Below are 144,179 nucleotides of genomic sequence, written 5' to 3'. Positions count from 1 at the left end.
TCCCTGAAAATAGAAAGGGCTCAGTAGTTTCTAGCTACCATAGATTAGTTCATTATTTAAGTTTGTACATCTGCGTATATAGTATTGAAGTCCTATATGGGAGATACAGCTTAAATTAAGACAAAACAAATTATTATAAGTAACACAGTGACCAGTGGTGCTCCATAGGTTATAACAGATTGGCAGGGGTTAGAGAGGAGGAGTTTTTGAAGACTTCATGGAAATATTGAAACTCATGTTATTCTTTGAAGAACAAGTTTGAATTGTACTAAGGGCACAGAACACCTTGTACCCTTTTAAATTATGTTCTGAATATCCAACATGTGGTGGCCCAAACAAAAAAATGTAAAAAAGATTGCTAAAAGGTCAATACATGATTTAAAGGCATTTTATAATTCTACCTTTTTACTAGATTAATGTTAACACAGGAATGTGCTTGCAACTATTTTTTCTCCCCTGCAGGAAAGTGCAGGATTAAGACTCACTGCTTCATTTTGTTGAGAAGAAAGACGGTAAAAAAAAACAAAATGAAATGTTTTCAGTGCCTTCTACCCCCACCCCCACATTTTGGGGACATCTAATATGAGTATTGATTAAAGTAAGTAGGAACCAAGAGGGTGTCTTCTCTGAATGATAATGCCTCCCAGTGGCCCCTCTACCACCAGCAGCAGGAGTAGAGAGGGAACGGCAGCTCCAGGCTCCTGCCAAGACCTGCTCCCTCCCCTTCTAACCCACAACCTCCTAGCCTGGTTGCCACCCTCTAGACCATCTAATCTAGAGATTGGACCTGAGGACTAATCTAGAGATTAGACCTGAGGACTAATTTCCTGATTCTCTATTGGTGTGTCATTCACCAAGCTGAGGAATTCAAGTCAGCCCTAAACTCCTGTTAGATAATGTCCACATCTCTTCAAATCCCTCTTTCTAAACCCAGCAGCCACTCCTGCCTGAATCCTGAAATCACTCAACTGTTCCTTCTGGATTTTACAGAAGGATTTACATTTCTCAGCATAACCAGGGTATCTGGATACTCCCTTTACCAACTAGTCCACCTGAAATCTGTGTCCTGGGACAGGGCTTCCCTGGCAGCCATCTCTGTGACGACAATTTTCATTCCCACTTTCCTCTTAATGCTTTATTGTTCCATGTTCTTAAATTTGTAACATTATCATACTCTGATTTTTTTCTCTAAACTCTTTCCTTTAATGGTCTGAGTTAGTTGTGTGGATATATGAAGGTTAAATCAGTATCAAATTGCCAATATAATTAGAATTAATAAATTCTGATGCAACCAGTCCAATGGTTTATGCAGCGTTTCTAAGTTAGATGGCCAAGAAGAATTTCCAACTCACCATGACTAATCTGAAATCGTCATTCTTGTTCTTCCTCAAACATCTGCTTCTTCTACTCAATTCCCTTCACGATTTATATGAACAAATGGAATCATTATTTTTCTCTCTTTCTCTAATATCCTCCGTTTACTACATCAGGAAATCCAGCAAGCTCTACTTTAAAGAAATATATCTAGAGTTTGGTAATGTCTCCTTGCCTTTCTCACTACCACCCTGCTTCACATCATCATTTTCTATTGCATAGATTAATGAGATTAATGCAGAGAAAATGAACTGGGTGAAATTATAGCATCCCAGACTTCATTCTTGACATGGGAGCTTTCCTTAACCTCAGGACCTTACATATTAGGTCCCTTGATAGATTCCATCACTATCTTCTAACTGTAAGATTATCTGCATCGATTGACTCCTACTAGGTGCCATGAAATATTGTTGTATCCACTTTAGATATGGAGAAACTGAGGCTCAGAAACCTTGGCTAATACACAGGATGACTCAGGAAATAAATTAATTCATACTGGGTATAGCTGTGCTGGCCACTATCTGAGCAGAGGAGAAATATTGTGTGAGACTTAGACGAAGGCATAAATGGAATATGACAGTGGGAGCAATCTGGAGCAGAAGCAAATGGAGTGAGTGAGGATATAGGGTGTTTGATTTACAGTTATCTGGAATTCCTCGATTACAACATCCACTCCTCTAGTCAATACAGAAACAAATAACTCTGTCCTGGTCATAGTGTGTAACAGCCTGCCATGCCAGTTTGCATTGTCGCTCCAGTTTGATGATGAGCTCCAGAAAAAAACTGATGGACAGATGATATTGAGCAATACCCAAAGTCAACCATCTAGTACAGGATGGAGTGGGATTGTGCATCCAGATGTCTCTAGCTTGGAATCACACTTTTAATGTTTATTCTCTGCATGTCTTTATTCTTTCTACAGGATTTTCTACAGTAGCCCATTGTGTTGCAATTATACATTCTATGTATCCTCCTGACCCAGGGATCTGGCTCAGATGGTAAACAATTTGCCCAAAACACAGGAGACCCAGGTTTGATTCCTGGGTTTGGAAGATCTCCTGGAGAAGGAAATGGCTACCCACTTCAGTATTCTTGCCTGGGATACCATAGACAGAGGAGCCTGGCAGGCTAAGGCCATGGGGTCAAAAGAGTCAGAAATGACTGAGCAACTGAGCATGTTTCCTATTATCCTCTGAGGCTATTGAAGACTCAGTTCAGTTCAGTCACTCAGTCACGTCTGACTCTGCAACCCAATGGACTACAGCACACCAGGCCTCCCTGTCCATCGCCAATTCCTGGACTTTCTCAAACTCAAGTCCATTGAGTCAGTGATGCCATCCAGCCTCTCATCCTCTGTTGTCCCCTTCTCCTCCCGCCTTCAATCTTTCCCAGCATCAGGGTCTTTTCCAATGAGTCAGTTCTGCACATCAGGTGGCCAAAGTATTTCAGCTTCAGCATCAGTCCTTCCAAACAGTATTTAGGGTTGATTTCCTTTTGGATGGACTGGTTTGATCTCCTTGCAGTCCAACGGACACTCAAGAGTCATCTCCAATGCCGCAGTTCAGAAGCATCAGTTCTTCAGTGCTCACCTTTCTTTATAGTCCAAATATCACATCTATACATGACTAATGGAAAAACCATAGCTTTGACTAGATGGACCTTTGTTGGCAAAGTAATGTCTCTGCTTTTCAATATGCGGTCTAGGTTGGTCATAGCTTTTCTTCCAAGGAGCAAGCATCTTTTAATTTCATGACTGCAGTCATCATCTGCAGTGATTTTGGAGCCCCCCAAAATAAAATCTGTCAGTTTCCACTGTTTCCCCATCTATTTGCCAGGTGATGGGACTGGATGTCATGATCTTAGTTTTCTGAATGTTGAGTTTTAAGCCAGCTTTTTCACTCTCCTCTTTCACTTTCATCATGAGGCTCTTTAGTTCCTCTTCACTTTGTGCCATAAGGGTGGTGTCAGCTGCATATCCGAGGTTATTGATAATTTCTCCCAGCAATCTTGATTCTAGTTCGTGCTTCATCCAGCCCAGCGTTTCTCATGATGTACTCTGAACTTAAGTTAAGCAAACAGGGTGACAATATACAGCCTGATATACTCCTTTTCCTATTTGGAACCAGTCTGTTGTTCCTTGTTTGGTTCTTACTGTTGCTTCTTGACCTGTATACAGATTTCTCAGGAGGCAGGTCAGGTGGTCTGGTGGTCCCATCTCTTTAAGAATGTTCCACAGTTTGCTGTGATCCACACAGTCAGAGGCTTTGGCTTAGTCAGTAAGGCAGAGGTAGATGTTTTTCTGGAACTCTCGTGCTTTTTCGATGATCCAGTGGATGTTGGCAATTTGATCTCTGGCTTAAAAAAGGCAATTTCTCTGCCTTTTTAAATACAGCTTGAACATTTGGAAATTCATGGTTCACGTATTGTTGAAGCCTGGCTTGGAGAATTTTGAGCATTACTTTGCTAGCATGTGAGATGAGTGCAATTGTGTGGTAGTTTGATCATTCTTTGGCATTGCCTTTCTTTGGGATTGAAATGAAAACTGACTTTTTCCAGTCCTGTGGCCACTGTTGAGTTTTCCAAATTTGCTGGCATATTGAGTGCAGCACTCTCACAGCATCATCTTTTAGGATTTGAAATAGCTCAGCAGGAATTTCTACACCTCCACTAGCTTTGTTCATAGTGATGCTTCCTAAGGCCCACAACCATTTTGTCTTTTTGCATTTGTTTTTCTTGGGAATGATCTTGATCACTGCCTCCTGTATAATGTCACAAACCTCTGTCCATAGTTCTTCAGGCACTCAGTCTATCAGATCTAAGCCCTTGAATATGTTTGTCACTTCCACTGTATATCCATAAGGGATTTGATTTAGGGAATGGTCTAGTGGTTTTCCCTACTTTCTTCAGTATAAGTCTGAATTTTGCAATAAGGAGTGTAGAATGTGATATATTAAAACTTCTGTTGTCAGAAGGTCAATTATATTCCCTGTGATACAATAGTAGTGAAATGAAGTAAATTGCAGTAACCTATTTTATTACGTGAACATTCTGTATCAGTTTGTAAAGTCTGACTTGCGATGCCAACATATCTCATTTAGTAAAAATCCTGTAACTTTTCATAAGTCACCTCTATTTCTGAGTTTAAATTTTATCATTTACTAGGATAGAAGATCGGGTTGCATTATCTACAAAATCTTTTAAGCTAGAATAGTCTGGTTTCCTGTTGTTGCTCTTTAGTCTCTGGGTCGTAACTGATTCTTTGCATCTCCATGGACTGTAGTCCTCCAGGTTCCTCTGTCCATGAGACTTCCCAAGCAAGAATACTGGAGTGGGTTGCAATTTCCTTCTTCAGGGAATCTTCTCAGCCTGGGGATTGAGCCTGCATCTCCTGGGTGGCAGGTGGATTCTTTACCACTGAGCCACTTGGGAAGGCTATCACTTTAAAACTGCAGTTTTGTTATGAGGCCCAGTGAGAGTCGCAGACTTCTGATGTAAAATATTCAGCTCAGTTCAATTCAGTTCCTCGGTCGTCTGACTCTTTGCGACTGCATGGACTGCAGCATGCCAGGCTTCCCTATCACCAATTCCCAGAGTTTGCTCAACCTCATGTCCATCGAGTCAGTGATGCCATCCAACAATCTCATCTTCTGTTGTCCCCTTCTCCTCCTGCCTTCAGTCCTTCCCAGCATCAGGATCTTTTCTAGTGAGTGGCCACATCAGGTGGCCAAAGTATTGGAACTTCAGTTTCAGCATCAGTCCCTCCAATGAATATTCAGGACTTATTTCCTGTAGGATGGACTGGGTGGAGCTCCTTGCAGCCCAAGGGACTCTTAAGAGTCCTCTCCAACACTACAGTTCAAAAGCATCAATTCTTTGGCACTTGGCTTTCTTTATGGTCCAAGTCCATATCCATACACTGGACACTGTGATAGTTCTAACTCAGTTACTTAACACTTTTTTTAAAATTGCTATAGGACACTCATATAACGTACAAATGATCCCCATGGAGAACAGCACAGTCGTGACTGAGTTCTCTCTTGCCGGGATAACTGATGACCCACAGCTGCAGATCCCGCTCTTTCTGGTGTTCGCGCTCATCCACCTCCTCACCCTGGTTGGGCACCTGGGGGTGATCACGCTGATCCTGCTGGACTCTCGTCTCCACACTCCCATGTACGTCTTTCTCAGCCACCTCTCCCTGATGGACTTTGGTTACTCCACAGCCGTCACTCCCAAAGTGATGGCTGGCTTCCTCACGGGAGACAAGGCCATTTCCTACAAAGCTTGTGCTGCTCAGTTTTTCTTCTTTGCAGTCTTTCTTGCTGTGGAAATTTTTCTCTTGGCCTTAATGGCCTATGACTGTCACACAGCGGTGTGCAAGCCACTCCATTACACCAACATCATGACAGCAAGGGTGTGTGCCTGGATGGTCGTGGGGCCCTATGTTTTTAGTTTGCTGGAGGCCTCTGTGCACACTTGGAACACATTCAGTCTCTCTTTCTGCAGATCCAGGGTGATTGATCACTTTTACTGTGATGCTACTCTTGTCCTGGCTCTCTCATGCTCAGACAGCAACAGAAGTGAGATGGTGTTTTTCATTTTGGCAGGCTTTAATATCATCTCTTCTGTCCTAATCATCCTGGTCTCCTATCTGTTTATCTTTGTCACCATTCTGAGGGTGTGCTCATCTGAAGGACATCAGAAGGTCTTTTCAACCTGTGCTTCCCACCTCACCACCATCTCCGTCTTCTATGAAACAGGCTCTTTCATTTACCTACAGCCCAGCTCCCACCACTCCATGAACACAGAGAAAATGGCGTCTGTGTTCTACGCCATAGTCATCCCCATGCTAAATCCCTTTAGACAATAGAACAAAGAATCTAAGGAACAAAGATGTCAAGAGGGCCTTAAAATAGGCTGTGGGGAAAGCAACGTCTTCTATAACATTCATATCTTAATTATATAGATACAACAATAAGGTGGTTTCATACAGGTCAGATCAAGTTATGGGAAGTATAGGCCAATATTATGCAAATTTTTGATGTACTTTCTCGAGTTTTTTTACTAAGTCTATGACACAAATGGCTTAAAAATATGATATCTCAGGAATAATAGCTTAGGAACATCAACATTGAACCTAGAAGTCTTAGTGCCTGGTTTCTTCTTAGTTACATTTCGTTATTTCTTATGATCATCCCCAGTCTCACTTTATTCAATGCATATTTAAATACATGCCCAAAGAAACATCATTTGTGCAATCCAGTGTAACTCACACATCCTTGAGTGACAGAAAAATGAGTTCAAAGATGAAAATGGGATTCGTTTATTTTCGTAGTATAATTTAAAGCAGTGATTATGATATCTGATAATTCATTCTTAAATGTAAACTTGGTTTCAAATAGTCTGGGTATAGATTTCTTGCTTAACTTTTGTTTGTTTCTGTTCTTGTTTCAGTGATAATGAACATCATTATATGGTCATCTTTAATTAGCTCAATTTTTGTCTTTATCAACTCATTATGCAGAAGTTGCATCTTCATATGACAATTTTAAAATATCAGACCAGAGTAAGAGAAATAAGAATAATGGCATATTTTAATTCACTGAAAAAAATAGCACTTAATTTTAAAGTAAGGCTTCAGTCTATCTTCGGATGATCAACCTTGTACTCCGTTAATGCTCCCTCCTTCATGTAGGCATCCAGGCCACCAAATTATAGATCGGCATTTGGGCTCAAATTAGAGGTTGACCTTATTGGTCCCTGCCAATCTCCAAGAATAACCTATCTTGGCTTTTAAATTTTGGCATATTAAGACACTATGAATCATTCGGAGTTATGATAACAATTATAAAGATAGCTTTTAAGGCAATTTGAAGACTTAACATCATGCATGACAAGTTTAATTTATTCTATGGTCACATGGATGGCTCATCATACAGAAATCCATGTGGGACAGCACATTAATAAAAGAAAAGTGTAAAAATCACATAGTAGCCTATATGGGAAAAGAATCTAAAAAAAGAGTGGGTATTTGTATAATTGATTCACTTTGCTGTATACCAGAAACTCACACAACATTGTAAATCAACTACACTCCAATAAAAATTTTTTTAATGAAAAAAATTTTTTAAATTGCATCACATGATAATCTCAGTAGATGCAAGCCAAGAATTTGACAAAATCTATTGTCCATTCATGATAAAAAAAAAAAAATCTCATCCAAGTGGGTAGAGAGGGAACAAATCTCAACATGATAAAACCATTTTATAACAAAACCACAGCCAACACAATACACAATGGTGAAAATCTGAAAGCTTTCCAGTTTGATTTGACAAGAATGCCCCCTCACCACTTCCATTTAATATAGTTTTGGGAGTCCTAGTGACAGAAATTAGACAAGAAACAAAATTACAAGTTATTCAAATTGGAGGGAAGAGTAAAACTGTCATTTTGAAGATAATATATGATATTTTATATTGTGTAAAAGTCCTTCTTCCAAAAAAACCCAAAAAACTATTACAACTATTAAGTGGATACAAGATTAATATACAGAAATCTGCTAGATATATGTACACTAGTAATGAAATATCAGAAAGAGAAAATAAATAGTCCAATTTAAAGTCACATCAAAAAACCTAAAATATCTAGAAATAAATTCTATCAAGGACGTGAAAGACTTGTACTCTGAAAACTATTAAACACCAATGAAGGAAACTGAAAATGATGTAAAGAAATGGAAAGAGTGTAGCCCATGCTCTTGAGTTGGAAGAATTAATGCTATTAAAATTGCCATGGTATCCAAAGAAATATACATAAGTTCATGCAATCTCTATCAAAGTGCCCATGACCTTTTTACAGAACTAGGACGGATAACCCTAAAGTTTATATGGATCCACAAAAGACCCATAATTGGCAAAGCAATTTTTGAGAAAAAGAACAAAGCTGGAGGTATGATGCTCCCAGACTTCAGATTGTACTGTAAAGGTACAGTAATCAAAGTAGCAGATATTGGCACAAAAATAGACACACAAATCAATGGCATAGAACAAAGAACTCAAAACAAACCCACACGGTTATGGTCAATTAATCGATTACAAAGAGAGTAAGAATATACAGTGGAAAAAGGACAATCTTTTCAGAAAGCGGTGGTAGAAAAATTGGACATTTATAAAACTGTAAGATTAAAACATTCTCTCATATCACATACAAAAATAAACTCAAAGAAAGTTAAACCTAAGACCTGAAATAAATTTCTAGAAGAGAACATAAGTGAAAAAGTCTTTAACATAAGTTGTAGCAATATTTTCTAGGTTCAGTCTTCCAAGGGAAAATAAATAAAAGCAAAAATAAACAAACGAGGTGTAATTAAACTTACAAGGTTTTGGAGGTGGGAGGGAAATTCAGGATGGGGAACATGTGTATACTGTGGTGGATTTATGTTGATGTATGGCAAAACCAATACAATATTGTAACGTAACTAGCCTCCAATTAAAATAAATAAATTAAAAAAAAAAAAAAAACCCACAGACTGGGAGAAAAATTTTGCAAGGAGTGTGACCAGCAAGGGATTAATTCTCAAAATAGAGAAAAAGCTTACGTAACTCAACAACAACAACAAACTCATAGACAAACAAATTTGAAAAATGGTCAGAAGACCTAAACAGACATTTCTCCAAAGAAGACGTACAGGTGGTCAGCAGGCACATGAAACGATGGTCAACATCATTAACTAACAGAAAAATGCAAATCAAAGCTACAATGAGATATCATCTCACACCCACCCAAATGGCTATCATCAAAAAGTCTACAAATAAAAAAGGTAGAGGGTGTGGCGAAAAGGGAACTCTCCTACACCATTGCTGAAAATGTGAACTGGTGCAGTGATTATGCAAAACAGAATGGAAGTTACTCAGGGAACTGAAAATAGACCTAGCATATGACTCAGCAATTGCATTCCTGGGCACTTATCCAGTAAAGACAAAAGCTCTCGATCAGAAAGATACATCCGCTCCAGTGTTCCGGTAGCTCCAGTGTTCCGGTAGCACTGCTTGCAGTAACCAAGACCTGGAAGCCATCTAAGTGCTCATTGACATATGAATGGATAAAGAAGATATATATCTACATGGAATATTAATCAGCAACAAAAGAATGAAATAATCCTATCTGCAGTGACAAAGTTGGCTCTAGAGATTATCACACTAAGTGAGTAAGTCAGAGAAAGACAGATACTGTAGGAGATCACTTATACGTGGAATCTGAAAAATAGTAAAAGTGAACCTGTTTACAAAGTAGAAACAGACTCACAGACATAGAGACAAGATTACGGTTACCGAAGAAGAAGAGGGGGAGGGAGAAATAAGAGTGTGAGACCGATGGATACACACTACCGCTTATAAAACAGATAAACAACAAGGATTCATTGTATAGAGTAGGCAACAGTATTCAGTATCTTGTAATAAACTATAATAGAAAAGAATTGCAAAAAAAGAATATAAAGTGTATGCATATATATGTGTATATATACAACCACCAAATCATTTGATTATATATACCTGAAACTAACACAATTTTGTCAATCAAACATACTCAACTGAAAAGAACATTTTTCTTTTCATCCATAAAAAAGAAATTGTGTATCTTTTAATTTATCAATAAAGCTCTAGGCCACAACTTCTTTGTTCATACAAATTAAAATTTTTGTTGAAACATTGCTTTGATTCCCAAATATCACTTAAAAACTGTAAATATAAAACAGATTGTATCAAAAAGCACACTTTTATTATGTTTAAATAAAAGTATATTGGTGTTTTTAATTAATATTTATTCAAAATATTGAGAGTCTAGCAATTCAAAATAAATAGCTTTCAAGTTAAAAAATGTTTTCCACAACAAAGGAAACCATCGAAAAAATGCAAAGACAGTGCATGGAGCTGGAGAAAATGCGAGCCAGTGAGGCAGCCAACAAGGAATTAACATCCAAAATATGCCAGGAGCCCATACTACCTACTATCAGAACAGCAAACAACTGAATCAAAAATGGGCAGACATTTTCCCGAAGACAGACAGATGGCTAGCAGGCGCACTGGGAGACGCTCAGCATCGCTGACCATTGTTGTTGTCCATTCGGTCGTGTCTGGCTCTTTGTGACCCCATGGACTGCAGCGCGCCAGGCTTCCCTGTCCATCACTGTCTCTTGGAGTTCACTCAAACTCATGTCCATTGAGTCGGCAATGCCATCCAACCATCTCATCTCTGTTGCCCTCTTCTCCTCCTGCCCTCAATCTTTCCCAGTATCTCAGTCTTTGCCAATGAATCAGCTCTTCATATAAGGTGGCCAAAGTACATCTGGGAGCTTTTTGAATGCTGATTTTTTCGTTTAAAAAATAATATTAATAGTATTTAATATTAATATCATTTTAATAAAAATATTAAATATCAATAAATATTTATATTTAAAAAATAAAACATTTTTCAGATTTTTTCTTCCTAATTTATAAAATTATAGTGTGTAATTTGTTAAAAGAAATACATATACCCTTTAGCAACACAGCTAAAACTGAACTCTTGTTTAGCAAGCGCTTACTCAGCATTTTTTTGTTAGCTGGTGAGCATTAGTCCATATTTTTAAAATTATATTTATTTATTTTTAATTGATGATTGTTATACAATATTGGTTTGATTTCTGCCATCCATTAACATGAATTAGCCATATGTGTACATAATGGCCTTTCCCTGTTAAACCTCCCTCCCACCTCCCACCCTTTCCACCTCTCTAGGTTATTACAGAGCCCTGGTTTGAGTTCTCTGAGTCATACAGCAAGTTTCCATTGGCTGTCTGTTTTACATAGGTTAGTAAATGTTAGTAAATGTTAGTGAACCCAAGGGGTCGCAAAGATTCTGACATGACTGAGCAACTTTGCACAGAATATCACTGTATAAATAGCTTCCACTCTGGGCTTCCCTGGTGGCTCACACAGTAAAGAATCCACCTGCATCCCTGGGTCGGGACGATCCCCTGGAGGAGGGCATGGCAACCCACTCTAGTATTCTGGCCTGGAAAATCCCAAGGACAGAGGAGCCTGGCGGGCTACAGTCCATGGGGTTGCAAAGAGTCAGACATGACTGAGCGACTAAGCACAGCACACTGAACACTGAGTTTTAAGCCAGCATTTTCACTCTCCTCTTTCACCCTCAAGGGGCTCTTTAGGTCCTCGTCACTCTATGCCGTTAGAATATCGTCTGCATATCCAAGGTTGCTGAAATTTCTCCTGACTCTAGTTTATGATTCATCCAGCCCAGTATTTTGCATGATGTCCTCTGAATATAAGTTAAATACACAGGGAAGCAATATACAGCCTTGTTCTTTTCAGTCACTAAGTCGTGTCCAACTCTTTGTGACCCATGGAAGGCAATGCACCAGGCTTCCCTGCCCTTCACCATTTCCCAAAGTTTGCTCAAACTCATTTCCATTGAGTCAATGATGGCATCACACCCTCACATCCTCGGTCACCCTCTTCTCCTGCCATCAATCTTTCCCAGCATTAACGTCTTTTCCAGTGAGTCAGCTTTTTGCATCAGGTGACCAAAGTATTGGAGCTTCAGACTTGATGTACTCCTTTCCCAATTTTGAACCAGTCCATTGTTACATGTCTGGTTCTAACTTTTGCTTCTTGACCTGCATAACAGTTTTCTCAGGAGGCAAGTAAGGCTGTCTGATATTCTCATCTCTTTAAAAATTTTCCAGTTTGTTGTGATCCACTTCCCTGGTGGCTCAGATGGTCAAGAATTCTCCTGGCAATTCAGGAGAACTGGGTTTGATCCCTGAGCTGGGAAGATTCCCTAGAGGAGGGAATGGCTACCCACTCCAGTATTGTTGCCTAGAGAATTCCATGGACAGAGGAGCCTGGCAGGTTAAAGTGAGCTTGGCAGACTACAGTCCATGGGGTCACACCGAGTCAGACATGACTGAGTGATTATCACTTTCACACAGTGAAAGGCTTTAGCATAGTCAATGAGAAGAAGTAGATGTTTTTCTGAAATTCTCTTGCTTTTTCTATAACTCAGCAAATGTTGGCAACTTGATCTCTGGTCCCTCTGCCTTTTCTAAATCTAGTTTGTAAATCTGGAAGTTCTTGGTTCATGTACTGTTGAAGTTTAACTTGAAAGATTTTGAGCATTACCTTGTTAGCATATGAAATGAGTGCAATAGCAGGGTAGTCTGAACATTTTTTGGCATGGCCCATCTTTTGTATTAGCATGAAAACTGACCTTTTCCAGTCCTGTGGCCATTGTTGAGTTTCCCAAATTTGCTGGCATATTGAGTGCAGCACTTTCACAGCATCATCTTTTAGGACTTGAAATAGCTCAGCTAGAATCTATCACCTCCACTAACTTTGTTCATAGTAATGCTTCCTAAGGCCCATTTGACTTCCCACTCTAGGATGTCTTTCTCTAGGTGAGAGATCACACCATCATGGTTGCACAGGTCTTTAATACCTTTTTTTTAATAGTTCACCTGTGTATTCTTGCCGCTTCTTAATCTCTTCTGCTTCTGTTAGGTCCTTACTGTTTTTATCTTCTATCTTGCCCATCCTTCCCTGAAATATTCCCTTGATATCTCCAATTTTCTTGAAGATATCTCTAGCCTTTCCTATTCTATTGTTTTCCTCCATTTTTTTGCATTGTTCACTTAGGAAAACTTTCTTATCTCTCCTTGCAGTTCCCTGGAACTCTGCATTCAGATGACTATCTCTTCCCCTTTCTCTCTTGCCTTTCACTTTCTTCTCAGCTATTTGTAAAGCCTTCTCAGACAACCACTTTGCCTTCTTGAATTTTTCTTTGGGATGGTTTTGATCATCACCTCTGTCCATAGTTTTTCAGGCCTTCTAAAGGTCAGTTTTCATTCCAATTCCAAAGAAAGGCAATGCAAAAGAATGCTCAAACTACTGCACAATTGCACTCATCTCACATGCTAGTAAAGTAATGCTCAAAATTCTCCAAGCCAGGCTTCAACAATACGTGAACCATGAACTCACTGATGTTCAAGCTGGTTTTAGAAAAGGCAGAGGAACCAGAGATCAAATTGCCAACATCCGCTAGATCATGGAAAAAGCAAGAGAGTTCCAGAAAAACATCTATTTCTGCTTTATTGACTATGCCAAAGGCTTTGACTGTGTGGATCACAATAAACTGTGGAAAATTCTGAAAGAGATGGGAATACCAGACCGCCTAACCTGCCTCTTGAGAAATCTGTATGCAGGTCAGGAAGCAACACTTAGAACTGGACATGGAACAACAGACTGGTTCCAAACAGGAAAAGGAGTACATCAAGGCTGTATATTGTCACGCTGCTTATTTAACTTCTATGCAGAGTACATCGTGAGAAACACTGGACTGGAAGAAACACAGGCTGGAATCAAGATTGCCGGGAGAAATATCAATAACCTCAGATATTCAGATGACACCACCCTTATGGCAGAAAGTGAAGAGGAACTCAAAAGCCTGTTGATGAAAGTCAAAGAGGAGAGTGAAAAAGCTGGCTTAAAACTCAACATTCAGAAAATGAAGATCATGGCATCTGGTCCCATCACTTCATGGGAAATAGATGGGGAAACAGTAGAAATAGTGTCAGACTTTATTTTTTTGGGCTCCAAAATCACTGCAGATGGTGACTGCAGCCATGAAATTAAAAGACTCTTACTCCTTAGAAGAAAAGTTATGACCAACCTAGATAGCATATTCAAAAGCAGAGACATTGCTTTGCCGACTAAGGTCCATCTAGTCAAGGCTATGGTTTTTCCTGTGGTCATGTATGAATGTGAGAGTTGGACTGTGAAAAAGGCTGAGCGCCGAAGAATTGATGGTTTTGAGCTGTGGTGTTGGAGAAGACTCTTGAGAGTCCCTTGGCCTGCAAGGAGATCCAACCAGTCCATTCTGAAGGAGATCAACCCTGGGATTTCGTTTGAAGGAATGATGCTAAAGCTGAAACTCCAGTACTTTGGCCACCTCATGCGAAGAGCTGACTCATTGGAAAAGACTGTGATGCTGGGAGGGATTGGGGGCAGAAGGAGAAGGGGACGACCGAGGATGAGATGGCTGGATGGCATCACAGCCTCAATGGACGTGGGTCTGAGTGAACTCCAGGAGATGGTGATGGACAGGGAGGCCTGGCGTGCTGCGATTCATGGGGTTGCAAAGAGTCGGAAACAACTGAGTGACTGAACTGAACTGAACTGAACTGATCTACCGGATATAAACCCTTGAATCTATTTGTCACCTTCACAGTATAATCATAAGGGATTTGATTTGTCTTACCTGAATGGCCTTGTGGTTTTTAGTACTTTCTTCAATTTAAGTCTGAATGTTGGAGGAGCTCATGATCTGTCACAATCAATGCCAGGTCTTGTTTTTGCTGACTGCGTGGAGTTTCTCCATCTTCTGCTGCACAGGACATAATCAGTCTGAGTTTGGTATTGACCATCTTGTTATGTCCATGTGTAGAGTAGTCTCTTGTGTTGTTGGAAGAGGTGTTTGCTATGACCAATGCGTTCTTTTGACAAAACTCATTAGCCTTTACCCTGCTTCATTTTGTACTCCAAGACCAAACTTACTTGTTACTTCAGGTGTCTCTTGACTTCCTACTTTTGCTTTTCAATCCCTCATGATGAAAAGGACACATATATAGGTGTTTTTAATAGTTCTAGAAGGTCTTGTAAGTATTCATAGAACTGTTCACCTTCAGCTTCTTTAGCATAGTGGTTGGTGCATAGACTTGGATTGTTGTGATAGTCAATGGTTTGCCTTGGAAACAAAGTGCGATAATTCTGTCATTTTTGAGGTTTCCCCCAAGTACTGCATTTCAGACTGGTTTTGTTTTGTTTTGTTACTATGAGGGCTGCTCCATTTCTTAAGGCATTCTTACCTACAGTAGCAGATATAATGGTCATCTGAATTAATACTTTGGCCACATGATGTGAAGAACCGACACATTGGAAAAGACCCTGATGCTGGGAAAGAGTGAGGGCAAGAGAAGAAGGGGGCAACAGAGGAAGAGATGGTTGGATGGCATCACTGACTCATTGGATATGAGTTTGAGTAAACTCGGGGAGACAGGGAAGCCTGGGCTGCTGCAGTCCATGGGATCGCAAAGAGTTGGGCACGACTGAGCAACTGAACAACAACAAAGTGAAGAACTAATTTCACTTTGCTTTTTTAATTACAGAGTTCTTACCCCATCCCCCAATATTTATGTCAAATTGCAGCCCCAGAGATCATGCCGTGGGTGATTTTGTGCATCATCAAGAATTCCTGCAAATCGTATAAATACACTCATGGTCTCCCTCAGCAAGCAGAGCTGGATCCCCGCAGACACTTCAATCACGTGTCCCCTGGTTAGGTGAGATAATGAGGTTTGTAGCCGTCACGGGGGTTTGTCCCCTGAGAGTTCCGTGACTACATAACTCCCTTCTGGTTTCCACATGACCGCAATTGTCATCATAGCAGAGAGCGCAGTCGAAGAGTCAGAGTTCCTTTGACCATTTATTTTTCTTTTCATCTCTTAATCATCTAATAGCAACAGTGACCTTCCCCCAAACTGTGATATTGCTAAGAACATTCAACAATGTCCAGGGAAAACAGCCCGAAATAACTGAGATGACGACTGTGATTGTGATGGTCACCCTTTACCAAGTATGAGGTACTTTTGGACTTTATTTTCTTATCATAGCAAGAGTCTTAAGTGAGAGTGTAACTTTCTATTATTTCCATCTTATATGAAGATATTGAAGTTCAAAGAGTTATTATCTAAGAAGAGTGATCAGCAGATCAAAGAGTAGAATTTCAGTAAGCTGATTCCCATAGCATTTTTTCCCTTCAGTTTCTTCCTATTTCTAGGGAATTTTATGCATTCTGGCCGAACACTGAAGAACAACATCACAGTAGGGTGTTTACTTTTTTTTCATTGATTGAATCTCTGATTTAAGATCCACTCACATATGAAGGTGCTGGACTTGCATGCTGAATTGTTCCAGGAATAAGATAAACCTATAAATCTACTAGATGAAATCTAGTGTCTGCATAAATTTGCATGGATAGAGGTAATCAGAAAAATCTCTTTAGAGAAAGGAACAGGTCACATTTATTCAGTTTGATGGGCCTGATGTTTTGAAGATTTCTTCTGTTTCATGTAATTAGGAATTGTACATCTAAACAATATATAGATCCTATTAGAACATGGATACTTATTGTGTGAGTAAGAGGAAAAACACAAAAATATCTTGAGTGTCTGTTAAGTATAAACTTGCTCAACTTTGAAAAAATTAAGCTTTTTTAATCTGTTCTGTCTTTCAAGTCATGTAATAATATTAGTCATTTTGACTAATCCCACAGTTGTAGTTTACATCTCCTAACCCATGCTCCTCTCTCCTCTGCTTCCCCTTTGGTAAGCACTAGTTTTTCAGTCTATGAGTCTGTTGTAGCTGTTTTTAGCTGTATATGTGCATTTGCATTATTTTTTTAGAGTCCACATAAAAGTGACATCACATAGTATTCGTCTTTCTCTGTATTATTTCACTAAGCACATTATCTAGGTCCATCTGTGTTGCTGGATGGCAGAATTTCACTCTTTACTGCTGAGTAATATTCCATCACACTGAGGTATATGCACCATATCTTCTTTAACTATTCATCTCTTGACGGGCACTTGGGCTGCTTCATGTCTTGACTATTGTAAACAGTGCTTCTGAATACTGGCTGCATGTTTCTTTTCTAATTATTTTGTTTCTTCAGATATATTCTCAGAAGTGGGACTGTTGGATCATATGGCATTTGTGTTTTTAGTTTTTTGAGGAACCTCTCTACTGTTGCCCATAATGGCTGCCACCATATATTCCCACCAATAGAGTAGGAAGGTTCACTTTTTCCCAAATCCTATCCAATATTTGCTTTTTGCAGAATTTTTGATGATAGCAGTTTTGACAGGTGTGACGTGATAACTCATTGTGGTTTTAGGACATGTCTTATTTACTGTCTTTCACGACCATATTCAGATGCTCTGATGCAATGAAAAAGACAATGTCAGTTGAAGTAAAGTTAATTCAATTTCACATTAATTTTATTAAACTATTGTAGTTTAATACAAAAATAATTGGTGAGTATTTTGTAAACTTTGACTTGGCTGTCTGAGCTGCTCTGGTTAGCAACTAATCTGATAATATTGCTTAAATCCTTTCTTTTATTTTTATCTGAATTCCCTTTTCTATGAACTTAGGAGACTGAACGTGTTATCTCCAAGTCCTTTTACCTGGACTATTCTATGGTTTATTAATAATTCAAAATTGCATTTGGTTGTCATGGCCATGCTTTAAGTCTAACCACTCCTGGGAACAAGTTACTGAAATACTGAAATAAGGCACAGAGCAAACACGTTGACCGATTTCAGTAGTCTTTCCTCTACTTTCATCCTGATTCTATTTTCCCATTGCTACAGAGCAGCCACACAGTTCCCAGTTGATCTCCATGGAAAACACTACCGAGGTGACTGAGTTCGTCCTGGCGGGGTTATCCGATGACCCGGAAGTGCAGATCCTGCTCTTCATCACTTTCCCTCTCATCTACCTCCTCTCCCTGGTTGGGAACCTGGGGGTGACCGAGCCGATCCTGCTGGACTCTCGTCTCCACACGCCCATGTACTTCTTTCTCAGCCAACTCTCGCTGGTGGACTTTGGTTACTCCTCAGCTGTCACTCCCAAAGTGATGGCTGGATTCCTCACAGGAGACAAAACCGTTTCCTACGAGGCGTGTGTCGCCCAGTTCTTCTTCTTCGTAGCCTTTATCACCGCAGAAAGTTTCCTCTTGGCTGCTATGGCTTATGACCGCCATGCAGCCGTGTGCAAACCCCTGCACTACGCCACCGCCATGCCGACCAGGGCGTGCGCGCGCGTGCTCACAGGCTGCCTCCTCTGTGGCTTCCTGAACGCCTCCGTCCACACTGGGAACGTTCTCAGGCTCTCCTTCTGTAGGTCCAACGTGGTCAATCACTTCTTTTGTGATGCTCCTCCCCTGCTGGCTCTCTCGTGCTCAGACAGCTACGCCAGTGAGATGGTTATTTTCTTTGTGGTGGGTTTCAATGACCTCTTTTCTATTCTGGTCATCTTCATCTCCTACCTGTTTATATTTATCGCCATTCTGAAGATGCGCTCTTCTGAAGGACGCCAGAAGGCCTTCTCCACCTGCGCTTCCCACCTCACCACTGTCTCCATCTTCTACGGGACCGGCATCTTCATGTACTTACAGCCCAGCTCCAGCCACTCCCTGGGCACAGACAAAGTGGCGTCCGTGTTCTACGCCATGGTCATCCCCATGCTGAACCCACTGGTCTACAGCCTGAGGAACAAGGAGGTCAAGAGTGCATTCAAGACGGCTGTGGGGAAGGCAAAGTCTTCTATGGGATCTGTATTTTAATTACATTAGACCTACAATAACTCAACTTTATCCACCTCCAACTATCTGGGGAAAATATTTTCCTGTCTACGCACACATTTCTAAAGTCTTATGGCAATTTCTACAGTTGTTGATTAAGTATGCAAATTAAAATCCCCAAAAATATGATAACAAGGAAGAATAGGTTACCAGGAACATGGGATTTTTATTTTAAAAATTCTTCCTAGTAAGCCTACTCACTCACACTCTCACATGAACATATACATTTACATGTATGTATTAGCATATGCATGCCTATGCATCATTCGTGAGAAACTCCTGAAATCCACACATCTACAGAAGAGAAATTAGTTAAGACATGAATTAATGCTCAAAATTCTCCAAGCCAGGCTTCAGCAGTACATAAACTGTGAACTTCCAGATGTTCAAGCTGGTTTTAGAAAAGGCAGAGGAACCAGAGATCAAATTGCCAACATCCGCTGGATCATGGAAAAAGCAAGAGAGTTCTAGAAAAACATCTATTTCTGCTTTATTGACTATGCCAAAGCCTTTGACTGTGTGGATCACAATAAACAGTGGAAAATTCTGAAAGAGATGGGAATACCAGACCTCCTGACCTGCCTCTTGAGAAATCTGTATGCAGGTCAGGAAGCAACACTTAGAACTGGACATGGAACAACAGACTGGTTCCAAACAGGAAAAGGAGTACGTCAAGGCTGTATATTGTCACCCTGCTTATGTAACTTCTATGCAGAGTACATCATGAGAAACGGTGGACTGGAAGAAACACAAGCTGGAATCAAGATTGCCGGGAGAAATATCAATCACCTCAGATATGCAGATGACATCACCCTTAGGGCAGAAAGTGAAGAGGAGCTAAAAAGCCTCTTGATGAAAGTGAAGGAGGAGAGTGAAAAAGTTGGCTTAAAGCTTAACATTCAGAAAACGAAGATCATGGCATCTGGTTCCATCATTTCATGGGAAATAGATGGGGAAACAGTGTCAGACTTTATTTTGGGGGGCTCCAAAATCACTGCAGATGGTGATTGCAGCCATGAAATTAAAAGACACTTACTCCTTGGAAGAAAAGTTATGACCAACCTAGATAGTATATTCAAAAGCAGAGACATTGCTTTGCCAACATCTGGTCAAGGCTATGGTTTTTCCAGTGGTCATGTATGGATGTGAGAGTTGAACCGTGAAGAAAGCTGAGCACCAAAGAATTGATTCTTTTGAACTGTGGTGTTGGAGAAGACTCCTGAGAGTCCCTTGGGCTGCAAGGAGATCCAACCAGTCCATTCTGAGGAGATCAGCCCTGGATTTCTTTGGAAGGAATGATGCTAAAGCTGAAACTGCAGTACTTCGGCCACCTCGTGTGAAAAGTTGACTCATTGGAAAAGACTCTGATGCTGGGAGGGATTGGGGGCAGGAGGGGAAGGGGACGACCGAGGATGAGATGGCTGGATGGCATCACCGACTCAATGGACGTGAGTTTGAGTGAACTCCGGGAGTTGGTGATGGACAGGGAGGTCTGGCGTGCTGCAATTCATGGGGTCGCAAAGAGTTGGACATGACTGAGCGATTGAACTGAACTGAACTGAGATGGTTCTGTTATTATAATAGAATTTAAAACAATTATTTTGGTGTCTGGGAACACATTCTTAGTATAAATACTTGACTTAATGTAAATAAGATATGTATGTTTGGCTTTTTAAAAATTGTATTTCAGTTGAATCTTTTTACATTGAAAAAGCAATAGGTTCCTATTAAAAAAAAAAAAAACTTTATGAAAGTGCTTCCAAAGCATTTTGAGTATAAATTATTGAGTCTTTGTTTATCCCTATTTTTAATAAAACTGCCTGTCTTTACACTGGCATTTATTTTCCTAAATAAATTTTCATATGAGTGATACCTAAAAATAATGTTTATATGACATTTTAAATAGAGAAAATGTACAGAAATATAAGAGAAAGAAAAGGATCATAAAGGCAAGTTTAATTTACTTAAATAAAAGTATAATATTTAATTTAAAATTTTTGAGCACCAAGAATTACAATAGTATTAATAACTTCTTTGCATATAAATGCTATGAATTGTTGCTGTCCAAAGGCATTAATATTTTGAGTCTTAAAATATTAACAATTTTGATTTATATATGTGTCCATTCTTTTTCTCAGATTTGGCGTGCTTTTGCTATTATTTCTTCAAAGATTTCCTGTCCCTTTCTCTCTCTCCTTTTGGGAATTACATTATGAATATGTTGGATCTTTTGGAGTATCCCACTGTTCTCTGAGACTTTATTTTTTATTCTTTTTTATCTCTGTTCCTAGGACTGTATATTCTCAACTGACATATCTTAAGTTTCACTGTTTTTTTTTTTCTTCTGCCAGCTTAAATCTGCTATTCATACACTTTAGTGAATTTTATACTTTATATATTTGGTTTATTTATTTGATTTATTTAGTTATGTCCTGGGATAAAACTGCTAGAGGTCTACTCTACCCAGCATAATTCAGGATCACTGAGAAGGGCCCCACCTATGAGACCAAGGAGAAGATTTCTGCATAAGATGAAAGCCATATCACAACAGTGAAAGGACTCTGCTTTTGACAAGTGGGCTAAGCAACTTTGGGCACTAAGGAAATACAGTTACTGCTAGGAGCAGGGCAAGATCATGGAGATCCTGTCTAAGGTTCAAGTGCAAAGGAAAGGTTTAAAACTGAGAAGGTAACAGATATTGAGAAGTATCTTGTAAACCAGCCTCCATCCTAAAATGTGGCCAGGCTATATGAAGTCTCTTCATATGTGATTCACTGACAGTAACTATAGAAACAAGATCCAAATTCAGTTTGACCTGTCTGTAACTAGATTGACTCAGCTGTCTACACTAATATTCTAGCCAAACAACAACAAGAACAAAAAGTAGACCTATCTTCAGGCATAAAATCTACCACAAGCTTTATTGCTTTGTACACAATGTTTGGCTTCCAAAACAAAATTGCAAGAAATGCAAAGAGGCAATACATTCCTGAGTGACAAAGCAATCACCGAATCAAATGCTGATATGACAGAGATACTGAAACTGTCAGAGAGGCCATACAAAATATTGGGTTGGCCAAAAAGTTCATTTGAGTTTTTCTGTAGCATCGTAAAGAAACCCTAACAAATCTGTTGGCCAACCAATAAATATGATTAATATGTTAAAGATTCTGGTGGGAAAGTTGGAAAAACATAACAATCAGGCTGATGATTTTGATAAAGGAATGAAAACTTATAAGAAATGATCAAATGGAAATGCTAAGGTCCAGAGCATCCACAACCGCATGGGCCACGTAAAAAGTCTGGCTGGACTTCTGTTACTATACTGAAGTGGTCAGAGAGGGAACCCTTGTCTCTCACCACTTCTGTCCATCATGATAGACATTGATACAGCAAAGCAAGAAAAAAAAGAAAAAATAACACATTGGTTGGAAAGGAGTAAATAAAATTCCCACAATTCAGAGAATATATGACTTTCTGCTTATAAAATCACAAAGAAAATAACAAAACTATAGAACTAATGATTTTAGCAAGTTATCAAGAAGATAGGTCAATATTCAAAACTCCGTCATAATTCTATATAATGTCAATAAATGATTGGAAATTGTAATTTCATTTATTCATTGTTTGTTTTTTCCTTGTATTTTAGTTTATTTTTAATTTACTTATTTTAATTGGAAGCTAATTACTCTACAATATTATAGTGGTTTTGGCCATACACTGACATGAATCAGCCATGGGTGCTCCTGTGTTCCGCTTTCTGAACCCCCCTGGCACCCCCCTCCCCATCCCATCCTTCAGGGTTGTCCCAGTGCACCGGCCCTGAGCACCCTGTCTTGTGCATTGAACCTGGACTGGTGGTCTGTCTCACATGTGACGCACAAGTCGTGACTTTAAAGCAGTGCCAATGACACCAAGTACTTAAGTATAAAGCTTACAAGAGACGTGGAAGATGTACTGAAAACTGTAAAATTTTGAGGTTTCCCTGGTGGCTCAATGGTAAAGAACCTGCCTGCCCATGCAGGAGACGCAGGTTCGATCCCTGGGTCAAGAGGATCCCCTGGAAAAGAAAATGGCAACCCACTGCAGTATTCTTTCCTGGAGAATTCCATGGACAGAGGAGAGTGGTGGGCCACAGTCCCTAGGGTTGCAGAAGAGTTAGACATGACTTAGTGATTAAACAACAACAACAAAATAAATCAGATATGATAAATGGAGAAATTCAGTACATTCATGGATTGGAAGAGTAAATAAGTTTAAGATATCTGTGTTCCCAAATCCAAGAAAGAATTTTTGTAAAATTTGGGAAGCACATTGGAATATTTATATGGAAAACCAAATAGATTGGAATAACCAAGATAATTTCAAAGAGCAGCAAAGTTGAAGCACTCACATTCCTCCTTTCCAGATTCACCCTTAAACTACAATAGTCGAGTAGTGCAGTATTGGACAAAGGATAGCTGCATTTGATTAAACGTTACTGGAGCTCGACAGAGATTTGAGAAATATAGCAATATTAATAGTTGACATTTGACAATTTTTGCAAGGCAATTTTAAATAGAAAATGCATGTATTTTCAACTGATATCGTTGGAATATTTGTTAAAAACTCTAAAAGGCATGTTACAAACCAGGGGAAAGTGTTTACAAATCACATATGAGTCCTTATCAGTAAAGGACTTGCATTTTGGAATACATAAAGTATTCTCACATTGCTGTCATAATAAAACAAACACAGTAAAATGAGCAAAAGATTTTAACAGAGACTTCACAAAAAATGATAATAGGGATGGCAAGTAAGCACATGAAAAGATGTTCAACATAATCAGTCATCAGAGAAATGCAAACTAAAAAAGAGAGAGAGATACACTACAAACCTACCAGAGTAACTGAAAACCTTGTAAATATCAAATACTGCCAAGGATACGAAGCAATCAGAACTCTCATACATTGTTGGCAGGAAAGCAGAATAGTATACCATCTTGGAAGACAGGTTGACTATATCATATAACCCAGAAATCTCATTCCTAAGAATCTATCCAAGTGAAATATAAGCATATGCTCACATAAAAGGCTGTATGTGAATGTTTATTGACACTTTATTTGTAATAGCTAAAAACTGGAAACAACCCAATTTTCTTTCAACTGTGGAATGGATAAACACTCTGTGCTGCATACACAGGTTGCCTCTCAGCAATGAACAGGAACCGACTGCTGAAGAACTACACAAATCCATAAATTGCAAGTTCATTATGCTAAGAGAAAGAAGCCACCCTCAAAAGCCAGCCTATGGTTTGATTCATTTTTTTAATGACATTCTTACAAAGTCAGAACTATAAGGGCTGCAAACAGGTCCGTGGTTGCTAGGCAGAAGAGGGTTAAGCATCAAGAAGCATGGGAAATTAGGTGAGTTGAAAGAACTGTTCTGTATCATGATGGGGTGGTGGCTGTATGGCCACACTCATTTGCACAAGCTGTTAGAGCTATACATTAAAAAGTGTGGCTATAACTTTATGTAAATTATGCATCCTCAATCAGACAATGATTTTTCTAAGGCCAAGTAGTGCAAATGAATCGGCACACTTACTCCACAGGCGCTCACACTCCCCACAGACCGTTTAATTGCTTTTCTGCTAAACAAGTGAGATGAAGAGCTGTGGGTGTTCTCATAAGGGGCCTATTCCCCTGACTGTTCTGTGTCTCTATGACTTCTCTAGGTTCCCGTTCAGTAGCCTTTGGAATCTCCAAAGTTACTACTTTAAACATCATAGAGGACCAGTCTGTGCACACAGCCCTTTTGTTCCTTTTCTTATTCACCTGAATGTTAATAGTTTCTAGCATACATGTCAGTTTCCCTCCAAACAGGATTTGCTTAGAACCTGCAGCCACAGTCAAAGAAAACACTCTAAGATCAGAATTATACTTATTGAGGCTAAAATGATAACCCATTTGCCCAGTTGTTTTGTACATCATTTTTCATTTGCTACTCACAGACAGATTTCTGTGAGATGTGTGGGACAGGTAATTTTATTATTTAGTTTCATAAACAGGAAAACAGAGCTTGAAAGAGGTAAATGACTCTTCCAAGGTATCATAAATAATACATTCCAGATATAGGGCTTGAACCCAGGTTTCCTAGTTCCATGTAAATGATTTTTCTTCCACTTAGTCGTGCTTCAGAGACCTTAACATCTTTTTGCCAGTACCCGAGAGAGCTTTTCCTGTAGGGCTTATACATGCCACCCTGGCTGAGTTTCTGTTGGTGGCCTCTCCCTTTCTGTCAAGGAGCAAGGGAAGTTTCTATGTTTTCCTATATAATTTCAAAGAGAAGTGAAATCCATGCAAAAACAATAAGGAGGCTGGGTCTACTATGAGATATTGTCACAGAAATTGGATGTTTTCAATATTTTCCTCAAACTGTGAGGAGGCACTGGTTATGAAATATCAAAATCTGCATCAGTGGGGAGTTTGTGATGCTCAGGAAACGCCCAGCAGGCAGTGTTCCTAAAGAGGATAAGAGCAAGCAGACAGCACGCATGAAACCGACCGTGCTCTGACCTGGTGGCTTCGTCTTGTTTGCTAGCTCTAGGCTTATCATTGAAGTTAACTAGGACGGGGTGAAACGATACTTGTTTAGACCAGCAGAGGGTCACCCTGATCATAAAGCCCTTGTTTTCAGCCCGCTTTCCCCCTTGATGTCACTCACGTCATCACTAGCACATCGTGTCGTTGTTTCGATGCTCAGTCGTGTCCAGCTCTTTCGTGACCCCATGGACAGGGGTCCACGGAACCCCGACAGGGTTCCTCTGTTCATGGGGATTTCTCAGGCAAGATTACTGGAATGCATTGCCATTTCCTTCTCCAGGGGATTGTCCCAACCCAGGGACTGAACCCGTGTCTCCTGCATTACAGGCAGATCCTTTACCACTGAGCTGCCTGGGAAGCCCCGAGCACATCCAGAAAAGTTAAAAGAGTGATGGCTAAGGGCATACGCTTTAAAATCTCTCTCACCTGGGTGTGACTCTTGAATTTATTTTTTATTAGGTGTGGAATTTTATGAAGTAATCTAGCCTCTCAGATCCTCAGTTTCCTTAACACCAAAATGTGGATAATAATAATCCATACCTTATAACACTGTAGGATAAAGTTGTAGAAAAATGTAACTTTCCTGTCAGCTCATAATTACCTTAATAAATATCATAAGCATTGTGTAAATATTATGCTACCTAAGTCATGAGGATAAAATGAAATATATACACAGTTGCATATATAAAAAGCTCTTAATAGAGATTATAGAACAAAGTATATGCTAAAAAGTTCTTTATATTAGTTTGGGGTGAACAAATACAATTGTCTTTATGCTCTGGGTGTGAAAGTTGTGAAGGAGAAGATGGTAAAGAAGAGTGGTTGCTAATAAACGGAAGCTGTGATACAGGCTTCACGTCCAAATGAAAAATTTAGAATGTGAAGATCACCTTGAAAGCAGATCTGAAAGCTAATCAAATGCAATTTCAACCCTAGATTTTTGTGATGCAGATTATAGGTGACGGCCACGGGAGTAAGTTGAAGCAGAAGAAGACTGTTTCACCCCGAGGTAAAATATGGATCTCAAAGAATAAATTCAGCAAATGACCCCTACAGCCAATGACGGGTAGGGAAGACACAGTGAGGCCTGCTGCAGGGCTCAGAAGATCTGAGTGGACATAGTGTGTGTGCGCTCAGTAGCTCGGTCATGTCCAGCTTTTTGAGATTTCATGGACTGTAGCCCACCAGGCTCCTCTGTCCATGGACTTTTCCAGGCAGGAAAGAGCAGCCTGGTGGGCTACAGTCCATTTCCTATTCCAGGAAATCTTCCCGACCCAGGGATTGAACCTATGTCTCTTGAGCCTCCTGCATTGGCAGGTAGATTCTTTACCACTGTGTCACCTGTACGAGGAAAGACTCGTTAAGAAGAGAGGCTATCACACTTCAAAAACAATCCACAACCTGAAGACTTGAATGTTGCATCCCACTTTTTTCAAACCAAGAGAGAAACCATGCTTTCATCCTAGTATATTATTAGAGCTAACACTCATCAGGCTTATGCTTATTGCTTCTCACGCATTAGTTTATTAACTTTAACTGTGGCCCCATTCACAGTACATCTTTGCTTTTAATGATGAAAACTGTGGGCTCAGAAAACTTCAGTTAGGACAGTGTCTCCCGAGAGTAAATGGTAGGGTACTCTTAGAATGCGCTCCACTCTTCCCAGGTCTTGACGTCTTACACTCAGCGCATTTTCTTCTGCGCTCTTCTTGCTGGTTGGATGTATTTGCTGTTGCAGTCATTCTGCTGCGTATGCATGTCTCTGTCACCCCATTGAAGTCCCAAATCCAGAGACAGTATATTAGCTCTTTCAGTTCTCCTAACAGCTAATACTGAGTGTGGTCCAGTGGATTCAGTGAAAGGCATACGTTGAATTAATTCACTTCAATTCAAATTTCAGTTAACATCATGAGAACTAGGAACTAGTCTATCCAACCACAAAGCTTGCCTCTGCCAGTTACTTTTCACGTAAATCAAATTAAACAATCTTTTGGAGCCTAAGTTATCCCATAAAATCAGTGATGGTAATCACTAATGACTATGAACCTCATAGCATTGTGGAGAGGATGAAATGAATATACGTACATGCAGTCAGTCTTCAGATTCACAGATTTCCTATTTGCAGATTTTCCTATAGTTAAAATTTATTTTAATCCTAAAATAAATATTTGCAGAGCTTTTGTGACCATTTAGGGACATGTTCAGAGTGGTAAAAAATCTGTGTTGCTTGACATTCACATTTCCAGCAGAGGCTGAACAAGGCAATTGCTCTACCTTCTCAGTTCCATTTCCATATTGTAATTGTTTTTTATTTTTAAATATTTAATTAAAGGGTAATTGCTTTACAACGTTGCATTGGTTTCTTCCGTACAACAGAACGAATCAGTCATGGTGTAGGGAAGTCACTCAGTTGTGTCCGACTCTTTGTGATTCCATGGACTGTAGCCTACCAGGTTCCTCCATCCATGGGATTTTCCAGGCAAGAGTAATGGAGTGGGTTGCCATTTCCTTCTCCAGGGGATCTTCCCGACCCAGGGATCGAACCCAGGTCTCCAGCATTGTAGGCAGATGCTTTTATCGTCTGAGCCATCAGGGAAATCTATCAGCCATAAATATATACATACGTCCCCTCCTTCTTGAGCCTCCCTCCCTCCCACCGCCAACTGCATCCCACCCCTTTAGGTGGGATTGATCGCCTTGTGTTATACAGCATCTTCCCCGGCTGTCTCTCTCACACACGGCGACATCTCTGCTTCAGTGCCCCCCTCTCAGCTCATCCCACCCTCTCCTTCCCCCGTGTCCACAAGTCTGCTCTCCGCGTCTGGAACTGGAGTCCTGCCCAGTAACGGCACAGCTCATCTGCACCGTTTTTCTAGGTTTCATGCATACGCGCCGCTGCTTTTCAGTCGCTGAGTTGCGTCTGACGCTTTGCAACCCCACGGACCGCAACATGCCAGGCCTCCCGTCCCTCCCCACTTCCCGGGGTGTGCCCAAGTCCGTTGTCCATTGAATCGGTGGTGCTCTCCAACCGTCTGATCCTTTGCTGCCCTCTTTTCCTTTTCCCTTCAATTGTTCCAAGCCTCAGGGTCTTTTCCAATGAACTGGCTCTTTGCATCAGGTGGCCAAAGTATTGGAGCTTCAGCTTCAGCATCAGTTCTTCCCGTGAGTATTCAGAGTTGATTTCTTTTGGGGTTGCTAGTTTGATTTCCTTGCAGTCCAAGGGACTGTCAAGAATATATATATGTATTACAATTTCTTTTTTGTCTGTTTGTTTGCCACTTTATTTTTTTACTGAAGTATAGTTGATTTACAATGTTGCGCTAGTTTCTGGTGTACAAGAGTGATTCAGTCATACATTCTTTTTCATATTATTTTCCACTGTGGTTTATTACAGGACTGAATACAGTTCCCTGTGCTAAACAGGAGGACCATGTTGCTCATTCATTCCGTGTCTAATAGCGTGCATCTTGCTAACCCCGAGCTCCCAGCCCAGCTCTCCCCACTCCTGTCCCCCTAGGCAACCGCAGGTCTGCGTCAGGGCGTCTGTCTCCGGCTCACGGATAGATCCATTTCTGTCGTATTTTAGATCCCACATGTAGCTGATACCGTACGATATGCCTTTCTCTGTTTTACTTCACATCATATGATGGGCTCTCGTTCCATCCTTTTAGTTGCAAATGGCATTATTTCACTCTTTGTGTGGCTGAGTACTATTCTCTCTCTCTCTCGTGTGTGTGTGTGTGTGTGTGTGCCTCACATCTTCTTTACCCACTCAGCTGTCAGTGGATATGTAGGTTGTCTCCGCGTTTGGGCCATCGTCAGTGGTGCTGCTGCGAACGTAGTGAAAGTGCCTCAGTCATGGCTCTGTGGCCCCTGGTGACCCCATGGACTGCACCCTGCCAGGCTCCTCTGTCCATGGATCTCTCCAGGCCAGAACACTGGAGTGGGGAGCCAGCGTTCTTCCCCTTCTCCAGGGGATCTCCCCAAGCCAGGACCGAACCCAGGTCTCCGGCATTGCAGGCGGACTCTTCACCATTTGAGCTGCCAGGGAAGCCCATGAACTTCACAACACTGTATTGGTTTTGCCATACATTGACAGAAATCCGCCACAGGTGCATGTATCTGTTTGAACTATACTTTTGCCCTGATATATGCCAGGAGTGGGATGTATGGATCACATGGCCACTCTATTTTTAGCTTTTTAAGGCACCGCCATGCTTTTCTCCATAGTGGCTGCACCAATGTACATTCCCACCAACAGTGTAAGAAGGTTCCATTTTCTCCACATCTTCTCCAGCGTTTGTTATTTGTAGACTTTTTAATGATAGCCACTCTGACCAGTGTGAGGTGGTATCTCATTGTGACTTTGATTTTGTTCGCCACGTTGAATAATCCTCAAACAGGCAAGGAGCAACATAAAAGTATCTCCCAGCAAATTCCCTGGCGGTCCAGGGGTTAGGACTTTAATTTCTTTAACCACTCATCTCCTGATGGACACCTAGGTTCTTCCATGCCATGGTTACTATAGAAGTGTTTTCATGCAGTCTTTCTAGAGTCAGTTTTTCACATTTTAGTCCTTCATGTTGTGTGGCTTTTTTAATTTAAAAAATTAAATTTTCCTGAGTGTAGTGCTAAAAGAAGACTGTGATTAGCCTTAAGGAGAATATAAGTATATGACATATAGAGCTGTTGGCTGTGAGACCAGTGTTAATGAATCAACAGTATATATTAAATAAGATGTCTTTAAAGAGAAACACACATAAACAATATTTTGTGTCGATTGATGAAAATGTGACCAAAGTCTTGCAGGAAACTATCTGTGTATTTTTGCTAGGAGCAAAGAAGCATTCATGAATTCATTGCTCACTGTTACTTCATAGAACCTAACTACTACATATAGTGGGGATCAGCTGTGACATATATATGTATATGTGTGTGTGTGTGTGTGTGTATATTCCTGAAAGTGAGCACTGTAGAAGGGTAAGCTGCTTCTCTTCTCAGTAGATATAATTTGGAAGATGGAGTCATTCCAGATATATGATGACCTTCAATTAAGTTCAGTTCAGTCGCTCAGTCATGTCTCACTCCTTGCTACCCCATGGACTGCAGCAGGCCAGGCCTCCCTGTCCATCACCAACACCAGGAGTTTACTCAAACTCATGTCCATTGAGTCAGTGATGCCATCCAACCATCTCATCCTCTGTCGTTCCCTTCTTCTCCCGCCTTCAATGCTTCCCAGCTTCAGAGTCTTTTCAAGTGAGTCAGTTCTTTGCCTCTAGCCAAAGTATGAATAGTATGACGACCTTAGACAAGGTGGTCATAACCCTTTCTTTACCTCAGTTTCTCATATACAAAATTAGTAAATGGGGTGACTGATCCATGAAACCCTTCAATTTCAACTATTAATTTTTTTACTAATTTTCTTGTGTGTATGCTTTAGAGCTGGAGGACAAATTATCGCTGTGATTGGAATAGTTCACAGGGCATTTATGCATCCCAGCTCCACTGGTCCCTGTCTTTTTCACTCCTCTGCTCCTTTACTTCTCACTGTTGCAGGGCATCCTTGATTCCTAAATGACACCCGTGGAGAACAAATCAGAAGTGACTGAGTTCATTCTCCTAGGACTTATTGATGCCCCAAGACTTCAGGTCCCACTCTTGACGATGTTTACCCTCACTTACCTTATCACGCTGGTTGGAAATCTGGGGATGATCCCCACTCTTGACGATGTTTACCCTCACTTACCTTATCACGCTGGTTGGAAATCTGGGGATGATCCCCACTCTTGACGATGTTTACCCTCACTTACCTTATCACGCTGGTTGGAAATCTGGGGATGATCATGTTGATTCTTTTGGACCCTCACCTTCACACTCCTATGTGCTTTTTCCTGAGTAATCTCTGTGGTGGACTTTGGTTACTCCTCAGCAGTCACACCCAGTGTGACAGCAGGATTCCTTGGAGGAAATAAGGTCATTTCTTACAGTGCATGTGCTGCTCAGATGTTCTTTTTTATAGCCTTTGCCACTGTGGAAAATTACCTCTTGGCTTCAACGGCTTATGACCGCTACGCAGCAGTGTGCAAGCCCCTGCCTTATGCCACCTCCATGACGACAAATAGGTGTGCTTGTCTTGTCAACAGCTCTGCGTTTGGTATTCTGAATGCCTCTGTAAATGTTGGAGATAACTTCAGTCTCTCTTTCTGCAGGTCCAGTGTGGTCCATCACTTCTGTGATATTCCAGGAGTCGTGATTCTTTCTTGCTCTGATAAGCACATCAGTGAGTTGGTTCTGGTTTATATTAATACCTTCCACGTGGTTTTCACTCCCATGATTATCTTTATTGCCTACCTGCTCATATTTATCACCATTCTCAAGATGCGCTCAGCTGAGGGATACCAGAAGGCTTTGTCCACCTGCACTTCTCACCTCACTGCTATCTCCATTTTTTAAGGGGCAGTCATCTTCATGTACTTACAGCCCACCTCCAGTCATGCCACGGATACAGATAAAATGGCCTCTGTTTTCTATGCTATGATCATCCCTATGCTAAACCCTGTGGTCTATAGCCTGAGGAACAGGGAGGTCAAAAGTGCATTCAAGAAGTTTGTTGAGAAATCAAAATTGTCTCTAGGATTAGCTCTTTAATAATGTAGGATCCAGAAAAGTTAGAGTCATCTCTAAGGTATCCTTTGCTCAGTGACTCACATGTTAAGGCCCACACTGCACTTATCTTCCTAAGGAGATATCCGCCCATCATATGATGTCAGATTCTTAGTAGAAACAAGCATCAGTTCAGTTCAGTTCAGTCACTCAGTCGTGTCCGACTCTTTGCGACTCCATGAATCGCAGCACGCCAGGCCTCCCTGTCCATCACCAACTCCCAGAGTTCACTCCGACTCATGTCCATCGAGTCAGTGATGTCATCCAGCCATCTCATCCTCTATCGTCCCCTTCTCCTCCTGCCACCAATCCCTCCCAGCATCAGAATCTTTTCCAATGAGTCAACTCTTCGCATGAGGTGGCCAAAGTACTGGAGTTTCAGCTTTAGCATCAGTCCTTCCAAAGAAATCCCAGGGTTGATCTCCTTCAGAATGGACTGGTTGGATCTCCTTGCAGTCCAAGGGACTATCAAGAGTCTTCTCCAACACCACACTTCAAAAAGCATCAATTCTTCGGCACTCAGCCTTCTTCACAGTCCAACTCTCACATCCATACATGACCACTGGAAAAACCATAGCCTTGACTAGACAGACCTTAGTTGGCAAAGTAATGTCTCTGCTTTTGAATATACTATCTAGGTTGGTCATAACTTTTCTTCCAGGGAGTAAGCGTCTTTTAATTTCATGGCTGCAGTCACCATCTGCAGTGATTTTGGAGCCCCCCAAAATAAAGTCTGACACTGTTTCTACTGTTTCCCCGTCTATTTCCCATGAAGTAATGGGACCGGATGCCATGATCTTCGTTTTCTGAATGTTGAGCTTTAAGCCAACTTTTTCACTCTCCTCTTTCACTTTCATCAAGAGGCTTTTTAGTTCCTCTTCACTTTCTGCCATAAGGGTGGTGTCATCTGCACATCTGAGGTTATTGATATTTCTCCTGGCAATCTTGATTCCAGCTTGTGTTTCTTCTAGTCCAGCGTTTCTCATGATGTACTCTGCATAGAAGTTAAATAAGCAGGGTGACAATATACAGCCTTGACGTACTCCTTTTCCTGTTTGGAACCAGTCTGTTGTTCCATGTCCAGTTCTAACTGTTGCTTCCTGACCTGCATACAGATTTCTCAAGAGGCAGGTCAGGTGGTCTGGTATTCCCATCTCTTTCAGAATTTTCCACTGTTTATTGTGATCCACACAGTCAAAGGCTTTGGCATAGTCAATCAAGCAGAAATAGATGTTTTTCTGGAACTCTCTTGCTTTTTCCATGATCCAGCGGATGTTGGCAATTTGATATTTGGTTCCTCTGCCTTTTCTAAAACCAGCTTGAACATCAGGAAGTTCACGGTTCACATATTGCTGAAGCCTGGCTTGGAGAATTTTGAGCATTACTTTACTAGCATGTGAGATGAGTGCAATTGTGCGGTAGTTTGAGCATTATTTTGCATTTCCTTTCTTTGGGGTTGGAATGAAAACTGACCTTTTCCAGTCCTGTGGCCACTGCTGAGTTTTGCAAATTTGCTGGCATATTGAGTGCAGCACTTTCACAGCATCATGTTTCAGGATTTGAAACAGCTCAGCTGGAATGCCATCACCTCCACTAGACATAATGGGATTAATTATTATCATGTTGATGAAAATGTACATGCAAAATCAGGAGAATACACAAGCCCAGGACTGGAACGCATTCCTTTGTCCCACGTAGGCAGGTGCAAACTGGAGCAGGAAATACGTTAAATAAATAAATCGCATATAGCTAGTTTTTCTAAAAGAAAAGAATTTTAAATGACCAATGTGGTGCCATACGATCCAATAATTCCATGCCTGAGAATATATCAGGACAAAACTATAATTCAAAAACATACCTGCACCCTTATGTTCTTATCAGCACTATTTGCAATAGCTAAGACGTGGAAATAACCTCGATGTCCACTGACAGACGAGGGGGTAAAGTAGATGTGGTACATGGAATACTACTCAGCTCTAAAAACAAGAATGGTGTTTGTACAACCGGGAGGGACCAGGAGATTATCATACCAGATAAAGTAAGTCAGAAAGACAAACACCTGTGATATCCTTTACATGTGGAATCTAAAATACGATACAGATGAACTTATCTACAAAACAGAAACTGTCTCGCAAGACACAGAGAACAGACTGGCGGTTGCCAAGGGGAAGGGAGATGAAGGAGAGCTGGCTCAGGAGTTTGGGATGAAGAGATGCAAACTATCACATATGAAATGGATAAACAGCAAGGCCCCACTGTATAACACGCTGTTTCCAGTTTCCCCATCTATTTACCATGGAGTGATGGGACCAGATGCCATGATCTTAGTGTTTTGAATGCTAAGTTTTAAGCCAGCTTTTTCACTGTCTCATCTGCATATCTGAGGTTTTTGATATTTCTCTTGATAATCTTGATTCCAACTTGTATTTCATCTAGCCCAGCATTTTGCATGATGTACTCTGCATAGAAGTTAAATAAGCAGGGTGACGATATACAGCTTTGACGTACTCCTTTCCCAATTTGGAATGAGTCCATTGTCCCATGTCCGGTTCTAGCTGTTGCTTCTTGACCTGCATACAGATTTCTCAGGAGGTATTCCCATCTCTTTAAGAATGTCCCACAGTTTGTTGTGATCCACACAGTGAAAATGGACATGGATTTGGGTAAACTCCAGGAGTTGGTGGTGGACAGGGAGGCCTGGCGTGCTGTGGTTCATGGGGTCACAAAGAGTTGGACACGACTGAGCAACTGAACTGAACTGAAGACAATCAAAGGCTTTAGCGTAGTCAATGAAGTAGAAGTAGATGTTTTTCTGGAATTCTCTTGCTTTTTCTATGATGCAACAAATGTTGGCAATTTGATCTTTGGCTCCTCTGCCTTTTCTAAATCCATCTTGTACTTATGTATATATTCAAACTAAAACATAAATTCCATATAAGAAATAGCTTCATCTGCTTTGTTCATAACTCCTCGGTAAAAGTGAGTGAAAGCATTAGTTGCTCAGTCATGTCCAACTCTTTGTAGCCCTCCAGACTTCTCTGTCCACGGAATTTTCCAGGCAAGAATATTGGAGTGGATAGCCATTCCCTTCTCCAAAGGATCTTCCTGACCAAGGAATCGAATCTGAGTCTCTTGCATTGCAGGCAGATTCTTTCTTGTCTGAGTCACCAGGGAAGCCCCCAGTCCTTGGTACCTAAACCAATTTCTGGATCATAGGAGAGTTAAATAAATATTTTTAAATGAATGAATGTATGAATGAATGGATGGATGAAGTTTTTATTTCAGCTTCACCCATCAGGATGAATATATTAAATATTTGAATCAGGATATTTATAATTCATTCATAAAATAAAACTTCTATGTAAAATTAGCATTTCAAGAGGCATGACTGGTGTTTTGTTTGACTGAAATATTTTCTACATTGTCACTCAATGTTTTTAATTCCCACTGACAGACACAATGATTATCTGGAAACTTTGTCATCATTCCTTAGAAATGATATCTCATTGACCACACATCAAATAGATTGTATTTAGTAAGTCATAAAAGACAAAGAGCTGACTTATTTGAAAAGATCCTGATGCTGGGAAAGATTGAGGGTGGGAGGAGAAGGGGACGACAGAGGATGAGATAGCTGGATGGCATCACTGACTCAATGGACATGAGTTTGAGTAAACTCTGGGAGGTGGTGATGGACAGGGAGGCCTGGTGTGCTGCAGCCCATGGGTGGCAAAGAGTCGGAGATGACTAAGGAACTGAACTAACTGAACTGAAAAGACAAAATGTACCAAACTATTTTAATGCTTAATATTTGAGTTGGTTATGGTAATGCAGTTCATTCCAGTGATTCTAAGCTTCCGTATCATGCAAACATAATAGTACTTATCAATAGTAAACATAATCTATATTAAATATCTGAGTAGAATAATATTTATGTGTTTTGTTTTGATCCTTGGGGAGTTCAATTCTGTAATAAAGATGCCATAGGAACTTGCACTGATATTCCTTTCTCTGCTTCTACATACTTAGAGGCTTCTGTACTCCCAGTATTTGCAAGACTGCGTTTGGATGTACTCAGATGGACACCAGTGTGGACGGATGTTGTAATGCAAATATATTCTCTTCTGGCTCTAAGTTTATGATGATAGTGACGTGTCTTCTACTGGGGCCATTTAAAAGCTGCTTTTTAAACTTTTAATATTTTATTTTTAATCATGGGGTAATTATAATATTGTGTACAGCACCGTGAAATGGCCATAGGTGTACATATGCCCCCTCCCTCTCATACTCCTCTCCCACCCCTCCCCCTCCCAGCCCTCTAGGTTGTCACAGATCACCAGGGAAGCCCCACTGGCTGTCTGTTTTACATGTGACCTTGTGTGTGTTCCAGTGCTATCCTCTCAGATCGCCCCACCCTCTCCTTCCCCCACTGTGTCTCTCTATGTCTGTGTCTCGTTTGCTGCCCTGCACATGGGGTCATTGGTGCCATCTTTCTAGATGCCACATATATGTGTTAATATATAGTACTTGTCTTTCTGACTTTCTTCATTCTGTATATTAGATTCTAAGTTCATCCATCTCATTAGAACTGACTCAAATGTGTTCCTTTGTATAGCTTAGTAATATTCCATTGTGTATATGTACCACAACTTTCTTATCCATTTATCTGTCAATGGATATCTAGGTTGCTTCCATGTGCTAGTTACTGTAAATAATAAATGCCTTTAGAATATGTTTTAGATTTACAGAATAGGAGCAAGGACAAGGTGAGCCACAAAACAGAAAGAACTTGGATTACTGTCCTACTGAGTTTCCATAGAACAACTAACTGAACAATATATGAGCAAGGAAAATCTCTGTGGTTAAGCCACTGTCATTTTGGACTTTGCTTGTATAACAGCAAATATTATAATATTATTTATACCAACTAACATAAAGAGATTCCCCAAAGACAATCTGGATGCTGCTTGCAAGAAGTGGAAGGACATTGTGGCAAGAAATACCATGCAGTGTCTACAGCACAATTACTAATATTTGTCAATTGTCAATCAGCTTCTAAAACATAACCAGGAGAAAAAAAAACCCACAAGTTTTGGGGAAAAAAAGAGACCATTCCAACCAAATTTTCTTATCTAAGAAAACTTACTAAAGTCTTCTGAGCTTCTTGGATGTGCTTATATTCGTGGTTTTGTGTGTCCAGTGTTTTACTTATATGCTCGTGTTGTTATATGGTAGAGAAAATACGAACATATGAATGAATCAAATATAAAGTTTATTACAAGCAGGGCACCAAACACTCAAAGACCCCTGTGGACATCCTCATTCAGATATCACATAATTGGACATAACATTTTCTTTTTTCTTGATGATAGACTTTTGAAGGATAAATGATAATATTATTTCAGTAATTTAGAAGTAGTGTGGGCCCTAAAATGTGGATAATTTCATGGTTAAAGACAGGAGAGGAATGAAACTAGGTTATTTGAAGTATTACAGCTTTAAAAGGTGAAGCCTAGAGACAAGCTTGCTTTTTCAACTGCCCTCTTGAAAGCACTTTTAACCTCCTTGTTTCTTAAACTATAGACCAGGGGGTTCAGCATGGGGATGACCATCGTATAGAACACAGATGCGATTTTGTCTGTGTCCATGGAATGACTGGAGCTGGGCTGGGAGTACATAAAGATGGCGGTCCCATAGAAGATGGAGACTGTGGTGAGGTGAGAAGTGCAGGTGGACAAAGCCTTCTGATATCCCTCCGCCGAGTGCATCTTCAGGATGGTGACAAATATGAACAGGTAGGAAATAAAGATAACCAAGAGGCCAAAAAAGATATTGAGGCTTGCCACAAAGGCAAGAACTAGCTCACTAACAAGTCTATCAGAGCAAGAGAGAGCCATGACTGCTGGAACATCACAGAAAAAGTGATGGACTAGATTGGACCTACAGAAAGAGAGACTGAATGTGTCCCTGATGTGAACAGAGGCATTCAGGAAGCTGTAGATGTAGGAGCCTGCAGCCAGACCCGCACACACACTGGGTGTCATGGTGGCTGTGTAGTGTAAGGGTTTGCACACGGCTGCATAGCGATCATAAGCCATTGAGGCCAAGAGGAAATTTTCCATGGTGGCCAGGGCTATGAAAAAGAACATCTGAGCAGCACACGCATTGTAGGAGATGACCTGGTCTCCCATAAGCAGCTCAGCCATAACCTTGGGAGTGACAGCTGTAGAATAGCAAAAGTCCACTAAAGACAAGTTACTAAGGAAAAAGTACATGGGAATGTGAAGACGAGAGTCCATGAGAATCAGAGCAGTCATCCCCAGGTTTCCAGCCACGCTGAAGAGGTAGATGAGGGTACACATGATGAACAAGGGCACCTGCAGTCCGGGGGCACTGGTCAGTCCCAGCAGGATGAATTCAGTCACTTCTGTACTATTCTCCATGGATGCGGTTTGGGAATCACAAGACGCCCTGGGGCAATGAGAAACAAAGGAACAGAGAAATTGAATGGAGAGAAATTGAAACAGGTAACTAGATGATTGGTGGCTGGGTAGATGTGCATTACTGCATTACGGCAGTAATTATAGCTTCAATATTATTCATATAAATATGGCTTTGACAACAAGTTTTGATGCATATTAATAAATTATAGAGTTATGCATTGTTGAAACTGAAGGGTCTTTACAGTTCATCTCCTACTGTCTAAATTTTATAAATTTATAAACTGAAATGTGAAAATATAAAGTCTTGATCAAGATGGTGTGTCTAGAGTGAATGTATGTGTCATTTCAGTTCCCTGAGCCTCGTAAATGCTTACACTTCTATGCTGCTGTTGTGCCTGGAGCTGCCCTGTACACTTCACCTGTGTATCAACTTGCTTTTCTCAATAAACTTATAAGACTGACTAGTTGTTACCCTCTTTTAACTTTTGAGGTATAGGGATTGAATAATGTATTTGAATTCACAAAATTATTACTGTTGAAGTCAAGTTTTGCAGCCAGGAAGAGTCGTTCTTTGGCTCACTGGTCTGGGACTTTGGGATTAACAGATGCAAATTACGGGATACAGGACAGATAAACAATAAAGTCCTACTGTAAAACACAGAGAAGTATATTCAATAGCTTGTGGTAAACCATGGTGGAAAAGAGCATGAAAAGAATGTATATGTATAACTGAGTCACTTTACTGTACAACAGAAATGAAACAGCAGTGTAAATCAACTGTACTTCAATAAATTTTTTTTAAAAGAAATAAACTCTCCTCCAATAAATAAATAAATAAAATTGAGTTTTCCTCACTTTACAATTACTTATTGTTTCCATTGGCCCAAACTCAGTGTTTGGGTTTCCCCATTACGTCGCTGAGACACGTACGTGTAATGGATCTAGCGGAAAAACTGGAGCACTTGCCAGCAGAGGCCGTTCTCAGGGGAAGACACAGCGCTGGGTATGAAGCTTGGGTTCTGGGAAGAGATGCATGTGAGTCTTACCACTGGCTACCCAAGAGTCATTGGCTGTAACCAAACTACTTGCTCCTGGTTTTCTCCACGTACAGAAGAATAATACCTCAAGGTAGTCTTGTGAGAATTAGATGAAATAACGTATCCAAAAAAAAGTCAAATGCTGACTGCCTAGCATCTGCTGATAATCATTAGTTGTGATATTATCATTAGGATGGAATGATAGGCTACATGTTTGAGAAAGGCAGGTGAAATCGGGGATTCAAATGTGGGTGAGTTTTGAAGTCCTGCAGCCTCTCCAGCTTCCTTTATCTCACACTCTGTCCACCGAAACTTTTGTGTCCTCCAGTGTCTCTCAATGGTTGTTCCAGCCACTCCACGTGAACCATTCGTTTGTCCATTTTCTTTCTCAAAGTCTTTATTTTAGCATGAGTTGAGTCTCTTTCTTTAAGCTCGTTCTTTCTCTCATCACCCGCATCTGGTCTCATAGGCTCATTACACAGAGCATGTATGTGCTGTGCTTGTGTGCGTGTGCGCTGAGTCATGTCCAGTGCTTTCTGACCCCATGGAGTCTCCACCACACTCCTCTGTCCTTGGGATTTTTCAGGCAAGAATCCTGGAGAGGGTTGCCATTCCCTTCTCCAGGGTATCTTCCCCACCCAGGGATCACACCCACTTCTCTTACATCCCTGCATTGGCAGGTGGGTCCTTGACCAGCTGAGCCACTGGGGAAGCCCCCGTTAAGAGCATATGCATCTATGTTCATGCACATGTATAACATATACTTACTCATGTGTTTACATGTATATGCACAGGTATATCGGAGAAGGCAATGGCACCCCACTCCAGTACTCTTGCCTGGCAAATCCCATGGACAGAGGAACCTGGTAGGGTGCAGTCCATGCGGTCACTGAGAGTCGGACACGACTGAGCGACTTCACTTTCACTTTTCACTTTCACGCATTGGAAAAGGACATGGCAACCCACTCCAGTATTCTTACCTGGAGAATCCCAGGGACGGGGGAGCCTGGTGGACTGCCATCTATGGGGTCGCACAGAGGTGGACACAACTGAAGCGACTTAGCAGCAGCAGCAGCAGCAGCACACACGTATATAAGTAATACACACACTCATTCCTCTGAGTGAGTGCGTGAAACTCGCTCAGTTGTGTCGAACTGTTTGCAACCCCATGGACTGTAGCTTGTCAAGCTCTTCTGTCCATGGAATTCTCCAGGCAAGAGTACTGGAGTGGGTAGCCTTTCCCTTCTCCAGGGAATCTTCCCAACCCAGGGAAATTCTTTACTGTCTGAGCCACCAGGGAAGCCCACCTTTTTTTTAATCCTCAGTGATGCTGTAAGGTGGATCATGTTATTATACCCATTTTACCAGTAAGAACACTGAGGACTTGAGCAGCTATGTAAACCTGCACAATTACATAGGTAGTATGAAAAAGATTCAGGATTCAAGATTCAAACCTGGCCGTGACCAAATCAGAAGCCTGTACTTTCCGCCACCTCACTAGCTGCATTTGCAAATGTGCGAGTAACCACAAGGATGAGATTATGGGGGAAAGATTACAATAGAGTCGCTGCTGCTGCTAAGTCTCTTCAGTCGTGTCCGACTCCGTGCGACCCCATAGATGGCAGCCCACCAGGCTCCCCCGTCCCTGGGATTCTCCAGGCAAGAACACTGGAGTGGGTTGCCATTTCCTTCTCCAATGCATGAAAGTGAAAAGGGAAAGTGAAGTCACTCACTCGTGTCTGACTCTTCGCTTAGGATCTCACTAACTTGATTAGAACACTTCTGTGGTTTAAAGAAGGGTTATTTCACTCTCTTGTGGTTTTCTTTCTCGCTTCCAATGAGAGGACATAGGATAGTAACTAAGATGAGATTAAGACTTAATAACGGGATCATTTATTCTTTTTTTTTTGCTATTCTTTTATAGGAGAACAATATGACTTTATTCCGTACGTATCTCTAAACTCCTGTTGATGGAAATTTTGACATTCAAACTTCAGCCTCAACTCACTGTTTTGAAAAAAAAAATGTTGAAGCCATCTCTTCTGTGCTCAGATAATTCATAGTAGATATAGCTGCTCCATAGATTTTACATGAATTATACTTCTCACTAAAAATGTATATGAAACATAGAAGCTTACCTTGCTGCTGGAAAAGAAGAGACAGTCAATCCCGAAGAGTGATAATGAAATCCGACATTTAGTCATGGGAATAAAGCACATATCCCTTGTAGCTCAGTCAGTAAAGAATCCGCCTGTGATGCAAGAAACCCAGGTTTGATTTCTGGGTCCGGAAGGTTCCCTGGAGAAGGAAATAGCAACCCACTCCAGCATTCTTGCCTGGGAAAAATCCCATGGACAGAAGAGCCTGGCAGGCTACAGTCCATGGGGTTGCAAGAGCTGGACACGACTTAGTGAGTGACTAAACCACCACCGTTAGAGACGTTCTTTATCAGATACTTGTCCAAAGATTCGAAGACCAGTAAAGATGGAGGAAGGAACCCAACATGGAGTTAGAAACCTGGATAAAAGTCCCGAATTCACCACTAATTCTGACTATGCTCTTGGAGCAGTCACTTTTCTTCTCCTTGTTTGAAAAACAGTTAATAATATTACCTCTTTTCGTATATTTCGTACAGACTTGTGCCTGTAACTAGCCGATGAGGGAAGCTCCGTAAAACACTTGCTGAGAGGTTATCACTTTAGAGCCGATCGATATAATTTTACTCTGAGACGTCTTCTCTGGCCACTATAGCAAATCATCAGGTTCGAGGTCAGAGAGGGATGCCTGTGTTTGGTAAATGATTGCCAAGGGGGCTCAGCATACAGTCAGTGATGTCACATGGAATTAGGTTGGGATTTCAGAGGCTGGCTCGTGGGAGTCAGAAGGGAGCCACAGAAACACAGAATGCTCTGGGGCTTTCCCCCATGAGAGCATCTGTACTTCTCATCCCATGTTCTTAGGGAAGATAGAATTAAATAGCTTGCAGGATTGTGCTGGATATATTGAGAGTGTACACATGTTTTCATATTCACCTCATTTTTTTCCATTTTGTACTCAAAGTATGATTTACAAACCATCAACATCCATAGCTTTTAGTGTATTATTCTAAGAGCTTGGGGAAATTTTATCTAGTCAGGTACCACTGCCACAACTAAAATACAGAAGAGTTCTATCACCTTAATGCCGGGGTCCAGCCCTGGTGGATCCAGGGTGATTCGAAGGGGAGACAGATAGGTGAGGAAAAACTTATTTATTTAGAAATATAAGATTAGGAAATAATAGTATAGCAGGAAAATTTAGTGGAGAAAAGAGGCTGAACAACTTGGTTTATGTGGAGAACTAATAAAACTTCAGGACAAGGAGTTTGCACCATCTATGTTAGGCCACCAGTGTCCTCTTGAATATCGGAGGGTGCTCCTCCTTGGACTCCCTCTCGTGTGGAACTTAAAAGCCGGGGCAAGTAAGTAGACATGGCAAGCCTCCACGCCCCAGACGGGAATTCAGCCAGAAAACAGAGTAAAGAAGAGACACGGGGGAAACCAGATTTCCAAGAAACTAGTTCGAGAGACTAGCCAGAGAAACTGGCCCGGTCTCTATTGTTCAGAAGACTTCTTATACTTTTGATAGTACATGGAGATCAATGGGTAACACAGAGTTATGCAGCGTTAGCAGCCCAGACTCATCAAAACCAGGCTTTTCTCTCCGCATACTTGTCTTAGGTAATTTACATCATCTTCCGGCCAAAAGGGCCAATTAACATTTTACGGCCCTTTTCTGATAAGGGTTTGTCAACCAGAAGACTTATTTATGTTGTTCTTCTCAAAGTCTGGTGCCACTCTCAGAAAGCACTAAATAAAGTTACATTCTTACATAGCAGAGATACAGCAATTTATAACAAGTAAAAGGAGTACAGTGATTTATAACAAAAGAAAAGTAATTAACTCAAAAGTCTAGTGTTGTTAACATCAAAACTACTATATACCTTTTTCCATATCCCAATTACATTGATTAATATCCTCCCAGGTGCCTAAAAGATAAAGAATATGGAGGCCTGGCAGCAATCATTGAGTCAACAGTGAAATCCATCACCAATATGATTTTTAGCTCTTTAGAAAAGGCTCTATATCTTTAAGATGCTTTAAGCTTTGTGCCTCTCATGGTTGGGGGGCTATAAACAATTCACAAGCTGTAAAAAGTCCACGGGAACCTGTTAGGCAAGTTAGAGAGTTATCAGAGGGGGCTTGAACTGAAACATTCCTTTCAAATGCAGAAGACTGAAGCCCTGAGTTCGCTTTTTCCAGAGAGTGTCAGAAGAGTGGAAAAGCACAGTACAACAAGGCGGGCAGATTCTGGTTTTTGGTGGGTAGATGCTCACGGAAACTCAGGGGGAACCCCTGAGGCCTGACTCACCTTGCCCATCAGACCTCTCTGCATGACCTTGTCATGGGTGGGATCTCCCATGCTGGCTCCTGGCACCTTAACAAAAACCCTGAGCTTTTCTATGCCAAGAGCAGATTATCAATATATTAAGCTGAAGCAGTCAAGTAGAAAGTGAATTCAACTTGCCGCCATTTTGTTTTATTCAGCTCCACAATGAATTGGATGGTCATCACTCACATTGGAGAGGGTCATCTGCTTCACTCATTTCACTGATTTAAATGCTGATCTCTTCTACAAAAACCCTCTGCTGCTGCTCGTAGGTCGCTTCAGTCGTGTCCAACTCTGTGCGACCCCATAGACGGCAGCCCACCAGGCTCCCCCGTCCCTGGGATTCTCCAGGCAAGAACACTGGAGTGGGTTGCCATTTCCTTCTCCAATGCATGAAAGTGAAAAGGGAAAGTGAAGTCACTCAGTCGTGTCTGACTCCTAGCAACCCCATGGACTGCAGCCTACCAGGCTCTTCCATCCATGGGATTTTCCAGGCAAGAGTACTGGAGTGGGATGCCATCACCTTCTCCGACAAATACCTTCAGTCACACCCAAAAACAGTGTTTAATAACATATCTGGACATTCCCTGACCTACTCAAATTGATACATATAATTAACCATCAGAGAGGGACTAGTTATTTTCATTTTGCCTTCTTTCACTCTCTTGTAGCTATTTCCCCCCTCTTTTATTCCCTTGATACCTTGCTTTGTGCGTTGCTGACTTTGTGGTGATAGACTTTGATTCCTTTCTCATTTCCTGTCGGGCGTCTTCTGCTGGTACTGTCTTTGGGATTACCATGGGGCTTACACAAAACATGTCATAGTTAACAACAGTCTCTTCTTGACTGGCAGCAACTTAACTTCCGTCACTCACAAAACTCCGCTCCTATATACCTCTCTTTCTCTTTTCCTTACTCATATCACAAATTGTATCTTTTCATATTTGGTATCTGGTAATACAAAATTACAGTTACAGTTATTTTTATCTGTTTACCTTTTATATTCTATGCTAGAATTCAAAGTGACTTACATGCTTCAATTACCATGCTGCAAAATTCTGTATTTGTCTATATATTTACCTTTATGGGTGAGTTTTCTATTTTCATATGCTTTCGTATTGCTGTCTAATGTCTTCTCCTTTCAACTTGAAGGACTGCCTTTAGCATTTCCTATCAGGCAGCTCTACCCGTGATGAACTCCTTCCGCCTTTCTAAAAGTTGGGAGTATAACTGACATACAATGTTATGTTAGTTTCAAGTGCATAACACTGTGACTTATGTGCATTACAGATGATCACCACAATAAGTCTAGTTACGGCCTCTCTCAATTTAAAGTTGTTATTGTACCATTAGCTATGGTATCTACTCTGTATGCTACATTCCCAAGACGCATTTTATAATTGGAGGGGGAGCCTTTTAACCCCTTTCACCTCCTTCACGCATCCCCCACCCTCCCCTTTCTAGCACGCAGCTACACAGCAGTGCCCGGCCGGCCGCCCCTTTCGTTCATGGTCATGTGCGTGCTCCGATGCCTGCCTCGGATCCTGCCCCACCCTCTCCTTCCCCCGCTGCGCCCGCAAGTCTGCTCTCTGTGTCTGCGTCTCTAACCCCGCCCTGCAAACAGGCTCATCAGCACCATTGTTCCAGGTTTCCCTATATGTGCGCTAGTACACAGCACTTGCTTTCCTCTTTCGGACTGACTTTGTCAGGACTTTTGACTGGAACTCTACTGAGTTTGTCTCCTCAAAATTCAGAATTGTCCAGTCTAGCCCTCCAGTGTTTCACCCTATCACCGTTAACACATGACTGTCTTGTGAGTGGGAGTGTCTTGAAACAGACTTCCCTCCTCTAGCCGTTCTTGTCTCTTCTGGTAAAGGTACTTCAGGGGAATTTACTCTACCTTTACCAGAAGTGAAAGAAAGTGAAAGTGAAGGTCTCTCTGTCGTGTCCGACTCTGTGACGCCATGGACTATACAGTCCATGGAATTCTCCAGGCCAGAATACTGGAGTGGGTAGCCTTTCCCTTCTCCAGGGGATCTTCCCAACCCAGGGATCCAAGCCAGGTCTCCTACATTGCAGGCAGATTCTTTACCAGCTGTGCCACCAGGGAAGCCCCAAAATACTGGCATGGGTAGCCTATCCCTTCTCCAGCAGATCTTCCTGACCCAGGAATTGTACTGGGGTCTCCTACATTGCAGGCGGATTCTTTACCAACTGAGCTATTAGTAATAGAAGAGTTTGGACCAATTCTTCAGCACCCACTCATCCAAAACTTAAAGACTACTAGTAATGTATGGAGATTTTCTTTTCATCACATCTCCAAAAATATCTGCTATAATCTGTTTATTCAGTTATAGCCATCCCAGTGTATCTGATATGGTATCTCATTGTCATTTTAATTTTTATGATTTATGATCATTTTTATCCCTTCATGTGGGTTTTAGGCACTAATACATGTTTTTCTATAAAACGTATTTTCAAATTTTCCCCATCTTCAATTGAGACATTTGTCTTCTCATTACTGAGTTGTAAGATTTCTATATTCTCAAAATTATCTTTTAAATTAGATATTTGATTTGCATTCTCTCCAAATTTGCGGTTTAATCTTTTTATTTTATAAATGATGTTTCTTAATATAGAAACATTTTGAACTTTAATAAAGTTAAAATTATAACTCCAGAATTTCTAATTTCTTCTTTTTTATAACTTTAATATCTTTGCTGATATTCTCTATTAGATGTTGTTGTTGTTTAGTTGCTAAGTCAAGTCCAGCTCTTTGCAACCCCCATGGACTATAGCCCTCCAGACTCCTCTGTCCATGGGACTTTCCAGGCGCGAATACAAGAGTGGGGTGCCATCTTCTTCCCCAGGGCATCTTCCTGACCCGGGGATGGAATCCACACCTCCTCCACCTCCTTCACTGGCAGCAGATTCTCTGTCGCTGAGCCACCAGGGGTGCTCAGTCTCTATTTGATGAGTCACTGTGTCTGTGTGAACTGTTGTTTCATTCCTGTCCGACTCTTGGCGACCCTATGAACTGTAGCCTGACTGGCTTCTCCGTCCACGGGCTCTCCAGGCAGGAATACTGGAGTGGGCTGCCGTTTCCTCTTTCAGGGGATCTTCCCGTCTCAGGGATCGAGCCTGCCTCCTTATGCCTCCTGCGGCAGCAGGCGGGTTCTTTACCACCCCGCCACCGGTGTTTTCCTTCAGTTTTTTACCTGTTGCTTCCCTCGGTTCTTTGAAAGTGTATGGACATCCTCAGAGAGTTTCTCTTGACTACTTTTTCATATTTTCCTCCAAATTTTCATGATTCAGAACTGTGTGTGTCTGTGTGTGTGTGTGTGTGTGTGTGTTAAATAAATGGATGCTTTAGACAATATAGTGTAGAAACTGAATTCTGACTAGCTTGTAATTGTTTGATATTTGCTTTTGTTTGTTTAGTGACCTGCCTGTACTAATTTTAGGGTCTGTTTCCCTGTGCTGTAGAGCCACTGAAGTCTCTGTCCAGTCTTTTAAAATCCCATTTTTATTTATAAGCCTGTCTTCTCTGGGGTTGCAGCTGTAGTACTGGCCAACCAACAGTCAGAGTTTTCCTTATGCACATTTTGATGAGAGGGTCTGAATGTGTGGATTGGGGACCATCGAAATTTAGAGAGACAGTTGGCAAATCTTGCTTTGGCTTTTGTTTTCTGTTTGTGCAGGTCCTCGAGGTCAGCTGGAATAAGTGACTGGCACCTGCTCTGTTCTTTCCATAACTTTGAACATGGCCATAACCTTCTCAATACCCAGGAGAATGTCAGAACTTCTTAAAGCCCACATATCATTTTCTAGATATCATTAAAAACTTTAATTTTTCCCTTACTTCTCCTGAACAATATCACAGCTTTAGGCACCTGTGGTTTGGCCTTCTCCAGCGGTCCTACCAGTTGCTGCTGTGGAGCCGACAGACCTCTCTCAGTTCTGTAGACAACACAGCTTCCTCACAGCCTTAGTAACTTCACTCAGTTGCCTCATTCTGTCAGGAACACTCAACCCTGGTATAGACAGTACCAAGGACTGGCAATGGCATGAAGGAATTGAGACACTTTACCGGTGGGAATGCAAGTGGTATGTTACTTGTTTATAAAGTTGGCAGTCTTATAAAGTGAGACATAAACTTACCCCATCAGCCAACAATTCCACTTAAAGATATTTACTCAAGTGAAATACAAACCAGTGTTCAAACACAAAACTATATGCAAATGTTTATAGCAGATTTAACTGTAATCAATAAAACTAAAAATAAGCAACCTGGCTATATTCCATATAATAGAATAGTACTTGATAAATAAAAAAACAGCAATCTACTGATATGAGCCACAAAAGGATGAATGTATTATGTGATATCCCAGATGAGAGTAGCCAGACCCCAAAAGCTACCTGCTGTATGATTTCACTTGCATGATATTTCTTACAAAGGAACAGTCATGCGACAAATTCAGGTTCCAGTATCTGGGAGTGGCAGGAGAGTTTCACTGAGAAAGAGCAGGGAAATCTGAGGGCAGACAAGCCTGTTCTTTATTATGATTGTGTTGATGGTTACATGATCACACACATCTGTCCAAACTCTCAGAACTGTACACTAAAATATGAAGTTGCAAATAAATTACACTTAAACTGAAAAAAGAGGAAGAAATGACAAGAAAATAATGTAAATATATCTGTGTGCTCAGGAAGCCAAGCTCATACTCGAGGCAGTTTAATTGCTTCTTTCTGAAGTAAGCAAAATGAGTGCCTTTGGCTATCTCATGGGGGCTTGTCCTGATACAAGTTCCAGGTCCCCAACATTCCCTCCTGACTCCCATTCATTAGCTTCTAAAATCCCTAAGTAGTTCTCCTTGACATCATTTTAGAAGGAACAGGCTACATACGGAACCTCTGGTCAATTATTTACTCATCTGAATGTAAATAGTTGTTAGCACACATAAAGGCCTTCCTCAAAACAGGATTTTCTGTGAGTCTGCAGCCACTGACAAGGAAAACCCACAACATAAACATTATATGGAATGTAGTCAAAATGACAACAATTTACTGAGCTATATTATAAACCTTCTTTCCTTAGCTCTTCGTGGCCACAAGTCGCTGAATTATGCTTATGTGTCAATCATATTATATCTATTTCACAAAAGTTTGGTCTAAGGTAAGCGACAATTATAAGGACACCTTTTGATTAGCATCACAGAGAGAGTTTCTTCAACAGAATTTTTAAATTCTACCCTGGAAGAGCTTCAGATCAGACTGAAAATTCAGGATTTTCAGCCTCTTTTTTCAAAAGACAGGTAAGCTTCTATATTCCATACACATTTTGAACAAGAAGTGTAATACACGTAAAAAGCAGTGATGAAGCTGATACTATGACCTCAAATTGGAATGTCATAAACATTTTCCTGAAAACACTGGGATAGAGTCAAATTACAAAATAATTCCACTAGTTGGAAGTTCAGTTATGCTCATGAAGCTCTACATTATATTCCTAAAGAGGATGGACCAAAACAGTAGGTGATGCTCTGACTGAGTAGGTGGTAATTTCATTGTTTTCTGTCTTCTCATGTCATTGTGGTGGAAGCTTGCAATGTTTGAATTAACAGTTGTTTAGATTCCAGAAGAGTCCTCATGAGGTTTTTATAGATTTCTGTGCCATTTACTATTCTTACCTCACAATCTCACCCTTTTCAGGACATCTAGAAAAGTTGATGGAGCAGTCATTCAGTAGCATAGGCTGCAAAATGAATCATATATTCATTTAAATATTAAATTTATGTTGTACTATATAGGTAGTTTAGGAAATAACTTCTCAAATTCTCATTTTTAGTATCTCTAAAACATTCATGATAGAGTTAACATTTACTGTGAAGATTGAGACATGTCTATATCTAAATACATATTTCTCTTATTCGAGATTTTAGGACCCAGCGTATGCTATAAATTGTTATAGGTTATTTTACCACATTTGTCAGAAATTGGTAAGCACAAATCCTTTAGTGACTAGGAATGGAAACTTAAATAGCAGCATGGACAGAGAAAGATTTTAGAGACAAGCGCTGCCAGAGAATGAACATGCTTCCAATGCTCCAAATCTTAATTAAAAAGTAAAAACATGGAACTTGCTCCAGAACAGAGGTACAGACTAGAATTAAACTCCTGGACCATCATTTACCAATCCTATATTTCTGTGACCCAGCTAATGAATGAGAGTGAAGTGAGTAAAAATGAGTTTGAGAGAAGAAAACTCTTTCAAATATGGATCAGAAGGAAAATTAAGCAAGATAGGCTGAACATCCTTGAATTTTCATATAAAATGTCTGGTTGTTAAGTCACTAACTCGTGTTGAAATCTTTTGCAACCCCGTGGACTCCTCTATCCATGGGATTTTCCAGCCAAGAATGCTGGAGCGGGTTGCCACTGCTTACTCCAAGGGATCTTCCCCATCCAGGGATCGAACCAGCACTTTCTGCATTGACAGGTGGACTCTTTACCAACGCACCACCAGGGAAGCCCTAAAATGTCTGGGATAGAGTAAGAAATCCTGGCAGGCACAAGAAAGACTAAATGAACTCATGTGTGAGGAAAGGCATGTTGAGAAATAAGTCTCCCAGACTTCTAACTCGCCCACAATGTGAGACCCTGAAAATCACCATCCACCTTTCTTAAACCAAGATAGAGATCATCATTTCATGGTAACGATAACATAACAATTTATCAGGATTTGCTATGTTATCATCTTCCTGCCTGTGGGAGACCTGTGTTCGAGCCCTGGGTTGGGAAGATCCCCTGGAGAAGGGAACAGCTCAGTTCAGTTCAGATCAGTTGCTCAGTACTGTCCGATTCTTTGCAACCCCATGGATTGCAGCACAAAAAGCCTCCTTGTCCATCACCAACTCCCAGAGCTTACTCAAACTCGTGTCCATCAAGTCAGTAATGCCATCCAATCATCACATCCTCTGTCGCCCCCTTCTCCTCCTGTCTTCAGTCTTTCCCAGCATCAGGGTCTTTTCCCATGAGTGAGATTTTCATATCAGGTGGCCAAAGTATTGGAGTTTCAGCTTCAGCATCAGTCCTTGTAATGAAAATTCAGGACTGATTTTCTTCACGATTGTCTCACGGGATCTCCTTGTAGTCCAAGGGACTATCAAGGGTCTTCTCCAAAACCATAGTTCAAAAGCATCAGTTCTTTGGTGCTCAGCTTTCTTTATAGTCCAACTCTCACATCCATACATGACTACTGGAGAAATCATAGCTTTGACTAGACGGACCTTTGTTGGCAAAGTAATGCCTCTGCTTTTTAATATGCTGTCTAGGTTGCTGATAGCTTTTCTTCCAAGGAGAAAGCATCTTTTAATTTCATGGCTGCAGTCACCATCTGAAGTGATTTTGGAGCCCCCCCCCCCCAAAAAAAACTCTCACTGTTTCAATTATTTCTGCATTTATTTGCCATGAGTGATGGGACCAGATGCTTTAAGCCAAATTTTTCACTCTTTTCTTTCACTTTCATCAAGAGGCTCTTTAGTTCTTCTTCACTTTCTGCCATAAGTGTGATGTCATCTGCATATGTGAGGTTATTGATATTTCTCCCGGCAATCTTGATACAGCTTCTGCTTCATCCAGCCAGGCATTTTGCCTGACATATAAGTTAAATAAGCAGGGTGATAATCCACAGTCTTGATGTACCCCTCTCCCAGTTTGGAACCAGTCTGTTGTTCCATCTCCAGTTCTGCTTCTTCCTGATCTGCATACACATTTATCAAGAGGTGGGTCAGGTGGCCTCGTATTCCCATCTCTTTCAGAATTTTCCACAGTTTATTGTGATCCACATAGTCAAAGGCTTTGGCATAGTCAATAAAACAGAAGTAAATGTTTTTCTGGAACTCTCTTGCTTTTTCCATGATCCAACAAATGTTGGCAATTTGATCTCTGGTTCCTCTGTCTTTTCTAATACAGCTTGAACATCAGGAAGTTCACGGTTCATGTACTGTTGAAACCTGGGTTGGAGAATTTTGCGCATTACTTTGCTAGCATGTGAGATAAGTGCAATTGTGCAGTAGATTGAACATTCTTTGACATTGCCTTTCTTTGGGATTGGATTGAAAACTGACCTTTTCCAGTCCTGTGGCCACTGTTGAGTTTTCCAAACTTGCTGGCATTTTGAGTGCAGCACTTTCACAGCATCATCCTTTAGGATTTGAAATAGCTCAACTAGAATTCCATCACCTCCACTAGCTTTGTTTGTAGTGATGCTTCCTAAGGCCCACTTGACTTCACATTCCAGGATGTCTGTCTCTAGGTGAGTGATCATACCGTCATGGATATCTGGGTCATGAAGATCATTTTTGTACAGTTCTTCTGTGTATTCTTGCCACCTCTTCTTAATATCTTCTGCTTCTGTTAGGTCCATACCATTTCTGTCCTTTATTGTGCCCATCTTTGCATGAAATATTCCCTTGGTATCTCTAATTTTCTTGAAGAGATCTCTAGTCTTTCCCATTCTATTGCTTTCCTCTATTTCTGTACATTGATCACTTAAAAAAGCTTTCTTATCTCTCCTTGGTATTCTTTGAAACTCTGCATTAAAATGGATATATCTTTCCTTTGCCTTTAGCTTCTTTTCTTTTCTCAGCTATTTGTGAGGCCTCCTCAGACAATCATTTTGCCTTTTTGCACTTCTTCTTCTTGGGGATGGTCTTGATAATTGCCTCCTGTACAAGGTCATGAACCTCCATCCATAGTTCTTCAGGCACTCTGTCTATGAGATCTAATCCCTTGAATCTATTTCTCAATTCCACTGTATAATCATAAGGAATTTGATTTAGGTCGTACCTGAATGGTCTAGGGGTTTTCCCTACTTTCTTCAATTTCAGTTTGAATTTGGTAATAAGGAGTTCATGATCTGAGCCACAGTAAGCGCCTGGTCTTGTTTTTGCTGACTTTATAGAGTTTCTCCATCTTTGGCTGCAAAGAATATAATCAATCTGATTTAAGTATTGGCCATTTGGTGATGTCCATGTGTAGAGTTGGCTCTTGTGTTGTTGGAAGAGGGTGTTTGCTATGACCAGTGAGTCCTCTTGGCAAAACTCTGTTAGCCTTTGCCCTGCTTCATTCTGTATTCTAAGGTCAAATTTGCCTGTTACCCAGGTATCTCTTGACTCCCTACTTGTGCATTCCAGTCCCATATAATGAAAAGGACATCTTTTTTGAGTGTTAGTTTTAGAAGATCTTGTAGGTCTTCATAGAACCATTCAGCTTCAGCTTCTTCAGCATTACTGGTTGGAGCATAGACTTGGATTACTGTGACATTGAATGGTTTGCCTTGGAAACCAACAGAGATCATTCTGTCATTTTTGAGATTGCATCCAAGTACTGAATTTCGAACTCTTTTGTTGACTGCCCACTGAACTATTCTGGCCTGGAGAATTCCATGGACCATGGGGTTGCAAAGAATCGGACAGAACTGAGTGACTTTCATTTTCACTTTCTTTCACTTTCATAGCAACACCTTAGTTGTGCTGATATGGGGTGGGAGGTGGGAGGGGGATTCAGGATTGGGAGCTTGTATACACCCGTGGTGGATTCATGTCAATGTATGGCAAAACCAATACTGTATTGTAAAGTAAAATAAAGTAAAAAATAATATATATATATTACCTCATTTAACTGTTATAATAATTGTTTTTCAAGGATCTAATTACCATCTCATTTTATAGAGACAATGAGCCTCAAAGATGTTATTTCATGAACAATGTCTCCTAGGTTTTAAATTATAGGGCTTTTGAATACATATGCACCTCTTTTCAGAACCCAAGCTCAACATTCCATGGCACATTTTCTTTTTATAATTGCTCCTTTGGCTATGTACACCTCTACGATATGCAATCAATAAATATACGCTTTAGTGGGAAATGGCAACCCACTCCAGTACTCTTGCCTGGAGAATCCCGTGGATGGAGGAGCTTGGTAGGCTACAGTCCTGGGTCGCAAAGTCGGACATGACTGAGCGACTTCACTTTTCACTTTAGTTAAAAATAAATTCAATTAAATTTCAGTTAGGTGCATGCGTCCTGGAAATCACTCTGCCTGGGTCCAAAGCTTGACCCTGTCAGTTGATACTCAGATAAACTTGCTCAAAACACTTAACCTTTTGTAGGTTAGTTGAGAAGATTAAGCATATTTAAGCATATTAAACTTAAATGTGTACTTGGAGGGAGCACTGTATAAACATAATCTGTTGACAGATTCTAGTGATTTGATTTGGAAGATGTGTTTATGGTAAATGTGTGATCAGTCAGTTCAGTTCAGTTCAGTCACTCAGTTGTGTCCAACTCTTTGTTACCCCACGGACCACAGCATGCCAGGCTTCCCTGTCCATTACTCCTGGAGCTTACTCAGACTCATGTCCACTGAGTCTGAGATGCCGTCCAACCACCCCATCCTCTGTCATCCCCTTCTCCTCCCATCTTCAATCTTTCCCAGCATCAGCATCTTTTCAAATGACCTTCTTCGCATCAGGTGGTCAATGTATTGTGTGATATAAAGCAAATAATAATCTTTTTCTGCACCTCAGCTTGTTCATTTGCACAAGTGGGAAATTGACAATGTAATCTGCATGGATCTTTCAGCTTCAACAGCATGTAACTGTTAGAGAATTCATTTGCTAAGTCTTTTTTTCCTCTCTATGCTTTATTTTTTCCCCAGTTTCCTGACTTTTTTGAGTCTTTGTCGCTGCTCATGGGCTTTCTATAGTTGTGGTGAGCGGGGCCACTTCCTGGCTGTGGTGCACAGGCTTTTCACTGCCGTGAGTTCTCTTGTTGTGGAGCTTGGGCTCTAGAGTGTTTGCGTTTCAACAGCTGTGGGGCCTGGGCTTGGTTGCTTCACAGCATGCAGGACTCTCCTGGATGAGGAATCCAACCCATGCCCCCTGCATTGGCAGGCAGCCTCTTAGCCACTAGCCCACCAGGGAAGACCAAACCTACGCTTTAGATCGGAGAATCAAGAAGAACAATTTATTGCCATCATAAAATTATAAAATAACCAGGTGTTTATATAATTCCAGTGCAAACTCTTTGCTGTCTACCAGATGTTCCTTGCTTTCTCATTACTACAGAGAATTTAGAAAATTCCCATGGAGAATGGTACAGAGGGGACAGATTCCATCTTGGTGGGTCTAACCAATGCTCCAGAACTTCAGATCCCCCTCTTTATTGTTTTCACCCTCATTTGCCTCATCAGTGTTTTTGGAAACCTGGGGATGATCACACTGATCCTGTTGGACTCCCGTCTCCACACCCCAATGTACTTTTTCATCATTAATCTGTCTTTGGTGGACTTTGGCTACTCCTCAGCTGTCACACCGAAAGTGATAGCTGGGTTTCTTAGAGCAGACAAGGTCATCTCATACAATGCTTGTGCTACTCAGATATTCTTTTTCGCAGCCTTTGCCAGTGTGGAAAATTTCCTCTTAGCTGCAATGGCCTATGATCGGCACGCCGCAGTGTGTGAACCCCTACATTACACCATCACCATGAGGACGAGTGTGTGTGCCCGTCTGGCCATAGGCTCCTACGTCTGTGGATTCATGAATGCCTCCATCCATGTTGGGGGCACATTCAGTCTTTCTCTGTGTAAGTCCACGGTGGTCCATCACTTTTTCTGTGATATTCCAGCTCTCATGGCTCTCTCTTGCTCTGATAAACATGTTAGAGAGGTGATTCTCGTTTTAATTTCAAGCTTTAATGTCTTTTTTGCTCTTCTGGTAATATTTATTTCCTACCTTCTCATATTTATCACCGTCTTGAAGATGCAGTCAGCTCAGGGATACCAAAAAGCCTTGTCCACCTGCGCTAGTCACCTCTCGGCAGTCAGCATCTTCTATGGGACCATCATCTTCATGTACTTACAACCCAGCGCCAACCATTCCATGGACGCAGACAAAGTGGCCTCTGTGTTCTATGCTATGGTCATCCCCATGCTGAACCCTATAGTCTACAGCCTGAGGAACAAAGAGGTGAAAAGTGCATTCAAGAAGGTTTGGGGGAAGGTGAAATCCTCTCTAGGGTTTTAATGCTGCATGATGTACAGTAATCTAGTTTTGTTCCTCTAAGTCTTTCCATTCACATTTTTAGCCTTGAAATATCTTTAATTGCTAAAGTTATATTCTTACCACTCAGAAATCTGTTGTATAATAAAAATAAAATGTATGTGATACTTGAACTAAATATGGCTCAAGTAAAGCATAAGACATTTTGAGTCCTGCTTCTTAAAAATATTTCTAATGGTTTTTGACTTATTCACTTGCTACACATGCATTTTCTCTATCACATGGCAGTGCAAACATACATGTAAATCAGTGGGACCAGCAAGTTCATGAATAGAAACACATATGTATTCTCTGTGTGGGCATATATGACATACACATGGCCCTCGTAAATTTGTGGTGCAGGTGGTTTATAACTCAATAATTTAAGATAATTTAAAGCTATTAGAATACAAATTTATGTCTAATCTTATTTCTTTAATGGAATATCTGTTTTAAGACCCTTAATTGGTTAAAAAAAAAAAAAGTTATGTAATCCTAAATGAAAGGATGGGCTTCATTGGCACATTTTATTGAAAGACACATAAATATCACATTTAAATGAAGTTATATGTCTGTCTTGGCTGAGTCATTTTGTAAAATCAAATGTTCACATTACAATTTTCAAAAGGATGAATGAACTTGAATATAAGAAAAATAAAGAAAATAAAAGCATTTTCCATTATTTATATATGACCACAAAACTTAATTATGTTTTAAAAAATGCAGAGAGTATTAATAACATTGTGCATTTTTCTGTCTGAAAATGCTTTGAAATGGTTGATGCTTCTCATTTGTTCATACTTTAGTTGAGTTAGGTCACCTTTTTTGCTCTCCAAGTCTTCTCCTGGCTCCACTCACACCGATTCACTTGCTATTTCTTGACAACTTCACATGTTTCTGCATCAGAGCCTTTGAATTTGCTGCTCCGAGTCGAATCTTCTCTCACTTAATTCAGAATGTCCTTAAATGTTATCCTAACCCAGAAACTTCCCTGACTATCTTTATAAAACACTCTCTCATCCCCTTACACACCAACACTTAACCCTGTATTTTTCTTTATAATCCTTATCAATAATCACTCTTGTATATTTATTTGCCCACTGGTTTGTTAACTATTTCCCCCAGCTAGAATGTAAGTTCCTTAAGAACAGTGACTTTATCTCTTTTTCTCATCATGTGATTCTCTGTACCTAACTGGTTCTGTGTTTCACAGTATATTCTCACTAAACAATTATCAAAAGTGCAAATCAATTGAGTCTTTTCTGCATTATATGTTAAATCTTTGAACTGCTGTTGATTATATTACAGTGTATTCCCCTTAGTAAAATCAAAATAAATTAGGGTATTGGAATATAAAGTTATTGTTGAACCTTTATTTATTTAATTGAAAAATTGTCCAATGTAGAGGAAGAGTTTTGTCATTTTTCAAATGAAGGTGTCATTTTATTGGCACATTTTATGGGAAGCTACATAAACATGGCATTTAATGGATTATAATAATATTTCCACCTTGACTCAGTCATTTTGGAGAAATAGCATGTTCACATGATAATTTTCAAAGAGATAAAATGAATAGAGTGGAAGAAAGCTGGTGGGGGCAGAGAAGTGAGAAGGCGCAGAAACAAAGGGACATAGTCAAGGGGACCAAATAATACTAGTTTAGTAAGCAAGCAAAGTCTAGGCCCTTTAGTTCTTTCTCAAGGGCTGTGGACAGTATTCTGGGCCATAGGTACTGAAACCCCCACCAGGTGGAGACATGACGATACATGATGACCAGCCTGTAGTCATGACATAAGCTGCCACAATTTCAAGAATTGGCCTAAAAACACATGGGAGCAAAATAACCCTGGAACTGCAGACTCATTGTCATTAAAACAATCAAAAGGACACTGGTCAGACCACAAAAGACCAGTGTCAAGATGACTGTCAGAGCTGACTGCGTCATGTCTCCGTGTAGCTCCCTCCCTCAGCCTACGAAAGCTCTTGCCCTCTGACTGCTGGGGTTGGGGACAGAGCTGGCCTTTGGACAGGAGTCTGCTCTTCCTGGCAGTTGCCATCATCCAAAATGAAGCAAATTTCCCTTTCCACCCACCTTGCCTTTAATAACTTTTGAGTGGTGAGCAGTCAGAACCCACTCTCAGTTACACAATGAACTTTTGGAACCCACAGCATCCAATAGATAATCTGAAACCATCTTAAACATTTTTCCCTTTGAATTATGTCTCATTAACTGTCGAGTAACATCGGATAGATTCTATATAGTAAGTCACAAAAGACACAAACATAAGAAACTATTAAAAGTTTTTAACATTTGATTCAATTTGGAAAATTACTTCATATGCTAAATGTATAATTAACTCTTCAGTTCAGTTCAGTTCAGTTCAGTCGCTCAGTCATGTCCGACTCTTTGCGACCCCATGAATGGCAGCATGCCAGGCCTCCCTGTCCATCACCAACTCCTGGAGTTCACTCAGACTCACGTGCATCGAGTCCGTGATGCCATCCAGCCATCTCATCCTCGGTTGTCCCCTTCTCCTTCTGCCCCCAATCCCTCCCAGCATCACAGTCTTTTCCAATGAGTCAACTCTTCCCATGAGGTGGCCAAAAGTACTGGAGTTTCAGCTTTAGCATCATTCCTTCCAAAGAAATCCCAGGGCTGATCTCCTTCAGAATGGACTGGTTGGATGTCCTTGCAGTCCAAGGGACTCTCAAGAGTCTTCTCCAACACCACACTTCAAAAGCATCAATTCTTCGGCACTCAGCCTTCTTCACAGTCCAACTCTCACATCCATACATGACCACTGGAAAAACCATAGCCTTGACTAGTCGGCAAAGTAATGTCTCTGCTTTTGAATATGCTATCTAGGTTGGTCATAACTTTTCTTCCAAGGAGTAAGCGTCTTTTAATTTCATGGCTGCAGTCACCATCTGCAGTGATTTTGGAGCCCAAAAAAATAAAGTCTGACACTGTTTCCACTGTTTCCCCATCTATTTCCCATGAAGTGATGGGACTGGATGCCATGATCTTCATTTTCTGAATGTTGAGCTTTAAGCCAATTTTTTCGCTCTCCTCTTTCACTTTCATCAAGAGGCTTTTTAGCTCCTCTTCGTTTCCTGCCGTAAGGGTGGTGTCATCTGCATATCTGAGGTTATTCATATTTCTCACGGCAATCTTGATTCCAGCTTGTGTTTCTCCAGTCCAGCGTTTCTCATGATGCACTCTGCATAGAAGTTACATAAGCAGGGGGACAATATACAGCCTTGACGTACTCCTTTTCCTATTTGGAACCAGTCTGTTGTTCCATGTCCAGTTCTAACTGTTGCTTCCTGGCCTGCATACAGATTTCTCAAGAGGCAGGTCAGGTGGTCTGATATTTCCATCTCTTTCAGAATTTTCCAGTTTATTGTGATCCACACAGTCAAAGGCTTTGGCATAGTCAATAAAGCAGAAACAGATGTTTTTCTGGAACTCTCTTGCTTTTTCCATGATCCAGCAGATGTTGGCAATTTGATCTTTGGTTCCTCTGCCTTTTCTAAAACCAGCTTGAACATCAGCAAGTTCACGGTTCATGTATTGCTGAAGCCTGCCTTGGAGAATTTTGAGCATTACTTTACTAGGATGTGAGATGAGTGCAATTGTGCAGTAGTTTGAGCATTCTTTGACATTACCTTTCTTTGGGATTGGAATGAAAACTGACCTTTTCCAGTCCTGTGGCCACTGTTGAGTTTTCCAAACTTGCTGGCATTTTGAGTGCAGCACTTTCACAGCATCATCTTTCAGGATTTGAAATAGCTCTAACTGGGATTCCATCACCTCCACTAGCTTTGTTCATAGTGATGCTTTCTAAGGCCCACTTGACTTCACATTCCATGATGTCTGGCTCTAGGTGAGTGATCACACCATCATGATTATCTGGGTCATGAAGATCTTTTTTGTACAGTTCTTCTGTGTATTCTTGCCACCTCTTCTTAATATCTTCTGCTTCTGTTAGGTCCATACCATTTCTGTCCTTTATCGAGCCCATTTTGCATGAAATGTTCCCTTGGTATCTCTAATTTTCTTGAAGAGATCTCTAGTCTTTCCCATTCTGTTCTTTTCCTCTCTTTCTTTGCACTGATCGCTGAAGAAGGCTTCCTTATCTCTTCTTGCTATTCTCTGGAACTCTGCATTCAGATGCTTATATCTTTCCTTTTCTCCTTTGCTTTTCACCTCTCTTCTTTCACAGGTATTTGTAAGGCCTCCCCAGACAGCCATTTTGCTTTCTGCATTTCTTTTCCATGGGGATGGTCTTGATCCCTGTCTCCTGTACAATGTCACGAACCTCATTCCATAGTTCATCAGGCACTCTATCTATCAGATCTAGGCCCTTAAAGCTATTTCTCACTTCCTCTGTATAATCATAAGGGATTTGCTTTAGGTCATACCTGAATGGTCTAGCAGTTTTCCCTACTTTCTTCAATTTGAGTCTGAATTTGGTAATAAGGAGTTCATAATCTGAGCCACAGTCAGCTCCTGGTCTTGTTTTTGTTGACTGCATAGAGCTTCTCCATCTTTGGCTGCAGAGAATATAACCAATCTGATTTCGGTGTTGACCATCTGGTGATGCCCATGTGTAGAGTCTTCTCTTGTATTGTTGGAAGATGGTGTTTGCTATGACCAGTGCATTTTCTTGGCAAAACTCTATTAGTCTTTGCCCTGCTTCATTCTGCATTCCAAGGCCAAATATGCCTGTTACTCCAGGTGTTTCTTGATTTCCTACTTTTGCATTCCAGTCCCCTATAATGTAAAGGACATCTTTTTGGGGTGTTAGTTCTAAAAGGTCTTTTAGGTCTTCATAAAACCGTTCAACTTCAGCTTCTTCAGCGTTACTGGTTGGGGCATAGACTTGGATTACTGTGATATTGAATGGTTTGCCTTGGAGACGAACAGAGATCATTTTGTACTCTTTTGTTGACCATGATGGCTACTCCATTTCTTCTGAGGGATTCCTGCCCACAGTAGTAGATATAATGGTCATCTGAGTTAAATTCTCCCATTCCAGTCCATTTTAGTTCACTGATTCCTAGAATGTGGACGTTCACTCTTGCCGTCTCTTTTCTGACCACTTCCAATTTGCCTTGATTCATGGACCTGACATTCCAGGTTCCTATGCAATATTGCTCTTTACAGCATCGGATCTTGCTTCTATCATCAGTCACATCCACAGCTGGGTATTGTTTTTGCTTTGGGTCCATCCCTTCATTCTTTCTGGCGTTATTTCTCCACTGATCTCCAGTAGCATATTGGGCACCTAATGACCTGGGGAGTTCCTCTTTTGATATCCTATCATTTTGCCTTTTCATACTGTTCATGGGGTTCTCAAGGCAAGAATACTGAAGTGGCTTGCCATTCCCTTCTCCAGTGGACCACATTCTGTCAGACCTCTCCACCATGACCCCCCTCCCCCCCCCCCCCCCCCCCGCCCGTCTTGGGTTGTCCCGCAGGCATGGCTTGGTTTTATTGAGTTAGACAAGGCTGTGGTCCTAGTGTGATTAGATTGACTAGTTTTCTGTGAGTATGGTTTCAGTGTGTTTGCCCTCTGATGCCCTCTTGCAACACTTACCATCTTACTTGGGTTTCTCTTACCTTGGCATGGGGTATCTCTTCACGGCTGCTCCAGTAAAGCACAGCCGCTGTTCCTTACCTTGGACAAGGGGTATCTCCTTACCGCCGCTGTTCCTGACCTTTCACGTGGGATAGCTCCTCTAGGCCCTCTGCGCAGCCACCACTGCTCAGGTTGCTCCTCCCGGCTGGCGGCCCTGGCCTTGGGCGTGGGTGGCTCCTCCCAGCTGCTGCCCCTGGCCTCGGGCTCGGGGTGGCTCCTCAAGGTCACCGCCCCTGGCCTTGGGCGCGAGGTGGCTTCTCCTGGCCGCCCCTAATTCCGGACGCGGGGTGTCTCCTCCTGGCCGCCACTGGCCTCGGACGTGGAGTAGCTCCTCCCAGCCGCCGCCCTGACCTCGGACGCAGGGTAGCTCCTCTCGGCCGTTCCTGCGCCATCGCAGCCTGGCACTCTAGGCCGCTGCCCCTGACCTCGAACGTGGGGTAGCTCCTCTCGGCCGCGCTGTGCTTAGTGAGCCAGCTCGCAGCCGCCTGCGCTTAGTGAGCCGGAGGAGCATGTCTTTTCCTCCTGTATTTAAGACATAAAATCCACAAAATTCTCTATGGTTGGCATTGTGTTGAGAAGCCTAGTCATGACCCCTGTGGGAGCTGAAGTGTGAGACAGGACCGCTGGGGAAGCCGAGCGACTGCGGTGGCAGCACTCCGCCTCTTCCAATGGGGTCTCCTCCGGCATCACCGGCCCCCCCCATCGCATAGATGTGGTTGCTGAAACAGGATTGTGGATGGACAGAGCAGAAATCCACTCTCGTCTACTTAACAGAAAGGACTTTATTGGAAGAATAATGAAGTACTCACAAAACCAAGAAGAATGATGGCTGATTGAGCTCAGGAAATCAGTGTTAAACAAAGGAAACCAGAAGGCAGGAAACACAGGCGAGATAAACCCCTGAGACAGTTTTGTTAAGACAATTCCCCTGACACATCCATCACTTCTACCTTAGGCCGTCATAATCACAGCTGCAGGCCCTTTGCTAATGTCACATGCCACAGCACCCGATAACAAGTTTTGACTGTCCCAACTTCGGTATGTTATCTGTGGCATCCCCTTGACCGAGATAAGTACTTCTGCTGCTGGCTGAGCAGTGAGCATGGTAAGTATAATGACAATAATAAATGTAAGTGAAGGCACTCAGTCGTGCCCAACTCTTTGCAATCCCGTGGACTGTAGCCTCTCAGGCTCCTCTGTCCATGGGATTCTCTGGGCAAGAATACTGGAGTGGGTTGCCATTTCCTTCTCCAGGGGATCTTTCCGACCTAGGGATCGAACCTGGGTCTTCCGCATCACAGGCAGATGCTTCACCCTCTGAGCCACCAGGGAAGCCTAATGACAATAGTAATAGCTCTCATTTATATAGTTTCTTAGAACATTGATACTGTTTTCCGTGCTTTACGTGTCTTAACTTATTTAATCCTCACAACAACTCCATGAATAGGTACTATTATTCCCATTTTACTTAGGAAATGGAGGCTTGCAGACACTAAATAACTTGCCTGAGGTCCAGGGCAGTTTGGACAGAACCAGGGCTTGAAACCATGCCTCTCTAGAGGTTCTCCAGTAGACCCTTGAACATGCTGTTGTATAGATTTCTACTGAGTTTCACATACTGGGGAATTATCAAAAATAGGAAAAGTTAGGGTAAAGAACATCCATTTCTGGAAGCACAGAAATGGTATGGACCTAACAGAAGCAGAAGATATTAAGAAGAGGTGGAAAGAAGACACAGAAGAACTATACAAAAAAGATCTTCATGACCCAGATAACCATGATGGTGTGATCACTCACTTAGAGCCAGACATCCTGGAATGCGAAGTCAAGTGGGCCTTAGGAAGCATCACTATGAACAAAGCTAGTGGAGGTGATGGAATTCCAGTGGAGGTGTTTCAAATCCTAAAAGATGATGCTGTGAAAGTGCTGCACTCAAGATGCCAGCAAACTTGGAAAACTCAGCAGTGGCCACAGGATGGAAAAGGTCAGTTTTCATTTCAATCCCAAAGAAAGGCAATGCCAAAGAATGCTCAAACTACCACACAACTGCACTCATCTCACATGCTAGCAAAGTAATGCTCAAAATTTTCCAAGCCAGGCTTTAACAGTACGTGAACCATGAATTTCCAGATATTCAAGCTTGTTTTAGAAAAGGCACAGGTACCAGAGATCAAATTGTTAACATCTGTTGGATCATTGTAAAAGCAAGAGAGTTCCAGAAAAACATCTACTTCTGCTTTATTGACTATGCCAAGCCTTTAACTGTGTGGACCACAACAAACTCAAAAATTCTTCAAGAGATGGGAATACCAGCCCACTTGACCTGTGTCCAGAGAAATCTGTATGCAGGTCAGGAAGCAACAGTTGGAACTGGACACAGAACAATGGATTGGTTCCAAATAGGAAAAGGAGTACGTCAAGGCTGTATATTGTCACCCTGCTTATTTAACATATATGCAAAGTACATCATGAGAAACTCTGAGCTGGAGGAAGCACAAGCTGGAATCAAAATTGCTGGGAGAAATATAAATAACCTCAGATATGCAGATGATACCACCCTTATGGCAAAAAGCAAAGAAGAACTAAAGAGTCTTTCTCAGTGAAAGTGAAAGAAGAGAGTGAAAAAGTTGGCTTAAAACTCAACATTCAGAAAACTAAGATCATGGCAGCTGGTCCCACCACTTCATGGCAAATAGATGGGGAAACAGTGAAAACAGTGACAGACTTTATTTCTTTTGGGCTCCAAAATCACTGCAGATACTGACTGCAGCCATGAAATTAACCTAGACAGCATATTAAAAAGCAGAGACAATACTTTACCAAAAAAGGTGTATCTAGTCAAAGCTATGGTTTTTCCAGTGGTCGTGTATGGAAATGAGAGTTGGATTATAAAGAAAGCTGAGCACCGAAGAATTGATGCTTTTGAACTGTGGTGTTGGAGAAGTCTCTTGAGAGTCCCTTGGACTGCAAGGAGATCCAACCAGTCCGTCCTAAAGGATATCAGTCCTGGGTGTTCATTGGAAGGACTGATGCTGAAGCTGAAACTCCAATAATCTGGCCACCTGATGCGAAGAGCACACTCATTGGGAAAGACCCCAATGCTGGGAAAGATTGAAGCAGGAGGAGAAGGGGATGACAGAGGATGAGATGGTTGGATGGCATCACCAACTCAATGGATGTGAGTTTGGGTAAACTCCAGGAGTTGATGATGGACAGGGAGGCCTGGTGTGCTGCAGTCCATGGAGTCACAATGAGTCATACTCAACTGAGCAACGGACCTGAACTGAGGGTAAAAAACTTCCAGAAAAATGGAAGCTCCTAGTGGTCATGTTACAGTTTCCACATAGAAATATATCTGAATTTTTGTTTTGGTGGAGTCCCAGAATTGTTCAGCTTTGTCCATAAATGGAGGGGAAAAAGCAAACATGCTACTGATGAATCCTTGCTTTGCAGTTTTTGACACCTTAAGAAAGTTTGTGTTTTCACCCTCCTCTGTCTTATTTCTTGGTTTGTTAATTATTCACATGCACCCCCAATCCCACAGCTATATGTTAGGGTCTTTGAAATTAACTCATGGTGACTTTTAAGTCCCCTTGGACTGCAAGGAGATCAAACCAGTCAGTCCTGAAGGAAATCAACCCTGAATATTTATTGAAAGGACGGATGCCAAAGCTGAAGCTCCAGTACTTTGGTCACCTGATTTGAAGAGCCATCTCATTGGAAAAGACCATGATGCTGTGAAAAATTGAGGGCAGGAGGAGAAGAGGATGACAGAGGATGAGATGGTTGGATGGCATCACCGACTCAATGAACATGAACTTGAGCGAACACTGAGGTACAGTGAAGGGCAGAGAAGACTGTCGTGCTGCAGTCCATGGGATCCCAGAGTCGGACATGACCTAGTGGCTGTACACCACCACCACAAGGCAGAAATGATTTATTTTAGAGAAAATCACACTTTCAGAAATGGAGGCTCTTTTACAAAGAAAATTAACACTTTGTTTTGTGTAGTATTTGATGAGCTTACCATGTATCAGGCTGTTTGAGGAACTTTATCAGCATTAACTAATACGTTCCTCAGAACATCCATAAGAAGTAGGCATTATCATCACCTCCTTTTTATAAAGGAGGGAACTGATGTGCAGAAGGGTTATGCAGCCTGTAACAGCTTTGTTGTGAATTTAGGAAGTCACATTGCTGTAAGATAACGGAATTTATGTCCTAGCACACTTGACATTACTCCTCTCATGATTCTGTCTGATCCTATCGGGAAAGTTAGTGACAATCTCTTCTAAAGATGTCTGCACTATCAAAAGAAATAACCCCAAGTGATGTAGATATATCGTGTTGTGCCTTCACAAACTAAGGTAAGTCTCTACGGACAGTTTAATTGCTTCTTCTCCAGGTGGAATGAGAGCTGATAACTTCCCTCCTGGGTACCTGATCCCCTGATAACTTCATATACACATAAATCCATCTGGTTTCCTTTCACTGGCCTGTAACATCACAAATGACTCTGACATCATTTTAGATGGACCAGTCTGTTTGTCATCTTGAGGTAATGGTTTGTCCATTTTACTAAGTGGACTTATTTCCCAGGCATATTACTCTGAGCCTGTAACAACAATCAGGGATAAAACCCCAAGCTAAAATGTCCATGGTGAGTATGATAATCCTTTCTTGCAGTTGCTCAGCCCTTTATAGAGTGCATGCAAGGATGTTCTCCTATTTGTCCTCACAGCAACATCCCTGTGTGACACATTTGAAAGTATTTTATCATCCTCACTTAAAAATTAACATTTTTCTTATATCTTCCTGCCTCTGGAGAACTTCAATCTTTGTGATGAGACATGAAGAAAAAGCTTCAATAGGATCCTTTCTCTTTGAGTGGGACTACCAATTTGAAGGTCACAAGGGAAGTTGTGCCACTTTCCTTGAAAAGTAAGGTAAATTTCTAGATCAGTTCTATGGCCTAGTTTAGTCTGTGGTCTTACAAGATGTGCTGTGTAAAGTTACACAGGCAGTGTGTCCCCGTGAATTTCTTCGGAGTTTAAAATCTTGAGTTTTAATGCTCTCATGTTCCCAAGCCAGAGTCCAGATGTTTCAACAACCTTCACTAACTAAGAAATGATTTTTCTCAAGGAATAGAAGATGATATTTTTCTGAGCACAATCCCTGTGTTTAGGGCGGCACCCAGAAAATGGTGGGTACTCAGTAAACGTTTACCAGGGCACTGAGTGGACAGACGAAGACATGGGTAAATCACTAAATGAACTCCATGGGACACGTCATGAAGTACATGGTCCTGTGTTACTAGAGCAGTCTCAGGTGTAACTTCAGAAGCCCGAGATCAAAAGCTTTAGGCTTTTTGAATAAGAAATCTACAGAAAAATCTATGATTTACATTGTCGCTCAGCACATCTACCCACCGATAATGCGTACACACGTACGGCAGTAATAAAACTTCCATGGCGCCCTAGCTTATCTTTATCTGAAATGTACCTTTACTTTCTGTGCTTTTCTGTCTTCTATCTATTAGTTTCAGGTGCACAACAGTGATCTGATATTTGTAAATATAGTAAAATCTTTTCCCTGGTGGCTCGGAGGTTAAAGCGTCTGCCTGCAATGCGGGAGACCCAGGCTCGATCCCTGGATTGGGAAGATCCCCTGGAGAAGGTATAAATAGTAAAATGATCATCAGAATAAGTCTTGATAAAATCTGTCACCATACAGAGATACAGTTTTTTTTAAATATGCAGTGTAGTATTATTGACTATAATGTACATTATATTCCCATGATTTATTTTGTAACTGAAAGTTTGTATCATTTGACTCTTTCACCCATTTCACCCACCCTCCACTCCCCCATCTCTGACAGCCATCAGGATGAACCATCCTGGATTCATCTTGTGGTTTAAACTTATTTCACTAAGTAAGACTGACTCTCAAACAACATGAGATTTAGGGGCAGTGACCCTCAGCACAGTCGAAAATTTGCATTTAACATGCAATTGACTCTCCATTTCTTAGACCTCAGCTAGAGCACAGTTGCTTGGATGAGAATCTCATTCTTTACACTGTTCGCCTCCAGAAAGACAGTGATATATCACTTTTTTCTCAGGTGATAACCTCATAGGAGAGCTGAGATGATCAAATGAAATATTTATTCTTCTCAGACTACTTGGCATACGGTAAGTGCTCAGTGAATAGGAGTGATGTCTTGCTTAGGAATGCCAGTGATAAAAGTATAAATAGGGACTTCCCTGGCAGTCCAGGGGTTCAGATTTTGCCTTCCAGTACAGGGGGTATGGGTTTGATCCCTGGTCAGGGAGCTAAGACCCCACATGCCTCCGGGCCAAAATAACCTATATGTGAAACAGAAGCAATATTGTAACAAATTCAATAAAGATTTCAAAACTGGTCCACGTCAAAAAAAGTCTTCAGAAAAAGTAATCTGCAGAGGAAGCACAACTTCTGACCCACATAAAAGTAAGCAATAGACATTAGCAGTATGTATGTGTTCAGTCACGTCCAACTCTTTGTAACCCCAGGGGCTGTAGCCCGTCAGGCTCCTCTGTTCATGGGATTCTCCAGGCAGGAATACTGCAGTTGTTATTCCCTTCTCCAGGTTATCTTTCCTTCCCAGGGATCGAACCTGCATCTTCTGCACTGCAGACAGGTTCTTTACCTGCTGAGCCATCAGGGAAGCCCAAGCAATATATAATACATAATTATACATACAATACATAATTAAGTGGTTGTTTGGAATAGCTGAGTGGGGTCAGGAACTAATGAATACAGTGCGTGCCTTTACAGACGGCAAGATGGAGGTGAGAAGCTGCCAGTCTCAGGGTTACTGGGAACCTTATATTGATAGATATAAGGGTCATCAAGGTTAAATTCACCCATTCCAGTCCATTTTAGTTCACTGATTCCTAAAATGTCGATGTCAAATCTTTCCATCTCCTGCTTGACCACTTCCAATTTGCCTTGATTCATGGTCCTAACATTCCAGGATCCTATGCAATATTGTTAGAACTGGACATGGAACAACAGACTGGTTTCAAATCAGGAAAGGAGTACGTCAGGCTGTATATTGTCACCCTGCTTATTTAACTTATATGCAGAGTACATCATACGAAATGCTGGGTTAGATGAAGCACGAGCTGGAATCAAGATTGCTGGGAGAAATATCAACAACTTAAGATATCCATATGACGCCACCCTTATGGCCAAAAGCAAAGAACTAAAGAGCCTCTTGATGAAAGAGAAAGAGGAGAGTGAAAACTAAGATCATGGCATCTGGTCCCATCACTTCATGACAAATAGATGCAGAAGCAACGAGAATAGTTACAGACTTTTTTTTGGAGGCTCCAAAATCACTGCAGATGGTGACTGCAGCCATGAAATTAAAAGATGCTTGCTCCTTGGAAGAAAAGCTATGACCAATTTAGAGAGCATATTAAAAAGCAGAGACATTACTTTGCCAACAAAGGTCCATTTACTCAAAGCTATGGTTTTTCCAGTAGTCACGTATGGAAGTGAGAGTTGGACTATAAAGAAAGCTGAGCGCCAAAGAATTGATGCTTTTGAACTGTGGTGTTGGAGAAGACACTTGAGAGTCCCTTGGTCTGCAAGGAGATCTAACCAATCCATCCTAAAGGAGATCAGTCCTGAATATTCATTGCAAGCACTGATGCTGAAGCTGAAACTCCAATACTTTGGCCACCTGATTCGAAGAGCTGACTCATTGGGAAAGACCCTGATGCTGGGAAAGATTGAAGGCAGGAAGAGAAGGGAATGACAGAGGATGAGATGGGTGGATGGCATCACCAAGTCAATGCATGTGAGTTTGAGTAAACTCCGGGAGTTGGTGATGGATGGGGAGGCCTTGTGTGCTGAGGTCCATGGGGTCACAAAGAGTTGGGCACGACTGAGCTGAGCTGAGCTGAGCTGAGCTGAGCTGAGAGTGGTATGAAGGCATGCTCCTGTCATTCAGGTGACGGGATGGGCAGTGAGTCATTCTCCACGCGTCAATAATTCATCCATTTTGCTTCCCTTGTTCTGACAGGTGAAACATCATTCCAAAATGTCCTTCATGGTGAACAGCACTGAGGTGAATGAGTTTAGACTCTTGGGACTGACGGATGCCCCAGAGTTGCAAGTCCCCCTGTTTATATTATTCACGCTCATATATCTCATCACTCTCACTGGAAATCTTGGGATGATCACGTTGATTCTGCTGGACTCTCGTCTCCACACCCCCATGTATTTTCTCCTCAGTAACCTCTCTCTGGTGGATTGTGTTTACTCTTCAGCTGTGACTCCCAAGGTGATGGCCGGGCTTCTCACAGGAGATAAGGTCATCTCCTACGGGGGATGTGTGGCTCAGATGTTCTTCTTTGTGGCCTTTGCCAGTGTAGACTGCTTGCTCCTAGCTGCCATGGCCTGTGATCGGCATGCCGCCGTGCGTAAGCCTCTACATTATGCCAGCACTGTGACCCCCAGTGTGTGTGCTCAGATGGTCGTGGCCTGCTATGTCTGGGGATTTGCTGAGTCTGCCATCCACACTGGACTCACTTTCTGCCTCTCCTTCTGCCATTCCAATGTGGTCCATCACTTCTTCTGTGATATTCCTCCAATCCTGGCTCTTTCCTGCTCTGATATCTACGTAAATGAGATGGTGCTCTTTATTCTAGCAGCTTTCAATGTCTTTTTTGCCCTGATGGTAATTGTGAGCTCCTATCTGTTTATATTCTTTGCCATCCTGAGAATGCACTCAGCGGAGGGACAGAAGAAAGCCTTTTCCACCTGTTCTTCTCACCTCACTGCTGTCACCATCTTCTATGGAACTGTGATCTTCATGTACTTACAGCCAAGTTCTAGTCATTCTATGGACACCGACCAGATGGCATCTGTGTTCTATACAATAATCATCCCCATGTTGAACCCTCTCGTCTATAGTCTAAGGAATAAAGAGGTTAGTAATGCTTTCAGGAGAGCCCTTGAGAAGATGAAGCTTCTTTTCAGTACATAGATTTAATTAAAGAGATTATACAATATGTATTGCTAATCAGTTAGCTACTGTTTTGTGATAAGCTCCCAAGAAACTTCGTGGCTTAAAGTAGTAGTGAAAAGTGAAAGTGTTCATTGTTCAGACGTGTCCAACTCTTTGTGACCGCGAGGACTGTAGCCCACCAGGCTCCTCTGTCCATGGGATTCTCCAGGTGAGAATCCTGCAGTGGGTTGCCATTCCCTTCTCCAGGGGATCTTCCTGACCCAGAGATCGAATCCAAGTCTCCTGTATTGCAGGCAGATTCTTTACCAGTTAAGCCACCAGGGAAGCTGAAAACAACTGTTTTTTATTTCTCTCAGTTCTGTGGTTGGCAGGGCGTTTATTTTTCTGCTTTCACGTGGACTCATGAGGTTGCCTATTTTCTGCACGGTCAGCGGGGCCGGAAGCTTACAGATGTCCCTGTGTACCTGGATGCTGACTCTGCCTCCTCCCTATCTCTTCCACACATGGTCTTTGATCCTCCAGAGGCTGGAAAGCTTTTTCTCATAATATTTTCAGGCTAACATTCTCACAGTGTGATAGCAAAACTAAAAAGCTTCTTGAAGTCCAGACTCCCAATTCACGACGCTTTTTTTTTGACCATGTTATACTAATCAATGCATGTCAAAAGGATGGTTAAGATCCAAATGTGAGGAAAAAGACTCTGTCTCATGAGGAAAAGAACCGAAAAGAATTTCTACTCATAACTTATTTATCACAATTAGGTGAAAATTCTGTAACAAAGAGAGACAAAATATAGTGGATTTTAAAATAGAACCACTTACGTCTCAAATAGTGGTGGCTAATGCAGCATGGTGAAAAAGAATTATCTAGACAACTTATGTGTCTCCGTCATCCTGGGGCCAAGTTCATTCCACATTGTCTCTTTCTACCGTTGCCTAGAGTCTTGAAAGTCTGTCTTCATTCTAATTATTATACCTAGAGGAAAGGAGAAATAAGTAAGCTAGAGGAAAAATAATTTCTTTTCAAGAAAGTGATGTAGATGCTGTACACATTATTACTGAATACATTCCATTGGCAAGCATTGACCATAAGCTGTAGCAACATGAATGTATTTGAGTACTTTTGGCTCAGTGGTAGGGATTGCATTGAATTTGTAGGCTGCTTGAGGTAGTATAGCTGTTTAAACAATATTAAGTCTTCCAATCAATGGATATAGACTATTTTTCCTTTTTTTGTATCATCTTTAGATTTTTTTAACAATGCTTTGTAACTTTCAGTGTACATACAAGTCTTTCAGTTCTTTGATTAAGTTTATCCTTAAGTATTTTAGTCCTTTTGATGCTATTGTAAATCAGCTGAGCCTCAAACACTCCTCAGTATTAGAGGCATGGGCTCTCTGCACAGTTAAAAAATCACATATAAGTTTAAAACAAATTGCAACTCCATATTTGCAATTCTACATCTGCAGATTCAACCAACCATAGATTGTGTACTACTCTTATACATGTTTAGTGAAAAATAATCAACATATGAGTGGACCCATTCAGTTTAAACTCATGTTGCTCAAAGATCAACTGCACAGCTATTAATTTCCTTTCCAAATTGTTCATTGTTGGTGGGTTGCAAAAAGGAAGAGCTGTTTTCTGCAAAAGAGACACATAAGGAAATGTTTAGAGTGATAGAACTGGTCTGTATGGTACTGGGATGATAGATACTGACTCGATGCATTTGTCAGAACAATGAGACTGTCTTCCTGATGGTTCAGACGGTAAAAGAAACTACCTGCGATGCAGGAGACCTGGGGTCAGTTCCTGGGTCAGAAAGACCCCCTGGAGAAGGGCATGGCCACCCGGCTCCAGTATTCTTGCCTGGAGAATTCCAGGACAGAGGAGCCTGGTGGGCTACAGTCCATGGCGTCTCAAAGAGTCAGACACAACTGAACAACTAACGCTTTCACTTTCACTTTTCCTTTCATGGAACTATCTATATCTACATAGATATAAATATCTATTTATCTCTATATCTCTATATCTTTCTATCTATATATATATAATATTTATTCCAGGTTTCTCTGCTTAGAGGGCCTGTAATAAGTGATGCCCAGTAGCAATAACTATACCCAACACACCACTCAATACTAAATATCATTATCTAATAAAAGGAAGGAGAGAAGAGGAAGAGAAGGGGACGACAGAGGATGAGATGGTTGGATGGCATCACTGACTTGATGGACATGAGTTTGAGTAAACTCCGTGAGTTGGTGATGGACTGGGAGGCCTGGCGTGCTGCAGTCCATGGGGTTGCAAAGAGTCAGACACGACTGAGCAACTGAACTGAACTGAATAAAAGGAAGTATGGTTCTTTGGAGAACTAGCTGATTACAGGATTGGGACAAGGATAATAATGAATAAACCTGGAATAGCTTGTAGTTCCAGAAAATAAGGAGGAACCCAAAAAACAAAAGGGTTGGGGCATATTAGAAGGAAACAGGAATAAAACTAAACGTGCTCCGAATAGCCAAAGATGGGGCATCTTGAACAATGCAATGAATACCACGGCACCAAGTGTGACCAAAGTATAAAACAAATATATGCGACTCCATGCTGATACAAATAGCAAGCAAATAAATAACTCTTCCTTGTAGAAAAATTCCAAGCTATATAGTTAGACTTCCATTAGAAGGCAGAGTATATTCCCTTCTACCTTTAATGTGGGCTGAACTTAATGACTTCTTTCTGGAGTACAGAGTATGAAAGGAGAAAAGTTAGCACTACATTGAAGAACCTGGCAAAAGTCTCTTGAGTAGGTGATTGAGGTTAACATCCCCCAGTGACAAGTCTTGTTGGTAAAATGTATTATCTGACAGGATGTGATACAAAGGTCACTTATCCTTTCTCAAAACTTATACATTCTGTATAACTGTGACCAAAAAATCAGCAAACATATGTTGAAAGACTTTCAACAAAACACTGGTCCAGTACTCCTTAAGGATATTAAGTTAAAGAAAAATAAGGAGACTGAGAAACTGTCACAAATAAGAGGAGAATAAAGAGATTCAACAAATATATGCAATGTTGTGTCCTTGATTAGATTTGTGAGAGCAAAATGACATAATTGAAAATATCAGCAATAATCTGAATAAACTATTGAAGTTTTAGATAGTAGTAACATGTCAATATTGGTTTCTTAGTTTTGACAAATATGATAAAATAAGGTCCATCTGGTCAAGGCTATGGTTTTTCCAGTGGTCATGTATGGATGTGAGAGTTGGACTGTGAAGAAGGCTGAGCACCGAAGAATTGATGCTTTTGAACTGTGGTGTTGGAGAAGACTCTTGATAGCCCCTTGGACTGCAAGGAGATCCAACCAGTCCATTCTAAAGGAGATCAGCCCTGAGTGGTCTTTGGAAGGAATGATGCTAAAGCTGAAACTCCGGTACTTTGTCCACCTCATGCGAAGAGTTGACTCATTGGGATGCTGGGTGGGATTGGAGGCAGGAGGAGAAGAGGACGACAGAGGATGAGATGACTGGATGGCATCACCAACACAATGGATGTGAGTTTGAGTGAACTCCGGGAGTTGGTGATGGACAGGGAGGCTTGGAGTGCTGCAATTCATGGGATCGCAAAGAATCGTACACGACTGAGCGACTGAACTGAACTGAACTGAAGATGTTAAAAATAGAGGAAACTGGGTGAGAATTATGTAAGTCTTGTCTGTTTAGAATCATTCGAGTTAAATGAATAATTATTTATTAAGAAAATTTGCAAATTGTATCAGGTAGGAAACTTCTCATAGTCTTATAGTTTGCCTTTTTGATTTACTAAATAAAATTCATTTCATGTGTTATTTTCCCCTTAATGAAAAATCACTAATGAAAAATTTATATGGTTTGATATTAATCATTTAATACTGTTGGTTTCCAAAAAACTAATTTGTCCAAAAGTACAAATAGTGAGTGAGAATATAGAAAAAAAAAAGCTGTATCTCCTGAAATGCCCTAAAATTATTATCTGAAGAATTCTCTAAAGAGTAGTGAACTATAATTATCAATGATTCAGATATATTGACTTCTGGGCACCAAACTGAATTCTTTAAACAAACGTTTATTGAACTATTAGTATGAATCAGATCATTATTCATGTGTTGTGCATGAAGTTGTTCATAAAGAAGACAAAGTCACTCCTCTTGTGTAGTGTGTGTTTTGGGGAGAAAGGTAAATGAATGGATAAAGAAGGAAATAAGATTCTTTGCTGGTGGTGCAGTGGCTAAAACTCCATGCTCCCATTGCAGGGGCCTGGGTCCTAACTCTGTTCCAGGAACTATTAACAGATCCTACGTGCCACCGTGAGGATCTCACATGCCACCGCTAAGACCTGGCACAGTCAAATCATTGACTGTAAAAAGCCTTAAGACAAGAAATAAATAGGATTTGGGCATTGACCAGAGCAAAGGAAAATAAAGCAAGGAACGAAAGAAGGGAACAGTGTTCAGGGGGCGAGGGGAGCCATGATACGGCAACAATGAAGCAAGCCTGAAGGAGGAGTGGGAGCCTTTGGTCTTTAGAAGCAGTGAGTGCAAACACCCTGGGGAAGAAGCACGCTGAGATTGTCCAGGAACAGCAAGGAATGTGTGAAAGAAGTGGGGTGAGTGCCTAGAAGAGGTAAGGCGCCACGAGGCTCATCTAAAACCAGAGGATTTATGAGTGAGTGGCTTTGGCCATTTTATAGTATTTCCAGGGAGGAAAATGGATGACATGATTATTAGTGCTTTTTTTTTTCAAAATGTAAGAGACAGTAGTCATATACGGGACAACTGGAAGTTCCGTTATTATTGACTGATCACCTTTTCTTGTCCTGTGGGTTTCTTGCTTCTCAAGATCATCCTGTGACCCTACTCTTTCTATCAGATGACACACTAAAGACAGAGATATTGATTTCTATAAAACGTTATACAAATGTGGTGCTGAATAAATCATCCAATAAAATCATATATTTTTATTAAAAACCCTTGTCACAATTTTCTTCATTCTGGACTCTTTAAACAGTTTCTCAACTAGATAAATAAAGTCAGACATGAACATATATTGATTATTTTAAATTTTTATTTGAAAGCTAGCCATACTCCAACTCCTTTAACAAATCTCTCACTCCTGTGCATATGTGCACGGACGAGATTCTCACATATGCTTCTGCTAGTGGGTCTCTGCATGCCATGTTTCATATATGCTAGCATTGCCACATGATAAGGATAATATCAACATGCGAATAAATCAAATATAATTAACAAAATTCACTACAAGCAGGATTTTAGTATTCTTAAGGTCCCTTCTGGCCATCCTCAATCAACTATCACATATTTGAACATAATTTTTTTTGTTTTTCTAGATGATAGATTTTCGAAGAAGGAATGGTGTTACCTCAGTAATTTAGGTGCAATATGAGCCTTAAAATGTGAATTACTGCATGATGAAGGTCCGAGGGGAATGAAACTAAGTCATTTGGATCCTACAACTTTAAAAGGTGAAGCTTAGAAAATTTTGCCTTCATAACCAACTTCTTGAAAGCATTTTTGACCTCCTTGTTCCTCAAACTATAGATCAAGGGCTTGAGCATGGGGATGACCATGGCATAGAACACAGACAGAATTTTGTCTGTGTCCATGGAATGACTGGAGCTGGGCTGGGAGTACGTAAAGATGCCTGGCCCACAGAAGATGGAGACTGTGGTGAGGTGAGACGCGCAGGTGGATAAAGCCTTCTGATAGGCCTCAGCCGAGTGCATCTTCAAGATGGTGGTAAATATGAACAGGTAGGAAATCAAGATAACCAGGAGCACAAACACATTGCTGAAACTTGCCACCACATGGAGAATCAGCTCACTGATGCGTTTATCAGAGCAGGAGAGAGCCATGACTGCTGGAACATCGCAGAAAAAGTGGTGGAGCACATTGGGCCTACAGAAGCAGAGCCGGAAAATGTTTCCTGTGTGGACAGAGGCATTCAGGAAACCACAGAAGTAGGGATCCACAGCCATACAAGTACACACACGTGCTGTCATGGTGGTGTTATAACATAGGGGTTCGCACACTGCTGTGTAGCGGTCATAGGCCATTGAGGCCGACAGGTAACTTTCCACAGCGGCAAATGCTGCAGAAAAGGACCTTTGAGCAGTGCATGCATGGTAGGAGATGACCTGGGCTCCTACAAGGAGCCCAGCCATCACCTTGGGCATGACAGCTGTGGAGTGGCAGAAGTCCACCAGAGACAGATTTGTAAGGAAAAAGTACATGGCAATGTGGAGACAAGAGTCCAAGAGAATCAGCAGGATCAGTCCCAGAGTTCCAACCACATTGACAAGATAAATGAGCGTGAATATTATAAACAGGAGGACCTGCAGTCCTGGGGCACTGGTGAGTCCCAGCAGGGTGAATTCAGTCACTTCTGTATTATTTTCCATGGATGCAGTTTTTGAATCAAAGGAGAACCTATGGCAAAGAAAAAGAAAGGAACACAGTGATAAACAAGTGGGGGAGTGAAAGTGAAATTAATTCAGTATTGTGGGCGCATATGTGTGTATATATGTGTGTGTGTATATACACATATACAAATATTTCGTTAATGGGATAATTTGGACTTCAAGATTCTCCACATCTGAGGTACAAACTAAACAAAATTTAAGCCACAAAGTATCTGTAGAGTTTCACACTGTTGAAGCTGAGGAATCTTCATGGATCATTTTCCAACTTTTAAATTTTGTAAGTTCTTGAACTGAGATGTAGAAAATATTATTTCCTGATTAAGATGAACCATCTTAAATAAATATTTCTGTTAATTCAGTTTTTCTCAGCCTAGTAAACACTTAGGTCTAAATTGCTCAAGTGCCCCAAACTGCTCTGGACACTTGACACGTATTTTCTTTTATTTCTCTCAACAACCTCATGAGATTGATTGTTATCCCCATTTAACTCAAGAAGCACAGAGGCCAAGTATTGTATTTAAGTTTATAAAATTATGACTGCCAGAACAATGTTTGTACCCAGCTTCTGGGGTGGCTCAGATGGTAAGGAATCTGCCTGCAATGCAGGAGACCTGGGTTCAAAACCTCGGTCAGGAAGATCCCCTGGAGAAGAAAATGACTACCCACTCCAGTATTCTTGCTGGGAGAATCCCATGGACAGAGGAGCCTGGAGGGCTACAGTCCATGGGATCGCAAAGAGTAGGACACAACCGAGGGACTTTCACTTTCAGAGTGATTACGCTGTCAGTGTAAGTGATTACACTGCCAGTGTAAGTCCACTGTCTTAACTGAGTTTAAAAGCAAGTTGAACTTAATTCAGTTTGCAATTACTCTGTGTCTCCAGTGTTCTAAACCCAGCCTTTGGAGTTTTACAGTGAAGAAACTGAGAGACACTTGTCCTGTGCCCGTGGTGGGATAACTGGGGTGGGAAGGGCTGCACAACCTGCAGAGACAATTCAGCGAGGGGGTGCAGCATCCAGCAAGAAGCCTGGGCTTCGAGATGCGGTGCGCACAGCCCACCCCCCACTACCTGGGAATCACTGAGCCTGACCTAACTGCCTTGAACCGATCTTTTTCATTTACAAAGTGACAATAGTAATAAGACTAAAAAAGTGTTAGTTGCTCAGTCATCCGACTCTTTGCTACCCATGGACTGCAGCCCACCAGGCTCTTCTGTCCATGGGATTCTCCAGGCAAGAATACTGAAGTGGGTTGCCATGCCCTCCTCCAGGGGATCTTCCCAACCCAGGGATTGAACCTAGGTCTCCTGTATTGCAGGTAGATTCTTTACCAGCTGAGCCACTGAGGAAGTCCCTGCTTAATGAGACTGAACAAGGTATGATTATGAGAATTAAAGGAGATAAAACATATCAAAAGCAATGAGTAAAATGCTGGGTATTGAGTACAGTCTGATCACATCAGATGGAATGTTAGTATTAAGATGAGCTGGTCACCTCCGTGATTGAGAAGCGTGGGTGGTGCGGTGCACGGTTCAGGCGTGGGTGAGCTCTGTAGTGCTGCGGCCTTCCTCTCCCGTTTGGTCCACTGACGTTTCCCTGTGTCCTCCAAGGTTTCCCAGGCTGTCCCTCCACAGTTGTACAGAGTGGCTCCTCTGGTCATTCCATGCGAGTGATTCTCTTGCTCAGGTTCCGCCTTTAAAATCCATGTTTTAGCTTGGGTTGAAAGGGTCTCTTTTTTGTTTTTATTTCAGCCAGTCCATGTGGCTTGTGGGATCTTAGTTCTCCAAGCAGGGATTAACCCAGGCCTTCGGCAGTGACAGCCTGGAGTCCTAACCACTGACTGCCAGGGAATTCCCAGAACCTCCTTTTAGAAACTCAACCTTTCTCTTATTACTATCTTCTCATGGTTGGACCACAGAGGTCAAGGGCTGAAAACTTCCTAGTCTGTTGGCAGTCTTCAGCCTGGCTATAGGTCTGGTTTGGTGGTGAGCCCCATGTTTTTATATGAACATGTTCTTGTGTAGGAAGAATGCCTTGAATATTTCTTACTTGAATTTAATCCTTTAGCAGGCCATCTATTATTCTTCTCTACCGTTGTACTTCTAATCGTCAGATATACATTTAATTTATTTATTCATGTGTTTATATGTATATATACAGATACATATCTCTTTTCATTTAATCCTCAGTCATGTTGTAAGCTAGGTATTATTATTCCTATTTTACCATTAAGAGACCTGAGGATTTGGGAATTACATGAAGCTCTACATTTACATAGTTACTATGAGGAAAGTTAAAGATTCAAAACTCAAACTCAGCTGTGATCAAACCATAAACCTTATTTTTTAGCCCCCTCTCTATTGGCCTTTATAAAAGTGCTAGTAATAATGATGAGGATGAGGTTATTGGGAAAAGATTACAATGGAATATTGATCTTGCTAATTCAATTATAACACTTCTGTGGTCTAAAGAAGAATTATTTCACTCTGTTCTGGTGTTTTAGTGTTTTTTATTTAAGTTTCTTTTTAGCTTCCAATAAAAGGACAAGAAATAGTAAATAAAATGAAGTAAGACTTACAGCATCACTTACTTTTTTTTTGCTAATTTTTTTTTTAGGAAGGCAGTATGATGATATTCCTTGTGTCACTAAATTTCCTACTGATGGAAGTTTTGACAGTTAAACTCCAGTCTCAACTTACTGTTTTAGGGAAGAAATTGTCAAAATTTCTATTTCTGTGCTCAAATAGTTCATAGTAGCTAAAGCTGACCCACAGATTTTCGCATGAATTACACTCACTAAAAATTTAAATGAAACATAAAGTCTTACCTTACTGCTGGAAAAGACAGTCCCATATAGTGAATCTAGAATCAGCATTTAACCATGGAATAATGCATATATATAGCTAGAGATGGATGTTCTCTGTCAGGCACTGGTCAAAATGTTCTAAGACCTCTAAGTTAAGTAAAGATGGAGGCAAGAACCCAACATAGAGTTAGAAACCTGGGAGAAAGTCCTGAATACTTCACTAATTCTTACTTTGCTCTTGGCAGAGTCACTTGTCTTCTGCTTATTTGAAAAATAAAATAATAAAATTACCTCTTCCATATATTTCACAGAATTGGGCCTAGGATTAGCAAATGAAGGAAGTGCTATAAAATGCCTTGCTAAAGTGCTATCATTTTAAAGTCAATCAATATATATTTTTAAAAATTATTTTCTTTTAAATTGGAGGATAATTGCTTTACAATGTTGTGTTAGTTTCTGCCTTACATCAGCATGAACCAGCCACAGGCACACATACGTCCCCTCCCCCTTAAACCTCCCTCCCACCTCCCACCTCCCACCACCCACCCCATCCCACCCTCTAGGTTGACACAGAGCACCAGGACGTTTTCTCTGGCCATGACTGCAGCATCACAGCAAATCCTCAGGTTGGGGGTTTCAGGGGGAGAACCCCTGCATGTACTTACAACTGCCAACAATCAGAGGAATAGATGGCAGCCAAGGGATCTCAGCTAAAATGATGTCATACTGAGTCACATGGGGATTTCAGAGACTAGCTCATGGGAATCAGGAAGGAATTACAGATACATGGAGCTCTTCGGGGATATTCCCCATGAGGGCACCTATAGCTCTCATCTCTTTCTTAGGGAAGAAAGAATTGAATTACCTGTGTGATCTAGCTGGATATGTTGATGGTATCATATTGCTTGTTATTTCTTCTTCTTTCTCCATTTTCTAATTAAAATATATATGCGCTCAGTTGCTCAGTCATGTCCAGCTCTTTGCGACTCCATTCAATGTAGCCCCACAGGCTCCTCTGTCCATGGGATTTCCCAGGCAAGAATACTGGCGAGGGTTGCCATTCCCTTCTCCAGGGGACCATCCGGACCCAGGGACTGAACCCATGCTCTTGTGTCTTCTGCACTGGCAGGCGAATTTTTTACCACTAGCAACAACAAACACTCAATAGCCATAGTTTTTGTGGTTTGATAAGTCACTTCAGTCGTACCCAACTCTTTGCCACCCCCATTAACTATAGCCTACCAGGCTCCTTTGTGGGATTCTCCAGGCAAGAATACTGGAGTGGGTAACCATTCCCTTTTCCAGGAGATCTTCGCAACCCAGGGATCAAACCCAGGTCTTCTGCATTGCAGGTGGATTCTTTACCATCTGAGCCACCAGGGAAGCCCCAAACTCATAGCATTTAGTGTGTGATTCTAATTGATCAAAGTAGAATCTCATAGGTCAATTTAGAATTGGTCAACCTCACCCACATCTTGAGACCCTACATGTCACCATCCACATTTCCTAAACCAAGATGGAGACTGCCATTTTATCTTAATGAGAACACACGTAGTAAATCACTAGGATTATGGTGAACACCCATTTGTGCTTTTTAAAAAATGTATTCTCTCATTTAGCCATTATAATAATCCAATTTTAGATGTCCTATTAAACTTTTCATTTTGTATACAGAGAAAGAAAGGCTCTAAGAAGTTATTTTATGAATAATGTCTCCCAAATAGTAAACGGTGGGGCTGCTTTTTTAATATATATGTACCTTTTTCCAGAGTCCAAGCTCTGCCTTTGATTCAAAGCTTCACTCTGTTACTTGTAAAGGTCCACAAAACACTTAATCTTTTGTATGACTGTTAAGAGGATCAAGTAGTTTTTAACATCAACCCCATGGACTGTAGCCCTCCAGGCTCCTCTGTCCACAGGATTCTTCAGGCAAGAATACTGGAGTGGATGGCCATTTCTGTCTCCAGGGGATCTTCCTGACCTAGGAATTGAACCCAGGTCTCCTGCATTTTAGGCACATTCTTTCCTGTCTGAGCCACTAGGGAAGCCCAACATGTTAGATGTAAATGTGTACCGAGGATGAGCGTTATATAAATGTAAACTGTTAGCAGATTCAAGTCATCGGACTTGGGAGAAGAGTTTATGGTAAATATGTGATCCTAGACAAATTACAACCTCTTTCTGCACCTTAGTTTGTTCATCTGCACAAGCAGGAAGTTGTGCAATGCGTGTACCCTGTATGGACCTTGCAGCTTCAACAGGATGTAACTATCAGTTCAGTTCAGTTCAGTCGCTCAGTCATGGCTGACTCTTTGCAACCCCACAGACTGTAGCACGCCTGGCCTCTCTGTCCATCACCAACTCCCGGAACTTATTCAAACTCACGTCCATGGAGTCGGTGATGTCAGCCAACAGTCTCATCCTCTGTCGTTCCCTTCTCCCCACCGCCTTCAATCTTGCCCAACATCAGGGTTTTTTCAAATGAGTCAGTTCTTCGCATCAGGTGGCCAAAGTATTGGAGTTTCAGCTTCAGCATCAGTCCTCCCAACGAATATTCAGGACTGATTTCCTTTAGGATTGACTTGTTGGATCTCCTTGCTGTCCAAGGGCCTCTCAAGAGTCTTCTCCAACACCATGGTTCAAAAGCATCAATTCTTCAGCACTCGGCTTTCTTTATAATCCAACTCTCACATCTATACTTGACTACTGGAAGCACAGCTTTGACTAGACAAACCTTTGTTGGCAAAGTAATGTCTCTACTTTTTAATATGCTGTCTATGTTGGTCGTAAATTTTCTTCCAAGGAGCAAGCATCTTCTAATTTCATGGCCACAGTCACCATCTGCAGTGACTTTGGAACCCAAAAACATAAAGTATGCAGCTATAAGATAAATCATACCTGTAAGATATTTACTAGTTTTTTTGTGTGTTTCAAAGCTATGCTCTAGATGAAAGAATTGTGAAGAATAATTTATTGCCATCATAAAATTATAAAATAACCAGGTGTTTATCTAATTCCAGTACAAACTCTTTGCTGTCTACCAGATGTTCCTTGCTTTCTCATTACCACAGAGAATTTAGAAAATTCCCATGGAGAATGGTACAGAGGGGACAGATTCCATCTTGGTGGGTCTAACCAATGCTCCAGAACTTCAGATCCCCCTCTTTATTGTTTTCACCCTCATTTGCCTCATCAGTGTTTTTGGAAACCTGGGGATGATCACACTGATCCTGTTGGACTCCCGTCTCCACACCCCAATGTACTTTTTCATCATTAATCTGTCTTTGGTGGACTTTGGCTACTCCTCAGCTGTCACACCGAAAGTGATGGCTGAGTTTCTTAGAGCAGACAAAGTCATCTCATACAACGCCTGTGCTACTCAGATACTCTTTTTCGCAGCCTTTGCCAGTGTGGAAATTTTCCTCTTAGCTGCAATGGCCTATGATCGGCACGCCGCAGTGTGTGAACCCCTACATTACACCATCACCATGAAGACAAGTGTGTGTGCCCGTCTGGCCATAGGCTCCTACGTCTGTGGATTCGTGAATGCCTCCATCCATGTTGGGGGCACATTCAGTCTTTCTCTGTGTAAGTCCAAGGTGGTCCCTCACTTTTTCTGTGATATTCCAGCTGTCATGGCTCTCTCTTGCTCTGATAAACATGTTAGAGAGGTGGTTCTCGTTTTAATTTCAAGCTTTAATGTCTTTTTTGCTCTTCTGGTAATATTTATTTCCTACCTTCTCATATTTATCACCATCTTGAAGATGCAGTCAGCTAAGGGATACCAAAAAGTCTTGTCCACCTGCGCTAGTCACCTCTCGGCAGTCAGCATCTTCTATGGGACCATCATCTTCATGTACTTACAACCCAGCGCCAACCATTCCATGGACGCAGACAAAGTGGCCTCTGTGTTCTATGCTATGGTCATCCCCATGCTGAACCCTATAGTCTACAGCCTGAGGAACAAAAAGGTGAAAAGTGCATTCAAGAAGGTTTGGGGGAAGGCAAAATTCTCTCTAGGATTTGCATTTTAATGCTGTATTATGCAAAAAAATGTAGTTTCATTTGTCTCAGTTCATTCTATTCTCTCTTTTTAACCATACAATGCATTTAATTCCTAAAGTTATAGTCTTACCACTTCAAAAATATGTTGTTTGGGGATAATAAAATATGTCTGGAAATGTAATACTTGAAATAGTATAGCTCAGGGAAAGAACAAGATGTTTTGGGTCTTGCTTCTCAAAAACCTTAGTCATGGATTTGATTTATTCACTTGTTACACAGGCTTTTTCTCTACCACATGTCAGTGCAAATGTATGTGTAAATCAGCGAGACAAGCAAGGCTTTGATCAGAAGCACATACATGTGCTCTATGTGGGTGCATACATGTGACAGTGGTGTAAATGTCAGTGATAAAGTGTAGGTGGTTTTTAATAGAATAACAGGATAAGTTTTGGGTATTAGAATGTAATCTTATGTTTAATTTATTTATTTAGCTGAATGCCTCTTATAAGTGTCTTAATTAGAGAAATATTTTGTAACTGTAAATGAAAGTATGTGCCTTATTGGCATACATTATTGCTGCTGCTGCTGCTGCTAAGTCCCTTCAGTCGTGTCTGACTCTGTGCGACCCCATTGACAGCAGCCCACCAGGTTCCTCCATCCCTGGGATTCTCCAGGCAAGAATACTGGAGTGTGTTGCCATCTCCTTTTCCAACACATTATTGAAAGACACATAAATATCACATTTAAATGGAGCTATGTTTCTGTCTTGGCTGAGTCATTTTGAAGAATCAAAAACCAAACATTTGGTTTTATGAAAGGATGAAAACACTAGAAGAAAAATGGAGGGAAATAAAGCATGTTCAGTTCTTCACAGATGACCACACATTGTCACAATGTTTAAAAATGCCCTGCAAGTTGTTGTTCAGTAGCAAAGACGTGTCTGACTCTTTGTGACCCCATGGACTGTAGCATGCCAGGTAGCCTACTAGGCTCCTCTGCCCACGGGATTTCTCAGGCAAAAATACTGGAGTGGGTTGTCACTTCCTTCTCCAGGGGATCTTTCCAACCCAGGGGTCAAGCCCGTGTCTCCTGCATTGGCAGGTGAATTCTTTACCACTGAGCCACCAGCAAAGCCCAGTCAGTACGTTTTGCTGCCTGCAAATGCTGTGAAATGGTTAATGTTCATTCTTGGCTGAATTAGGTCATCTCTTGTCACTCCCAATGTCTGCTTCCCCACTCCATTCATCTGTGATCCTCTTGCTGTTTCCTGACCAGTCTACACATGCTTCTGTTTCATTGCTTTTGTACCTGAGGTTCCTTCTGTGGAATCTCTGCTTACTTCACTCAGGGTGTTTTTAAGTGTTATCCTGACATGGAGAGCTTCCCTGATCATTGTTAAAAATAGTCACTCTCTCCTCCCCACATACACATACTCCTCATCCTGTTGAAGGAGGAAATGGAACAGGCTGTATCTTGAAAGCAGGACTCCATCTTGGGTTGGACTGTGGACTTGGAGCTCTATGCCCAGTATCTATGGAAATGGCATATCAACTGGAAAACCAGGCCCCTGAAGGAAGAGCCCCAGGGCTCGTACCTAGACTCTTCCTGGCCTAAAAGAATACCCTAATTATCTGTGTAACCGAATAGAATCATACATTCTCTTATGCTTATTGGGGTATGACCACAGCCCTATTGATAATTGTCCACTGTTAACTACCTAGGCTTAAGGCATATGAATCATGGGTTAACTTTGATTGTCAGGGAATTGGGGGAGGTGGGTTTGGGCACGCAGGTAGGGTCTATAAGGTTTTCACAAAAACTGGTCGGGGTCCTTGGCTAAGAGGAGACTGCCTTGGGCCCGCCGGTGTAATGAACTGCACTCCACTATCTGCGTCATCCTTCTGCACGAGTTTGTTTCTGAGAATGCTTGGCTGCAACAATGCCTTGTACAATGGCAAGTAAGCACCAAATGAATTCTATTTGGTAAATTTAAAAAAGTACATTAATAAGATTATATAAACGTTTACTCAGTTAATTTGGAAAATTACTTCATACATACTGATTATACTTCTAACTGAAATGCTTCATAATATTCACATAAAAATACCTGTCAGTAATAAACATAAGATACATTCTATATCATTATGCATTTAATTTGATCCTCAGGGAACTCGATTCTATACTAAAACTTCAAAGGGAACATGCACCAGTGGCTCCTTTTCCTGTCTCTATCTGATTGTAGACTTCACCATCTCAGCATTGGTAAGATCCTACTGGAATGTGTGAAGACGATCATGCTGCTACCTGTAGGCAGTGAAGTATATCATAAGATTCACATCTGTCTTTATTATGATGTTTCTCTGTTGAAACTTAATTAGTTAAGGTTAGAGCCATTTTTGAGTTATAGTCAGTTTTCAAAGATCATGTAGAATGTTCCCATGTGAACTTGTGTAGGCTGGGAACCATGCAGCTGTGGTTATGTTAAGGGTTTAAGACTGAGCAACAGTCCTGGATTATACATGTGGGCCCTAAAGGAAATCACCTGTATCCCTGTAAGAAGAAGTCAGAGAGAGATTGGCTCACAGAGGAGGGGAAGGCGGTGTAGCTATGGAGACAGAGACTGGAGTGGTGCAATTACCAGAAGTGGAAAAAGCGATAGTGGATCCGATCCTACAGCCTCCGAAGGGATCGCCGCTAATCTGGCGTGGTGAAACTGACTTTGGATGCCTAGCTTTTGGAACTGTGAGAGAATAGCTTTCTGTTCTTTTAAGCCGCCAAGTTTTTAAGTTTTGATTCTGGTTTGGGGGAAGAGGAAAAACAAGAGCATTATGCCGAGAGCGTTCTGTAGTGCCACGAAGTAAAGAAATGCTCAGAGAGCAGAAGGCTCGTGCTATGTCAGGGAGACAAAGGATCCAGTGGAAAATTGTTCACATGGTGAAAACGGGAATAACTAGAGCAAAAAAATAACCTGGGATTGGATTACAACCCAAGGCACAAATGTATGAGAACACACTAACAAAAATACATGACTAAGTAATTAATAAATCAGGAAGAAGAGACAAATCTCACTAACAGAGCTCTTGTTAGAACATTGCCCCCTCTAGGAGGTGGAGCTTAGTTCCACAACACCTGGAGTTCAGTAAGCTCGACTTAGTGACTTATTTCAAAGAATATAATGTAGTCACAACCTGAAAGTAAAGAGCTATTTTATTTGGTGGGAATGTTTAGGACTCCAAGCCAGGGAAACCGCATCTCCGTAGCTCTGAGAAAACTGCTCCAAGGAGGCAGGAGAGGAAGTCAGGCTATATACAAGTTTGCAACAAAGGGAACAGGCAGTCTGAACGTGTCAAGCTAAGGAATTCAGCATTCTGTGTACAGGAGATGCAAGCCTCTGGGCTCTGCGAATTCTTTCCTTTCTTGTGCACCTCCGCTATCTGGGGCCAATCCTGTTTCCTGGCTCACCCTAAGGGATGGTGGATGTGCAGTAGGTTGCTTCTTGCCTTCCCCAGCTCCTAAGCAACTGCCCTGGAGGGTGGAGGCATCTGAGGGAGCCCTCATTCATGTTTGGAGGCCAGAAATGGCTGATGGCTGTGACATTTCTTGCTTATTGATATGGCAGGAGATATTTTCATTTCACTATAAAAGTGAAAAAACTAACATTGCAACAGAAAGAGCCACTATTCTACTACCTGTTTCTTTGTATTTAGTTTTCTTAGAGTCCACACATAAGTGAGATCAGGCAGCAATTTTCTTTCCAGTTGTGACTTATTGCACTTAGTATAATGTCCTCCAGGTTTATTTATGCTGTTGCAAAAGGCAACATCTCCTTTTTTTAAGGCTAAATATTATTCCATTGCATGTATATATGCCACAGTTTCTTTATCCATGTATCCTTCAGAGACACTTAGATTGTTTCCTTAGCTTGGCTATTGTGAATAATACTGTGAAATACATACATAGAAAACCAAGTGACTGTATGAAAAAATGTCATATCACTGTGTATATGTACATTGAAACATCATGTTGCACGCAAATACACGCAACAGTTATCTTTTTTTAATTTTGGTAAATAAACAATACAGGATATAGAGAAAACTGGGTATGGGTTTATTAGCTTCATATGGCTTCTACTGCAGATTACATATTTTTATTGTGTATTTTACGTATTTCTACTCGAATCTGTACTATTTCCTGCTTTGTTTAAATTTTGGTTTTAGTGAGTACTTCTTTTCCCTTGAGATTTTACTCATTCCTAAAATAAACACTCACAGCTGTAAGGATCTCTATGAGCACTGCTTCTGTTAACTATTCAATGTTTGGTATGTAGTGTTTTCATTTTTATTTGTCTTAATCTATTTTTTATTTCTCTTTATTTGTAATCCCTAAACACTAGAACCAACGTAATGTCTCTGGCACTACTGGTAAAGAACCCGACTCCCAATGCAAGAGGTACAAGAATTCGACCCCTGGGTTGGAAACTTCCCCTGGAAGGGGAAATAGCAATCCACTCCAGTATTCTTGCCTGGAAAATTCCATGGACAGGAGCCTGGCAAGCTACAATCTGTAGGGCTGCAAAAAGTCAGACACGAGTGAAGCAACTTAGCATGCATGCACGCAACAAGGAGGAGTGGATGAAAATGGAAGACTATTCAAAAAATTCCACTGATAGTCAGGTTAACAGCATTGATGGATGTTAATTGCATTATAGTAAGTGAAAGAAACAAGACTCCAAGACCAACTATGCTAGAAGTCTAGTTAAGGATATTCTTGCTAAGGCAAAGTTTGTACGCAAGGCATTTGTGTGGTTTCTGGGGGCCGCAGGGAGGAGCAGGAGTGGATCAGAAAGAACCACAGGTTTTGTCGACGTGATAGAACGGTTTTTTATCTTGATTGCGGTAACACATAACCATATACGTTAGGCCGAATTTTAAAAACTGTATACAAAAACTGTAGATTTTAATATTTGTGAATTATGTATTTAGAAAAACTCAAGAGGAAAGAACAAGTAATCCCAAAACATGCATATGCACACGCATATGCAATAAGGTCCCCACAGGGCGTTCAATTGCTTCTTCCCTGGGAAGGTGGGGTGAGGAGCTGTAGATGGTCCCACGGGGGCACCCCCGGAGAGCTCCATGTCTATAATTCACTCCTGGTTCCCTTGCACCAGCCTCTGAAACACCAACAACACTCCAAGCAACATCACTTTAGAGGGGCCTGACTGCATGCCAAGCTCCCTGGTCAGCATATACTCACCCGAAAGTTAATTATCGTCATTGTACAAGGTCTCCCTCCTACCTGAGAAACTGCTATGAGCCTACAACCATGGCCAAGAAAACCACCTCTATATAAAAATTATGCCAACCTTCCCTTATTTACTATCTACAGTGACTAGATCTGTAAATTATGTGAGAGAAGTTATTTTATTACATTTATCTTGCAAATAAGGAGAGGCTAAGTGACTCCTTTTGGGGCACGATAAGAATTGATAATGGATTTGAAACTTGAACCCAGGCTCCTCCGTCTTCGTTAGTTTTCTCCCTCCGTATTTCTCTGCTTTAGAGAATTCGGAACCTTTTGACCACTACCCTCTTTCAGTACTGATGAACTATTTTATGGCTGAATTTCTCACTTCACACTCACTATTCAAAATTGACTGTCTCTTCCTGTCGAGGATCAAGGTAAGCTATTATAGTCCAAGTTTATCAACGTGTGTGTGCTCAGTCCCTCAGACAAGTGTGACTCTTTGCCACCCCATGGACTGTAACCTGCCAGGCTCCTCTGTCCAGGGGATTTTTCAAGACAGAATATTGAAGTGGTTGCCATCTCCTTTTCCAGGGGATCTTCCTTACCCAGGGATTTTTAGTAAAAAGTGCAATCCATTTAAAAGGTGTGGGGAGACTATGCATGCAATGAATTATTAGAGCACAGGAGCAGATGCTTTGAATATTTTTGTAATAGTAGTTGGGGCTTCCCTGGTGGCTCAAAAGGTAAAGCATCTGCCTGCAATGCAGGAGACCTGGGTTCGATTCCTGGGTCTGTAGAACCTGGGGTATAAATGTCAAAACATTGGTTAGTAAGGGATTTAGTGATAATTACGAGTCCTGCTGCTTCCTGAATAAGTGAAAGTTGCTCAGTCGTGTCTGACTTTTTGTGACCCCATGGACTATACAGTCCATGGAATTCTTTAGGCCAGAATACTGGAGTGGGTAGCCTTTCCCTTCTCCAGGGGATCTTCCCAACCCAGGAATTGAACAGGGGTCTCCTGCATTGCAGGTGGATTCTTTACCAACTGAGCTATCAGGGAAGCCTTGAATAAAAAGAAGTTAAAAAAATAAGATATATGATACTTTGATTGTGTAGGCGTTAATTTCAGCTGGTCTCCCATTGGAGGTTTGAAACAAAGGCATATGTGTGAAAGTGATCATTTTTAAACCGCACAGGGAACCAAATGAACTAGCAAGATCAAACTACAGTGTAACCTTTTCCCCATAACCTCATCCTTATTATACAGGCGCCTTTAGATATACTGACTAGGGAGTGGATAAATGCACACATCTTTTTCATTATATTGAAACTGGACTTCAATCTTGAATCCTGGAAGTTCTTCATACAATGTATTTGTAGATATCACATAACTTCTCAAAGCTCTAATTCTTGTAGTGGTAACGTAAACATAATAACACTATCCAGTGTACACACATATATGCATACACACACAAACACATACACACACGTCTGTGCATGCTAAATTGCTTCAGTCAAGTCCAACTCTTCGCGACCCTACAGACTGTAGCCTGCCAGGCTTCTCTGTCCATGGGATTCTCCAGGCAAGAATACTGGCATGGGTTGTCATTTCCTACTCCAGGGGATCTTCCCAACCTAGGGATCAAACCCACTTCTCTTATGTCTCCTGCATGGGTAGGCGGGTTCTTTACCACGAGTGGCCACATGCACAAACTTAAATGTAAAGCTCTTAGCATTAAATCAAGATAATTTTGAAGTAGAAATTATTAATGACATAATGCACAAGGTAATTAGGCACTTCCATTTCATTACAATTTATTATTTCGTGGGTCACTTTTCCGTTTATTTCTCATTGCTCCAGGACATCTCATGGTTCCCAAACAGCACTAATGGAAAACAGCACGGAAGTGACTGGGTTCATCCTCCTCGGACTATCCAGTGCCCCTGAGCTGCGGAGCCTCCTCTGTATCATGTTCGATCTCATATACCTCGTCACTCTGGTCGGAAGCCTGGGAATGATCACACTGATTCTCTTGGACCCTCGTCTGCACACTCCTATGTACTTTTTCCTCAGTAACCTGTCTCTGGTGGACTTTGGCTACTCCTCCACCGTCACTCCAAAAGCCATGGCTGGGGTACTTATCGGAGACAAGTTCATCTCCTACAACGCATGTGCTGCTCAGATGTTCTTCTTCGTCGCCTTTGCTACTGTGGAAAATTATCTTCTGGCCTCAATGGCCTATGATCGCTATGCAGCCGTGTGCAGACCTCTGCATTATACCACAACTATGACGGCAAGTGTGTCTGCTCATCTGGCCATAGGGTCCTACATCTGTGGGTTTCTCAATGCCTGCTTCCATGTTGGAGACATATTCAGTCTTCCTTTCTGTAAGTCCATCACGGTCCATCATTTCTTCTGTGATGTCCCAGCTGTCCTGGCTCTCTCTTGCTCTGAAAAACACATTAGCGAGGTGGTTCTTATTTTCATGTTGAGCTTTAATGTCTCTTTTGCCCTTCTGGTTATACTGATCTCCTACCTGTTCATATTTGTAAACATCTTGAAGATGCACTCAGCTCAGGGTCACCAGAAGGCCTTCTCCACCTGCGCTTCCCACCTCACCACTGTCTCCATCTTCTACGGGACCGTCATCTTCATGTACTTACAGCCCAGCTCCAGCCACTCCCTGGACTCAGACAAAGTAGCATCCGTGTTCTACGCCATGGTCATCCCCATGCTGAACCCACTGGTCTACAGCCTGAGGAACAAGGAGGTCAAGAGTGCATTCAAGAAGGTAGTTGAGAAGACAGATATATCTGTAGGGCTGGGACTTTTAACACTGTAGTATGCACAGTAATCTTATCTAACTCCTCTCAGACTTTCGCCATGTAACTTGTTGCTTTTCAAGTCTGTGGACTTGAAAAAAATTACGTTTTTGAGGTGACATCTTTATCTCTTTAAAAATCTGTTATCCAGTAAAAAAGAAAACATATTTTAAAATCTAAAACCTGAATGAGACTGGCTAATGGGAAGCTTTAGAAATGTTAAGAACCACTTGTCAAAACTTATTGATGCTATTTGATTTATTCACCTGTTTCACTTACATTTGGCTGACTACCTGTCAATGCAAACATCAACGCTAAAACAGGAGTACAGTCAAGCCCATAAACAAAGGTGCAGGTATGTGTCTCATGTGGGCACATACACACTGGAAAGAGGAATTTGTCAAAGGTCGATGAAATGTGGCTGGCATAAGACAGAACAAAAGAATGCCATCTGCAGCGACACGGATGGAGCACGAGATTGTCATATGAGTGAAGTCAGACACACAAAGATATATGGTATCACTTGTATGTGGAATCAGGAAAAAAAATGGTAAAATTGACTTATTTACAAAAAAGAAACAGGTTCACAGACTTTAAAAGCAAACTCATGGTTACTAGGAGGGAATGGGGAAGGAAGGGATAAATTGGTCAGTTGGAACTGATGTGTACACACTACTGTATGTGAAATAGATAGCTAATAAGAACTTATTGTATAGCACAAGGAACTCTACTTAATATTCTGTAACGACCTATATGGGAAAAGAATTTACAAAAAGTGGACATATATATATGCATAACTGATTCACTTTTCTGTATAACAGAAACTAACAAAATATTATAAATCAACCATACTCCAGTAAAACTTCTTTTGAATGAAAAAGTGAACTGTGACTAGTTTTTAATAAAAATAATTTTAGCAGTTATTTGATATTAAATATAAAATTATGTCTATTTGTAGTTATTTCTTTTGTTGAATAACTGTTCTGTGATTCTGAATAGGAGAAAAATAATTATTTTAAATGAAATTCTGTACTCTTTTGGCACATTTTATTAAGAGATACATAAATATGTTGAATTAATATTTCTTCTTGACTGAATCACAACACATTCACACTACAATTTTCAATAAGATAAAATAATCAACCCAAATCCATAGCTCATCCTAACGGTATTCTACATGCTACTGGTTTGGACAAATGTATAATGAACTGAATGCATCATTATAATACCATGAAGAGTATTTCCATTTTCCTAAAACTCCTCTTTTTAAATTTTTATTTTTATTTTATATAGGAATGTGAAGCTAGTGATAAAGAATCTGCCTGCCACTGCAGAAGGTTCAGAAGACATGAGTTCTATCCAAAGAAGATCCCCTGGAGGAGGATATGACAACTCACTCCAGTATTCTTGCCAGGAAAATTCCATGGACAGAGAAGCCTGGCAGGCTACAGTCCATGGATGTGCAAAGAGTTGAATACGACTGAGCGACTGAACACACACATAGTTGATTTACAATATTGTGTTAGTTTTTGGTGTACAGAAAAGCAATTCAGTATACATACATTCTTTTTCAGATTGTTTTCCTATACAATTTATTACAGAATATTGAGTAGAATTGCAGGGCTATACAGTAGGTCCTTGTTGATTATCTGCTTTGCATATATTAGTGTATTCATACTAAGTCGTTTCAGTCGTGTCTGACTCTTTGTGACCCCATGGACTATAACCCTCCAGATTCCTCTGTCCATGTGGTTCTCCAGGCAAGAATACTGGAGTGGGTTGCCGTGACCTCCTCCAGGGGATCTTCCCCACCCAGGGATCGAACCTGCGTCTCTTACGTCTCCTGCGTTGACTGGCAGGTTCCTTCTAGCACCGCCTGGGAAGCCCCATGCATAGTAGCGTGTGTATGTTAATCCCAAGCATCTAATTTATTACACCACTTCACCTTTACATTCTGATAACTGCAAGTTTGTTTTCAAAGTTTGTGAGTCTGTTTCATAACTAAGTTCATTAGTATAATCACTTTTTAAGATTCCACATGTGAGCGGAATAAGCTTCCACATATATCTTTCTCTGTTTGACTTACTTCACTTAGCATGACAGTCTCTAGGTCCAGCCATGTTGCTGCAGATGACGTTATTGCAGTCTTTTTTAATGACTGAGAAATATTCCTCTGTGTATACCTACCGCATCTTCTTTATCCATTCACCTGTCGACGGACATCTAGGTTGTCGCCATGTCCTGGCTATTGTAAACACCTTTGCGATGAACACTGGAGTGCATGTATCTTTTTGAACTACTGTTCTCTCTGAAATGTGCCAGGACTGGGATTGCTGGATCGTGTGCTAGTTTCATTTTTAGCTTTCCGAGGAACCTCCGTACTCTTCCTGTAGTGTACGGAGTTACATTCCCACTGACAGTGTAGGAGGATCCCCTTTTCTCCACATCCTCTCCAGATGTTTTGATGATGGTCATTCTGACCATTATGAGAATCTAAAAAACAGCACAAACTGAAAACAAACTCATAGAGAAATAGCTGATGGCTGCCCATGGGGTGGGAGTAAGGGTGCAAAAGAGGTGAAGGGAAGGAGAGGCACCAACTTCCAGTGATAAAACACAGGAGCCATGAGAATGTAATACACAGCATAGTGAATATGGTAAATGACATTATAATGCCTTTGAAAAATGACATAAGAAATAAATTTAAATTTAAAAACAAATACCAAATAATGGTAAAAATGTAAAATAATTTTAATGCATTGCTGGTAAGAAATTGACATGGTAGAACACTGCAGAAAATATCTTGGCAATGTTTCATTTAAATAAACACATACTCACCCTATGATCAAGCAACCCATCTAGATATTTATCCAAATGATGTGAATGCTTGTGTTCAAATATCTTAGGCAAATGTTTATGTCAGTTTTATTTCTAATCACCAGACCCTTAAACAAACACTAATGTTCCTCAGCTACGAAGCAGGATAAACAACCTGTAATGTCCATTGTGCAGAATATGATTCTGCAGTAAAGATTCCATTACGACACAAGTAATAACAAGAGTGAATTCCAAATACTAAGTGAAAGATTACCAACTCAGAGTACGTATTCCAGGATTGCAGTGAGGGACACTGTTGCAAGGGCAAAGTTCTCTGATTGTCAGGGGCAGTGGATAGGAAAATGTGTTTACCCAAAGAAGTTTATAGGAATTTATTCAGGTGATAGTGGTTCTTTGAAAGTAAATTTAACAAAAGTCTTAGAACTCTACACTAAAATTTTGGATATTACTGCACGTAAATTATATGTAAATTACATGTTCATAATAAATTGACCAAAATAACAAGAAAAAAAGAAGTAGCAAAAAACATGTGTGTACAAAGGGAATAATCAGCATGGTCCCCACAGGCAGTTTAATTGCGCCTTTCATGGGAAAGCAGGGTGAGAACCTGTAGATGTGCCCACGAGGGAAATTCCTGGCGAACTCTGCGTCTCTATAACACCCTCACACCCCCCAGCATTAGCCTTTGAAAGCCCAGCATCCATGTGACCTCATTTTAGAGGGACGGCTCTGCATGCTGAACCCACACAGCCATCATTTATTCATCTGACTAGTCATACTTGTCAGTACACAGAAGCTTCATCCCAGCATTTGACATGTACCTGTACCCAGAGTCAGGGAAACACCCCAAGAGAAAAATGAAGTTGACTGGCTCTTAAAGGATAATCTCTTATTGGAATTTGTTATTTACAGAAACAATTCTGTGAATTATATGACAGAGGTAATCCTACGATGTTTATTGTTCAAAGGAGGAGGAGTTAAGGAGACAGAGAGAATGCGCAGGAAGTTCAGGAATTAAACCATGCTAATATTCTTTCTTCCATTTTCCTGCCTTAGAGACTTTGGGATCATGAGACCATAATTGGGAGGAGAGCTCCTCTGGCAGTATTTCTGCATCATTCTACAGCTGATATCGAGGTGAGACTGGGATGCGAACGCCAAACTTCCATCAGTAGAGTTTACTGATACCCAGGAAACCCCATCCTGCTTTCCGAAAGGTATGAACAGAAAAATAACCTAGGTAGATTCTCTGATTGAGTGGTAATTTCATCTTGTTCATCAAATATTGGCTGCTCCATACAGGTAAGAAACAAATCAATACTAACAAATGAACAAAAAAAGCAGAGGTAAAAAAAATCCTATGTTACTGAGTCCAAGCTTGCTTGGCTTGCTGCGAGAAAAGTCAATGAATCTGAGATGAGGTGATGGGACTAGCAAGGGACTTTATTTGGAAGCTGGCTGGTAGAGAAGACCGCAAGCTAGTGTCTCAAAATAATCCTCTTGCCGGGGGCTTGGTGGCCAGGTTCTTTTATGGATCAGAGATTTGGGGGGCAAAGGGGAGGTGAGGAAACAAAGTAAAAAGACCATTTAATTCCTGCAAATATCTCCTAGACTGGCAAGCCTCAGGCAGGGGGACGTGTTCACTTCACTTCCTTAAGTCGTTTCATGGCTGGTGTGAAACGGAATACCTGTGATTCTGGCCTCCCAAAGTGAATCTTGGGGCCAGGAGAGTTAGTAGCATGTGAGGGGCACTGGCACTGCCCCTGGGGACACAAAGGCCTCAAGAGTGGGGCATCCTTCCCGGGCGGCCAGGATCAGGCTCTCTCTCTGAGGTAGGCCACTGTGCATGTCTACAAAAACAAAAGCAGCAAAACAAGGCTTAAAGTCGCAGAAGCAGACCCAGTGTAAAATCAAAGTTAACCCTTCCTGCTTACACTTAAACTGTAACAGTACCTGGGCTTCCCTGGTGGCTCACTGTAAAGAAGCTGCCTGCCAAATGAATTCTTCAGTACCATTTTTCTAGATTCCTTATATGTGTGTTAGAATGCGTTGTTTATCTCTCTCTTTCTGACTCACTTTACTGTGTATAATAGGTCCTAGGCTCATCCACCTCATTAGAGCTGACACAGAGGTGTTTCTTTTATGGCTGAGTAATATTCCACTGTGTACATATCCACAATTTCTTTATCCATCCATCTGTCAATGTGCATCTAGGTTGCTTTCACGCTCTAGCTATTGTAAATAGTGCTGCAATGGACAATGGGACAAATGGGAGAAAGAGACATAGAGAATAGACTTACGGGCGTGGGGAGAGGGGAGGAGAGGGTGAGACATACGCAAGGAGTAACATGGAAAGTTGCATTGCCATATGTAGAATAGATAGCCATCGGGAACTCGCTGTATGCTCCAACAGGGGCTCTGTGTCAGCCTAGACGAGTGGGGTGGGGAGGGAGATGGGAGGGAGGTTCAAAAGGGAGGGGATATATGTATACCTATGGCTGATTCACGTTAAGGTTTGACCGAAAACAACAACATTCTGTAAAGCAATTATCCTTCAATAAAAAATAAATTAATTTTTTTAAAAAAGAAGTTGCCTGCCAGTGCAGGAGATGTGGGTTCAATCTCTGGGTCAGGATGATCACTGGAGAAGGAAATGGCAGCCCACTTCCGTGTTCTTGCCTGAGAAATTCCATGGACAGAGGAGCCTGGAGGGCATAAAGAGTTGAACACATCTTAGCAACTGAACAACAACAGCAACATAAAAGTGTCTAACAGGAATTAACAAAATCCAAACTGCATTTTGACCTTTTCTTCATAATTTCATGCTTATTATTACTAGAATGTGTACACAAGTTAGCAGTGAATGGCTAAAAGCATAGACTTTTGATTTGACCAAAAGTGGATTTAACTCTTGAATCTCGACTCTCATACTAACTGTGCAATTTTAGAGCAACACATAACTTCTTAAGTCTTTAATTTCCTAATGGTAAAGTAGAAATCATAATGCTACTTTCCTTACACACACACACACACACACACACACACACACACACAGACACAGACACAGACACACAGACACACACACCACTCATTCATCTATAAAGAACTAGTTGGTAACAGAACATAGTATATGCTAAAAGTGGTCATGTGTGTTTGGGCTGGTAAACATAATATCTTCAAGGTACAGGCTTGCAAAATGAAGTTGCAAAAGTTTTAGGAGGAAAATGTTCAATTCAGTTCAGTTGCTCAGCTGTGTCCAACTCTTTGCGACCCCATGGACTGCAGCACGCCACACTTCCCTGTCCATCACAAACTCCCAGAGCTTATTCAAACCCATGTCCATTGAGTTGGTGATGCCACCCAACCATCTCATCCTCTGTCATCCCCTTCTCCTCCCACCTTCAATCTTGCCCAGCATCGGGGTCTTTTCCAATGAGTCAGTTCTTTGCGTCAGGTGGCCAAAGTATTGGAGTTTCAGCTTAAGCATCAGTCCTTCCAATGAATATTCAGGACTTGTCTCCTTTAGGATGGACTGGTTGGATCTCCTTGCTGTCCACGGGACTCTCAAGAGTCTTCTCCAACACCACAGTTCAAAAGCATCAATTCTTTGGTGCTCAGCTTTCTACATAGTCCAACTCTCACATCCAACTCTCACATGACTACTAGGAAAACCGTAGCTTTGACTAGATGGACCTTGTTGGCAAAGTAATGTCTCTGCTTTTTAATATGCTGTCTAGGTTGGTCATAGCTTTACTTCCAAGGAGCAAGCATCTTTTAATTTCATGACTGCGGTCACCATCTGCAGTGATTTTGGAGCCCTCAAAAATGAAGTCAACCCCTGTCTCCACTGTTTCCCCATCTATTTGCCATGAAGTGATGGGACCAGACGCCATGATCTTAGTTTTCTGAATGTTGAGCTTTAAGCCAACTTTTTCACTGTCCTCTTTCACTTTCATCAAGAGGCTCTTCTTCACTTTCTGCCTTAAGGGTGGTGTCATCTGAATACCTGAGGCTATTTATATTTCTCCCAGCAATCTAAATTCCAGCTTGTGTTTCTTCCAGCCCAGCGTTTCTCATGATATACTCTGCATATACGTTAAATAAGCAGGGTGACAATATACAGCCTTGATATACTCCTTTTCTTATTTGAAACCAGTCTGTTGTTCCCTGTCCAGTTCTAACTGTTGCTTCTTGACCTGCATACGGATTTCTCAGGAGTTAGGTAAGATAGTCTGGTATTCCCATCTCTTTCAGAATTTTCCACTGTTTGTGGTGATCCACACAGTCAAAGGCTTTGGCATAGTCAAAAAAGCAGAAATAGATGTTTTTCTGGAACTTTCTTGCTTTTTCCATGATCCAGTGGATGTTGGCAATTTGGTCTCTGGTTCATCTGCCTTTTCTAAATCCAGCTTGAACATCTGGAAATTCATGGTTCACGTAGTGTTGAAGCCTGGTTTGGAGAATTCTGAGCGTTACTTTGATAGTATGTAAGGTGAGTACAATTGTGTGGTAGTTGGAGCATTCTTTGGCATTTCCTTTCTTTGGGATTGGAATGAAAACTGACCTTTTCCAGTCCTGTGGCCACTGCTGAGTTTTCCAGATTTGCTGGTTTATTAAGTACAGCACTTTCACAGCATCATCTTTCAGGATTTGAAATAGCTCACCTGGAATTCCATCACCTCCACTAACTTTGTTTGTAGTGATGCTTTCTAAGGCCCACTTGACTTCACATTCCAGGATGTCTGGCTCTAGGTGAGTGATCACACCATCGTGATTATCTGGGTCATGAAGATCTTTTTTGTACAGTTCTTCTGTATATTCTTGTCACTTCTTATTATCTTCTGCTTCTGTTAGGTCCATACCATTTGTGTCCTTTATTGAGCCCATCTTTGCATGAAATGTTCCCTTGGTATCTCTAATTTTCTTGAAGAGATCTCTAGCCTTTCCCATTCTATTGTATTTCTTTGCACTGATTGCTGAAGAAGGCTTTCTTCTCTCTCCTTGTTATTCTTTGGAATTCTGCATTCAGATGGGTATATCTTTCCTTTTCTTTTTTGCCTTTTGCTTCTCTTCTTTTCTCAGCTATTTGTAATGCCTCCCCAGACAGCCATTTTGCTTTTTTGCATTTCTTTTCCATGGGGATGGTCTTGCTCCCTGTTTCCTGTACAATGTCACGAACCTCTGTCCGTAGTTCTTCAGGCACTCTGTCCATCAGATCTAATCCTTTGAATCTATTTGTCACTTCCACATGTAATCGTAAGGGATTGGATTTAGGTCACACCTCTGTTAGTAGTTAGCATAAGATAGATGCCTTCCAAAGGCTCCCAGTTCGAAGAAAAGTATTTAAAACGCTGTTCCTACACCAGAAGAAATTCTAATGGAATACTTTACAACATTACGCTTGCCACCAAAATAGTGTTGGGGGGAAGAACCAATTCTGACTCCCTGCTGAAACTGTTTCTTTGACTTGTATTTGTTGCTTTTGTTACTATAATCATACATAAAGGCCTGCCTCAGAAAACTCTGCCCATCTGCCAGACTCAAACTGAAGTGCCTTTGTTGAGAACCCTGTCCACCTGTAGATGGCAAGAAGGAAGAAATTAACACATCCCCTGCCCGAGGCTTGCCATTCTAGGAGGTCTTTACAAAATTAACAGCCTTCTTATTTTGCTTCCTCACCTCTCCCCCATCTCTGATCTATGAAAGAACTTGGCATCCAAGCCCCAGTAAGATGATTATTTTGAGACATTTGTTTGCCATCTTCTCAGTCAGCTGGCTTTCTGAATAAAGTCATATTCCTTTCCACAACACCGTGTCTCTCAGATTCATCGGCCTGTCGAGTGGTGAGCAGAGTGAGCTTGGAGTCAGTAACAACAGCTCTAGAGAATGAAGACAGCCCGCAAACAAGGGACTGTCCATGCGAGATCTCTGTGGTTCTGCTTTGAGATGACAGTAATAAGGGAAAGAACGAGTTTTTAAAAAGGGACCATTTCAAATAAGGTATGAATTTCGAGGAAGAAATTAAGCAAAAGAATGGGTCACATGTAATTACTGAAACAGTCAATCGTATAGGCAAAGCAAGGATAGCCCGAGAAACACTGGAGAAAACAGAACGATCTCGGTGGCACTTGTGTGTGAAAAAAGGCAAATTGAGGGGGAAGGTTGTAAGGTTAAAACTTGTGCATTCCTGAAGACCTCCAGGTCACCACCCAATTTTAGCAAACCAACATATCGATAAGCATCCCATCCTCATAACAGTATAATAATTATTACTCTTAGGCTATGCTAAACACCCAGAATTTTTTTTAAATGTATTACTTTATTTAATTTTCACAACAATACTATAAAGTTGGGTCCTAATGGTCCTAACTTTGCAGATGGAAATACTAGCTTCAGGTGAGTTAGGTTAGAGTTACTCCCAGGTAGTAAAAGGCAGTAAAAATTATCTACCTCATCTCCAACCCTCAGCTCCATACATAACACTCTGTCTTCTCCTCAGAACTGCTTGCTGGTTGTTCAGCCCCTGCCGCTTCAGTTATCTCGTCACATGCACTATGCGCCTACTTCTCATTCCAGTTCAGTTCAGTTCAGTCGCTCAGTCACGTCCAGCTCTTTGTGACCCCATGAATCACAGCACGCCAGGCCTCCCTGTCCATCACCAACTCCCGGAGTTCACTCAGACTCACATCCATCAAGTCCGTGATGCCATCCAGCCATCTCATCCTCTGTCATCCCCTTCTCCTCCTGACCCCAATCCCTCCCAGCATCAGAGTTTTTCCAGTGAGTCAACTCTTCGCATGAGGTGGCCAAAGTCCTGGAGTTTCAGCTTTAGCATCATCCCTTCCAAAGAAATCCAGGGCTGATCTCCTTCAGAATGGACTGGTTGGATCTCCTTGCAGTCCAAGGGACTCTCAAGAGTCTTCTCCAACACCACACTTCAAAAGCATCAATTCTTTGGCGCTCAGCCTTCTTCACAGTCCAACTCTCACATCCATACATGACCACAGGAAAAACCATAGCCTTGACTAGACGGAGCTTAGTCGGCAAAGTAATGTCTCTGCTTTTGAATATACTATCTAGGTTGGTCATAACTTTTCTTCCAAAGAGTAAGCATCTTTTAATTTCATGGCTGCAGTCACCATCTGCAGTGATTTTGGAGCCCAGAAAAATGAAGTCTGACACTGTTTCCACTGTTTCCCCATCTATTTCCCATGAAGTGATGGGACCAGATGCCATGATCTTCATTTTCTGAATGTTGAGCTTTAAGCCAACTTTTTCACTCTCCTCTTTCACTTTCATCAAGAGGCTTTTTAGTTCCTCTTCACTTTCTGCCATAAGGGTGGTGTCATCTGCATATCTGAGGTTATTGATATTTCTCCCAGCAATCTTGATTCCACCTTGTGTTTCTTCCAGTCCAGCGTTTCTCATGATGTACTCTGCAGATAAGTTAAATAAGCAGGGGGACAATATACAGCCTTGACGTACTCCTTTTCCTATTTGGAACCAATCTGTTGTTCCATGTCCAGTTCTAAGTGTTGCTTCCTGACCTGCATACAGATTTCTCAAGAGGCAGGTTAGGTGGTCTGGTATTCCCATCTCTTTCAGAATTTTCCACAGTTTATTGTGATCCACACAGTCAAAGGCTTTGGCATAGTCAATAAAGCAGAAATAGATGTTTTTCTAGAACTCTCTTGCTTTTTCCATGATCCAGCAGATTTTGGCAATTTGATCTCTGGTTCCTCTGCCTTTTCTAAAACCGGCTTGAACATCAGGGAGTTCACGGTTCACGTATTGCTGAAGCCTGGCTTGGAGAATTTTGAGCATTACTTTACTAGCATGTGAGATGAGTGCAATTGTGCGGTAGTTTGAGCATTATTTTCCATTTCCTTTCTTTGGGATTGGAATGAAAACTGACCTTTTCCAGTCCTGTGGCCACTGCTGAGTTTTCCAAATTTGCTGGCATACTGAGTGCAGCACTTTCACAGCATCATCTTTCAGGATTTGAAACAGCTCAACTGGAAATCCATCATCTCCACTAGCTTTGTTCATAGTGATGCTTTCTAAGGCCCACTTGACTTCACTTTCCAAGATGTCTGGCTCTAGGTGAGTGATCACACCATCGTGATTATCTGGGTCGTGAAGATCTTTTTTGTGCAGTTCTTCTGTGTATTCTTGCCACCTCTTCTTAATATCTTCTGCTTCTGTTAGGTCCAGACCATTTCTGTCCTTTATTGAGCCCATCTTTGCATGAAATGTTCCCTTGGTATCTCTAATTTTCTTGAAGAGATCTCTACTTCTCTGAAACATCAAACACTGAGTTCAGACCTATGGAGGCAATGAATAACCAGGAATGGAGATAAACTCAGTTTGATTTAAACACAGTAAAGACCATTATTTCGGGAGCCACTCCATGTGGGTTCAGAGATTGCCTTGGGTCCAAAGCATGCCTTGTTAATTAACATTCATTTAAAAATAGACAAGATTACTCAACCTCTTGTGCATTATAATTTAAATGAAGGCAATATCCTATCAAGACACGATGTTCTTGAAAGAATATAATTAATATATGTTTAGAGTCAGACACGACTTGGTGACTGCATGACAACATAGAAGGTGCCTGCAGAAGTTCCTGCAGAGGAACCACATGCAAGGATGGGCTTTTACTAGGCTTGGGAAAGAGTGAGTTGGCAGATGTGTTTATTCTGGGCTAGCTATGAGCAAGTTAGTTTTCTTTTTTAAAGTTTTTATTTGATATTTATACTTTTGGCTGTGCTGGGTCTTCATTGCTGTAGGGGCTCCTCTCTGGCTGTGGAGAGCAGGGGTTACGAGCTTCTTGCTGCCGTGGCTTCTCTTGCTGGGAGCCCAGGCCACAGGATGCACAGGCGCAGAGCTGCGGCACATGGGCCCAGTCGTCTGGCTCCCGGGCTGTAGAGTACAGGCTCAGTAGTTGTGGTGCATGGGCTTAGCTGCCCACAGCATGTGAGACCCACCTGCATCAGGAACAGAACCTGTGTCTCCTGCATTGGCAGGTGGACTGTACCACTGAGCCACCGGGGAAGTCCCATCAAGTTAATTTTCTGCATCTCAGCTTACAAACTCATACACTTTAAAAATTGAGGAGATGATCTGTGAAGACCCGTCAGACTCAACAGCATGTAAATCTCTATGGAATGAATGGACTAAGTCTTGTTGACAAGTGCGTCTTTATCTGGAGTATATTGAAATACAAGCTATCACTGCAATAAAATAATACTGTAACGAAATATTGTATGCACACTTTTCAACTGAAGTTTCTTTATCTGTCACTGCTTCCGTTTTCTCATAGCCACAGAGCGCTTTGCAGTCCTCTTCCTGATGAAGAACGTGACAGGAGTGACTCAGTTCCTTCTCCTGGGCCTAACCAGGGACCCAGAGCTACAAGTCCTGCTCTTTACAACGTTCGCCCTCATCTACCTCTCCACTCTGGTTGGGAACTTGGGCATCATCATGTTGATGCTATTGGACTCGCATCTCCACACACCCATGTACTTTTTCCTCGGTAACCTGTCTCTGGTGGACGTTTGTTACTCCTCAGCGGTCACTCCCACAGTCCTGGCTGGATTCATTCCAGGAGACAAGGTCATCTCCTACGATGCCTGTGCTGCTCAGATGTTCTTCTTCGTCGCCTTTGCCACTGTGGAAAATTACCTTTTGGCCTCAATGGCCTATGATCGCTATGCAGCCGTGTGTAAACCCCTACACTACACCACCACCATGACACGAAGTGTGTGCGCTGGTCTGGCTACAGGCTCCTATGTCTGTGGTTTCCTGAATGCCTCCATCCACACTGGAGACACCTTCAGTCTCTCTTTCTGTACGTTCAGTGTGGTGCATCACTTTTTCTGTGATGTTCCAGCCATCATGGTTCTCTCTTGTTCTGACAGACAGGTTAGTGAACTGGTTCTAGTTTGTGTAGTGAGCTTCAATGTCTTTTTGCTCTCCTGGTTACCTTGATATCCTATATGTTCATATTTATCACCATCCTAAAGATGCCCTCATCTGCAGGGTACCAGAAGGCTTTATCCACCTGTGCCTCCCACTTCACTGCTGTATCCATCTTCTATGGAACAATTATCTTCATGTACTTACAGCCCAGCTCCAGTCACTCCATGGACACGGACAAAATGGCCTCTGTGTTCTATGCTATGATCATTCCATTGCTGAACCCTGTGGTCTACAGCCTGAGGAACAAGGAGATAAAGAGTGCATTTATGAAGGTTGTTGTAGGTAAAACTGTCCCTAGGATTATGATTTCAACAATGTAAAATGATATCCTGACCAATAAAAGGTCTCTTGTCCTGAAAAAAAAAAGAAACACTGTGTCCAGAAATATAATACCTGAATAAGACTGGCTAAGATGTCTTGTGGCTGACTAGTTTGAAACCTTATTAAGGACATTGGTCTATTCATTTATCCTGGATGCTTTTTTAACTAAAATATTTAATTCATGTATTAGAATATACATATGTGTGTAATAGACTTCTATTTCTTTGGTTAAATGCTAAACTGTTAATTTAGCATTTAATTTAAATGCTAAATTTGAAAATAAAATGTTGTACTATTAAATAAAAGTATACGATTTGGAGGAGCATGTCTTATCAAGAGAAAAGTATAGCATTTTAAATACATTAATATTTATATCTTGACTGAGTCATTTGATAGAACCAACATGCTCATTTTTACAATTTTCAAAGGATAATGTATCCAGAGTGTAAGAGAAACAGAGGAAATGAAAAGTAGTTAAAACCCAAGATTTTTTGGAAACATTTCTTTATTTATCTGGCTTAGCTGTGGGTCTTAGTTGCAGCACCCTGCATCTTTGCTTGTGGTGTAGGGATCGGTAGTTGTGGCATGTGGGTTTAGTTGTCCTGTGCCATTTGGGATTTAGTTCCCTGACCATGGATTGAACCCACGTCCCCTGCATTGTAAGACAGATTCTTAACCACTGGACCACTAGAGAAGCCCCTTAAACACAAGATTTTGATGCTGAGCATGCTCGCTTCTATTAGAGTTTCACTTCTAGATCCTCTTTCTACAGAGGTAGGAAGTATACATACGCATGATTTGTATGTATTCATCAGTTCAGTTCAGTCGCTCAGTCGTGTCCGATTCCTTGTGACCCCATGGACTACAGCACGCCAGGCCTCCCTGTCCATCACCAACTCCTGGGGCTTGCTCAAACTCATGTCCATGGAGTGATGCCATCCAACTATCTCATCCTCTGTCATCCCCTTCTCCTCCTGGCTTCAATCTTTCCCAGCATCAGGGTCTTTTCCAATGAGTCAGTTTTTCACATCAGATGGCCAAAGTACTGAAATTTCAGCTTCAGCATCAGTCTTTCCAATGAATATTCAGGACTGATGTCCTTTAGGATGGACTTGTTGAATCTCCTTGCTGTCCAAGGGACTCTCAAGAGTCTTCTCCAACACCACAGTTCAAAAGCATCAATTCTTCAGCACTCAGCTTTCTTTATAGCCTAACTTTCACATCGATACAGGACTACTGGAAAAACCACAGCTTTGACTAGACAGACCTTTGATGGCAAAGTAATGTCTCTCCTTTTTAATATGCTGTCTAGGTTGATCATAGCTTTTCTTCCAAAGAGCAAGTGTCTTTTAATTTTGTGGTTGCAGTCATCATCTTCAGTGATTTTGGAGCCCCCAAAAATAAAGTTTCTCACTGTTTCCACTGTTTCCCCATCTATTTCCCATGAAGTGATGGGACCAGATGCCATGATCTTAGTTTTCTGAATGTTGAGTTTTAAGCCAGTTTTTTCACTCTCCTCTTTCTCTTTCATCAAGAGGCTCTTTAGTTCTTCTTCACTTTCTGCCATAAGGGTGGTGTCATCTGTGTACCTGAGGTTATTGATATTTTGCCCAGTGATCTTGATTCCAGCTTGTGCTTCATCCAGCCCAGCATTTCTCATGATGTACTCTGCATAGGAGTTAAATAAGCAGGGTGACAATATACAGCCTTGACGTGCTCCTTTCCCAATTTGGAACCAGTCTGTTGTTCCATGTCCAGTTCTGTTACTTCCCGACCTGCATACAGATTCCTCAAGAGGTAGGTCAGGTGGTCTGGTATTCCCATCTCTCTCAGAATTTTCCACAGTTTGTTGTGATCCACACAGTCAAAAGCTTTGGCATAATAAAGTAGAAGTAGATGTTTTTTTGGAACTCTCTTACTTTTTCTATGATCCAGCAGATTTTGGCAATTTGATCTCTGGTTCCTCTGCCTTTTCTAAATCCAATTTGGACATCTGGAAATTCACAGTTCACATACTATTGAAGCCTGGCTTGGAGAATTTTCAGCATTACTTTGCTAGCATGTGAGATGAGTGCAGTTGTGTGGTAGTTTGAGCATTCTTTGGCATTGCCATTTTGGGGGATTGGAATGAAAACTGACATTTTCCAGTCCTGTGGCCACTGCTGAGTTTTCCAAATTTGCTGGCCTATTGAGTGCAGCACTTTCACAGCATCATCTTTTAGAATTTGAAATAGTTCCTGGAATGCAAAAGTAGGAAGTCAAGAAATACCTGAAGTAACAGACAAATTTAGCCTTGGAGTAGAGAATGAAGCAGGGCAAAGGCTAACAGAGTTTTGCCAAGGGAACATACTGGTCACAGCAAACACCCTCTTCCAACAGCATAAAAGGAGACTCTACAAGTGGACATCACCTGATGGCCAATACCAAAATCAGATTGATTATATTCTGTGCAGCCAAAGATGGAGAAGCTCTATATATATACATTTTTACTATAAAGCAAACAGTTGTTCCAAATTTTGACATATGTGCAGAAATAGCTGGAGGAGAATGAGAGGAAAAGGAAGGGAACTCCTGATGACAGTTTTCCTTGTTCTCTGTCATTGTATTAGAAGGTTTCTATGTATGCTTAACTTTAATATTTATATCTTTGTGAAATAAGTATACTGGATATTATATGGATGGGACTTTTAACAGGAATGGAACTGGGATTCAAGGACCAAATAATATTCCCCAAACCAACTCCATCTAAGTTGCTAGTTGATCACGCTTCTCTGTACATTCTAGGGAAATTACTAAGGTCCATGCTGTACCCTTGGGTAGATAGTCTCTGGGTATCTTCTCCTAAATGATTATAATACGCTTATAGTCAGACAAATTGTTCCTTCTAGTTCTTCTCTTGTTTCCATATTTTCTCGCTTTTTCTCTCTCTTGTCTCTCTCCCTCTTCTCTCTCCCATTCCCTCATTCAATGTTTAAATGAGTTTCTGATTGTGACTTATACTTTGTTAGTACTATAATATGATCACATTTTATATTTATAGCATTTTTATTGCTTTATACTTTTATCAATACAATCCATTATCTGCTATGTTAGCTCTAAGCGCATTAATAGCACTAATAATAACAGCAGTACTATGAGGAATAGTAGATTTCTATACTACTAGGGCTTAATGGACTCCACTCATCTAATTTAAACGGGGAAAATGTTATTATTCTGATTGTTTGGATGAGAAAAGTGACTCTCAGAAAAGTAATTTGAACTGCATATTTAAAAGGACAATTATGATTATGGATTTTAGACAATTCTGCATGTTTTCTAACATCATTTGAGAGCTGGAAATAAAAGAAAGAATAATAACTGGTCATCTTTCTGCAACACACAATCTGAAAAGGAAACCAAGAAATCTTGGAAATCAAATACATATTAATAAAATATGCAGAGATTAAAGAACATACTTTTATTTTTTGTAGCAATATTTTTTATTTTATTTTATTTATTTACTTTTTGGAGGCTAATTACTTTACAATATTGTATTGGTTTTGCCATACATTGACATGAATCCTCCATGGGTGTACATGTGTCCCCCATCCTGAAGCCCTCTCCCACCTCCCTACCCATCCCATCCCTCTGCACCATCGCAGTGCACCAGCCGTGAGTACCCTGTATCCTGCATCGAACCTGGACTGGTGATCCATTTCACATATGAAAATATACATGTTTTCAATGCAGAACGTACTTTTTAACAATGGATCAAAGAATAAATCTCAGGAGAAATTTTAAGATATTTTGGGCTAAATGAAAATGATAACACAATTTATCAGAATTTGTGGGATACAGAAGTAGTGGTATTTAGAAGGAAATTTACAGCATTGATTGTATATACTGGGGAATAAAAGATTTAAAATGCATAATCTAAGCTTCCACCTTAGGAAACAAGAAAAGAAGAACAAATTAAATCCAAAGTAATCAGACAAAAATAAATAATAAGAATTAGAGCAGGAATCTGGTGGCTCAGATGGTAAAGAATCTGCCTGCAATGCAGGAGACCCAGCTTCAATCCCTGGGTCAGAAAGATCCCCTGGAGAAGGAAATGGCAACACACTCCAGTATCCTTGCCTGGGGAATCCCATGGACAGAGGATCCTGGTGGGCTACAGTCTGTGGGGCCATGAAGAGTCAGACATGACCAAGTGACTAACACTTTAGGAGCAGAAATCAATGAAAGTGAAAACAGGAAATCAAGAAGAGAAAATCAATGAAACTAAGAGCTATTTCTTATAACAGATTGATAAAATCAATAAGCATCAAACCAGGCTTACTAAAACACAAAGAAAGAGGACACAAATTAGTCACATCAGAAATGAAAGCTGGGATATCATTTCAGATTCTACGGGCATTAGAATGATAATGAAAGAATAGTAGGAAGAACTCTGCATACAGATTTGGTTACCTAGATGAAACTGATAATTCCTTGAAAGCCACAGTTTGCCAAAATCTCACAAGAGGACATAGACAATCTCAACAGGCCTATATTTATTAAAGAAGTTGAACTAGCAATTAACAATTCTCCAAAACAGAAATTTTCAGGCCAGTTTATTGAATTCTACCAAACATTTACAAAAAATTTTACCAATCCTTTGCAATCTTTTTCAGAGGGTAGAAGCAGAGGGAATGTTTCTTAACTCATTCTATGAATCCAACAATACCTTAATAACAAAACCAAACAAAGGTATTACAACCAAAAAAGCCAATATCTTTCATAAACATAGATGTAAAAATCCTCAAAAGATATTTACAGATTAAAGTCAATGGGCAAAAAGAATTATACATCATAGCCACCTGGGATTTATCACAGGCATGCAAGATTGTCTATCATTTGAAAAGCAATTAATGTAATCCATCAAATAAAGAAGCTTAAAGTGCATTATCATATCAATATATAAATAAAAACCTTTTGACAAAATCCAGTATCCACTCATGATGAAAAAGTCTCAGTAAATAAGAACAGAATACTTTGGCCACCTGATGGGAAGAGCCGACTCATTGGAGAAGACCCTGATACTGGGAAAGATTGAAGGCAGGAGGAGAAGGGGGTGACAGAGGATGAGCTGGTTGGATGGCATCATTGACTTAATAGACTTGAGTTTGAGCAAACTCCAGGAGCTAGTGAAGGACAAGGAGGCCTGGTGCACTGCAGTCCACGCACAAAATGTCATACATGACAGAGCAACTTAACAACAAAATAAAAATGATTAGTTCTCTCGACTTGATAAAGACACCTACAAAATGTCTAAGCTAACATTGTACCCAGTGGTGAGAAAACAGATTTCTCACTAAGATCAGGAATGTTCTTTTATATCATTTCTGTTAGCACTGTACTGGAAGTCCTAGCTAATGCAATATGATAAGAAAGTGATGTAAAAGGGAGATAGATTGGGAAGGAAGAAATAGAAACTGTCTTTGTTCACAGATAATGTGATCATTTACGTAGATAATCAAAAAGGATAGACAAAAAACTCTTGGGACTAATAAATGATTAGCAAGGCTATAAGATGCAAGGTTGAGATGCAAAATTTTATCACTTTTCTACCTACTGGCAGTGAGCAAGTGGAATTTGAAATTTAAAATGCAAGATTTTTTATATTAGCACCCCAAAAATGAAATACAGTCATCCTTACATATCAACAGAGGATTGGTTCTAAGGATCACTCAGATACCAAAATATACAGACACTCAAGGCTCTTATATAAAACGGTGTAGCATTTGCATATGCACATCCTTTCATTTACTTTAAATCATATTTAGATTATTTAAAATACCTAATACAATGCAAATGCAATGTAAATAGTTGCTGTCATCTGACAAATGCATTTTGCTTTTTGGAAACTTTTAGAATCTCCTTTGACATATTTTCAATCCAGTGCACTGGTCTGTACAGGGACAATGAGAGCCAAGAGGAGTACCATCAGAGGACCTCCAGGAGGGTGATTTGGAGGAGAAAAGAAATCCATCTGACTACAGATCTAATTTTCCGATTGACTTGTCAGAATTAAGGCACTCATCTCACATGCTAGTAAAGTGATGCTCAAAATTCTCCAAGCCAGGCTTCAGCAATACGTGAACTGTGAACTCCCTGATGTTCAAGCTGGTTTTAGAAAAGGCAGAGGAACCAGAGATCAAATTGCCAACATCTGCTGGATCATGGAAAAAACAAGAGAGTTCCAGAAAAACATCTATTTCTGCTTTATTGACTATACCAAAGCCTTTGACTGTGTGGATCACAATAAACTGTGGAAAATTCTGAAAGAGATGGGAATACCAGACCACCTAACCTGCCTCTTGAGAAATGTGTATGCAGGTCAGGAAGCAACAGTTAGAACTGGACATGGAACAACAGACTGGTTCCAAATAAGAAAAGGAGTACGTCAAGGCTGTATATTGTCCCCCTGCTTATTCAACTTCTATGCAGAGTACATCATGAGAAATGCTGGACTGGAAGAAACACAAGCTGGAATCAAGATTGCCAGGAGAAATATGAATAACCTCAGATATGCAGATGACACCACCCTTACGGCAGAAAGTGAAGAGAAACTAAAAAGCCTCTTGATGAAAGTGAAAGAGGAGAGCGAAAAAGTTGGCTTAAAGCTCAACATTCAGAAAACGAAGATCATAGCATCTGGTCCCATCACTTCATAGGAAATAGATGGAGAAACAGTGGAAACAGTGTCAGACTTTATTTTTGGGGGCTCCCAAATCACTGCAGATGGTGACTGCAGCCATGAAATTAAAAGATGCTTACTCCTTGGGAGAAAAGTTATGATCAACCTAGATAGCATATTCAAAGGCAGAAACATTACTTTGCCGACTAAGGTCAGTTTAGTCAAGGCTATGGTTTTTCCTGGGGTCATATATGGATGTAAGAGTTGGACTGTGAAGAAGGCTGAGCGCCGAAGAATTGATGCTTTTGAACTTTGGTGTTGGAGAAGACTCTTGAGAGTCCCTTGGACTGCAAGGAGATCCAACCAGTCCATTCTGAAGGAAATCAACCTTGGGATTTCTTTGGAAGGAATGATGCTAAAGTGGAAACTCCAGTACTTTGCCCACCTCATGCAAAGAGTTGACTCATTGGAGAAGACTCTGATGCTGGGAGGGATTGGGGGCAGGAGAAGGGGATGATCGAGGATGAGATGGCTGGATGGCCTAACGGACTCGATGGATGTGAATCTGGGTGAACTCCGGGAGATGGTGATGGACAGGGAGGCCTGGCTTGCTGCGATTCATGGGGTCACAATGAGTTGGACATGACTGAGCGACTGAACTGAACTGAACTGATTTTCTCTCTCTGACACGCATCATATTTGTCTGCCCTTGGTAAACTTGGGAAAGCACAGATATTATTTATCAACTTCTTAACATTTCTAGTAGCCTAACATTTAGTTGTGGCACATAAAAGAATGGAAAGGACACAAACATAATAAAAATGTGACAGATAAAAAAATTAATTTTTAGAAATATATTTCAAGTATCAAAAATCAAACTAAATGTAATTTTTGTTCTCTTGATCTTAATTTTTTTAATGGGAGAAGAAAAGATATCAAGAATGCAAATATATGCATGTGCTATTCAACATATCAAATTATGTCCCTGCACACAGTATAACTGTTTCTTCTTTATATCAGGTGGGGTGAGGAGACGGGATTGCACACAGCTGGGCACCACAGGTGCCGTATTCTCCTGAGGGATGCGCTGGTACAATTCTCTTCTTTTTCTCGTTCATTAGTCTCTGAAATCCCATCTTGACTCCACTTCACATTGTCTTAAAAGGACCAGACTGTAGGCAGATCCCATTTGGTCATCACTGATTGAAATAGATGTTTATACTTTTAGTATATACCAGCTTCTTCCCAGACTGAATATTTGCAGTGCGTCTGAAACTACAGGTAAGAAAAGCACTGCAAGATAAAAGTTAAATTTATTCATGTTGAAAAAGTTAAACCCTTCTTAAGATATTTTATAAAATTTACTTTCATCTGTTACAGGAAAAAAAAATTGCAAAGTGTGTGGGAGAGAGAATTTTATTATCTCCATATCACAAATAAAATGAAGATCCACAGACAGTAAATACTTTTCCGAGTACCCAGAAAAATCTGCAGTGGGTGTAATACTTAAATCCAGGCTTCTAGCTCAGGGATAATGATCTTTTCTTCATCTCTTCAGCTTCAAGGAACTTGAAATTTTGTGACCATTACATAAAAAAGGATTTCTCCTGCATTATTTATACGTTCTTCTAAGGCTGAATTTCTGATTTCAGATCCGCATTTCAGTATTGTCTTTCCCTTCTTTTCAACAGCAAGGTAAGGGTCTATATTCAATATACACTTCTAATGAAGTGTAATTCATGCAGTTAATGTAATTAAAATGCAATTGATGCAGAAGCAGTGAAAAACCTACATGTTCTGAGTCTTTGACCTCGTACCTGGTTGTTTGAGCACCTTTTCTGAAACACTGGCATAAGTGTAGAATTCAAATGCATAGCATTTTAACCAGCAGAGAGTAGATTAATATTATGAAATTCCATGCTGCTTTCCTTGAGCTGTGCTTAGTGGCTGGGTCGTATCCGAGTCTTTGCGACCCCGTAGACTGTGGCCCACCAGGTACCTCTGTCCATGGGGATTCTCCAGGCAAGAATACTGGCAGAGGTTGCCATGCCCTCCTCCAGGCTGCTTTCCTTAAGTGGAAAGACCTACGATGGGCTTCCCCAGTGGCTTGGCCATAAAGAAGCCGCCTGCTTTACAGGAGACTCAGGAGCTGTGGGTTCCATCCCTGACTGGGGAAGATCCCCCTGGAGGAGGTCATGGCTACCCACTCGAGTATACTTGCCTGGAAAATCCCGTGGACAGAGGAGCCTGAAGAGCTACAGTCCATAGGCTTGCAAAGAGTCAGACACGACTGAAGCTACTGAGCAAGCACTCATGGAAAGACCTACAACAGACGACAGGCTGATTGAGTGGGTTGCAAATTCTTTTTGTTTGTCACATGTTAACTTGTTACTGAAGGGACAGATAGCCAAACAGGGTGCAATGGCACTTCTTTAAAAACCAGAAAGTTGTTGGTACATCATGAAAGTACCAAGATCCTTACTGCGTTTTCACTATCATTTCCTCACAATCTCACCCTTCCACTACTTGCTTATCTAGAAAAAAAAAATCTGTCAATGCAGTGATTAAATGTACAGGCACTGGAATCAGTTAGCCTTGAGTTTGTATGCTGGATAGCTCATACGATTTGTAAAATTTTAAGAAGTCACATTTTAACTGTAAATTAGATTGTGTGTGTGAGAGTGTGTGTATGTCCATGTAGTCTGAATCTCTCTGCTAATGTTTATTTGTTTATCTGTCATCTGTTATCAGTACCATCTGTCATGTGTATATCTACCCCTCCATCTATGAAACAAACTACAATAAGCAGCAAATTTAAGCTGTCCACTAACTTCGGGAGATCTGTTCGTCATCACAGAACACAGCGGTGTGTGTGTGTGTGTAGATATGGAGATGTATGTCTATATGTGTACACCTTATTTTACTGTGTGGGTGAGGTTTTGACAAACACAAATAATTTAAGGGGCAGACACGTACAATAATGTGTTTCAGGGCTGAAAGGAAGATGGTAGAGAACGGTGGTTACCAAGAATGGGTTCCTTTCTCCAATCCCCTTTTAGAATATGAAGATTTGTGTTTGCTCATAAACAGATATACAGGTTAGTATCACCCTCAAAACTATGACTTTTCACCCCTCCACACCTCAGTATCTATTTTCCAGCTGACTGTTGTTAGGAATGACAGCAAGACTGAGTCTAAGATAGGAGAGCACTTTCAGCACAAGCTAAACTGCGGATCTCAAGAAAGACATTCACAAAAAGAGGATCTGAAGATGCCTGAGTTCTCATCTAACATGATTGACCCAGCCAAGAGGACAGACTGAGAAATACGGGGTGAAGCAAACTATGCGAGTGGACAGTATGTAGGAAAAGGCACCTTAAAGACTAAGGTTATCGGACTTCAAAGCCCACCCGTCTGCGTCCGTCACCTGAATTTCCTAAACCAACCTAGAGACCCGCTGACCTATGCTAACCCATAATATTACGGCTAGCACTCATCAGAACTGTGTTCCAGGCCCCCATGGTGCTGTTTCATGCATCATTTCTTTTCATTTTTACAATGATCATTTAAGGTGGGTCTCAACACCACCTTCATTGTCTGACAGATAAAATGAGACGCAGGGATAAGCTAGGGTCAGTGTCTCCTGGGTAGTAAATGGTAGGCCTGCTCTGTCTAACACATGTTTTCTCAGAGTAAAGCTTCCCTGCCCACTGCTGTATCTTCTCTTCAGACCTGGCTTTGTTTGTTATGCATATAACTCTAATGCTGCGTTTAGCCCACATCTAAATGGGCTTATCTACTGTGCATTTATTTGTGAGTAAATCAACCGTACTCCTCTATGTGTTAAATTCAGAATTATAAAGATAACTAAATGTAAACTGAATGAAGGGAAAATCAATTCAAATTTTTTAATGGCATTTAGGTTGAGAACCACTCACAGTCTAAAGCTTGGCTTCATTCATTAATAGCATAACATCTGCATAACCTTGAGTAAATTATTCCATCTCTTTGTTGTCAACTTGCCACATATACCAATGAGAAAAATAACTAATCAATCATAGAACTGATAAGAGAATGAAAGGAATATGTACACATAAAGCATCGAATAAGTGAGCACTATAGAAGTGTAAACTATTAGAAGACTCAAAATAACTGATTTAGGAGATGGATTCACTGTCGGCATATGAACTTAGAAAACTTCAGTTCTAGCTGCAACCCAGTTTACTCATATATAGAAACAAGAACTTGAGAAGGTGATCCTTGAAGACCCTCCCTCTTCAAATGTCTGCTACTGTATAAATAAGGTATCACTACACTGCGCTGTCATGCCTATGTTACCAAAATGGTAAACACTGACGAAAAACTGATTGTTCTAATGAAACGATACGTGTGCATCTCAGCTTCCGTGCAACTGCCTTTTGTTCACCCACGTGTTATTTCTCTTTGCCACAGAGCATCTTGTGACTCTCAAATCACTTTCATGGAAAATAATACAGAGGGAGCTGGCTTCATCCTGCTCGGACTCACAGATGACCCACAGCTGCAGGTCCCTCTATTCATAACCTTCACCTTTGTTTACCTCCTCACTCTGACTGGGAACCTGGGGATGACCACGTTGATCCTGCTGGACTCCCGTCTCCACATCCCTATGTACTTTTTCCTCAGTAACCTGTCTCTCGTGGACTCCTGTTACTCCTCCACCATCACCCCGAAGGTGATGGCTGGGCTCCTTACAGGAGACAAGACCATCTCCTACCATGCATGTGCCGCTCAGATGTTCTTTTTTGTAGCCTTTGCCACTGTGGAAAATTACCTGTTGGCCTCAATGGCTTATGACCGCTACGCAGCAGTGTGCAAACCCCTACATTACACCACCACCGTGACCACAAGTGTGTGTGCACATCTGGCCACAGGCTCTTGCATCTTTGGTATTTTGACTGCTGCTATTGATGTTGGGGACACATTCTATCTCTCTTTTTGTACATCCAATGTCGTCCATCACTTTTTCTGTGATATTCCAGCAGTCATGTCTCTGACTTGTTCAGATAAAGACATTAATGAGCTGATTGTTTTTCTTATTTCAAGCTTTAATATCTTCTTTGCACTTCTTGTTATTCTGATTTCCTACTTGCTCATATTTATCACCGTTTTGAAGCTGCAGTCAGGTAAAGGATACCAGAAGGTTTTATCCACCTGTGCGTCCCACCTTGTTGCAGTCTCCATATTTTACGGGACCGTCATCTTCATGTACTTACAGCCCAGTTCCAGCCACTCCATGGACACAGACAAAATTGTATCTGTGTTCTATACGATGCTCATCCCCATGCTGAACCCCGTGGTCTATAGCCTAAGGAACAGAGAAGTCAAGAGTGCATTCAAGAAGGTTATTGAGAAGGCAAAGTATTCTCTAGGTTTAACCTTTTAATGGAGTGAAATGCACAGAAGTTATTTCATCTTTCTTAGACCTACTGTATGTCATAACTCAATGTTCACAGCCATGTAGGGACTCGAACATAAAATTTAGTCAAATATTGTTTATTTCTTTAGTTTTGGAACAGGTCCAAGCATTCAAAATTCAGAAACATGAAAATCATTTTGAATGTGAAGTCAAGTGGGCCTTAGAAAGCATCACTACGAACAAAGCTAGTGGAGGTGATGGATTTCCAGTTGAGCTATTTCAAATCCTGAAAGAGGATGCTGTGAAACTGCTGCACTCAATATGCCAGCAAATTTGGAAAACTCAGCAGTGGCCACAGGACTGGAAAAGGTCAGTTTTCATGCCAATCCCAAAGAAAGGCAATGCCAAAGAATGCTCAAACTACCACACAATTGCACTCATCTCACATGCTAGTAAAGTAATGCTCAAAATTCTCCAAGCCAGGCTTCAGCAATACGTGAACCATGAACTCCCTGATGTTCAGTCTGGTTTTAGAAAAGGCAGAGGAACCAGAGAGCAAATTGCCAACATCCGCTGGATCATGGAAAAAGCAAGAGAGTTCCAGAAAAACATCTATTTCTGCTTTATTGACTATGCCAAAGCCTTTGACTGTGTAGATCACAAGAAACTGTGGAAAATTCTGAAAGACATGGGAATACCACACCACCTAACATGCCTCTTGAGAAATCTGTATGCAGGTCAGGAAGCAACAGTTAGAACTGGACATGGAACAACAGACTGGTTCCAAATAGGAAAAGGAGTACGTCAAGGCTGTATATTGTCACCCTGCTTATTTAACTTCTATGCAGAGTACATCATGAGAAATGCTGGACTGGAAGAAACACAAGCTGGAATCAAGATTGCCAGGAGAAATATGAATAACCTCAGATATGCAGATGACACCACCCTTATGGCAGAAAGTAAAGAGGAGATAAAAGGCCTCTTGATGAAAGTCAAAGAGAAGAGTGAAAAAGTTGGCTTAACGCTCAACATTCCGAAAACTGAGATCATGGCATCCGGTCCCATCACTCCAAGGGAAATAGATGGGGAAACAGTGTCAGACTTTAATTTTTTGGGGTCCAAAATCACTGCAGATGGTGATTGCAGCCATGAAATTAAAAGACACTTACTTCTTGGAAGAAAAGTTATGACCAACCTAGATAGCATATTCAAAAGCAGAGACATTACTTTGCCGACTAAGGTCCGTCTAGTCAAGGCTATGGTTTTTCCTGTGGTCATGTATGGATGTGAGAGTTGGACTGTGAAGAAGGCTGAGTGCCTAAGAATTGATGCTTTTGAACTGTGGTGTTGGAGAAGACTCTTGAGAGTCCCTTGGACTGCAAGGAGATCCAACCAGTCCATTCTGAAGGAGATCAGCCCTGGGATTTCTTGGAAGGAATGATGCTAAAGCTGAAACTCCAGTACTTTGGCCACCTCATGCAAAGAGTTAACTCATTGGAGAAGACTTTGATGCTGGGAGGGATTGGGGGCAGGAGGAGAAGGGGACGACCCAGGATGAGATGGCTGGATGGCATCACTGACTCGACTGACTTGAGTCTGAGTGAACTCCAGGAGATGGTGATGGACAGGGAGGCCTGGCTTGCTGCGATTCATGGGGTCACAAAGAGTCGGACACGACTGAGCGACTGAACTGAACTGAACTGAACTGAAATGTGGCTTTTGATACATTTTAATAAGATTAAATAATAACATCATCTTAGAAGTTAATGTTTGAGTTGTTACTGAGGGTTTTGGTAAGAGAAAGCATGTTCACATGGCATTTCCAAAAGATAAATAGTCACGTTAGACTAAAAGTGGAGAAAATATTAAGACTTTTTTTACATTAACTTTATGACTACCGTCTCTCTACATTATGTTAAAAATAGTGCAGTGATATTATTAAGGTTATTTTCTTTCATCTTTTCTTTTTTTCAGAAATGCTTTGAAGTGGCTGATTTCACCATAATACTTAAGCTGAGCTATCACCTTGTCTTATCAGTCTCCTGCCCACTCACCCCCGTTTCCTCACACTGATTTCTTGCCATTCCTGGACAGTGCCGTGCATGCCCCTGCCTCAGAAGCTTTGTATTTGTCCTTTTCTCTGCCTGGAATACTTCTCAAATCATTCCATATTGCTTGTTAAATGTTATCTGTTTAAGGAAGTCGTTTAGACCTTCCCTGGACTACTTTATAAATTAGTCACTTCACTCTCTCTAAGGCTTCTTCCTTAGCCTGCCTTATTCTTCACAGTTGCCATCAACACTCAGTTCTTTTATCTGCTCACCTGTTCATCTATATCCCTCAACTTGAGTGGAAGCTCCCTGTGAGCTCTAGCTTAATCTTGTAATTTAACTGGAAATAAAACTTGGAATCTTAAATTAAAAGTCATTTTGTTTAGCACTAACAACTCATTAAATTTCAAGTTGTGTTGGTGGAAATAAGTCATAAAAACTCTATAAACTTCAAGAGAGAGAAGGCACCCTAACAACCACTTGATAATGACTTCAAATTTTGTAATAAATTGACATTGCCTGTCACAACAAATATTTGACACATGAAGCAAAAGTATCTGGAAAACCAAAAAGCTATCTTCAAATACAATTACTGTCTTGATCCAGAGGAATTTTCCAAAGTTTATTGTTTATGTTGTCATCGTTTTTCTTCTTATTGTTTCTGCGGATTTTGAATAATAAGCATAATATTACTATGATGATGAATACATAGATAGACAGGTAGATAAATTTAGATAGATAGCATATTTATTAGACAGTTTTTGCCTTCCAGGAATTGTGATATTTGCTATTTCTTGTTGTTTCTGTTTAGTCACTAAGTCACGTCTGACTTTTTGCACCCCGTGGACTGGATAGCCCACCAGGTTCCTCTGTCTATGGGATTTTCCAGCCAAGAATACTAGAGTGGTTTGCTGCTTCCTTCTCCAAGGGAGCTTCCTGACCCAGGGATTGAACCCACATCTCCTGCATTGATAGGCAGATTCTTTACCACTGAGCCACCAGGGAAGCCCATGCTTGATATTTGCTTTAGGACTTATCTAATTTAATACTCTCCAGAACTCTGTGAGGCATGTTCTGCTACTATCCCTGTTTACAGGTAGATGAGGCACCTGAGACTTAAAGCTGAGTAATTGTCCCAAGGTCAGCAAGCACGGGCTAGAGTGGGGATCCTTACCTGAGCTCTTCATTGTCATTAACACAGTCTTGCTGTGATCTCCTACCTATCCTATATAATCACTCAATCTGAAATTTACTGCTATTGCATTTTTCTTTTTCCTTTTACGTAGTAAAGATAAAAGTTCAATCTGTAGAGATAGGAAGCCATCCACACCATACGTTTTGTAGCCCTGATGTGCTAGTACTTTGTAACGTGTGCAGCACATGCAACTCACATACTCGTAGTTGTGTGTGAGAAAATGAAGTACCTAGATTAAATGGATAGCATCTTTTGAATTCTAGAAGCTTTATTATGAGGACATAAAAATTTTAGAAAAGCGTTGAGTGGACATGTGCAAGAGAAAACATCGAGGAAAACCACACTGGTGACCATGAGATCTGGATTCGCAAATCAGCCTTTGTTTTCTTTTTCTTGCCTTATTGCACTGGCTTGAACCATCAATACAAGGTTTATTTGTTTTTTATTCCAAATTTGGCCACCTGATGTGAAAAACTGACTCCCTGGAAAAGACTCTGATGCTGGGAAAGATTGAAGGCAGGAGAAGGGGACGACAGAGGATGAAATGGTTGGATGGCATCACCAACTCAATGGACATGAGTTTGAGCAAGCTCGGGGAGTTAGTGATGGACAGGGAAGCCTGGCGTGTGGCAGTCCATGGGGGTCGCAAACAGTTGGAAATGACTCAGTGACTGAACTGAACTTAATCCAAATTCGCTACCATGAGTTCTCCTTGGGTACTTCTTTCTGAGCCTATGGGATATAATTTTGTATACATGTCTTAGTTAATATTTTTATTTATTAACTTAATTTTTCTAGTTTTATTGAGATGTACCTAACACATGACAGAAATTTAGAGCATACAAAGTGATTTGATATATGTATATATAGTGAAATGATTGCTACAATTACTTAACATTCATCACCTGACATAGTTATATAAAATTTTTTCCTTGTGATGAGAACGTGTAAGATGTAGTCTGTTCAGTTCATTTGCTCAGTTGTGTCCAACTCTTTGCGACCCCATGAATTGCAGCACGCCAGGCCTCCTTGTCTATCACCAGCTCCCAGAGTTCACCCAAACCCATGTCCATCGAGTCAGTGATGCCATCCAGCCATCTCATCCTCTGTCGTCCCCTTCTCCTCCTGCCCCCAATCCCTCCTGGCATCAGTCTTTTCCAATGAGTCAACTCTTCGCATGAGGTGGCCAAAGTTAGCAACTTTCGAATACACAGAACAGTATCGCTAACTGCAGTCACCATGTTGCACATTAGGTCCCAGGACTTATTTGTCTTACAGCTGGAAGCCTGTGCCTTTTGACTACCCCCACCCCAGCTCCCTCACCCTTCACCCTCACCTCCAGTGCCCCCACCCTCTATCCCTTGCCTCTGGAAGCCACAAATACCCATTTCCGTGAGTTTGAGTTTTTTAGATTCTACTTATAAGTGAGATCAGATAATATTTGTCTTTCTCTGGCTGACATATTCACTTCCAATAAAATGTTGAAGAGAAGTGATGAAAATGGAAATCCCCTTCCTGTTCTTGACCTTAGGGACATCTTCCGTCTCTCAGCTTTCATTATGCACAGATGACTTTTTACCAGGTTAAGGGCGTTCCCTCTGATTCCTAGTTCGTTAAGAGTTGGGTTTTTTCCCCCTAAAATCAGGGATGAATACTAGGTTTTGTCCAAAATCAATTTCTGCATCCAGTAGAATGATCAGACAGTTTAATTTTTTGCTTATTAATGTGGTAAATTATACTAATTGCTTTTGAAATGTAAATAGTGTTAATTTTCTCTGAGAGAAAACATACTTGATTGCACTATTCTAATACTTTTATTGTCAAAGAAAGCAGAGGATGTTCCTGAGTATTCTTGGCTGGTTAAAAATGGTCACCAAGGGTATTGCCTAAAGTCATAGGCCAGTTTTAAATGGGATTCGTCGTTCTGAGTCATCTAAATTCCTCTGTTAAAAAGAGACTACAGAGAGAGAGATAAGCCGTGGAAGGAAGACAGAGGCGAAGAAGACATCTGAGATGCTTCCATCTTCTGAGGAATATGTCCTGCAGGGGGCGTTCCCAATCTGAGTTCAGCCCTGAGGATGTAGATCTGGAGGGGAGATGGCCAAGGACGAGAGCAGCGTGGACTGAGGAGGGCAGATGAGGACGTGTGGCTTCAGGAGAGATGGTGGCCCCTGCGGTACTTGAATCAGCTGATTCCCCCCTTTCTTTGGAAGAGCTCTCACGTCCTTCCTCCATGTTCAGGACTCTGCTCTGCCTCCTCCTCCGGGGCTGCTGTCCTCAGCATCCTTTGCTGGCTCCGTGTTTCTGGATGTCAGAGTCATCCAGGACTTAGTCACAGGCCTTCCTCGCCCTCCCTCTGAGGCCACTCCGTGGGTAATTTCTTCCCATCTCATGGCTTTAAGTGCTTGAGGTATTTGAATAAAATTCAAACTCTTCGTCATGACCTCCAATATTCAACCAGGTTGGGCACCAACTGCCTCCAGGACTATACTTACTTCCCTTTCCCCCTAGTCCAATGCACTTACGATCCCTTCAACATATCGGACATGTTCTCATATCAGGATCTTTATTTATTTATTAAAGGATCTGCTCTTCCCTTTTGTTGGAATGTGTTTTTCCAGATCTTGTCATGGCCCACTCCCTAATTTTATTCAATTCTCAGCTCAAATACCTGAAACAAGCCTTCCCCAACCCCTGAATTTCCTTACTTAAAATAGCTGTTCCAACCAGTGACACTATCACCTGACCCTACTTTTCCTATCACAGGCCTTCCTGTCCCGCATATTAAAGCCAGCACTGTAAGTCCATCCCCCAGCTCATGCACAATGAAGCAACAGCCAGGAAAGCAACGGTGCTGCCGTCTTCCCTTTTGACTCACTATGTACTCAAAAAGCATTTGTTTGGTGAAGAAATAACAAATATTTGCTGCTACTTTATACATTAGGTTTTACAAATCATTTCTACTCAATGTATGGATTTTTTCCCCCATATATTTCTCTTGCAATTGTGTTACCTACATTTAGATGGCAGGGTTTTCTATTAATTTATTCACAAAGCTTAAACTTGCTTTTCTCAAGGCTAGCGAACACAAAAGAACAAGAATGTTATAAAATTTGGTTATCTGTCTCTTGCACAAAATATTTATGCTTTCTAAATCTAATGAGATGAATTATTGATTAAATGCCGTCTTTGCTTCTCAAGTCTTAAAATTCCTTAATTTTTTTTTCAGTTTCTCTCTTTAGTTTGTGAGTGCATTAAAGGCATAGACTGTGAATTATTCATTCTTTTAGTCCCAGGGCCAGACTTAGAGCCTGGTGAATAGAAGGTTTATAATAGATGTTCCCTGAAAATGACAGAGGAATGATTCAGGGAAATAAAGAATTTAAGTACAGATTTATGTCTTTCTTCTGTAAAAATTGCCAAGGTTTTCATAAAAGTTTGTGATTCCCTATCTTCTTAATTAGTTGTCTTTTGCGTCCCAAACTTGATCTTAATTTAAATTCTCAAAAAACTCCCAACCTGCACTTAAATATATTTCTAACCAACCAACTTCCCCATTACTCACTGCAGATGGAGTGATATCTTAGAATGAATACACCTTCTGTAGGATCTATAAGACAGAAGTAATAGAGGTCCAGGACAGGTCCACAGGGATGAGGCACAATTCAAATCAAATGAGCAAGATCTGACCATCGTGGTTCTTATTCCATCCAATATGGGCTCGATGGAATCACAATAAAGACAGAAACTTATATCTCTGCCTAACTGATGTTTATGCAACCTAGAAGATTCTGGCATGATGGTTTAGTAGGCAAGACAGGCTTTATTCTTTAAAATTAAATTTAAATAGTGCTTTATTTTTTCCTAGAGTGATAGTCACTGTAAAATGTTAAAATGATATTATTAGTATCATAGTATTAATAGATATAGTATTAATCACTCTACCCCATGAAAAAAACCACAATTTTGGTTACATGCTGCTGTATAACAAACCCAAAATGTAAGGGGCTTAAAATAATAGTAATCATTTGGTTGTTGTGTCTCAGAGTTCTAGGAGTTGACTGAAGGCAATCAGGCAATTTTCACTTAGAGCTGTGAAACCTGACGACATTTTTGCCATCAGTGTTGAGGCTAGGATCAGCTGGAGTCTCACTCCCTCACGTGGCGGGTGCCTGGCAGGGAGACTCAGAGGCTTGTTGGCTGGAACACCCAGGATACCTTGCGCGTCTCTCTCTGACTCTCTGTGGTCTCTCCAGCAGGGTGACCTCAGAGTAGAGGGACTTCTTCCATGCTAATTCAGGCCCCAGAGGTGCATTCTTGAGACAGTGCTACAGGAAAGTGTACAAGGTATTCTAATAGCCTCAGGGATCATGCAGCACCACTCTGGGATCCTCTGTTGGTCAAAGCCAGCCGCACAGTCCTCCAGGCTCAGGGTCAGGGGGAGGGCCTCAGACTCCACCTCTTGATGAGGAAGTAGCCAGTCCTTCAAAAGCACGTGGGATGGAAATGTTGCCGCGTCCATTCTTGGAAAACATACCCTGCCACGGCCGCTGTTAATATTTTGCTCACTATCCTCCCAGGCATCTCCTTCTGCATATTCTGTTTTGCATAAGTGGATTTTAATGATACACGCCTTATTTGTTCTTATTAGATCACTTGTTACATTGCTGGTTAGTAACATGTCTTATCACACAGTGAGTTAGCAGCAGACTTGGGCCAGATCCGAAGCCTCTTGAGGACAAATCTAGGTCTCATGCTGGTCCAGGTGGAATAAAGAAAGCAGAGGTCAAGTGACAGTTCCTGTTGGAGCTATGGGATACGGTGGATTTTGAGGTACTTGAGGAAGAATGTTAAGAGGATGTTTGGTAACCCATAGAGAAGCAGGTGGATTTTACACCTGCTTTTTAGCAGTGTAGTTTGAAGGAATTTGTAACAACTGTCCTCAAAGATGCACTAGCTAAACTATAGGAACTACAGGCACTTCTTATTGTCTAAGTTATGAACAATTTTCACAGAATTCTCTAGTTGCGTAGATTATAATCAGTATGTGTGCTACTGTTGAGAGTCACCATGGGCATCAGGCACTTTGTTTCCAAGACCAGTGCTGTGTGGAAAAGCCCCAGCCCCACAGTGACTGGAATAGGAAGCAGATTTCTGAAAGTTCATCAGAAGTTAAACCATCACATCTATGCCACGAACTCTGAGCAGAATCAGCCATTTGGCAATGGGGACAAAGGAACTCAGATGCTGAGGGCACCACAGGGCGAGCCCTTTTCCCCTGGAGGAGTCTCCTCAGGGCCCCTTTCTTGTCCTTGTTCCTCAGGCTGTAGATGAAGGGGTTCATCATGGGGGTCACCACGGTGAGCAGCACCGCCCCGATCCTGTCGCGTTGTCAGGGTCAGAGGATGAGGGGAAGAAGTAGGCGCCTGCGATGGTCCCGCGGAAGAGGAGCGCGGCTGTCGGGGGGAGCCCCAGGTGGAGGCTTTCCCGCGCCCCCTGCGGGTGAGCGTCTCAGGACAGCCCGCCCGCAGGCGTGGGAGGCGCGGGAGGGCGCAGGGCGGCGCGCCGAGGAGCACAGCGCGCGCCGAGGAGCACCGCGCGCGCCGAGGAGCACAGCGCGCGCGCCGAGGAGCACGCGCGCGCGCCGAGGAGCACAGCGCGCGCGCCGAGGAGCACAGCGCGCGCCGAGGAGCACAGCGCGCGCCGAGGAGCACAGCGCGCGCGCCGAGGAGCACAGCGCGCGCGCCGAGGAGCACAGCGCGCCGGCCTGAGCGGCGGGGCCGAGGCGCAGAAGCAGCGCGGGGGAGCCCTGGCGGCGCAGCGGACCGGGCGGAGGGGCGGAAGGGTGTGAGCCAGGGCGACGGCGTGTCTGAGGACCCGGGACGGCGGGCAGCCAGAGGCAGGGCCGGGGTCCCGTGCGGCCGTCAGTTCAGAGGCGGCCGTGAGCCCCAGAGGAAGTCGTCAGTGACGGCAAAGACGGTGGAAAGACGCACCTGCGTGACGCCGGCCTCACAGGAGACGGAGGGACTCCTGGTCTGAACACTCGCCCGCGTTCTGGGGCCTGAGGCGGGAGTGGAGGAAACGCCAGCAAAGGCGAGGCTGGCGAGGAAGCGGTGCCTGGGGGTGTGAACGTAAGCGTCCAGGCCGAAGGCCAGAGCGATGAGCCCGTTCCCCAGCACGGCGGCCACGCGCATCGCCGGAAAAGCGCCAGGAGGAGCTCCTGCTGCCCAGGTGGGGCGGGGAGTCCGGGAGGAGGAATTCGCAGATGCTCGTGCGGTGTCCTTGATGCATATTTCTGCTGACCTGGAGAAAGGAAGGCGAAGTCTTCACCCCCACAAGGAAACCCAATGTGGTACTATTCAACTGGGGTCACGGCAGGGAGGTGGGCACTCCCTCGAGGCGGAAGGGGAACAAAGGGTGGGAAAAGGTCACTTAATAAGGGAACTATTTCAGCAGTGCAGAGGCTCAGGAAATGCCTTAGAAAGAAAAGACAGGGGCATGGTAGATACTTGCCGATGAATATATTTTAAGCTCTAACGTGGTTCCGAATGTGATTTTTACAGTTGGCTCCAAATTAGTGACAAGCCCTGAACTGAGGACGATATATGAGGTATGTTCCATTCTCTAAAGATGTTAGATAGCTCTGAAGGAATTACTTAAAAATGAACTAACCAGTCCCAAGACCTTTCCCACCATTCACCTTCATCCTTTTGAAGAGTCATTAAAGTAGAGAGTTTGGGGAATAGCCAACTGAGTGTTAGGTGTGCCCGTGAGAATACACTATAATGTGGGTTCTCATTCCCACTCAAATTCAAGGGACAACCCCTAAAGAACTGTTCTTGGAGAATGTGTACAAGAAAGGGAGACCAGAAATTTACTTCATTTATGGCTAGATATTAGGTGAATGGAGAAGGTTTAGGGGACACGTAAGAACCTACAGTCTTGTGTTTTCCTCTCTGTTGGAAGATGGGAGGCACAGTGGACCAGCTCAGGACTGATACGGCAGGACCATCCTGCATCCTCACACGGGACACAGCATGAGTTGCCCGCAGGCCAAGTGGTGGCTGCAGGAGGTCATTGAGCTCAAGCCTCCTTGTTGGGACTCCAACCAGGAAGAAGCCTTTTGGGGTAGAGGAGGTTATGGAATAAGGGATCAGGGAGGGGCTGTCTTAGGAAACGGCAGTCATAGAGAGAAAGCTCATTGCCCTTGTCAAGGAAATGCTTCGTGGACCAGTCCCTGAAAGGCCTCTGAAGAATCCCACGTGTTCTCACGATGGAGCAGGCCTGCCACCTACAACTCACCGCCCCCTAGTATTCCACGGCAGCAGACAGAAGATGCCCCCCTTTCCACTGCCAGCCTTCTCCTTACGGCTCCCTGCAACATACCTCCACGCTGCAGAGCAGACTCAGCTCAGAAGGGAGGGCGCAGGCTGCGAAGGAAGCGAAACTGAGGTTTCTAATTGGGCCGGGCTTTTGGCCACCCGGAAGTGAGCCTTTAGTGCCAAGGTAAAACTTATTTTTAAAACCTAAAAGTGATCAGAAAATGATAAGAACCTCCCAAGGTATTACCCGGGGCAGGGGTATGGACTGAGTATGGTTTTCCTGGTGACAATTGGGAAGAACACTGGCTTGAGAGGCAAGAGGTTCGGGTCTCATCCTTCTGCTCTCATAGTATTGTCTCCCTCTCATTTTTTCCCTCTCTTCTGTTATCTCCAAAATCTTCGTCCCTCAAAGATTAGAGAGAGAGCCAAGTCTCCATGTAGGTTTTCTTTCCATGAAGGTGTCAGAAGAAAATCAGTTCTCAACCCCGGGATTCTGGAAAACCGAAGGCAGTGAAAGCCGGAGTAGGAGGCCTGGGGTCTCCTTGCCCCGATGAAGCGTGGCTCTCAGACTCAGAGAGAGCAGCTTAGAGTGGAGGCGCCAAGGCAAGAGTAACGAGAGACAAAGAACCAAGCAGGCCAGACACAGACCAGACATCTAACCTCAGCGCCAGACGCGGAGCAGCCTTAGAGGGTCCTGTGAGGGTTAAGCCCTGGACCGGTTTGGGATCGACTAGCGTGAGCAAGTGTGTATTTTGAGGGACAGTCTCACTGTCCTGCCCTACCTGTCCTGCCCCCAGAAGTCCTGCAAAAATCTCCCCGAGTCCCTGGGGCCCCTGCCTAACTAGCTGAGAGCCGCGATGCTACAGTCTAAATGGGCTCACCTCTGAAAGACGCTAGGACCTCAGGAAGTCACTGGGCTCTAGACTCGGTAGCATAGCTTGCTGAGGACAGGGCTGCAGGGGGAGACAGAGAGCAGGTCCCACGTACTTCCCAGAAGCAGGCTCTTTCTCCAGGCACAGAGCTGATAAAGGCACGGGCCGGGCTCACGTGGGACGGTCAGCTACTTCTAGATCCCTGGAGACAGGGTCCCTGAAGGCTTTCCTCAGGATAGATGGTTGTTTTCACATCCCAGGCTCAGTGAGGTATACGGGGAACAGATGGGCTGCTCCGCTTTTTTGTTTGTTTGCCTTCAGATGCCTCTTCCCACCCGTAATTCCATGTTTGTAACTCAGTCGCTTATTACCTTTGGTAGCAGGTGAATTGTTTGCTGCATGTCTTATGTTCCTAGTGAGACAGATGGTAAGAATTTTGAGAGTTCCTTCTCTGCTTTCTCGCTAGGGCCAAGTACAGGGAAAACAGTGAACACCTCAAGAGCCACCGGTAACTCCTGCACTAGGCATTATGACGCCAAAGAGACACCATCTCTCGTGGAAGGGGGTAGGCCACAGTCTCCTTCCCACTTGAATGAATGTCAGTGTTGGACAGGAATCTAGGGACCCAGTGATTTGGCCCTTGGGGCTCGTAGTTGCAAACTAAAGAAATAACCTCTGAGTTTTTAATGTTGAAAGGAAACGTATTGCAATGATATTCGGTCGTTCACAGATACACTGGGGAGGCTGGAAATATAGACCGTGAAATAGACAGGAAAGAGGAAGGCTGCGCATACAGTGAAAGTGAAAGGTGCCCAGTTGCGTCCGACCTTTTGCGACCCCACGGAATGCAGCCCACCAGGCTCCTCCATCCACGGAATTCTCCAGGCAAGAATACTGGAGTAGGGAACTGCCATTCCCTTCTCCAGGGCATCTTCCTGACCCAGGGATTGAACCTGGGTCTCCTGCATTGCAGGCAGATTCTTTACCGTCTAAGCCACCAGGGAAGCTCATATAGCCAGAAAGACAACCGAAATCAGTAGAATCCTACTTCTAATCCCTGCACGTGCTTCATAATCTAGTTTAGTTACTTCTCATCCAAACCAAGAACAGTCATCTCCTCCTCAACAGAAATCAGGGCAAGCTATGGACTGACTGTATAGATATTTGTGACTAATATTTAAAATAACCGGGTAATGGAGAAAAAAAAGCAAATTATTCTATCTGTCTGGTCATGACTAGGAAAAAAATGTGTGTAGAGCCAGAACCCTTATTTCCTTAACTTGACCATGAGGCATATTTTTGAGTTCCTTCTGCTACTACTGCTTTGCTCTGAACATTTGTGTCCCCTTTAAATTAATGTGCTGAAACATGACCCCAGGTGATGGCATTAGGAGCTGTAGTCTTGAGGTCATGGGGACAGAGCCCTCAGGAGTGGGATTAGCATCCTTATAAATGAGGTCTGAAAAGGCTCCCTTTCCCCTTCCACTCTGTGACGATGAATGAGAAAATGGCAGTCCACAAACCCGGAGGCAGACTCTCACCAGACACTGAATTGCTAGAGCCTTGGTCTTGGGCTTCTAGCCTCCAGGACTGTAAGCAATACATTTCTGTTGTTTATAAGCCGCCCGATTTACGGTATTTTGTTATAGCAGCCCAGAGGGACTATGATAACTACTATCTCAGCATGGGTCTTCTCATTTCTAGAGCCTGAAGGAAGAATTTAAGTCTTGACATTTTATTGGGCAGATGAAATCCCAGGGCTTTAAGGAGGAGGACAATAGAGGGAACAGAGGCTAGGCTAGATCCAACGCAGTGTGATGAAAGGTACTGTTGCAAGGGAGATTGTTCACAGGGAGCATGGTCTCCTTAGATATGTTCAATCAACGTACTCTTCTGGCGAAATGACAGCTGGGATCGGTCCAGCGAGAGGAGAAATGGATACTTATGTGCCCTGTTCCTTCTCGTCTCTTGCTTCCCATCAGCCAGCGTCCATCCCACGGGGGCCTGACAGTCTCCAATGTGCAAGCTGCATGATCTGTCCCTGGTGGCCACACAGGAAGTCAGGAATCATATTCCATGAGAAGACTAGTGGAGTCCAGAAGCTGAGGGAAGCTCTCTGCATGAGCATGCTGGGCATATAGGTTTCATGTGGGTGTCAGCCAGTGAGAGAGCTTGGAAAGAGACGGCAGAGTTCCACAGGTGAACTATGTCATTAGAAAGAAGAAGGCAATATAAGGCTTGTGCCCAACACCATCCAGCTCTTGTGCTACTCATATCCATTCACATCCTCTCATTATCTCTAGCTCTGTAGTGTAATTTTTGCCACACAATGAACATACTCTGAGAAGGGAAGTTCAAGCCTGATTAGAGCAAGGCTTCTCGTTCTTCTGTCCGTTATTGCCCAGGTGTGTCCTTAAGGAGCCTTTATGGATCCTTCAGTCTCACTTCTCGCCATCTCCCATGAAATCAAACACGATGACATAAGGTTTTGTCTGACAGGGTTGAGTTTGGAAAGGCACAAACCGTTAAAATGTCTGATTTTTTCACCCCTGAAGGACTTTTACCCTCTTGAGGGTGAATATTATCTTTGTTGAGACCCTCCCAGGGTGGTGGCAATTCTTGATCTCCTGTAAAACTAAGTCAAAAATGTCATCATAAAATATCACAGTCCTCCTGTCTGTAGCTGGTGCTCCCTCCCCCCACCAATGGTCTTCCCCTCCCGCCACCATCACTCAGTAGATGCCCTCACTCAGGGCTCATCCTGTGGTGGGTCTACATGGTTTTCTGGGGAACGCAGAGTTTTCCCCTAGCTCCGCCACAGTATGAGCCATGAGTGAGGGAATTCACCAAAATAAAGCCCTTGTTCACACATACAAAAATTTAGCCAAACTTTAGGCCAGCTTTCTTTATAATCACCAAGCATCAGAAACAACACAAAGGTCCTCATGAGGAAAGGAAAAACAACAATGAAAAAACCACTGCATAAAATTTACGTTACGGAATGCTACTCTGCAATTTAAATATTCTACTATAGATACCAAGTAGCAACATAGGCGGACCTCAGACTGAACTATTCTAAGTGGAAGAGGCCACAAAGACTGCATATCCCATGATTCTAGTGAAGGGCACACTCTCAAAGGCAAAACTTATGTGGCAAAATTATGGGTTATGAGGGGCAATGGGTTGGTGACTGGCTTAACTGCAAAGAAACTCAGGGAAATTTACAGTGGGTGACTGTGGTAGTGGTTACCTGACTACATTTGATCCGATTCTTAGAGTTATACAGTAAAAAGTATACATCTTACTGTTTGAAAATTATGTGCCAATTAAAAATGAAAATAATATAAAGTAACAAAAAAAACATGTACACACTCAAAATATCCAATGTGGTCCCCAGGGATAGTCTAATTACTTCTTCCTAGAAAAGTAGAAAGAATACTGTAGATATTCTCATGGAGACAGCCCTTGAGAGCATCACGTCTCTGTCAGTCACTCCTGGTTCCCATGCATTAGCTTCTGAAACCCAACATGACTCTTGATGACCTCCCTTTAGAGGAACCAGACTGTGAGCCTAGGCTGTGATCACCATGTATTCATCTAAATGTTAATAGCTGTTTGTACATGCAGGTCTTCTTCTGGCTGTTAGGATTTCCTATGACTCTGCAGCCATAGCCAAGGAAACACTCCAAGGTAAAAATGAGATTGAGTAAATATAATAAGCGTTACTTATATTCTGTATAACTTAATTATATTAAAACTATAAACCCTCAAGTTATTTTATAGACATTTTTTAATTTGCTATTTACAAACACAATTCTGTGGATTTGGGGGGAAAAGTAATTTTATTACATTTATTTTACAAATTCTATTACATTTATTTTACAAATTCTATTACATTTATTTTACATTTATTTTGGTAAATGATTTCTCCAAGAGCACAGAAAGAATGCATGGAGAATTCTGAACTTGAACCCATATTAACATAGTTTCCACTATTATTCCCTGACTTAGAGACCTTGAAATCTTTGAACACCACTTGAGAGAGCTTCTCTAACAGTATTTATGCACTATTCCATGGCTTAATTCTTTATTCCAAACAACTCTTCAGGATTGGCTGCTGCTTGTTTTTAAGCAGCCGGGTAAGCTTCTATACTCAACTGCTGTTGTTCAGTAACTAAGTTGCATCCAATCCTTTGCAACCTCATGGACTGTAGCCCACCAAGCTCCTCTGTTCATGGGATTTTCCAGGCAAGAATACTGGAGTGGGCTGCCATTCCCTTCTCCAGGGGACCTTCCCGACCAGGGATTGAACTCATGTCTCCTGCACTGTCAGGCAGGTTCTTTACTGCATTACACACTTTCAGGGAAAACTGTAATTCATGCAAAAGCAGTGTGGCAGCTACACCCAGTGATTTACTAAGCACAGATACGTTAACAGATATTTTGAAAAATTTTTTAAACATTGAGAAGTTTTAAGAAGCTGCATATTAAATATCAATAGGAAGTTAGGTGATACTTAGAAACATTATCATGATGTTCCTCTAAAAATATTATTGAAAAAAATAGTCTAGGTGCTCTGATTAGGTACTAATTTCATCTTGTTCACTATATGTGAGCCTTTTATTAGAGGCAAAGAAAAAAAAAGGAGTTATATTACCCTTCTTTAAATTACAGAAGAGACCAAAGAAAGTTAAGATCCAAATTTCATTTTAATATTTTCCCAGAATTTTATTTTTAATATTTCTAGCATAGCTATCCATGTTGGCAGTGATATGGATAAAAATATAGGGTTTTGACTAGGTTTTAAATGGGTTTAAATCTTGAATCATTCTCATATCAGCTGTGTAATTGTAAAGCACCACATTCCTTCAAAAATCCTCAATTCTCCAACAGTAAAATAAGAATAAGAATGCCACCTACCTTGCACACAAACACACTTTTATGTATTACGCTCTTAACATTCGTTTCAGAACATAGTGTATAATAACATGATTGTGTATATTAAGTTTGGCAAGCATAAAGCCTTCACAGGCTAGGCTTGTAAAGTGAAGTTGCCAAAGGTTTAGGAGGAAACTGATAGGGAATAGGAGATAGCATCGGATGGCTGTCTGTCCAGAGGATTCTGATTCAAATAAAAGGAATTAAAATATTGTTCCTACACAAGAACAGATTCACATAAAATATTTAACAACTTGGGGTTTGCCGCTAAAACAGACCTGCAGGGTTAAGGCAAAGCCACAAATAATTATTCACCTTCCATCTGTGGTGCAAATATGGGATTATCGTACTGAAAAAAGAATGAGTTCAAGAAAAGGAGCGGAGAAGGCAGTGGCACCCACTCCAGTACTCTTGCCTGGAAAATCCCTTGGACGGAGGAGCCTGGTGGGCTGCAGTCCATGGGGTCGTGAAGAGTCGGACACGACTGGGTGACTTCACTTTCGCTTTTCACTTTCCTGCATTGGAGAAGGAAATGGCAACCGACTCCAGTGTTCTTGCCTGGAGAATCCCAGGGACGGGGGAGCCTGGTGGGCTGCCGTCTATGGGGTCGCACAGAGTCGGACACGACTGAAGCGACTTAGCAGCAGCAGCAGCGGCCAGAAAAGGAGACTCTTTAAACACAAGTTAAAGTATGTATTTGAAGGAATAATTTTTTTAAAGAAAACTGGCTACATGAAAGTACCAAACCAGGCAATTGTATGAGTGGAGCAGGAACAGAGTGAAACTTACTGGAGGGCATAGAAAATCTCAGTGACTTTACAGTGCAACAAAAGGCAAATTGAAAAAGACGCTTCAAGATTTCACAACTCACATGTAAAGCACCACATATTGCACCCACCTTGCCAAACCAATGTGGAAACCATCATTCTCTCCCAATAATGTTACAGCTGACACTGAGCAGGCCATGATAAACAGGCTTACTCATTGGTTTTTAATGCAGTAGCTCATTTAACTATTCAATACCATCTTGAGTTAGATCTCATTACTATTTTTATTTTGTAAATGGAAAACTTTAGGTTCAGGGGACTTGTGTTAGGATTCATGATTTCTGGGTAGCAAATAGTAGGGCTGATCTGCACCTCATCCCAGAGTCCAAGCTCTATATGTGATGTTATGCTTTCCCCACAGAATCACCTCTACTGGTTGTAAAAGTTCCTACTGGTCCAGTTATCCCGTCACATACACTGTGTATATAAGTCTTAGTAACTACACTGTGAAACTCCAAACACTGGATTTGGACCAATGGAATGAATGGGCAATTTTAAACTAAGTTAAATTTAATTTGATAAATTTAACTTAATTACAGTTAAATTTACTTATTTACAGTTAATACTTTGGCCACCTGATGTGAAGAGCTGACTCACTGGAAAGGACCTTGATGCTGGGAAAGATTGAAGGCAGGAGGAGAAGGGGACAACAGAGGATGAGATGTTTGGATGGCATCACCGACTCGATGGACATGAGTTGGAGGAAACTCCAGAAAGATGATGAAGGGCAGGGAAACCGGCTGAGCTGCAGTCCGTGGGGTCGCAAAGAGTCGGACATGACTGAGGGACTGAACAACAATTTGATTTAAATTCAATTAAGACCATTTTGCTTAGGAATCACTCTATTTGGATCAGAAACTTGGCTTGCCATCAATACTTATATAAATATGAATCAAATCAGTCAGTCCTAAAGGAAATCAACCCCAAATATTCATTGGAAGGACTGATGCTGAAGTTGAAGCGCCAATACTTTGACTACCTGGTGTGAAGAGCTGACTTACTGGAAACGACTCTAACTCTGGGAAAGATTGAGGGCAAAAGGAAAAAGGAGGTGGGAAAGGATGAGAAGGTTAGATAATATCACAGATTCAATGGGCATGAATCTGAACAAATTCTGGGAGATAGTGAAGGACAGGGGAGCCTGGCATGCTACAGTCCATGGGGTCACAAGGACTTGGGCACGACTTAGCAAAACTGAACAACAATGACAACAACAAAATATGAATAAATTACTCACCATCTTGTTCCTCACTATTTAAATGAAAACTAACCAACCTCTAGAAATTGCTGAGATGAATCAATGAATGGATATATACGCAAAGTGTCTAGAGCTGCTTTGGCAGTTGAGTAATGTACTAATGTAAGCTTTTACTAGGATAGAAAAAACTGAGTTAGCAGAGACAGAGCACCCCAGATATGTCATCTTGGACAAATCATTAAATTTTCCAAATCTCAATTTACAAATATACAAAATTTTAAAACTAGAGAGATAGGGTCTCTGTTGGTTTGGGAAAGTTTACAGTTTAATAGTTTTTAAATCTAGATAATTAATGTATTAAATTTTGTAGTTAGATATCAACAATCTTGAAATATGTATTAGCTAAAATGATATAAGCATATGGTATATACGACAGAGGATGAGATGGCTAGATGGCATCACCGACTCGATGGACATTAGTTTGAGTAAAATCTGGGAGCTGGTGATGGACAGGGAGGCCTGGTGTCCTGCAGTCCATGGGGTCACAAAGAGTCGGACGTGACTGAGGAACTGAACTGAGTTGAACTGATATAAACATTTCAGTTTCACTGCAATTTTTATTCCGCTTAACACTCTTGTCCTTACTTTCACTTGCTACGGGACATCTCACGATTCCCAAAGAACATCAATGGACAATAGGATGGAAGCGACCCAATTTGCCATCATGTCTGACTCTGCGACACCATGGACTGTCGCCCGCCAGGCTCCTCTGTCCATGGGAGTCTCCAGGCAAGAATACTGGAGTGGGTCGCCATTCCCTTCTCCAGAGGATCTTTCCAATCCAGGTTTTAAACCTAGGTCTCCTGAATTGCAGGCAGATTCTTTACTGTCTGAGCCATCAAGGAAGCCCTCTTTGCAGTTTACAAGGTCGTCCCCTATAATGCCTGTGCTGCTCAGATGTTCTTTTTTGCAGCCTTTGCCGCTGTGGAAAATTACCTTTCGGCCTCAGTGGCCCATAGTCGCTATGCAGCCGTGTGTAGACCCCGACATGATACCACCACCATGACACCACGTGCATGTGCACATCTGATTATAGGCTGCTATGTTTGTGGCTTCCTGAAAGCCTCCCCCCATGTAGCCAATGCACTGTGTCCCTCTGTCTCTAGACCCAGTGTGGTCCACCACTTTTCCTGTGCTGCTATTCCAGCCATCACGGCTCCGTCTTGTTCTGATAGGCGTGTAAGGGAGAGGGTTCCTGGTTATGTGGCCAGCTTCAACATCCTTTTTGTTCTCTTGGTTTTCTTCATATCCTACATGTTCATATTTACCACTGTCCTAAAGATGCACTCCTCTGCAAGTAGCAGAAGGCTTTATCCACCTGTGCCTCCCACCCTGCAGTCTCCATCTTCTATGGGGCACTCATTTTCACGTACTTAGAGCCCAGCTCCCGCCATGCGATGGACACGACAACATGGCATCTGTGTTCTACAGCAGGGTCACCCCAAGATCAATTCTGTGGTCTCTCGCCTGAGGAACAAGGAAGTCAAGAGTGCCTTCAAGAAGGTTCTTTCGTAGGCAAAATTGTCTCTAGGTTTGTGATTTTTGATGTCATACGATTCATGGCAACCTTGTTTTATTTTTCTCAGGTCTTCTCCAGGTACACAAATGACATTTAAAGGCCACACTGAATTGAATTCCTGAAGGGATATCCTTCTCAAAGAAAATTTATGTCCAGAATTATAAAACCTGAATGTAAATGACTAAGATGAAGCACAACATATCTCGTGTCCCACTTGTCAAAAACTTTGTCAAGGAGATTTTTGACTAAATAACTCATTCTATATGCATGTCCTCTACCACATAACACTCTAAAGATACATGTGAAACAGAGGCACAAATGAGCCCATGAACAGAGGTCCAGTATGTGCCTCACACGGATGCATGTATATGGGAGTGTGAAATTTGCCATATATGATGGAATGTGTCTGGTTTTTTTTTTTTATTTAATTCAAGTAATTAATTGGAGTATTAAAACATCAATTTAAATTTAATGCTGCTTATTTCTTTTGTTGAATTTCATAAGTGTTATTAAACTTATAAATGTTATGTGTCCTAAATTGAAAATAAAATGATAAATTTTAAATAAAAATATTTGCTTTTTCACCAGCACATTTTATCTATAGATTCATAAGTATAGCACATTAAGTTAATTTTTATGAGTTGACTGAGTCATTTTGTACAATCAATATGTTCACGCTAAATTTTCCAAAAGAACAGAAGAGGCAGAGTCCAATAAAAATGGAGAAAAAAATAAAAACATTTTTAATTAGAAAATCACTGCATATAAGTTATAATTGACTGAAATTATTGTGAATGTTCATATAAATATAAACACAACATATCTGTCAGTATGTTTCTCATCTTGGAACCATTTCTAATTATTATTTTAAATGGTTCTTTAAGAACTATTTTAGGTTACATAAAATTATCAAAAATAGAACCAAATGTTTCTGTGTAATATTGTGGCAGGCTGAAAATAGCCTGTCTAAAGATCCAAGGCTTAATTACTGGAATCTGTGAATACTAATTTATATGGCAAGAAAAGTGACTATTTAGAATGATTATTAAGAATTTTAATTTGAGAGGTTATCCTGAATTATCTGTGTATCCTAAACCCTAAGGAAATCCCATGTATTATTATAGGAAGGAGACAAAGAGGATAGGATTCTGGGAAAATGCAGGAAGACCGGGAATATGGGTGCTTATCTAGTCAACAACTGCACAGGCAGAATCTGTCTAGTGTAAAAATTTGGGAACTCTGGACTCTGAAGGCTTGCAACCTTCAGAGGAAGATTTGGATGATAAATTTTGATTGATTCCAGCTCTTAGAGACTCATTCCCTACCCCTCGTGGTGTTACAGGCAGCTGTGTTTGTGCTTCTAGAGCAGCTTGCAGCAGCCAGGGTGGCAAAAAGGACTCTCATCTTCCTGATATTGGGAACTTGTGCCCTGCTTTCTGATTGTTGCTTCTAATCACAAAGTTGCAAACAAAGAGATAGGCAGCCATGGTTGCTGCAAAAGAAAATTAGAGATACCAAGGGAACATTTCATGCAAAACTGGGCACTATAAAGACAGAAATTGTATGGACCTAAACAGAAGCAAAAGAGATTAAGAAGACGTGGCAAGAATACACAGAACTGAAATGAAATGAAAGTCACTCAGTCACGTCCAACTCTTTGTGATCCCATGACTATACAGTCCATGGAACTCTCCAGGCCAGAATACTGGAGTGGGTAGCTCTTCCCTTCTCCAGGGGATCAAACCAACCTAGGGATAGAACCCATATCTTCCTCATTGCAGGCAGATTCTTTACCATCTGAGCCACAAGGAAAACCCAAGAATACTGGAGTGGGTAGCCTATCCCTTCTCCAGCAGCTCTTCCCGACCCAGGAATTGAAGCAGGGACTCCTGCATTGCAGGTGGATTCTTTACCAGTTGAGCTACCAGTGAAGCCCAGAATACACAGAACTATACAGAAAAGATTTCAATGACCCAGATAACCATGATGGTGTGATCAGTAACCTAGAGCCAGACATCTTGGAGTGCAAAGCCAAGTTGGGCCTTAGGAAGCATCACTATGAACAAGGCTAGTGGAGGTGATGGAATTCCAGCTGAGCTATTAAAAATCCTAAAAGATGATGCTGTGAAAGTGCTGCACTCAATATGCCAGCAAATCTCGAAAACTCAGCAGTGGCTACAGAACTGGAAAAGGTCAGTTTTCATTCCAGTCCCAAAGAAAGGCAATGCCAAAGTATGTTCAAACTACCACACAATTGCACTCATTTCACACACTAGCAAAGCAATGCTCAAAATTCTCCAAGCTAGGCTTCAACAGTATGTGATCTGAGAACTCCCAGATGTTCAAGATGGATTTAGAAAAAGCAGACGAACTAGAGATCAAATTGCCAACATCCATTGGGTCATAGAAAAGCAAGAGGATTCCAGAAAAACATCTTCTTCATTGACTATGCTAAAGCTTTTGACTCTGTGGATCCGAACTAACTAATGAAAAGTTTTCAAGAGATGGGAATATCAGACCACTATACCAGCCTTCTGAGAAATCTGTATGCAGGTCAAGAAGCAACAATTAGGACAATGGACTGGTTCCAAATTGGGAAAGGAGTATGTCAAGGCTGTATATTGTCACCCTGCTTATATAACTTATGTGCAGAGTACATCATGAGAAATGCTTGGCTGGATTAAGCACAAGCTGGAATAAAGACTGCCAGGAGAAATATCAGTAACCTCACATATGCAGATGACACCACCTTTATGGCAGAAAGAGAAGAGGAACTAAAGAGCCTCTTGATGAAGCTAAAACAGGAGAGTGAAAAAGTTGGCTTAAAACTCAACATTCAAAAAACTAAGATCATGGCATGCGGTTCCATCACTTCAAGGCAAATAGGTGGGGAAACAATGACAGACTTTATTTTATTGGGATCCAAAATCACTGCGGATGGTGACTGCAGCCATGAAATTAAAAGACACTTGCTCCTTGGAAGAAAAGTTATGACCAACCTAGAAAGTATATTAAAAAGTGGAGACATCACTTTGCTAACACAGATCTATCTAGTCAAAGCTATAGTTTTTCCAGTAGTCATGTATGGATGTGAGAATTGAACCATAAAGAAGGCTGAGCACTGAAGAATTGATGCTTTTGAACTGTGGTGTTGGAGAAGACTCTTGAGAGTTCCTTGGACTGCAAGGAGATCAAACCAGTCAATCCTAATGGAAATCAACCCTGAATATTCATTGGAAGAACTGATGCTGAAGCTGAAACTCCAGTACTTTGGCCACCTGATGTGAAGAGCTGACTCAGTGGAAAAGACCCTGATGCTGGGAAACATTAAGGGCAGGAGGAGAGGGAACGCAGAGGATGAGAGGGTAGAATGGCATCACTGACTGGATGGACACGAGTTTGAGTAAACTCCAGGAGATGGTGAAGGACAGAGAAGACTGGCATGCTGCAGTCCATGGGGTTACAGAGTCAGACATACTGACCGACAACCCCCTTCAGCTGAAATGATTTCCAGGGAATTTAAAAAGATGTGTGTGTGTTAGTCACTCATCATGTTCGACTCTATGTGACCCCATGAACTGTAGCCTGCCAGGATCCTCTGTCCATGGGGTTCTCCAGGCAAGAATACTGGAGTGGGTTGCCATTCTCTTCTCTTGGGGATCTTCCCACTCCAGGGATTGAACTTGGGTCTCCTGCATTGCAGGCGGATGCTTCACCATCTGAGCCACCAGGGAGCTGCATTAAAAAATACAGTGCTCTTTTTATTTGCTCACATTGTTTTTCTCTTTTTCCCCTCTTTGGGAGCCCTAAATTAAAATCTAGGACATTCAAAAATGACTACATATATGGGGACATTGGAAAGTGACCACAATTACCCAGGAAAAGTTCAGAAAAGACCTGAGAAGACCTTAAGTTTACATTCCAGGCTGATTCTTGGCATCCTGCAACAATAAAAAAGCAAAATCAAGAAACAAAAGCAATAACAGAAAGCATCAAACCCTGGGGAAAGAAGAGAATCTTATGTCTAGAATTAGTAGATTAAATTGCTTAGTTTTAAACAGTAACAACAAGAAATCAGTAAGCAAACAAACAAACAATTTCAAAGAGAAAAAAAAAAATAAACAGAAACTGTCTCTGAAAAAGACCTGATTTTAGATTACTAAACAAAAACATTAAAACAGTTGTCTTTAAAGTGCTCAAAGAACTGAAGGAAGATGTGCAAAAAGTCAAGAAAGCAATATGTGAACAAAATGGAAATCTCAATAAAGAGATAGAAAACCTAACAGTAGAAGCTATCCCTGAGGAAAACCAGATGTCACGCTAACAAAAAAAAAAATTTAAATTAGATAACACAAATCTGGTCAAAGAACTAAAGGATACCAAAATTCAAAGGAAAAATATGAGAACAATGTCTCACCAAATAGAGAACATCAATATAAATATACAAATTATTTCAAAAACCAAATAGAAATTTTAAGTTGAAAATAAATTAAATATAAAATTTACCAAAGTTGATTAGTAACAAATTTAAGCTGACAGAATAAAAAAGAGTTTTAAGATAGCCAGTCTGAGCAACAAAAATTCAAAAGTAACGAAGAAAATTAAACAGTCTCAGAGACAAACAGGATGCCATAAGATCCCCCATTATATGTATAATGGGGGATCTTAAGAGAGAAAGCGCAAAAAGAATATTTGAAGAAATGATGCCCAAAACGTTCCCAAGTCTGAGGAAAGAATGAAATATATATAGATTCAGATATTTTAGCAAAGTGAGACTTAAAATATTAATGACAAAATTATTAACATATTTATAACATTACATAATTTGTCATTGCTTAAAGAATCCACCTGCAATGCAGGAGACCCTGGTTCATTTTCTGGGTCAGGAAGATCCCCTGGAGAAGTGATAGGCTGCAGTATTCTTGCGCTTCCCTGGTGGCTCAGCTGGTAAAGAATCTACCTGCAATGCAGGAGACCCTGGTTCGTTTTCTGGGTCAGGATGATCCCCTGGAGAAGGGACAGGCTGCCCACTGCAGTATTCATGGGCTTCCCTGGTGGCTCAGTTAATAAAAAACCCACCTGCAATGTGGGAGACCTGGGGTTGATTCCTGGGTTGGGAAGATTCCCTGGAGGAGGGCATGGTGACTCATTCCAGTATTCTTGCCTGGAGAATCCCCATGGACAGAGGAACCTGGCGGGCTGCAGTCCAGGGGTTTGCAAAGAGTTGGACACGACTGAGCAACTAAGCATAGCACATCACACTGTAATTCTTGGTGCTTAAAAGTTTTAAATCAAACTTTATATATTTAAGTCCGTTGAAGTATGCCTTTAATTCTCCCTATCACGTTAATAATTCTTTTTTTGTTTCTTCTTACAAGATTACATTGCTTTACATGGGCATTTATTTTCCTAACTAAATTTCCATCTTAATAAATTATCTAAAATTAATGTATTTTACATGATAATTTTAATCGAGGAAATATGTAAAGCATGAAAAGAAATGTAATTTTAGGCCTGCCTACCCAGTGCTGTGGAAGCAGGCACACACAGTCTGGCCATACTGCAGCACCCAGGCCTTGGCTGATAGGGAGCCCTGCAGTGACACGGACTAGGCTTTTGTCTTTTAAAAATAAAGCTGCTCTAAGAGGAACAAGATGGCAGAGGAGTAGGTGGACGTGGAATATATCTCTCTTCACAGATACATCAGGAATACACCTTCAGACACAGAGGTGCATGCAGAACACCAGCTGAGAGCGGACAGGAGGACCTGACCAACAGAAAAGAATATATAGACCCATGCAAAACTCGAGATCAAGCCTTGAACCTTTGGAGGAGGAGAATTGACTCCAAGACCCTAGACTGCCAGAGAATTAACCCTAGGGTGTATCAGATAGTGAGAACTCACACAAAGGAAACCACTGGAATACAAGACCCAGCATCACCCAACCACCAATAACAGCCTGTGCAGGACACCTCATCTAAACAACAAACAAAACAAAAATACAAACCCAATCATCGGCAGACAGGATTACTACCTTACTGAGCCTTGCCCATCAGAGGAAAAACAAACAAATGAACAAACGAGAACTCAGCACAAATCTCACCCTATAAGAAGCTTACACAAACCACTGGACCAACTTGAGAGGGCAGAAACCAAAAGGAAGAAAGGATTCAGCCTTGAAGCATGGGAAAAGGAGACCTCAAATACAATAAGTCAAAAAAATAAGAAAAGGCAGAGAAATGCTACACCAATGAAGGAACAAACTAGAAACACAGAAGTCCAGATAAATGAAGAGGAAATAGGCACACTGCCTGAAAAAGAATTCAGAATAATGATAGTAAACATGATCAAAAACCTTGAAAGCAAAATGGAGAAAATGCAAGAATCAATTAACAAAGACCTAGAAGAACTAAAGAGTAAATATTCAGAGAAACAACACAATTACTGATATTAGAAAGTCCTCTGGAAGGGATCAATAGTAGAATATCTTAAGCAGAATGAATCAGTGAGCTGGAAGATAAAGTGGTGGAAATAACTTCTGAAGAGCAGAATGAAGTAAAAAGAATGAAAAGAACTGAGGATGGTCTCAGAGACATCTGGGACAATATCAAACACACCAACGTTCGAATTACAGGGGTCCCAGGAGTAGAAGAGAAAAAGAAGGGATATAAGGAAATTTTTGAAGAGATTATAGTTGAAAATTTCCCCAACATGGAAAAGGAAATAGTCAATCAAGTCCAAGAGGCACAAAGAGCCCCACACAGGATAAATCCAAGGAGAAACACACCAAGACACATACATAATCAAACTAACAAAGACTAGACAGAAAGAAAGAATATTAAAAGCAGCAAAGGAGAAGCA

At 41.5% G+C, this 144,179-nt stretch overlaps 10 protein-coding genes and 2 pseudogenes across 10 annotated transcripts; 10 read left to right on the top strand and 2 right to left on the bottom strand.

The window, feature by feature from the left end:
- Positions 1-5,368: 5,368 nt before the first annotated feature.
- Positions 5,369-6,244, top strand: LOC128060342 (olfactory receptor 5B12-like). Its single transcript, XM_052652738.1, has one exon. It carries the CDS (start codon positions 5,369-5,371, stop codon positions 6,242-6,244), a length of 876 nt encoding a protein of 291 aa, XP_052508698.1.
- An 11,630-nt stretch (positions 6,245-17,874) lies between these two features.
- On the top strand, positions 17,875-18,834 carry LOC128060236 (olfactory receptor 5B12-like). Its single transcript, XM_052652583.1, has one exon. It carries the CDS (start codon positions 17,890-17,892, stop codon positions 18,832-18,834), a length of 945 nt encoding a protein of 314 aa, XP_052508543.1. The 5' UTR covers positions 17,875-17,889.
- Positions 18,835-31,010: 12,176 nt separating this feature from the next.
- On the top strand, positions 31,011-32,084 carry LOC128060268 (olfactory receptor 5B2-like; annotated as a pseudogene).
- A 5,513-nt stretch (positions 32,085-37,597) lies between these two features.
- LOC128060246 (olfactory receptor 5B2-like) lies at positions 37,598-38,542 on the bottom strand. The gene has a single exon (XM_052652597.1). The coding sequence runs from the start codon at positions 38,540-38,542 to the stop codon at positions 37,598-37,600; it is 945 nt and encodes a 314-aa protein (XP_052508557.1).
- A 16,617-nt stretch (positions 38,543-55,159) lies between these two features.
- LOC128060245 (olfactory receptor 5B2-like) lies at positions 55,160-56,098 on the top strand. The gene has a single exon (XM_052652596.1). It carries the CDS (start codon positions 55,160-55,162, stop codon positions 56,096-56,098), a length of 939 nt encoding a protein of 312 aa, XP_052508556.1.
- Positions 56,099-69,847: 13,749 nt separating this feature from the next.
- On the top strand, positions 69,848-70,795 carry LOC128060238 (olfactory receptor 5B2-like). Its single transcript, XM_052652585.1, has one exon. It carries the CDS (start codon positions 69,848-69,850, stop codon positions 70,793-70,795), a length of 948 nt encoding a protein of 315 aa, XP_052508545.1.
- Positions 70,796-76,284: 5,489 nt separating this feature from the next.
- Positions 76,285-77,235, bottom strand: LOC128060004 (olfactory receptor 5B2-like). Its single transcript, XM_052652215.1, has one exon. The coding sequence runs from the start codon at positions 77,233-77,235 to the stop codon at positions 76,285-76,287; it is 951 nt and encodes a 316-aa protein (XP_052508175.1).
- Positions 77,236-83,150: 5,915 nt separating this feature from the next.
- LOC128060237 (olfactory receptor 5B2-like) lies at positions 83,151-84,095 on the top strand. The gene has a single exon (XM_052652584.1). It carries the CDS (start codon positions 83,151-83,153, stop codon positions 84,093-84,095), a length of 945 nt encoding a protein of 314 aa, XP_052508544.1.
- A 7,107-nt stretch (positions 84,096-91,202) lies between these two features.
- LOC128060234 (olfactory receptor 5B2-like) lies at positions 91,203-92,156 on the top strand. Its single transcript, XM_052652580.1, has one exon. It carries the CDS (start codon positions 91,203-91,205, stop codon positions 92,154-92,156), a length of 954 nt encoding a protein of 317 aa, XP_052508540.1.
- A 12,169-nt stretch (positions 92,157-104,325) lies between these two features.
- On the top strand, positions 104,326-105,278 carry LOC128060003 (olfactory receptor 5B3-like). Its single transcript, XM_052652214.1, is given in 2 exon segments — positions 104,326-104,944; positions 104,947-105,278. Coding segments are annotated over 2 exon segments (948 nt in total). The 5' UTR covers positions 104,326-104,328.
- An 11,136-nt stretch (positions 105,279-116,414) lies between these two features.
- On the top strand, positions 116,415-117,362 carry LOC128060239 (olfactory receptor 5B3-like). Its single transcript, XM_052652586.1, has one exon. The coding sequence runs from the start codon at positions 116,418-116,420 to the stop codon at positions 117,360-117,362; it is 945 nt and encodes a 314-aa protein (XP_052508546.1). The 5' UTR covers positions 116,415-116,417.
- A 10,256-nt stretch (positions 117,363-127,618) lies between these two features.
- LOC128060002 (olfactory receptor 5B2-like) lies at positions 127,619-137,313 on the top strand (annotated as a pseudogene).
- Positions 137,314-144,179: the final 6,866 nt, after the last annotated feature.

Source organism: Budorcas taxicolor, chromosome 15 (assembly GCF_023091745.1).
Source record: "Budorcas taxicolor isolate Tak-1 chromosome 15, Takin1.1, whole genome shotgun sequence".
NCBI classification, from domain to species: domain Eukaryota; kingdom Metazoa; phylum Chordata; class Mammalia; order Artiodactyla; family Bovidae; genus Budorcas; species Budorcas taxicolor.
This window is presented reverse-complemented; position numbering and strand designations above follow the sequence as displayed.

Excerpts from the sequence above, each read along its gene's own strand:
- LOC128060246 (XM_052652597.1), bottom strand. The coding sequence starts at position 38,542 with ATGGAGAATAGTACAGAAGTGACTGAATTCATCCTGCTGGGACTGACC.
- LOC128060245 (XM_052652596.1), top strand. The coding sequence starts at position 55,160 with ATGGAGAATGGTACAGAGGGGACAGATTCCATCTTGGTGGGTCTAACC.
- LOC128060237 (XM_052652584.1), top strand. The coding sequence starts at position 83,151 with ATGGAGAATGGTACAGAGGGGACAGATTCCATCTTGGTGGGTCTAACC.
- LOC128060239 (XM_052652586.1), top strand. The coding sequence starts at position 116,418 with ATGGAAAATAATACAGAGGGAGCTGGCTTCATCCTGCTCGGACTCACA.
- LOC128060342 (XM_052652738.1), top strand. The coding sequence starts at position 5,369 with ATGATCCCCATGGAGAACAGCACAGTCGTGACTGAGTTCTCTCTTGCC.
- LOC128060234 (XM_052652580.1), top strand. The coding sequence starts at position 91,203 with ATGGAAAACAGCACGGAAGTGACTGGGTTCATCCTCCTCGGACTATCC.
- LOC128060004 (XM_052652215.1), bottom strand. The coding sequence starts at position 77,235 with ATGGAAAATAATACAGAAGTGACTGAATTCACCCTGCTGGGACTCACC.
- LOC128060236 (XM_052652583.1), top strand. The coding sequence starts at position 17,890 with ATGGAAAACACTACCGAGGTGACTGAGTTCGTCCTGGCGGGGTTATCC.
- LOC128060238 (XM_052652585.1), top strand. The coding sequence starts at position 69,848 with ATGTCCTTCATGGTGAACAGCACTGAGGTGAATGAGTTTAGACTCTTG.